Source organism: Oncorhynchus tshawytscha, linkage group LG14, assembly GCF_018296145.1.
Source record: "Oncorhynchus tshawytscha isolate Ot180627B linkage group LG14, Otsh_v2.0, whole genome shotgun sequence".
Classification (NCBI taxonomy): Eukaryota; Metazoa; Chordata; class Actinopteri; order Salmoniformes; family Salmonidae; genus Oncorhynchus; species Oncorhynchus tshawytscha.
The window spans coordinates 5967226-6111404 of NC_056442.1; the positions used below are offsets into that span (position 1 = coordinate 5967226).

Consider the following 144179-nt stretch of genomic DNA (forward strand, 5'->3'; position numbering starts at 1 on the left):
AGCTATTCAGTTCCATCTTTAACAGAGCGTATGGAGGAGGTGTGAGAGACCACTGAATTCTGCGAGAGGGTGCAGCGAGCGGCTTTCAGTCTCTGCTCCTGGGGCTTGTGGCCCCTCCTCGTCTTCCCTCTTCAGCAGGGAGGTGATGTCGACCCCAGAGCGCTGGAGTTCAATGTACGTCCCCCATTTCACCATGTGACCCTGAAACTGACACACGAAAGTCACACCTCACCAAACATCTGGAGTTTGCATGTAATGTATACAGTTGAAGTCGGAAGTTTACATACACCTTAGCCAAATACATTTAAACTCACTTTTTCACAATTCCTGACATTTAATCCTAGTAAAAATGCCCCGTCTTAGGTCAGTTAGGATTACCACCTTATTTTAAGAATATGAAATGTCAGAATAATAGTAGAGAGAGTGATTTATTTCAGCTGTTATTTCTTTCATCACATTGCCAGTGGGTCAGAAGTTGACATACACTCAATTAGTATTTGGTAGCATTGCCTTTAAATTGTTTAACTTGGGTCAAACGTTTCGGGTAGCCTTCTACAAGCTTCCCACAATAAGTTGGGTGAATTTTGTCCCATTCCTCCTGACAGAGCTGGTGTAACTGAGTCAGGTTTGTAGGCCCCCTTGCTCGCACACGCTTTTTCAGTTCTGCCCACACAATTTCTATAGGATTACGGTCAGGGTTTTGTGATGGCCACTCCAATACCTTGACTTTGTTGTCCTTAAGCCATTTTGCGACAACTTTGGAAGTGTGCTTGGGGTCATTGTCCAATTGGAAGACCCACCTACGACCAAGCTTTAACTTCCTGACTGATGTCTTGAGATGTTGCTTCAATATATCCACATAATTTTCCTACCTCATGATGCCATCTATTTTATGATAAGCACCAGTCCCTCCTGCAGCAAAGCACCCCCACAACATGATGCTCCCACCCTCATGCTTCACGGTTAGGATGGTATTCTTCAGCTTGCAAGCCTCCCACTTTTTCCTCCAAACATAACGGTGGTCATAATGGCCAAACAGTTCTATTTTTGTTTCATCAGACCAGAGGGCATTTCTCCAAAAAGTACGAAATTTGTCCCCATGTGCAGTTGCAAACCGTAGTCTTACTTTTTTATAGTGGTTTTGGAGCAGTGGCTTCTTCCTTGCTGAGTGGCCTTTCAGCTTATGTTGGTATAGGACTCATTTTACTGTGGATATAGATACTTTTGTACCTGTTTCCTCCAGCATCTTCACAAGGTCCTTTGCTGTTGTTCTGGGATTGATTTACACTTTTCGCACCAAAATATGTTAATCTCTAGGAGACAGAACGTGTCTCCTTCCTGAGCGGTATTACAGCTGCGTGGTCCCATGGTGTTTATACTTGCGTACTATTGTTTGTACAGATGAACGTGGTACCTTCAGGTGTTTGGAAATTGCTCCCAAGGATGAACCAGACTTGTGGAGGTCTACAAATGTTTTTTTGGAGGTGTTGGCTGATTTTCTTTTGAAAAGAGGCACTGAGTTTGAATGTAGGCCTTGAAATACATCCACAGGTACACCTCCAATTGACTCAAATTATATCAATTAGCCTTTCAGAAGCTTCTAACGCCACGACACAATTTTTTTTTGAATATTCCAAGCTGTTTAAAGGCACAGTCAACTTAGTGTATGTAAACGTCTGACCCACTGGAATTGTGATACAGTGAATTATAAGTGAAATCATTTGTCTGTAAACAAATGTTGGAAAAATGACTTGTGTCATGCACATAGTAGATGTCCTAACCAACCTGCCAAAACTATAGTTTTTTAACAAGAAATTTGTGGAGTGGTTGAAAAACAAGTTTTAATGACTCCAACCTAAGTGTATGTAATCTTCCGACTTCAAATGTAAGTCTGTCTTTGTGCATTTATACAGGTGTTCCCATGTGTGTTTACATCAACTTTGTTTACACTAAAACCTCAGTGTAATACATGGTAACACGTACCTCCCCCTGCTTGCAGTGCGGGTCCTGCATTAACGTAAGTGCACAGGGTAGTGCATGTGTGCTTCTATGTAGTCTTAAAGTGTGTATGTGGTATTTGGGTTCTTGGTCACCTCCCTGACCAAGGCCCTTCTCCCCAGATCTGTGCCTTGACACAATCTTGTCTCGGCGCTCTACGGACAATTCCTTCGACCTCATGCCTTGGTTTTTGCTCTGACATGCACGGTGCATCTGTGGAACCTTATATAGACAGGTGTGTGCCTTTCCAAATCATGTCCAATCAATTGAATTTACCACAGCTGGACTCCAATCAAGTTGTAGAAACATCTCAAGGATGATCAATGGAAAGAGGATGCACCTGAGCTCGATTTCGAGTCTCATAGCAAAGGTTCTGAATACTTATGTAAATAAGGTATTTCTGTTTTTTATTTGTTAGACATTTTAAACAATTTCTAAAAAACCTGTTTTCGCTTTGTCATTATGGGGTATTATGTGTATATTGCTGAGAGAAACAAATGATTTAATACATTTTAGAATTAGTCTGTTATTTAACAAAATGTGGAAAAAGTCAAGAGGTCAGAATACTTTCCGACGGCACTGTATAGGCATAAGGCTGAGACAATAAGACACAGTGGCAGAATAAATTCAATCACATCTTTGTTTCGTCACAAAACCGGAGAGCAACATCTGTCCGGTGAAGTCCATAAAGCATATTGCATGTAACAAACATTTACATGACCTACACAGCATGGTCAAGCAAGTTTAATGTTTCTGAAATTTTTGGACTACTAAACAACTATTGATTTAGAACCACAGAAAGTTACCGCTAGTTGAAAAGAGCTGCCTCCACTATTCCAGCACCATTTCAACTTCAACATTTCAGCATCATCAAATCACCTCATCAAATCACCTATGCTTAGTTGAATACAGTGACAACTAAAAGATACCAAAAACTATTTTGTCCAATCATGGCAAGCTAAGTATGATGTTGCTGTCAATAGTACTGGTTTGTGTGTGTGTGTGTGCGTGTGTGTGTGTGCGTGCGTGCGTGTGTGTGTGCGTGCGTGCGTGCGTGCGCGCAAGTACAAAAATGGTCTATGACTATGTCATACAGTAGGCCTACATGCTTTTAGTTTTTGTTTTCCTAGGCTACCTGGCTAAAATGCTTGCTGGAGTATGGAAAACCAGCTTCCGGACAGGCTGAACACCTTCTCCCGTTGCTTTAAGGATAATACAGTGCCCCCAACGCGGCCCGCTATCAAGGACTGTGGACTCTCCTTCTCTGTGAATGGCGTGAGTAAGACATGTAAAACCTCTACAAGATTGGTGGATCTCCCACGGAACGGTTGAGCTAACGTAGGCTAATGCGATTAGCGATTAGCATGAGGTTGTAAGTAACAAGAACATTTTCCAGGATATAGACATATCTGATATGGGAGAAAGCCTCAATTTGTGTTAATCTAACTGCACTGTCCAATTTACAGTAGCTATTACAGTGAAAGAATACCATGCTATTGTTTGAGGAGAGTGCACAGTTATGAACTTGAAAAGTTATTAATAAACCTATTAGGCACATTTAGGCAGTCTTGATACAACATTTCGTACAGAAACACAATGGTTTGTTGGATCAGTCTAAAACTTTGCACATACACTGCTGCCATCTAGTGGCCAAAATCTAAATTGCACTTCGGCTGGAATAATACTGTACATTAGAGCATTTCTCTTGCATTTAAAAAAATAAAAAATATGATATTTTACCAGATCTAATGTGTTATATTCTCCTATATTAATTTCACATCTCCACAAACTTCAAAGTGTTTCCTTCCAAGTGGTATCAAGAAAATACATATCCTTGCTTCAGGTCCTGAGCTACAGGCAGTTAGATTTGGGTATGTCATTTTAGGCTAGTCAAGGATCATATCACCTCCACTTTACCTGCAACCCTAGACCCACTTAATTTTGCTTACCGCCCCAATAGATCCACAGACGATGCAATCGCCACCAAATCACACTGCCCTGCCCCATCTGGACAAGAGGCATACCTATGTAAGAATGCTGTTCATTGACTATAGCTCAGCATTCGAGACCATATTACCCTCCAAGCTCATTATCAAGCTCGAGGCCCTGGGTCTCAACCCCACTTTGTGCAACTGGGTCCTGGACTTCCTGACGGGTCTCCCCCAGGTGGTGAAGGTAGGAAACAACACCACCTCTTCACTGATTCTCAACACTGGGGCCCAACAAGGGTGCATGCTCAGCCCCCTCCTGTTCACCCATGACTACGTGGCCAAGCACGCCTCCAACTCAATCATCAAGTTTGCAGACGACACAACAGTAGTAGGCTTAATTACTAACATTGATGAGACAGCCTACAGGGAGGAGGTGAGGGTTCTGGGAGTGTGGTGCCAGGAAAATAACCTCTCACTCATCATCAACAAAACTAAGGAGATGATCGTGGACGTCAGAATACAGCAGAGTGAGCACCCCCCTATCCACATCGATGGGACCGCAATGGAGAAGGTGGAAAGCTTCAAGTTCCTCGGCGTACACATCACTGACAAACTGAAATGGTCCACCCAGACAGTGTAGTGAAGAAGGAGTGTCTCTTGAAGTGTCTCTTCAACCTCAGGAGGCCAAAGAAATGTGTCTTAACACCTAAGACGCTCACAAACTTTTACAGATGCACAATTGAGAGCATCCTGTCGGGCTGTATCACCGCCTGGTACGGCACCAGAAAGATGTTTGTTTCTATCGGCGCGATGCGTGGAGAAACCCGCTGGCTGCACCGCCTCCACTAGCACATTAGAGGCTGCTGCCTATAGACATAGATTAGGAATCACTGGCCACTGTAAGGATATGAAACACTAGCCATTTTAATAATGTCTCCATATCTTGCATTACTCATCTCATATGTATGAACTGTAATCTATACTATTCTACGGTATCTTAGTCACTTTAATTGTGTGTAAATATTGCATCACCCATCTCATCTGTATATACTGTACTCTATACTATGCCACCCATCTCATATGTATATACTGTACTCTATACTATGCCACCCATCTCATATGTATATGCTGTTTTCTATACTATGCCACTGTATCTTAGTCCAATGCCACTCTGACATTCACTACCATTCAAAAGTTTGGGTCACTTAGAAATGTCATTGTTTTTGAGAGAAAATAAAAAAAATTGTCCATTAAAATAACACCAAATTGATCAGAAATAGAGTAAAAACATTGTTAATGTTGTAAACGACTATTACAGCTGGAAATGGCTGATTTGAAATGGATTCAGTTTTTAGCTGTGCTGACATACTTGCAAAAGGGTTTCATAATGATCAATTAGTCTTTTAAAATGATCAACTTGTATTAGCTTATTCAACGGACCATTGGGACACAGGAGTGATGGTTGTGGATAATGGGCCTCTGTACGCCTATGTAGATATTCCATAAACAGTCAGCCATTTCCAGCTACAATAGTCATTTACAACATTAACAATGTCTACACTGTATTTCTGATCAATTTGATGTTATTTTAATGGAAAAAACAATCATTTTTCTTTCATAAACAAGGACATTTCTAAGTGACCCCAAACTTTTGAATAGTAGTGTATATGTATATATATTCTTAATCCATTCCTTACTTAGATGTATGTGTATTTTGGGTATATGTTGTCGGAGCTAGAAGCACAAGAATTTCGCTACACCCGCAACAACATCGGCTAAACACGTGCATGTGACCAATACATTTGATTTAGATGTTTTTACTATACCTCAGTGGGATAACGAGCTTGGGCCTGCTGTGCATGTGCGGCAACTGGGTGCACACAGGGTTGCCATGTCTGCTGTTTTTGAACACATTGGGGTACTTTCAAAAAATATGTCGCGGGTGAAAATGCATTTGGGTTGCTTCTAAATTGCACGCGGCCGCCACGGCAATTTCATACAAATATATATTTCACCGTGACCTGCTGCTGCTGACTATCAGGCAGTGAGGCAGCCTGTTTTTGAGTGAGTGGGAGTGGTGACGGAGGAGTGTCTGTGTGTGTGTTGAGACAGCTGAGTGAGAGGTGTGAAAGGAGACAGAGCAGCACGTGCAGGCAGGCTGTTTAGTTTGTCATTATGGAGACACCTATTTCCAACCCTTTTTCCATAAAAACATATTAACACGCTAGAACTGATGCGCATCAAGAAAGAACGGTGACAAGGCACGATAAATTCCCTCAGAGGTGGTTTAAACTGCATTCTAATGTCAACTTTACTTATGGTAAACCAGATAAGCCAAGTGTCGCAGCGGTTTAAGGGCACTGCATCTCAGTGCAAGAGGCTTCACTACAGTCCCTGGTTCGAATCCAGGCTGTATCACACCCGGCCCGGATTGGGAGTCCCATTAAGGAGGTGCACAATTAGCCCAGCGTCGACAAGGTTTGGCCGGGGTAGGCCATCATTGTAAATAAGAATTTGTTCTTAACTGACTTGCCTAGTTAAATAAGGTTACATGTAAAAAATAAAATAAAAATGATCAAGGGAAGGGTTTTACACATGCTCAGTTCTTGGATCTCAAGCGCTGCGCCAGTGGCAATTTGAAATGGAAGTTAAGGAACTACCTCGCGTTTTTCTGTTATGAGGAAAAGTCCAGAATGAAACTGACATTAAATGTGGAGAATTATACATTTGCATCTGTTGGCCATCAATTAGGCTATATATTTATATGCATATTTAGGCTAGCCTACCATTTTATACAATACATATGTGGAAATTATTATATCTGGAGTCGTTGCAAATTTGTGCCACTTGTATAGCCTACCTGGAGCTGGCAAACGGTTTACTAAATAGCCTATAACTTCAGTTTGTTGTTGTAACCTTGTGTTGTTATGCAAATATTAATGGCCATGTTTAGTTCAGGAAATGGGAAGTTATCAATTATGATTATGGTCACAGTTCTATTGCAATTGCTGATAGACACTTTATTTTGGACAATCTCTTGTTTCATGTAGTGAATCTGCTATTCAATGCGTTTGTATGGGCTAATAGCCCAAAATTATTTTGTGTCATATCATTTTGTAAGGCGATGCCGGCATCTAACCAACCGAACCATGACGAAGTTGGATTACAACAATAAACCCCGATTTTAGTCAGTAGGCCTAGACTATGCCTATTGAAATTATCTTGCAGATAGGCCATTTATAATGGTTTGCAGTCTTAACATCTGGCACATAATAAAGGCACATTCGTATTTTAAAGTTTAATAATGGCAAATTATATTTTCTCTTGTGACATATTCAAATTTATTTATTAGTCACATTTTCTCGCAATAATTAGTAATTTGATGGAAAACCGAATTTTGCTAAGGTCATTAGAAGTTAAATCGAGATTCCTTCTTAATTGGCTCAATAACGTTATGGAAAAAATGTTTATTGGTTAGTTGTGGCAACTCCTCTCTTGCTGCGAAAAAAAAATGTGGGCTAGTTTTCAGGCCTTGTGTGTGGGTTTTAAGTAGTCATGGGCTGTAAATTCAGGAACACCTGGCAACCCTGGGCACATATGCGCTCTCGACTTATCAGGTCAGGCAGACCGGTTGTAGTTTTTATGGCCGATATAACGAGCTGGTGGCGAAAACTTTGATTAAACAATTCAGGGACTGAAATAAGTAAATCAGATTACATAATTATATGTAAGGATAGGAAATCGAAATACAATTACAAAATCATATGTAATTGTCAATGGTAAAACAAAGCTTAAGACGATGTTTGACAACCTTGAAAACAGAAAATGAATGTGAATTCGTCTGGACACGGTAGACTCCTCCTCACCGGTCTATTTATTTACACATTTTGGCATGGTGTCATAACACAACAATGGAACAACTGAAGAGAGATGTGCAATTTAATCCATTAACAACAGCCAATTTATTTTCACGGGTGTTTTTCTGGTAAGTATACAACGCTGTTTACAGTTAACACTGTAGCTCGATCTTTTGAAAGTAGCCGATCAGTAAGGGATAAACAAGGGGCTGGCTATGAGTTCTATGGAAAAATAACGAGTGGAGTGGAACTGACCTTTCACGGAGTTGCATTTATTTTCTAGAGAACACATAGAGCCCCGAGTTGAATGCTCTGCACCATTGGTTACTGCTTACTCAGGCAAAAAGCAAGTTTAACTTAAAAAAATAAAAAACAGATACAAAAACGTAATGTATCACAGCGCCTCTCCTCTAATTTAATTTAAATCTAATTTAACTACTGTATATATAAATATGTATATATGAATAGTGTGTAAATAGTGTTTTTGTTGTCCCTTGGTGTCTTTCCTATATATCACTTGTATTTAATTTTGGCGGGATTTTTTTTATTGAACTTAAGATATGACATTATGTTGTTGGTCTTGTTCTGTACTTTGTAACGTGTCTGTGCGTTTTATGTGAATCCCAGGAATAGTAGCTGCTGCATGTGCACTGAAGTAGCTAGCAGGTTTACCAGAAGCTAGCTACAGTAGTTGCCTTGGTAAGCAAACAAACAGACTTGATAGTTTAGCTAATCAAACCATCAGTCCTAGCTTGCTGTTATGAAAATCAATAAAAGTTCACAATAAGTTACAGAGCATTTGATTTGCCTGCTAAAACCATTAACAACAGTCAAGGGATTGTTAAGTAAATGTTGATATTAACTATTAGATTGTAATACAGTATCATTAACCTCTTGAAGCAACCTGGTCTCAGAGCATTTTGTATGATTATGTATGTAAATCCTACAGTATACACTCCATTTAGTATGATATGTAACATTTCGTATGGATGTATTAATTTGTGGATGTCCATCGTCCTTTTTGTATGATATGTTATGAATTTGCAAACGTACAATATATTAGGAATTTGAAAAATGTATGATATGCTACGAATAGTTAGAACTACACATTTACAATTATTCCATGCCAAACAATTGTGCATGTTTAGCTCTATCATCAGAGTTATACAGCAAATAACTGCATGATGAGCAAACATAAATTGATCATGTAATTACAGATAAGTGAGGGTAGCCTCAAGATATCTCTCTATTGGCCACCATTAATTGTATATTTGAGTGACATAAAAGTGAACTGTACCTGACAAGTGTTTTAGGTGAATTTCCCAATCATTTATGGGCTCTGCCTGTCAAGCAGTAGATGGCCCATTTGTGACCTAGCGGCTCGGTCTTATGTAGCAAAATTTGAAATTGTGTTTTTTAAATTGGATAGAAGTAAAGACTCAGAGCTACACTACAGAGGATCAATGGAAAAGTAATTATGCTTTGAAAGTTGATTAACTTGTAACCCCACTTTTGAGAAAATGGTCCTTGAATGTTTTGGTACACCTACTGGAGAGCTCTTTGTCTACACTCATTCAGCATAGTTCACACCCTCTTAAGTAAGCCTTAGCCCTTCCCATCTCTTTAAGGATACACTTGAGGCCATGTGCTAAACAGAGTGAGTGCAGAAGTGTACTAAACAACCAAATATTTCAAGACTAAAGGCTGGTTTATACTGCGTTTACCGACATGTCTGTAGACAGTTATCACAGTAGCATCATGAACATTCTATTGTTGTCCGACATCAAACTTTTCATTATGAAAAAGTATAAACACAAAAACTACAGGATGCATGACACCAATAAACCCATCTGTTTTAAACATGAATTTAGTATGTGTCAATGTAGCAAACCAGGCAACTAAATACAACTTTCTAAACAATGTTTTGGTTTGCTTCAATTAATGACCATATCATATAGCTGACCATCTTAACTTTAGCTAATTTGTATGAATTATTACAGGAAAATAAGCTTACAACAAGATCATTATTTACAAGTTAATAGCAAGCTAATTGCAGATAATAGATTACGGTTGTGAGTGTGATGAAATAAAAACAAGGCATTCTACCAGATATTTTTTTTTTTACTTGGACACTGTCTCATTGGCCTAACCTTATATCCTAACTTGACTTTGGTGCAAGTCATGTTGTTCCTCATATTACCGTCTCTGGTAAACACACACTATATCAAAGTTTATTGGTTCACATGCACAGGACACAGAAGGTGTAAACGGTACAGTGAAATGGTTACTTGTATACTGCAGTCTTTTGTTCAGACACGTAGCTAGCTAGCTAAACAATGAACCATAATCCCAACTCATAATGTTCCTGCCCTGCATGAATCTGCAGGTAGCTAACCAACTAGTTTCAATGTTAACTAGCTAGCTAACATTAGGCTATAACTAGCAATGCAAATTGCTCCAAGATATGAATAATATTACTACACAGATCATACCAGTAACATTAGCTATCGAGCCAGCCAGCTAACGTTAGGTAGCTAGCTAAGAGTACGCTTTAACTTGCAATTAAAACTACTTTCTGAAAAATTTGAAACTGGTCATATCTGAAAATGTAGCTAGCTGGACTCTTAACCTGTCACGGATGCCATGGTTGCCCTTAGTTTGAAGATGTAATCTCGTGAAAGGTGTTTTACACAACAGCCTGTGTGTTCTCTTTTCGACTCCCTCCACATGCAATCAAAAGACAGAATTTTCTCAATCTCCTTAGCTATCATACTCTGCTTCCACCGGGCATTCCACTGATCTCCAAACTCGGCCCTCCAGAAAGTGGAGAGCAGCACTTTTGCAGTTCTTCTTGATATCTTTAAAAAAAGACATATTAGAAAGAATTACCTACACATAGTACAAGTTAGAGACAGAAGCGTGCTACATGGCAGTCTAATCCGAACTCATCTCTCGACATGTCCAGCCCATCCATTATCTCAGCCAGACATGGCTAGCAGGTAGGTTCCTGTCTTTTTCTGGGGCTAAACCAACTATGCTCGTAATTTAACAATTTATTTGTATTTACAGATAGCATACACATTTGTTATTAAGGCAGATGAAATGTTCACATGTTCCAGAAGGTCAAAAATGCATTTTGATCAAATATAAATGTTTACGTTCAAATGCCTCTCCTGTGAAGTAGTGACGCGCGACATATGCCTAGTTTCCTGAAACGAGTCGATGTACACTTAGCTGATAATGGTTACTTTGCAAGCTACCGTTTGAAACTTTGTACAGTTGCTTGAACATAGTGGTAAGTAAACCCAACATAGGCATACCTAGCGAAGTATTCAGACCCCTTGACTTTTTCCACATTTTGTTACATTACAAATATTTCCTCATCAATCTACACACAATACCCCATAATGACAAAGCGAATACAGGTTTTTTGAAATGTTTGCAAATTTCTTAAAAAGAAAAACAGAAATACCTTATATTCATAAGTATTCAGACCCTTTGCTATGATACCCGAAATGAAGCTCAGGTGCATCCTGTTTCCATTGATCATCCTTGAGATGTTTCTACAACTTGATTGGAGTCTACATGTGGTAAATTAATTTGATTGAACATGATTTGGAAAGGCACACGCATGTCTATATAAGGTCCCACAGTTGACAGTGCATGTCAGAGCAAAAACTAAGCCATGAGGTCGAAGGAATTCTCTGTAGAGCACAGAGACTGGATTGTGTCAAGCAACAGATCTGGGAAAGGGTACCAAAAAATGTCTGCAGCATTGAAGTTCCCCAAGAACACAGTGGCCTCTATCATTCTTAAATGAAAGAAGTTTGGAACCCCCAAGACTCTTCCTAGAGCTGGCCACCCGGTCAAACTGAGCAATCGGAGTAGAAGGGCTTTGGTCAGGGAGGTGACCAAGAACATGATGCTCACTCTGACAGAGCTCTAGAGTTCCTCTGTGGAGATGGGAGAACCTTCCAGAAGGACAACCATATCTGCACCACTCCACAAATTAGGCCTTTATGGTAGAGTGGCCAGGCAGAAGCCACTCATCAGTAAAAGGCATATAACAGCCCACTTGGAGTTTGCCAAAAGGCAACTAAATACTCTCAGAACATGAGAAACAAGATTCTCTGGGCTGATGAAACCAAGATTAAACTCTTTTCTCTGAATGCCAAGCGTCACGTCTGGAGGAAACCTGGCACCATCCCTACGGTGAAGCATGGTGGTGGTGGCATCATGCCGTGGGGATGTTTTTCAGCGACAGAGACTGGGAGACTAGTCAGGATCGAGGCAAAGATGAACAGAGCAAAGTACAGAGAGATCCTTGATGAAAACCTCCTCCAGAGCGCACAGGACGTCTGGGGTGAAGGTTCACCTTCCAACAGGACAACGACCCTAAGAATGGGAGAAATTCCCCAAATACAGGTGTGTCAAGCTTGTAGCGTCATACCCAAGAAGATTTGAGGCTGTAATCACTGCCAAAGGTGCTTCAACAGAGTACTGAGTAAAGGGTCTGAATACTTATGTGCTATCATTTGTATTTATTTTTATGACCAAGAAAAACGTGTTTTTTTGCTTTGTTATAATGGGTTATTGTGTAGATTGATGAGCGGGGGAAAAAATGATTTAATCAATTTTAGAATAAGGCTGTAACCTACCAAAATGTGGAAAAAGTCAAGGGCTCTTGAATGTTTTGCAAAGGCACTGTGTGTGTGATATGTACTACCATTCAAAAGATTGTGGTCAGTTGGAAATGTCCTTGTTTTTTAAAGAAAAGCTGCATCTTTGTCCATTTAAAATAACATCAAATTGATCAGAAATACAGTGTAGACATTGTTAATGTTGTAAATTACGGTTGTAGCTGGAAACTGCCGTTTTTTTAATGGAATACATAGGCGTACAGAGGCCCATTATCAGCAACCATCACTCCTGTGTTCCAATGGCACATTGTGTTAGCTAATCCAAGTTTATCATTTTAAAAGGCTAATTGATCATTTGAAAAGCCTTTTTCAATTATGTTAGCACAGCTGAAAACTGAAAGCTGAAAAGGAAATCCTGGCCGGCCAAACCCTTCTCTAACTCGGACGACTCTGGGCCAATTGTGCGCCTCCTCATGGGTCTCCCGGTCAGCCTGGCATCGAACCCAGCGCTGTAGTGACGCCTCAAGCACTGCGATACAGTGCCTTAGACCGCTGCGGCACGCAGGTGGCCCTCAGTCAACAACATTCTTTGTTTCATTTCTTCCCACACTTTTCTGTGGGAGGAATTTTTATTTATTTAATTTTTTTGAACCTTTATTTAATTAGGCAAGTCAGTTAAGAACAAATTCTTATTTTCAATGACGGCCTAGGAACAGTGGGTTAACTGCCTGTTCAGGGGCAGAACGACAGATTTGTACCTTGTCAGCTAGGGGATTTGAACTTGCAACCTTTCAGTTACTTTCAGTTACTAGTCCAACACTCTAACCACTAGGCTACCCTGCTACCCTACAGTACTCAAGAACATCACTTTGGATAGGTTAAACATTTTGTTGATATTGATTCTTGACTTGAAGTTGGTAATTCGGTTTGATCATTTATTTACTTCTTCTTTCACTTCCAAGTCTTTTTCTCCCAATTTCTCTCTGCAAACTCTTTATTGCACACAATCAATCCCAATATTTTGATTTCTTCCCTTACCTCTATATCCCAAGTAGTTTTCTTTTCAGGTTTTCCTGTCTATACTGCCTCTGATTTGGCCTGATTTAGCCTAGCGGCAGATACTTTCTCATAATGCCAAAAGTACTCTGACAATGTCAAATTCCTTTTTGTGTGTGAACAAGAACAGTCACGTCGTCGGCGTATCCTAGACTCGACACTTTATCTTGATCTAATAATACACCCTTTTATCTTCTTTGATGTTTGTCAATAAGGGACTTATAGCCATACTGTATAGGGCTGAGCAAGGGCAACCTTGTTTAACTCCGCTCTTTATGATCACATCCTCTGTCAGGTGGCCATTTACTGTTCACCTGGCATACAGTCTTGGCATACAGAGATTTCGCCTTGTTTATAAACCTTGTTGGGAATCCATAGGCTGCCATAGCATTCCATAAGTATTAGCGTTCCATAAATCAAAAGCCTTCTTTTGATCAAGAGCCACTATGTCAAAACCGTGTTCACCTTCATTTGTTTTGCTCAGGATCTCTCTCTCGTAGGGTACATCAATTGTCCTACATTAGTCTACCCTTTACAGAGTGTTTTTTTTTTCAGTAAAAGTGTCCAAGCCTTGTGATATTTCATTATTTATTTTTTTATGTCTAAAAAACTGTTTTTGTTTTGTCATTATGGGGTATTGTGGTCCTTTAATACATTTTAGAATAAGGCTGTAGCGTAACAAAATGTGGGAAAAAGTCAAGGACTTTCCGAATGCACTGTTTCAACAATAGTTTTTCTGTGGAATTGTCCAATTTTTCATGTGTCAGTGGTCTTTTAAAGAGACTATCTGGATATTCTCTGCTGTCACGTGATCATTTCAATTATCATAACCCAACATATGGTTGTATTGCTCTTGTTTATATTTTTGTTGTCTTTTGAGTTTTGTAAACAATCAATGTAAAGCTTCAAATTATCCCATGGACTGTCACTCCATGCATAGACCCACATCTATTACATTTGAGAGCGGTTACACTTCTCCAGCCCAATCCTTCAGTTTTTAAGTGGTGCGGCTGGCCGCAGACCCCAGATTATCCATTCAATGCTGCCTGATTATCCATTCAGTGTTTTCCGGGTTAGAAAACACCACAAAATCAGTAGAGCAAAGCAAGCAAACTGATCACAGGTCAGTCAAAAAGTTAACCTTCTATCCCATGAGCCATACTAGAATTCAGAGAATGTTGCACAGTGTTGATGCACAGTATGATGAACTGGTTGTTTTGAGCAAGATGAAGATTTGTGATTTGACACATCCAGATCTGAATGTGCCATTCCACACTGCTTCAGTCTAGAAGGAGGCAACCAGTTGCAATGCTCTTTCAAGCTGAAAAACAAGGTAACAGTAGTTAGGTTTCCATCCAATTAGCGATAGATTTCCATGTGAATATTCAAAAATCTTTATAAAACTATTTGTGCATTTTAGACCTGAGATTTTTCCATCAAACATACTTTTTGCGGATAAAAGGCTGTGTGTGAGGACAGTGCACATAACAATAACTTATGCCTTTAAATTTCCATGTACTGAATGAAAAATACAAGTTAATTGGGTTTCCATCACATTTATCAACACTACTGATGGTTTTGTCACAATTGTTGTCATACGACAAATGTGCCCACTCTAGTCTTGGCACATGCGCTTTAACCAACAGCTTGCTGATGCAGTATGGATAGTCTACCTACATTATGAGATTATTATGAATAACCAATATTATTTGTAGTTGTCCATCGGCAGCCAAGCATCGCTCATCATGTCACCAGAATAAGACCCTCTGTATTTATTGGAAAGGAGAATCACCTTGCACATTCACCACCCAGTTAAGTTCCTCATCATTTATCTCATCTGTAGTTTAATAAACTGCATGCTTTCCCGATGAGTCGTAGTGGGAGGACCACACAACACATCATCGCATGACTCTAAGTTTACTTCGATATGATTTTTATTATATCAATATTTGCCCATAAATACATTTTACCAACAAATGGATCCCACCATGCTCAAACTAAACGTGTTCTGTTCTGTCGACATTTATACAATTGTGCCGGCGTGGTTTGTGGTACTGAGAAAGGGGTAAAGTTCACAGTGCTCCTTGCATTTAGATGTAAAAACATTGTTCGTGCATGCATATTGATCACGCAACAGTTACCACCTGTAATAGAATATTCTTTGTTCCATGTTAATTCCTATATTTCAGTGACACTGCTGAGGGAGAATGGCTGAGGTCACGTAAAGTTGGCTTACACAACTAAAACAAACGAGCTATTGGTTAACACTTGAACCCTGAAGCAGTCATTCGTAAAAAGATAAAGCTACTTATGTAAGATACATTTAATTTGTTACTCTTCAACCAAGTTGTCGTAGGGCAGTGCCAACAAACAAGGCCAGTTGAATTCTTCCAAAAACCAGGCCCTTCTACTACATGTATATCCTAATAAATAAATAAAAACATAAAGCAGAACATTTAGTACAGTGCATTTTGACGTTGGGGTTCATGGATGAAATGTTGCTCATACACATCCACTTCCTATTTTGTGTTTTCTCTTTCCTCAATCTGTATTGGTTAATTATTGCGTTAGTTAATTGGCTATTGCATTGGTTAATTAATGCATTGGTTAATTAACCTGCTTTGTCTCTCTCTCCCTCCTTTTTCTTCTCTATCAGTTGGGTAACCCCTTTATTCAGTATTGGAAATAAGCGGAGGCTAGAGGAAGATGACATGTACCAAGTGCTTCCCGATGATGCTTCTCAGGGCCTGGGAGAGGAACTACAGAGGTATGACATACTGTGGCCCAGCTCTATTTTTCTCCCTAGGACCTAGCCCTACCCCTGGGCCTATCCCCTAACCTAGCCCTATCCCCTAGCCTAGCCCTATCCTCTAGCCTAGCCGTGTCTCCTAGCCTAGCCCTATCCCCTTATCTTCTAGCCTAGCCCTATCCCCATCTCCTAGACCTATCCCCTAGCCTAGCCCTATCCCCTAGGCCTATCCTTTAGCCATATCCCCTAGCCTAGCCCTATCCCCTAGCCTAGCCCTATCCTCTAGCCTAGCCCTTTCCCTCTTCATTGTTTACATCCCTTCTTGTATTGTCGGTCTTTTTTTGTTTTGTTTTCTGAGCGTTGATTGATGACTTTCCCTGGCTCCATTTGGAGTTTCATGCTAAACCACTGAACTTAGCACCATTGTGTATTTAGGCTCCAAATAGTCCCAGGTAGAGATTAAAAAAATATGAATGGCCTGTGTTCTGTTTTCTGATCATAGTCTTAACAATGTGCTAATCTTTACAGACATTGGGATAAGGAGGTTCGAATGGCTGCCAAGGAACTGCGTATGCCCAAACTCACCAAAGCCATCGTGAAGTGCTATGGGAAACACTACGCAGTGCTGGGGATCTTTAGTTTCACTGTAGTATGTAGAAATATACGTTTGCCTGTTTTTTAAAAGAACATTTGATCTATGTACCTACAGTACATGGTGAGTGGGTTATCTATCCATATATGTCAGCTTTTACAGTGTAAATAAGTGGATTTGAGTTCAGGTTGAAATCGCTCTACCTCTCTCTTGTTCCCCCAATAGGAGGTGGTTAAGGTGATCCAGCCAGTGTTCTTGGGAAAGCTGATCCAATACTTTGAGAAGTACGATCCAAATAACATGGATGCACTCTATGAGGCCTTTGGCTACGCTGCTGGTGTCTCTCTGTCCACCGTTGCACTGACCGTCCTCCAAAGTCTCTACTTCTACCACGTCCTGAGGACCGGCATGAAGATACGAGTGGCCATGTGTCACATGATCTACAAGAAGGTCATTCTACGCTGCATACTTCCATACACATTAAACAAATTGAAATCTTTAAGAACAATTTACTAGTAAATTGAATTCCCCCATAGGCCCTGTGTCTCAGCAGTGCAGCGATGGGAAGAACAACCACAGGCCAAATAGTGAACCTGCTATCCAACGATGTCAACAGGTTTGATGAGGTAAAAGCAGGAAGTGCATGAAGACATGCGGTTACTTTGGATGAAATGGTTGAGCACATCATCACCCTTCATTCCATAGGTTTCTGAAGAGTATGGCTCTAGCTTATATAACAATTGACCCTTCGTCAAATGTACAGGAATGGAATGCACCAATATTTGAGCCGTCTTGTCATCCTGTCCTGGCAAATAAAGTACATAAGTTAAATCCAGACGTAGAGAACAAAGTCATGGATGAATGGAAAATGCAGATGGTTGCTTAGCACAAATGTTTACAATAGTCCGACGCTAAACTCAAACCAGACTGATGAAAGAATATAAATGTATATAACATGGGGAGCCCATGCAGCTTCTTCAGTGGTATGATGACAAGCGTGGCCTGTTGGCCGTTGTATTAGGTCATGAATCCAGCTCGAAGGATCATATGTTGTGCTAAATGCAACTACTTAGAAACGGTATGTAACAGCTACATTAACCAAGGATCACTGGTCTTTGTAGGTGACCACCAATCTGCACTACCTCTGGATAGCACCTCTACAGGCTGTGGTGGTTATCATACTCCTGTGGTATGAGATTGGCCCGTCGTGCCTGGCAGGCGTGGCTGTCCTTTTGTTCCTTATGCCACTACAGACCATGTTTGGAAAGCTCTTCGGCTCCCTCAGGTGAATTACATACGTTACATGACATGACTTGAATTTACAGTCAGAGTGGGGTCTTAGTAGAAGTTGACTATGTGTTTCCTATGCTTCAATGATTACGTCATAGAGGTACCTTGGGTCAACCTATATTGATGATGCCCATGTTTTAAACCCCTTTTCAGTTTTGACTGTAAAGATGACCTCTTGGAACACTTCAAGCACATGTGAAGAAAAGTTAGCTTTGTGAACACTTGCTTGGGAAGTTGTTCACATGATCAACGACACAAGTGCTGGACGTAATAGTTTTAATTTGGCGCTATGAAACCCTAAAGCAATGCAGACTTCTCTGATTCTACGAAAGAGCTATCTTAATTTTAAACATTGCCAGTGGTTCATTAAACTCAGGAAATGTCAGAAGTTTTTGTTCACAAGGAGATATGTCTGAACTGACTGAGGGAACTCCTTTCATTGCAGGAGTAAAACTGCTGTCCTCACAGACAGTAGAATACGCACCATGAATGAAGTGGTGTCAGGAATCAGGATCATCAAAATGTATGCCTGGGAAAAGCCCTTCTCAGCACTCGTCAATGAAGTCCGAAGGTAAAAACTACAGTAGGAACATAAATGGTATATGTTTATTTCTATTAGCTAGATACACAAATGGTATGATAAACCAAGGTCCTCCAGCTAGATGGGATTGGTCCCTTTTAACATTCACATTCCTTGTACAGTCCATTTTGTCTTGATGGTGGAGCCATGGTGCTTGAACCCCGCCATGGCTGTTTGCAGCTATATTTTTACATGAATTTCCCCTATGGGAGAATAAATATGTATTGATTTAAGTTGAAAATAACTTTTTGCATGTTTGCACCTGTAGTTTTCAAAAGGGAATATCGAAGACCAGAAAGTAAATGGGTCGTTCCACCAAATGAATACATTCTGTGTAGTGTAACTTATTTCACCTAATTTTAACATTCTGTCATAAAGAGCACATGTTCAACTTAAAGGAGAAATCCACCCAAAACCCCTTGTTCCTTTAATTTACAGTGTTAAATAACACTAATATGTGAGAACAATATTGTTTGTAAACTAATGGGGCGGCAGGGTAGCCTAGTGGTTAGAGTGTTGGACTAGTAACCGAAAGGTTGCAAGTTCGAATCCCCGAGCTGACACGGTACAAATCTGTCGTTCTGCCCCTGAACAGGCAGTTAACCCACTGTTCCTAGGCCGTCATTGAAAATAAGAATTTGTTCTTAACTTAACTTAACTGACTTGCCTAGTAAAATAAAGGTAAAATTAAATAACTTGACTTGTTCCAGCTCAAGTCAACTACAAAATCCATCCTCTCTATTGGCTGGCTGGCTAGCTAGCTAGATAGCACATGTTGCTACACACAGTAATATAAAGACAATATCAGCATGTAAATTAGCTGTAAAACCACCTAAACAAACTGCACTATCAATTTAGAAGTCTACAGTGGTCTTAACATTCGCAACGGCAGATACCTTTGAGGATATGGAAAATGTTGCCCATGCTACATCAAGGAGCGCTTATGGAGCCAGATACCTGCCAATAGGTTGAACATACGGATCGTAAGAAAATCCATACGTAAATTGTTAGGATCGTAACACGGAAACCAAACCGGCATCGTGCATAAATGTATTTTGTCCCCCTACACCAAACGCGTTCACGACACGCAGGTTAAAATATCAAAACAAACTCTGAACCAATGACATTCATTTAGGGACAGGTCAAAAAGCATTAAACATGTATGGCAATTTAGCTAGTTAGCTTGTACTTGCTAGCTAAGTTGTTCTATTTAGCTAGCTTGCTGTTGCTGGCTAATTTGTCCTGGGATATAAACATTGAGTTGTTATTTTACGAAATGCACAAGGTCCTCTACTCCGACAATTAATCCACACATAAAACGGCCAACCAAATTGTTTCCAGTCATCTCTCCTCCTTCCAGGCTTTTTCATCTTTGAACTTATATGGTGATTGGTATCTACACTTTCATAGTATTACCACGACAACCGGCAAAACATTTCATCTTTCAATCACCCACGTGGGTATAGCCAATGAGGAGATGGCACGTGGGTACCTGCTTCCAATGAGGAGATGGGAGAGGCAGGACTTGCAGCGCGATCTGCATCAGAAATAGGAATGACTTCTATTTTAGCCTTGGCAACGCAGACGCGAGCAGTGTGGGTGCAATTTCTAAATTTATTTTGCGATGCTCGCGCACACTACGTGTCCGGTCTGATCAGCATGTAAGAAAGGCCATGAGTGAAACATGAACGTAAACGTGAAATTTCATCTGTGAACATACAAACACCATGTTATGATTACGGACCAACATTTTAGACTTGAACAAATCTTGTGTTGCAAGTCAGACGCACAATAATACCTTTCAGAGGTTTGGCAGTTTCGTCTCACCAACAGAAAAAACGTGCACTAAACTGCCTGTGAGGAGAGCAACCCAAACAAGCAAAACACAGTATAAAAAAAACGTAAGTCGGGGAACCAGGAAGAGGTATCCTCCACATTTTCAAGTTAAGTCTCCATTCCCTATTACTCAGTTTACTTGACATTTGATAGCTAATGTAATGCATTTGTTTGAAGGAAATAAGTACAAAAGTATCTATATCCACAGTAAAACGAGTCCTATATCGACATAACCTGAAAGGCCGCTCAGCAAGGAAGAAGCCACTGCTCCAAAACCACCATAAAAAAGCCAGACTACGGTTTACAACTGCACATGGGGACAAAGATTGTACTTTTTGGAGAAATGTCCTCTGGTCTGATGAAACAAAAATAGAACTGTTTGGCCATAGTGACCATCGTTATGTTTGGAGGAAAAGGGGGAGGCTTGCAAGCCGAAGAACACCATCCCAACCGTGAAGCACGGGGGTGGCAGGAAGTGCGTCATAGGCAGATTGAGACACATCCAATGATATCTCTTGCTTAAATTGACCGATTTTTATGGGTATTTTTGTGCTGATTAGATTCCAGCGGGGGCGCAGACATCGACCTTGGGAGTGTTAAAGAGCATTTCAATCGGGAAAGGGGGATACCTAATCAGTTGTCCAACTGAATGTATTCAACTGAAATGAGGGGTGCGCGGGGCTGCCTTAATTGACATCCACGTCTTCAGCACCCAGGAAACAGTGGGTTAACTGCCTTGCTCAGGGGCAGAACGACAGAATTTTACCTTGTCAACTCGGGGATTCGATCCAGCAACCTTCCGGTTACTGGCCCAATGCTCTAACCACTAGGCTACCTGCAATCGAGTACAGGCTTAACATGACAACAGAGACAGGATGTCATAAGGAATTTTATTGAATAGTTTGAGGCCGGTAATTATGCTGTATTGGAAAGTAATCATATGGAATGTTTCTGCATGAAGTGAGACATCTGCGTGTATGTCTACCCAGCCACACATTCCATAAGCGATATGCATGGTTAACATGATATGGATTTCTGCATAAATTAGTCATATAATTTGATCTGATCTTCATCTTAGTCACAACAATAGACAAACAGTGTGCTTAAACTAATAACACACATTATTGTATTTTTCTTGTCTATATTGAATACATAATTTAAACATACACAGTGTAGGTTGGAAAAAGTATGTGAACCCCTTGGCTAATGACCTTTCCAAAAGCTAATTGGAGTCAGGAGTCCAGGAGAACTGATTGCTGGTGCTGATATCAAGCAAACGGAAGACATTTTGTTTATGATGAGATTATATAAAAATGCCAAGAGTTAAATGCAGCAGTAGGTCTATTGAGCTCATAAAGCATTGATGACATATTTGAGTCACTGATGAATCGATTGATCAAATGACTAATGTTGCAAAGCTTCACTTGAGCAAGGTTACTTAAAATCAAATATGAATGACTAGCTTACAGACCACGATTGCTGAGAGGGATTGTCGATGAGTCCATTCAACAAGTTATCTTGAGTTCAGCTTAGTAAAGTCCACTCTTATGCAGCCAAGTAGCTCTGAACAGTACTCAGTCTGTGTAGATCAGTGGACGGGAATTCTCATACCCGGGCAGGGTACGATCATGGATGACACACCAGTGTTATTTAGTGTTCCATACATTGAGCCACTACCAACAGCATAGATGCACCATTTTCCCTGTAGAGGATAGCTAAATTGCATGTTGTTTAGAAAATGGTGTTTGATATTGCCTGCCTTGACAGCAGAGGGGGCACTTGATAATTGTAATGGCCGTTACTGCAGCACCTTAGTTCCAAGTCCACTCCTATCCAAATCATATAGCTGTGAACAGCACGACAGCAATCAGCCTGTGTAGACCAGTGTACGGGAGTGCTCACGGCCGGCCGGGCACGACCATGAAAGACGTGCCGATGTTATGGCGTTCCATACATTCTAATAGACTTAATAGAGAGGAGAGAGCAATAGCAAGGGAAGAGGAAACAGCACAACATGTTAAGGGGAAAGAGTCCATGGTCTATACACCAGAAACCATACATAATGCCTACACTGCGCTAGATCAACATGACATGATCAGATTGGCATAGCCCTATGACGAGTGAACAAGATTTCCACCAGTAAGCATGTCATTGAGTGCCTATCCTGTATATATGACAATAACATTTGATTTTATTGATTTGTGCAGGCATGATATCTGCTACAAAGAAGACTACGCTATAATGACTCTGCATTGCGTGCAGAACTTAAGAATGAAGTGACAATGAGTAACAATGAATATCGTCAGATAATAGGCTAAGCATGGATTATACTAGCTAGCCACTACCAGCAGCATATAGCCAATGTGACCTTGTCCATTCGGTGGATACATCTCTGTGTACTTCCTGAAAAATAAAGTTTGACACAAGACAACATATTAGGCACGTTCATATTGCACCATAGCCCTGGGCTAAGGGAGATTTTCGTAAACGTGCATTTACAATGATCCATCCAGATCTTATAGCCAGTCATAGCTGTGGGAACTAGGGGTGCTGAGGGTGCTGCAGCACCCCATGATAAATCACAATGAAAACATAGTTTTATATAAAAAAATAAATCCACCAAATTAGTGCACTAGGCCTCTATTACTCCTGTACGAGCAGATAAAAATACTCATCAGCAGAGTGGGGAGAGAAATACCTCAATATATATATATTGGATGGCTAAATGTGGCAGCCTGATGGGGGAATCAAAATGCCGCCAGGGACATGTGATGAGAAACAAAAGTAGGCTACAGTGATACTTCAGTGACAAGCGTCGGCTGGGCAAGTAGCCTGTAGCTATCCCTGCAAATTGAAATACAGTGGACAATGATGATCCGTCCGAGTTTTCAGGGTCCACCCCTTGCATCGATTTCCACAAATAATTCCACTTGTTGAATAGCCTACAGTTACCAGCTCAGAAACCAGGAATTCAAAAATATGCCATGGATAGTGAAATGATTTGATTGAAATGAGCAACAATTCCCACACAGAAATACCTGAGGTAGCCTACACGATTGCCATGAAGGCAAAGCATGACGGTGTAAATTACAGAGACGATGTGGATGAGTTGTCGAAGACTGTTGCTATAAATCTAATACAACACGTTACTGAGTACCACTCTCTGTATTTTCAAGCATAGTGGAGGCTGCATCATGTTATGGTTATGCTTCTAATCATTAAGGACTCTGAAGTTTTTCAGGGTAAAAAATACATGGAATGGAGCTAAGCACAAGCAAAATCCTAGAGGAAAACCGCGTTCAGTCTGCTTTCCACCAGACACTGGGAGATGAATTACCTTTCAGCAAGACAGTAACCTAAAACACCAAAACACCAAAGGCCAAATCTACACTGGAGTTGCTTACCAATAAGACAGTGACCGAGCTACTGTTTGGAATTACATCTACCTAAAAATGGTTGTCTTGCAGTGATCAACAACAAATTTGAAAAATTTTGAAAAAAAATTGTAAGAATAATAGGAAAAGTTGCAAAATCCAGGTGGGGAAAGCTCTTAGAGACTTACTCAGAAAGACTCACAGCTGTCATTGCTGCCAACGGTGCTTCTACAAAGTATTTACTTATGTAAATTAGATATTTCTGTATTTGATTTTCAATAAATTAGCAAAAAAATCTAAAAACATGTTTTCACTTTGTCATTATGGGCTATTGGCTATATTATGGGTGAGAAATAAAATCACTGTAATCCATTTTGTATTCAGGCTGTAACGCAACAAAATGTGGAGTCAAGTCAAGTGGTATGAATACTTTCTGAAGGCACATATGCGTGTGTGGTTTATAGTATTTGGCTGAGGGCCAGGCACCCCTAGCAGGGCCTCACAGAGGGAGCAAAGTCACGTTAACTTCACCAGCTGCCAACAAACAGCTTTCAGTTACATCACAGGTCTGGTCCCCTGATCCCTCTCACCATGAACAGCCAACACTATCCAGCCACGAGACCTGGCTGTAGTCTTCTTTCTGCTTCTCTTTGGCCTTAACATGGGGAGAAGTTGCATGTTTTTGTCTCTGAATGTTACATTCTATGGTAGCTTTTAGTGGAATGTCTGGGGCGTTTATAGAATTCCCATTCCCAAAACATTCTACCTCCCATATTCCTGGCTGCAGCAAAGTTCACAAAAGCTGTAATAGTCATTCTGTAGTTCTTCTTCCATTTTTCTTGATCTGTGAAAAACCTTTGTTAAAATCTATTGATGCATCCATGCGTCAGTCTAATGAACATAAAAAAATCCCCATTAAAATCTACCAGTTTATTGGGAAATGGACAAACACGATTAGAAAAAATGAACAGCAATTTTAAAGGAAATGGTTGACTTGGTCTTTTAGCTAGTTAGGTCTTTTTTGCAAAAGGGCCTATTTCGCCCTTCTGCGGTGGAAAGTGGCAGAGGTACAGCGCTGTTTGTCAGACCATTAGACATCCCGAAAATCTGTCTTCTCATGAAAATGTCTGAAGCGTCTGAACGGTTGGGCCTGCTAACTAATATGACCACTCTATGGAAAGATGAGACTATTTTGCACTACAACCCCTATAAGCCCCACTGGAAGGAATGGCGCCGGAGGGGATGGCTGCCGTTTTACGGGCTCCTAACCAACTGTGCAATTTTTTTTCTTTTTTTTTCGCGTTGTTCGTAACTTTATTTTTGAACTTATTTTAAACATAATGTTGCTGCTTGTGGTGGTTATTTCTGTATTATTAAGTGAGGAGAGGCATACTTATCACACAAGTCAGAGCTATACTTAATCAAACATGCACACAGAGTGAATGGAGTGAGAGCTCGAATAATACAGAGAAACACAAAACTGTTTAGTCATGGTTGGTTCCACCCCTCCCTGGCAGATCAGGACATCATAATAGTACCTTGTTCTCTTATTGTGGCCAGGTGTATCGGGTCATAGTGGACAAACAAGTGATAAAGGCAGTTCCGTTTACTCACTTCTCTACCAAGTTAGCCTCTGTTCTCTTCTGTCTCCCCACAGCTGTGCCCTTGTAAGATAGTAAAAGAACAGAATGAGCGGAAGAACTGTGGTCACTTCTCTGAGACTGTCTTATGTGGTGTGACCAGGTTACTCAGAAGCAAAGAGAAATTGAAACAATACAGGTCTATCTGTTCCTCAAGTTTATCTCTATCCCATGTCCTTGACTACACGCCTATACCAGCTACAGGGTGTGAATGCAGAAGAGATGAACCATCCTTTCTCAGAAGCACAACATTGGCACTAAAGAAAATGTCTTTACTATTGTTAAGCATATTAAGTATTAACTACTATTTTTAAACAAAAAAGGTAAATACGTGATTTTTCTCTCACATGCTATCATCACTTATGACCGAAAATAACTTCTGGACATCAGAACAGCAATTACTCACCTCGAACTGGACGAAAATGTTTTCTTTAACGAGTCCGACGCGAAGGATATACTTCTTTCTCAGGAACGGGCCCAAATCCCCATCATTTGCATGAAGAAAAGACGTTGGAAAAGGGAGGCAGAGGTCGGGCTTCCTTCTGAGAATTTGTAGGCGAGTGAGTAATCCCCCTCCACCATCAGTCCTGTTAGCCAACGTGCAATCATTGGATAACTAAATGATTGAGCTCCGATCAAGGATATCCTACCAACAGGACATTAAAAACTGTAATATCTTGTGTTTCACGAGTCGTGGCTGAGCGACGACATGGATAACATACAGCTGGCGGGGTTTTCAGTCCATCGGCAAGTTAGAACAGCTGCCTCCGGTAAGACAAGGCGTGGTGGTCTGTGCCTATTTGTAAATAACAGCTGGTGCACAAAATTTAATATTAAGGAAGTCTCTAGGTTTTGCTCGCCTGAGGTAGAGTATCTCATAATAAGCTATAGATCACACTATTTACCAAAAGAGTTTATCTATATATTTTTTTGTAGCTGTCTATTTACCACCACAAACCGATGCTGGCACTAAGACGGCACTCAACAAGATGTATAAGGCCATAAGCAAACAGGAAAATGCTCATCCAGAGGTGGCACTCCTAGTGTCCGGGGACTTTAATGCAGGGAAACTTAAATCCGTTTTACCTAATTTCTACCAGAATGTTAAATGTGTAACCAGAGGAAAAGAAACTCTAGACCACCTTTACTCCACACACAGAGACCAGTACAAAGCTCTCCCTCGCCCTCCATTTGGCAAATCTGACCATAACTCTATCCTCCTGGAATTCCTGCTTACAAGCAAAAACTAAAGCAGGAAGTACCAGTGACTCGCTCAATAAGGAAGTGGTCAGAGGATGCAGATGCTAAGCTGCAGGATTGTTTTGATAGCACAGACTGTAATATGTTGCTGGATTCTTCCGATGGCATTGAGGAGTACACCACATCAGTGACTTGTTTCATCAATAAGTGCATAGATGACGTTGTCCCACAGTGACCATACGTACATACCCCAACCAGAAGCCATGGATTACAGGCAACATCCGTACTGAGCTAAAGGCTAGAGCTGCCGCTTTCAAGGAGCAGGACTAAGAAATCCCGCTATGCCCTCAGACAAACCATCAAACAGGCAAAGCGTCAATACAGGACTAAGATTGAATCGTACTAGACTGGCTCCGATGCTCGTCGGATGTGGCAGGGCTTACAGACTATTACGGACAACAAAGGGAAGCACAGCTGCGAGCTGCCCAGTGACACCAGCCTACCAGATGAGCTAAATAACTTCTATGCTCGCTTCGAAGCACACAACACTGAAGCATGCATGAGAGCATCAGCTGTTCCGGACAACTGTGTGATCACGCTCTCCGTAGCCGATGTGAGTAAGACCTTTTAAAAGGTCAACATTCACAAGGCCGCAGGGCCAGACGGATTACCAGGACGTGTACTCCGAGCATGCACTGAACAACTGGCAGGTGTCTTCACTGACATTTTCAACCTGTCCCTGACAGAGTCTGTAATACCTCCATGTTTCAAGCAGACAACCATAGTCCCTGTGCCCAAGAACACTAAGGCTACCTGCCTAAATGACTATTGCCCCGTAGCACTCATATCTGTAGCCATGAAGTGCTTTGAAAGGCTGGTCATGGCTCACATCAACACTATTATCCCAGAAACCCTAGACCCACTCCAATTTGCATACCTCCCCAACATATCTACAGAGGATGCAATCTCTATTGCACTCCACACTGCCCTTTCCCACCTGGACAAAAGGAACACCTACGTGAGAAAGATATTCATTGACTACAGCTCCGTGTTCAACACCATAATGGCCTCAAAGCTCATCACTAAGCTAAGGACCCTGGGACTAAATACCTCCCTCTGCAACTGGATCCTGGACTTCCTGGCGGCCGCCTCCAGGTGGCAAGGGTAGGTAACAACACATGACGATGATCCTCAACATCCTCAGGGGTGCGTGCTCAGTCCCCTCCTGTACTCCCTGTTCACCCACAACTGCATGATGACTCCAACACCATCATTAAGTTTGCAGATGACACAACAGTGGTAGGCCTGATCACTGACAACAACGAGACAGCCTATAGGGAGGAGGTCAAAGACCTGGCCGGGTGGTGCCAGAATAACAACCTATCCCTCAACGTAACCAAGACCTAAGGAGATGAATGTGGACTACAGGAAAAGATGGACCCAGTTCGCCCCCATTCTCCTCGACCGGGCTGTAGTGGAGCAGGTTGAGAGCTTCAAGTTCCTTGGTGTCCACATCACCAACAAACTAAAATGGTCCAAACACACCAAGACAGTCGTGAAGAGGGCACAACAAAGCCTATTCCCCCTCAGGAAACTAAAAAGATTTGGCATGGGTCCTGAGATCCTCAAAAGGTTCTACAGCAGCTGCAACATCGAGAGCATCCTGGTTGCATTACTGCCTGGTACGGCAATTGCTCGGCTTCCGACCGCAAGGCACTACAGAGGGTAGTGCGTACGGTTCAGTACATCACTGCGGCTAAGCTGCTTGCCATCCAGGACCTCTACACCAGGCGGTGTCAGAGGAAGGCCCTAAAAATTGTCAAAGACCCCAGCCACCCCAGTCATAGACTGTTCTCTCTACTACCACATGGCAAGTGGTATCGGAGTGCTAAGTCTAGGACAAAAAGATTTCTCAACAGTTTTTACCCCCAAGCCATAAGACTCCTGAACAGGTAATCAAATGGCTGCCCAGAATTTTTGCATTGTGTTCCCCCCAACCCCTCTTTTACCCTGCTGCTACTCTCTGTTTATCATATATGCACAGTCATTTTAACTATACATTCATGTACATATGTACATATGTACATACTACCTCAATTGGCCCGACCAACCTGATGTCCCACACACTGGGCTATCTGCATTGTGTCCCACCACCCGCCAACCCCTCTTTACACTACTGCTACTTTCTGTTCATCATATATGCATAGTCACTTTAACCATATCTACATTACATACTACCTCAATCAGCCTGACTAACCGCTGCCTGTATGTAGCCTCGCTACTGTATATAGCCTCACTACTGTTTTCACTGTCTTTTTACTGTTGTTTTTATTTCTTTACTTACCGTTCACCTAATACCTTTTTTGCACTATCTGGTTAGAGCCTGTAAGTAAGCATTTGACTGTAAGGTCTACACCGGTTGTATTTGGCGCACGTGACAAATAAACTTTGATTTGAAACCACTACTAAAGGACACCAATAAAAAGAAGAGACATGCTTGTGCCAAGAAACACGATCAATGGACATTTAGACCGGTGGAAATTTGTCCTTTGGTCTGGAGTCCAAATTGGAGATTTTTGGTTCCAACCGTTCCAACTGTCTTAACTTCTTATGGCTGGGGGCAGTATTGAGTAGCTTGGCTGAATAAGGTGCCCAGATAAACTGCCTGCCACTCAGTCATATTTGGATAGAAAACACTCTGAAGCTTCTAAAACTGTTTGAATGATGTCTGTGAGTATAACAGAACTCATATGGCAGGCAAAACCCTGAGAAAAAATCCAGCCAGGAAGTGGGAAATCTGAGGTTGGTCGTTTTTCAACTCATTCCCTATTGAAGATAGTGGGATATTGGTCATGTTGCACCTCCTAAGGCTTCCACTAGATGTCAACAGTCTTTAGAACCTTGTTTGATGCGTCTACTGTGAAGTGGGGCTGAATGAGAGGGGATTGAGTCAGAGGTCTGCCAGAATGCCTTGAGCTTGTGATGCTCGTTCACGTGAGAGCGAGCTCTGTTCCATCGCAATTCTACAGACAAAGGAATTCTCCGGTTGGAACATTATTGAAGATTTATGTTAAAAACATCCTAAAGATTGATTCTATACATTGTTTGACATGTTTCTACGGACTGTAACGGAACTTTTTGACATTTCGTCTGCTCCTAATGAACGCGCTTCGTGAGTTTGGATTTGTTTACAAAATGCACTAATAAAGGTAGCTATTTGGACATAAATTATGGACATAAATTATGGACATTATCGAACAAAACAAAAATGTATTGTGGAACTGGGATTCCTGGGAGTGCATGCTGATGAAGATCATCAACGGTAAGTGAATATTTATAATGTTATTTCTGACTTCTGTTGACTGCACAACATGGCGGATATCTTTTTGGCTGCTAGGTCGAGTAAAATGATCAGTGTGGGGTGTTCTTTCATTATGTGTCAGGAAGTAGCTAGAAAATGTTAGCCAGTTAGCTTGCGACTGTAGTTGTGAGGTCAGAGCTTTCGGAACAATCCTACTTATTGGCCAGAGCGTCCAGTGTGCGATAAGGCGAGCAATATTCAGTGAGCTGTTCTCTCTCTCTTAGATGTCTGGAAGTAGCTGGCAATTTAGTACAGAATGGTTAGATCAACCTTTAAAGGGATGGGTGGCACTAAGGCTTAAGAGGGTGTGAACAATGCTGAATGGGTGTAGACAAAGAAGGGCTCTCCAATAGTAGTACCAAAACATTGAAAGACGGTTTTCTCAAGTGAGTTTACAAGTTGATCAACTTTCAAAGCAGAATTATTTTCCCATTGTTTCCTCAAATGCAGTGTATCATATACCATTTTGTAGCTCTGAGTCTACTTTTATCTAATGTAAAAAATAAAATACAAATTAAATGTTGCTACATAAGACCGAATCCAAGTGTTGAGTCACAAATCTCAAATATATTTTGATTTGTTTAACACTTTTTTGGTTACCATATGATTCCATATGTGTTATTTCATCGTTTTGATGTCTTCACTATTATTCTACAATGTAGAAAATAGTAAAAATAAAGAAAAACCCTTCAATGAGTAGGTGTTCTTAAACTTTTGACCGGTACTGTATATACCTAAAGGGGTCCTAAAATTCAAAATCAAATAGCTAAATGATCCTTATGGTATGACCATCTTAAAACAATTCCATATGTTAACTTGTAGAACCTCCCCCAACGACTTAGACTTTTATAGGTTAAAGGAAAGATTTATAAAGACTCCATTGAATTTAACAGATGTGTAACAGAATGTTTTGTTTTATTGCGTTATTATTGAAAGACTTCACTTTCATTCTTCCCTCAGGAAAGAGATCTCCAAGATCATGTCTAGCTCCGTCCTGCGAGGCCTAAACATGGCCTCCTTCTTTGCGGCCAGTAAGATCATTGTTTTCATCACCTTCGCCGTCTACGTCCTCCTGGGGAACACCATCTCAGCCAGCCGGGTGTTTGTGGCAGTGTCTCTATATGGTGCCATCAAGCTCACGGTGACCCTCTTCTTCCCACTGGCCATCGAGAAGGTGTTCGAGACCATCATCAGTATCCGCAGGATCAAGGTACTCTATAGATCATCTGGCACAAAATGGCTGCTGTGCCTCACCGAGGTGCAATGAGTTATTGTAGTTTAGTAAGGTTTGTTAGGCTGAATCATCTCTCTGTTGTCCCACAGAATTTCCTTCTGTTGGATGAGATTGAGAGACCCAACATGAGATTCACCCTGGAGGAAAAGAAAGACGCCTCTGTTGAGATCAAGGACTTAATTTGCTACTGGGACAAGGTGAATATTCTGGCAGGGTCAAATGTTTAATGTCCACATGTTTTATAAAATGTTTATTATTACTTTTTCTTTTCATCGCTGCAACCCCCCAACGGGCTCGGGAGGTGAAGTTTGAGTCGTGCGTCCTCCGAAACACGACCCGCCTAACCGTACTTCTTAACACCCGCCCACTTAACCAGGAAGCCAGCCAGACCAATGTGTCGGAGGAAACACCATTTAACTGACGACCAGAGTCAGCCTGCAGGCACCCGGGCCCACCACAAGAGTTGCTAGAGTGAGATGAGCCAAGTAAAGCCCCCCCCCCCAATCCTCCCCTAACCCGGACCACGCTGGGCTAATTGTGCGCCGCCCTATGGGACTACCGATCACGGCTGATTGTGATACAGCCCGGGCCTTAGACCACTGCGCCACTCGGGAGGCCCAAATGTCCACATTTTGATATACAGTGCTTTCAGAAAGTATTCAGACCCCTTGACTTTTTTTTTCACATTTTTTACGTTACAGCCTTATTCTTCTTATTTTTTTATCCTCAGCAATCTACCCACAATACCCCATAATGACAAAGTGAAAACAGGTTTTTAGAAATGTTTGCAAATGTATAAAAAAATGAAAACAGAAAAACCTTATTTACATAAGTATTCAGACCCTTTGCTATGAGACTCGAAATTGAGCTCAGGTCCATCCTGTTTCCATTGATCATCCTTGAGATGTTTTTACAACTTGATTGGTTCAATTGATTGGACATGATTTGGAAAGGCACACACCTGTCTATGTAAGGTCCCACAGTTGACAGTGCAAAAACCAAGCCATGAGGTTGAAGGAATTGTGCGTTTAGTGCCAAGACAAGATTGTGTCGAGGCACAGATCTGGGGAAGGGTACCAAAAAATGTCTGCAGCATTGAAGGTCCCCAAGAATACAGTGGCCTCCATCATTCTTAAATGGAAGAAGTTTGGAACAACCAAGACTCTTCGTAGAGCTGGCCACCCGGCCAAACTGAGCAATCGGGGGAGAAGGGCCTTGGTCAGGGAGCTGATCAAGAACCCTATGGTCACTCTGACAGAGCTCTAGAGCATAGAGCTCTAGCATCACATCTGGAGGAAACCTGGCACCATCCTTACGGTGAAGCATGGTGGTGGCAGCATCATGAAGTGGGGATGTTTTTCAGCGACATGGACTGGGAGACAGATCAGGATCGAGGCAAATGTGAATAGAGCAAAGTACAGAGAGATCCTTGATGAAAACCTGCTCCAGAGCTCTCAGGACCTCAGACTGGGGTGAAGGTTCACCTTCCAACAGGACAATGACCCTAAGCACTTAGCCAAGACAATGCAGGAATGGCTTCGGGACAAGTCTTTGAATGTCTTTGAGTGGCCCAGCCAGAGCCCATTCTTCAACCTGATTTGAACACCTCTGGAGAGACCTGAAAATAGCTCCCAACACTCCAACAGCAACACTCCCCATCCAACCTGACAAAGTTAGTGAGGATCTGTAGAGAAGAATGTGAGAAACTCCCTAAATACAGGTGTGCCAAGCTTGTAGCCCAGGGGTGCAGCGGTCTAAGGCACTGCATCTCAGTGCAAGAGTTGTCACTACTGTCCCTGGTTCGAATCCAGGCTGTATCACTTCCGGCCGTGATTGGGAGTCCCATAGTGCGGCGCATAATTGGCCCAGCGTCGTCCGGGTTTGGCTGGGGTAGGCCGTCATTGTAAATAATAATTTGTAATATCAGTTTTTTACATTTTTAATGAACTAGCAAACATTTCCAAAAAACTGTTTTTGCTTTGTCATTAAAGGGTATTGTGTGTAGATTGATGAGGGGGAAAAAACGATTTAAACAATGTTAGAATAAGGCAGAAAACTGTTATGTTTTAATTCTCAGAGTAAAAACTCTATGGACACTATTAAAGCTCAAACCAAGTTTATTCTTTCGAGTGTCAATACAGCTGCATTAGACAAAGACATTCACACAAGCACTGATATTTAACCTGTTCTCCTATGCTGAATCTCCTCTTACACATCTGAACAAACATTGCATCTTTATTGCTAGGCAGGAAACTAAGTGATACAGGCCATAAACTGGCACCCCTCAGGTCTCTATTACAACTAATGACTAATAACATTTAAAGTTCAGAATTCCAATCCTATCAAAACTAACAAAATGTGGGGAAAAGTCAAGGGTTCTGATTACTTTCCGAAGGCACTGTACAAAACAAGAACACGCCTGTCCTGTGTGGTAACTTCATGTGTTGCTATGAAATGTCCCTCCCTTCTATCACCACAGTGTCTGGATGCCCCGTCTCTCCAGAACCTGTCACTCACAGTGAAATCGGAGCAACTCGTTGTTGTCATTGGACCTGTGGGAGCTGGAAAGGTCAGAGGTCATGCATAGTTAGGACTGTTACTGTGACCATATTACCGCCACTCCGGCGGTCACGAGTCATGAAGGCAGTCAATATCCACGTTACCATTTAGTCACAGGAATTAGGCTTCTCCAAGCTCTGATGGTCATTAGTAGCCTACCAAACGTACTAACTGACTGGTACTCAGCACTCTATTGTCCCTCTAATCACTCTGACATCATTGCAAATGTTTCGAAAATGTAATCAAACACTTCATGAGAGCCCATGAGCTCAACATTTGTATAGGCTATGCAATTGCACATGAAAACAGAGTGGTGGCCTCTATTAAAAAGAGGAGGACCCCATCAGCTTTCTATAGGTAGGCTATATTTATTTCTCAACTTTCCTAATATTAAGCACATTGCTTCTCTTTACAACATGTGTATAGCCTACTTGGCCTTGCCCATAGGCCTATATGTTTTGATAAGGTTTGTATCACAACTAAAGTGGACAAATAAAATTAAAATTAAACACATTAATTTGCTTTATAAGGGCTGTAGAGCCTAACTGGTATACATAAGCATCGCGTGAGTTTCAAGTTTGGGTAAGAATTTTCACCATAAAAATGCACCTTAATAATAAAAGCATTACTTTTGATAATGGTGTTTTCCCGCTAATGGAACATTCACGCTTATAGCCTAATGCCGTGTGCGCATTGCTGCCCTTATAGCCTACTGCCGTGTGCGCATTGCTGCCCTTATAGCCTACTGCCGTGTGCGCATTGCTGCCCTTATAGCCTACTGCCATGTGCGCATTGCTGCCCTTATAGCCTACTGCCGTGTGCGCATTGCTGCGCACATAATGTGAAGAAATAGCCAAATAGTTAATCAACATTTTAAGCTAAACGTTCTGATCTGTTGCTTCAGCCTCATTGCGTAAAACAGGTTTATTGATGCTGGTGGTTGTATTAATTTGGGATCTATCGCTTCCCACAACTGTCCCAGACTATATATATCTCTCTCGCACAGAATAGGTCACCTTTTGTACTATGGGGGATTGTAGACTGACATAGGCTAATGTTTTTACTGTTCGTTAGGCCCACTCATCTTGTTGGCTGATGAAAAGTACATGTGGACAGTTCTTCCAATACCTTTAATATGCACCTCGGAATTGGATAAGTACGCCCGCAGTTGCGTCACCGACGTGTCTGTCTTCACTTGTAGCCTGTGAGAAAGACCCGATCAGGTGATGGAGAGCCATGTGAGTGAGAGGTGCTTCTGAGAATACAGTACTCAGGAAGAAGGGAATTATAATTATTATATTCAGCCCAATGGCACTGTGTCCACTGGCTGCAAAAGACATGGATTTTTTTAGGGGACATTACGGCCACACGAGATGTAAGGGAATGCCGCCGGGACATTCGAGGCATTATCAAGTGCTTGTCAAGTTGTGAATGAGAGTGATGAAGTGTGTACGGCCTGTGTAAAAAAAACAAAGCAGGGCTCATGCCTTTCATGCAATGTTTTTCAAATCATCAGAGTCACATTATGCAGCCTTACAATGTATTCAAAATCAAAACATATAGTCCAACATTTGTAGAACAACTAAAGTGACATTAATAATTCTATATTAAGCATATAGGAGTACCTATCTTTGTTAACCACTCAACACGGAATAGCCGCATGTGCGCACTCCTTCAAATCGTTTGGAGAAAATATCCTTTCTATTTTATTCAGCTTTGTTCAATTGGATTCTTCATACTATAAAATAATGCCATGGAATTCTAATCAAATCTTGTCTGCTAAATTAACTAGTGTAGCCCACAGCCATATGGCATAACATAAGGATAACTTATGCCATTCTGAAATAGACTACATTTCTTCATATCATGTTTGTTTAGACCTGTCTAAAATAAATATTGAATCTATTGTGAGGGTGTAGACTATATTACATGGATTTATTAGACTTTTTAAAATGTAGATGTTCCAAAGGTCTGCATCAGTGGCTTATACTGTAGGCTATGTGTTGAAGCCAGGAGATGCTAAATGTGTTTGCTAATTAACAGTCAATTACCGTGAGACCGGCAGTTATTTGCTTGACCATCACCAGCTGATGAAATGTTGTGACCGCCACGCCCTAATGCACAGTACATATAGTAAAATATGTAGTAAGCCATATCAGCCAGCTCACTTGTTTACCCTCCCATCTCCCACAGTCCTCCCTGCTCAGCGCTATCCTGGGGGAGCTGCCTCATGACAAGGGGGTGTTGAGGGTCAAAGGTCAGCTGACCTACGCCTCCCAGCAGCCCTGGGTGTTCCCTGGAACCATCCGCAGCAACATCTTGTTTGGCAAAGAGCTCCATCCTCAGAAGTATGAGAAGGTCCTGAGAGCCTGCGCCCTCAAGAGGGTAAGACACACTGAATGGAGCTCTCACGGTATTTATTCTAGGAGCATTGCAGTGGTTGTAATGGCTTTGTGTTCAATGACTGTTAACCCCTGTTGTTGCTATTATCACTTCTGTGTTTAGGACATGGAGCTGCTGCCAGACGGGGACCTGACATTGATAGGGGACAGAGGAGCAACCCTCAGTGGGGGACAGAAAGCTAGAGTGAACCTGGCCCGGTAAGACCACAGCTCCACTTCATACCAGAGTAGAAATGAGTTGAGGTACATTCTATAGATGAATATCCTCCAGTCTCTATCTGAAAGCCTTGTTGTGTCTCAGGGCTGTGTACCAGGATGCTGATATCTACCTGCTGGACGACCCTCTAAGTGCTGTGGATGCTGAGGTCGGGAGACACCTGTTTGAACAGTGAGTGAACCACAGTTTCAGCTGAACAGGTTGTATTTAACCTTTATTTTACTGGACTTGTCCCATTGAGATAAATAATTACTTTACAAGAGACAAAATAACAGCTCATTTTGACAGTTTGACCCAATAACAGTTTGACCCATTTACAACATAAAACAACCCACTACAGTTTAAAAATATACATTTACACATTGAGCAGCAAGATTATTTGGGGAGGTATGGTGCAACTATGAAATGATGACCTCTTCCTAAAACTCAGCAAAAAAAGAAGTGTCCCTTTGAGGACCCTGTGTTTCAAAAGAGAATTCTTAAAAATCTAAATAACTTCACAGATCTTCATTGTAAAGGGTTTAAACACTGTTTCCCATGCTTGTTCAGTGAACCATAAACAGTTAATGAACATGCACCTGTGGAACGGTCGTTAAGACACTAACAGCTTACAGACGGTAGGCAATTAAGGTCACAGTTATGACAAGTTAGGACACTAAACAGGCCTTTCTACTGACTCTGAAAAACACCAAAAGAAAGATGCCCAGGGTCCCTGCTCATCTGCGTGAACGTGCCTTAGGCATGCTGCAAGGAGGCATGAGGACTGCAGATGTGGCCAGAGCAATAAATTGCAATGTCCGTACTGTGAGACGCCTAAGACAGCGCTACAGGGAGACAGGACAGATAGCTGATCGTCCTCGCAGTGGCAGACCACGTGTAACAACACCTGCACCTCAAACATCACACCTGCGGGACAGGTACAGGATGGAAACAACTGCCCGAGTTACACCAGGAACGCACATTCCCTCCATCAGTGCTCAGACTGTCCGCAATAGGCTGAGAGACGCTGGACTGAGGGCTTGTAGGCCTGTTGTAAGGCAGGGCCTCACCAGCAACAACATCGCCTATGGGCACAAATCCACCGTCGCTGGATCAAACAGGACTGGAAAACAGTGCTCTTCACTGACAAGTCGCAATTTTGTCTCACCAAGTGTGATGGTCGGATTTGCATTTATCGTTGAAGGAATGAGCGTTACACCGAGGCCTGTACTCTGGAGCGGGATCGATTTGGAGGTGGAGGGTCCGTCATTGTCTGGGGCGGTGTGGCACAGCATCATCGGTCTGAGCTTGTTGTCATTGCAGACAATCTCAACGCTTTGCTACAGGGAAGACATTCTCCTCCCTCATGTGGTACCCTTCCTGCAGGCTTATCCTGACATGACCCTCCAGCATGACAATGCCACCAGCCATACTGCTCGTTCTGTGTGTGATTTCCTGCAAGACAGGAATGTCAGTGTTCTGCCATGGCCAGCGAAGAGCCCTGATCTTAATCCCATTGAGCACATCTGGGACCTGTTGGATCGGAGGGTGAGGGTTAGGGCCATTCCTCCCAGAAATGTCTGGGAACTTGCAGGTGCCTTGGTGGAAGAGTGTGTTAACATCTTACCACAAGAACTGGAATATCTGGTGCAGTCCATGAGGAGGAGATGCACTGTAGTACTTAATGAAGCTGGTGGCCACACCAAATACTGACTTACTTTTGATTCTCCCTTTGTTCAGGGACACATTACTCCATTTCTGTTAGTCACATGTCTGTGGAATTTGTTCAGGTTATGTCTGTTGTTGAATCTTGTTATGTTCATATAAATATTTACACATGTTAAGTTTGCTGAAAATAAACGCAGTTGACAGTGAGGACGTTTCTTTTTTTGCTGAGTTTATTTGGTCACATGATTCATTTTGCATATGGTTTCCTAGAAACATCGGGTGGCTCAACTTACCCCACTATCCTTTAGTACAACTGAACTACATTCTTCCCAGACTCAGATTAGGTCTACTTACTGGCTGCTTCTTTAGGGCAGGAATGGGTTTTTGTATTTACAAGTAAAAGGATGTTCAGGGTCATGTGGATTCTCTGTAGTTAGAACAGGCCTTAGGCCTTCACCAGCAGGGTGAAACTGCTCTTAAAGTGTCCGTCTGTCTCTCTCCATGTGTCTGTGTGTCCAGGTGTATCTGTGGTATTCTGAAGAATAAGCCCCGCATCCTGGTCACCCACCAGTTGCAGTACCTCCAAGCAGCCAACCAGATCCTCGTCCTCAAGGAGGTGTGTTCCTGGCAGGGTTTAACATTCTACACATGCTTTGTAACCTACATATGACCACAGGTGCATTTCTGCTTACCTTTAACTTTGTTGAGCACATAACATGTCTGCTGTCAATCTTTCTGAAATGAATTGTTCACCCAAAGGCATATGCATTTACATATGAATACAGACTCCAGAAGTCGGGCAGGGCGTTGACGTGTGTATGTGTGTGTGTGTGTCAGGGTCACGTGGTAGCGAGGGGGACATACTCCGAGCTGCAGCACTCTGGGGTTGACTTCACCTCCCTGCTGAAGAGGGATGAGGAGGAGGAGCCACAAACCAACAACAATCACTCAGTGGTCAAACACGCCTTTTCCCAGAACTCAATATCCTCCCACACCTCCTCCATGCACTCTGTTAAAGATGGAGCTGACCAGCTTCCGGTGTGTCCAAACCCCACTCACTTCCTTTCAAGCCCTTAGATACAGTCACTATGAGGATTTTAATTCTGAAGTCTCCCTGATTGTTCGTCCCTTAGTTAACAGGGTATTATCTATTATCTGTCCATGTCTCCTCCCAGGAGGAGCTTGTCCAGACAATAGCAGAGGAGAGCCGATCGGAGGGCAACATCGGCGCCAGCCTATACTTCAAGTACTTAAACGCAGGAGCCAGCATCCTGGTTATGCTGGGCACAGTCCTCCTCAGTCTCATCGCGGAGGTATTAACGCATCCAAAATGTCAGGCAGTGAATAGCCATATGTCACCATTCTACCTCATAGCATCTACAGTAAATACAAGCATTTTGACTTCTGATAGATGTGTGCAAAATCTAACTCTGAACACATCATTGGAACCGATGACATTGCAATGGTCGAACCAACTATAATGTAATTTGTCACCCACAGGTAGCGTATGTTCTTCAGGATTGGTGGCTGGCTTATTGGTAAGAAGCATCTATCGTTACGGTAGTTATTTGTTTCACAGTTCAGTTAGACTATAGTGAACATTCAAATAACAATGCTGTTTGATTGACAGGGCAGGAGAGCAGGAGAAACTCAATATTAACAGCACTATGATTGTCCAAAATGGCCTCAACATCACTCAAGAATTGGACCTCTGTTTCTACATGGGTATTTATGCAGGTATACAGAGGAAGAGCATTCCTAAATATACTGTATATAAATATACTGTATATTTACTTCTCCCTTTAAGGAATATTTTGCAAGTAAGTATGAGGTTGTCCCCTTCCCTGGGATGAAGCTTGGGAAAAACGTGTAATGACTGACAAGTCACCTTCTCTGTGTTCAGGTTTGACTTTGGCCTCAGTCATCTTTGGCTTTGTCAGGAGTCTGTTGATGTTCAATGTGCTGGTGAAAGCTGCTCAGTCTCTGCACAACCGCATGTTCATCTCTCTCCTCCGGACGCCTGTACGCTTCTTTGACATCAACCCAATTGGTGAGAAACCCCCCTGTGAAATAGAATCTGTTTGTGTTGTCTTTTTCTTGTTGAGTACAATACAATTACTTAGAATTGATTCCTGACCTCAAAATGCTTTGAAACCGGTTAGGGTGAGATGGGTTGAAGGGTTAAATGTTCTCTTCCCACTGGGAACAGATGTCATTTTAACATCTAGTTGAGATTTACATTTGGTGTAAAGTGTATATACAGTTGAAGTCTGAAGTTTACATACACCTTAGCCAAATACATTTAAACTCACTTTTTCACAATTCCTGACATTTAATCCAAGTAAAAATGTCAGTTAGGATAACCACTTTATTTTAAGAATGTGAAATGTTAGAATAATAGTAGAGAGAATGATTTATTTATTTCATCACATTCCCAATGGGTCAGAAGTTGACATACACTCCATTAGTATTTGGTAGCATTGCCTTTAAATTGTTTAACTTTGGTCAAATGTTTCGGATAGCCTTCCACAAGCTTCCCACAATAAGTTGGGTGAATTTTGGCCCATTCCTCCTGAGCTGGTGTAACTGAGTCAGGTTTGTAGGCCTCCTTGCTCGCACACACTTTTTCAGTTCTGCCCACACATTTTCTATGGGATTGAGGTCAGGGCGTTGTCATGGCCACTCCAATACCTTGACTTTGTTGTCCTGAAGCCGTTTTGCCACAACTTTGTAAGAATGCTTGGGGTCATTGTCCATTTGGAAAACCCATTTGCGACCAAGATTCAACTTCCTGACTGATGTCTTGAGATGTTGCTTCAATAGATCCACAATTTTCCTCCCTCATGATTCCATCTATTTTGTGAAGTGAACCAGTCCCTCCTGCAGCAAAGCACCCCCACAACATGCTGCCACCCCCGTGCTTCACGGTTGGGATTGTGTTCTTTGGCTTGCAAGCCTCACCCTTTTTCCTCCAAACAGAACAATGGTCATTATGGCCAAACAGTTTTATTTGTGTTTCATCAGACCAGAGGACATTTCTCCAAAAAGTACAATCTTTGTCCCCATGTGCAGTTGCAAACCATAGCCTTTTTTATGGCTTCTTCATTGCTGAGCGGCCTTTCATGTTATGTCGATATAGGACATGTTTTACTGTGGATGTAGATACTTTTGTACCGGTTTTCTCCAGCATCTTATCAAGTTACCTTGCTGTTGTTCTGGGATTGATTTGCACTTTTTGCACCACAGTACGTTCATCTCTAGGAGACAGAAGGCATCTCCTTCCTGAGTGGTATGACGGCTGCGTGGTCCCATGGTGTTTATACTTGCGTACTATTGTTTGTACAGATGAACATGGTACCTTCAGGCGTTTGGAAATTGCTCCCATGGATGAACCAGACTTGGAGGTCTACAATTATTTTTCTGAGGTCTTTGCTAATTTATTTTAATTTTCCCATAATGGCAAGCAAAGAGGCACTGAGTTTGAAGGTAAACCTTGAAATACATCCACAGGTACACCTCCAATTGAGTCAATTAGCCTATCAGAAGCTTCTAAAGCCATGACATCATTCTGGAATATTCCAAGCTGTTTAAAGGCACAGTCAACTTAGTGTATGTAAACTTCTGACCCACTGGAATTGTGATACATAAGTGAAATAATTTGTCTGTAAACAATTGTTGTGAAAATGACTTGTGTCATGCACAAAGTAGATGTCCTAACCAACTTGCCAAAACTATAGTTTGTTAACAAGAAACATGTGGAGTGGTTGAAAAACGAGTTTTAATGACTCCAACCTCATTGTCTGTACATAATATATATTTCACAGTCATTGGATTTAGGTTAAAAGTTGGATGAAAAAAATACCAAATTCCCTTACGTTTGTTAGGAATTGAAAAATGGTCAAGTTGTAGACAAATGCTTGATGCAAAATACAAGGCGAACAACTTCTTTATTTAAAGGTTTAATAGACAAACATATGCACATGGAAAGACCGAAACATTCCTTTAAGTTTGCAGCAAAGCTCTCCCCCTCCAGAAGAGAGGGAGGAACTAAATACTCTTGCCTTACCTGTTCGCTGTTTCATCCTTCCGTGTCTGGTGCCAAAGCATTAAATCAAGGCTAAGACCTTGGGGTTGAATAGACTATACAATTTAAACATCTTAATGGCTTAGTACACCCATGGTCGATTTTATGGCTCAGGGGCCCAGATACCAGTAACTAAGACCTGATTTATGGTGACCTCTGGCCTTACAGAGAGTACCTAGAGACCAAATTTCAATAGGGAATAGTCATCCAAATATAGCATTCTTAGCACGTTGGTGACTTTTTTAAAATCCAATCAGTTTTCCACATTGATCAATCATCACCACATTGAATTTGTTTTGTTGAAATGACATGGGAAACGGCATTGATTCAACCAGTTTTTCCTCCTGTTCTACCACAGGAAGAATTCTCAACAGGTTCTCTAAGGACATTGGCCAGCTGGATTCCATGCTACCCATTACCTTTGTTGACTTCAGTCAGGTAAGTGAGTGTATAGCTCTAGAGGGGAACACCTATGTATTTTGGCAGGCGGAAAGATTTCCCAATCCAGTGTCTATAAATCTTTTCTTCTCATGTCTCCTGGGGCGTATCTCCTGGGGCGTATTTTTCCACAGTTGATCCTGCAGAATATTGGCGTGGTGGCGGTGGCAGCGGCAGTCATGCCCTGGATCCTCATTCCTGTCGTTCCTCTACTTATCATATTCCTGTTTCTGAGGCGCTACTTCCTGCAGACGTCACGGGACGTCAAACGCCTGGAGTCCACCAGTGAGTGACAGGACTGACTGGGACAGTGAGGGGAGGCAAGGGACAAATGATCATTGTACATTTGCTCTATTAATGTGTATGATTTCTTTTTGTGTCTGCAGCCGTATGTGAGTTTATGTATTTCCTGTGTTCTGCAGCTCGGAGTCCCGTCTTCTCCCACCTGTCCTCGTCCCTCCAAGGTCTGTGGACGATCCGAGCCTTCAGAGCCGAGGAGAGATTCCAGAACACCTTTGACACTTATCAGGATCTGCACACAGAGTCCTGGTTCCTGTTCCTGGTCACTTCTCGCTGGTTCGCTCTCCGACTGGATGGAATCTGCGCGGCCTTTGTCACTGTCACCGCCTTCGGCTGCCTATTCCTCAGAGATGGTAAGAGGTTGAATTATTATTGCTTAAATGTCACACCGTATGTAGTGCACTTTTGACCAGTGCCTTAACCTCTCTAGGATAGGGGATGCTTGCATCCCACTTGGCCAAAAGCCAGGGAAAATGCAGCGCGGCAAATTCAAATAAAATTATATAAAAATCAAACTTTCATTAAATCATACATGTAAGATACTAAATTAAAGCTACACTCGATGTGAATCCAGCCAACATGTCAGATTTTGAAAAGGCTTTTCGGCGAAAGCATAAGAAGCTATTATCTGATGATAGCACAACGGTAGACAGAGTAGCATATTTCAACCCTGCAGGCGCTACACAAAACGCAGAACTAAAATGTAAAACATGCCTTACCTTTGACGAGCTTCTTTTGTTGGCAATCCAATATGTCCCATAAACATCAAAATTGGTCCTATTGTTCGATTAATTCCGTCCATATATATCCAAAATGTCCATTTATTTGGCGCGTTTGATCGAGAGAGAAAAAAAGCTTCCAATTTGCGCAACGTCACCACAAAAAATCTCAAAAGTTGCCTGTACATTTGCCAAAACATTTCAAACTACTTTTGTAATACAACTTTAGGTATTTTTAAATGTCAATAATCAATAAAATTTAAGACGGGATGATCTGTGTTCAATACAGGAAGAAAAAAAAGCTGAAGCATGCTTTCTGGTCACGCGTCTCTAACTAACAGTACACTTAAAGTGACCCTCATTCAAGATGGCCGTACTTCTTCATTACACAAAGGAATAACCTCAACCCATTTCTAAAGACTGTTGACATCCAGTGGAAGTGATAGGAACTGCAAGAAGGCCCCTTAGAAATCTGGATTCCCAATGAAAACACATTGAAAAGAGAGTGACCTCAAAAAAGAAAATCTGAATGGTTTGTCCTCGGGGTTTCGCCTGCTAAATAAGTTCTGTTATACACAGACATGATTCAAACTGTTTTAGAAACTTCAGAGTGTTTTCTATCCAAATCTACTAATAATATGCATATATTATCTTCTGGGGATGAGTAGCAGGCAGTTGAATTTGGGCATGCATTTCATCCGGACGTGAAAATATTGCCCTGTCACCAAGAAGTTAAGGCTACAGAGCAATAGTCATTCAGACAGGTTACCATGGCATTCTTTGGCACAGGGACTATGGTGGTCTGATTGAAATGTTGGTATAACAGACTAGGTCAGGGAGAGGTTGAAAATATCATTGAAGACACTTGCCAGCTGGTCAGCATAAGCTCGAGTACACATGGTAATCCATCTGGTCCTGCGGCCTTGTGAATATTAACCTGATTAAAGTTCTTACTCACGTCAGCTACGGAGGACGTGATCATACAGTCGTCTGGAACAGCTAGTGCTCTCATGCATGATTCAGTGTTGCTAGCCTCAAAGCGAGCATTATCTCATCTGGTAGGCTTACGTCTCTGGGCAGCTCGGTTTCCCTTTGTAATCCGTGATCGTTTGCAAGCCCTGTCACATCTGATGGGTGCCAGAGGATTCAATCTTAGTGCTGTATTGACGCTTTGCCTGTTTTATGGCTCGTCTGAGCTCGTAGTGGGATTTCTTATTAGCGTCCGGATTTGTGTCCGTCTCCTTGAAAGCGGCAGCTCTAGCCTTTAACTCATTGCGGGTGTTGCCTGTAATCGATGGCTTCTGGTTGATGACATGCTATGCAGCCAATTAATTGAGTAAATGTTCGTATCTGTCCTAAATCAGGGCTGGAGGCAGGAGCTGTGGGTTTGGTGTTGTCCTACGCTGTCACCCTTCTTGGGAACTTCCAATGGACCATTCGTCAGAGTGCAGAGATGGAGAACATGGTAAGATAACATTAAAGTCCTAACTCTGGTATTGTCCATCCCTCAGCTCCCCAGGCCCTTTTACAATATGTGAAGGATTTTACCTGGGAATGAATATCCACAGAGAAAATAATCAAACCCAGAGATCTGCAGAAATAAGATTCATTGGAATCAAAGGGTTTTAATTGCATCCTGTAATTCAGGAATGTTCAGCTGAAACAGCTCACTTAAGAAAACAGGGTGAGGATTATTGAAGTTCTTCAAAGTTTTATAATTTAGAAGCCATACTATAATAAGACCAAGGTTAACCAAGCTCCCAGTCTCAGAGTGGGCCGGTCGACGAGATTAGAACCAGGTTTGTTTAATTGATATGGTAATTTATTCACCGTCCTCAGATGACATCAGTAGAGAGGGTGGTGGAGTACACAGAGCTGGAGAGTGAAGCACCCTGGGAAACCCAGAAACATCCTCCTCCTGAGTGGCCAAGCCAAGGCCTCATCACCTTTGACCGGGTCAGCTTCTCCTACAGCTCAGATGGACCTGTGGTCCTGAAGGACATGAAGGCCATGTTCAGGCCCAAAGAGAAGGTTGGCATCGTGGGCAGGACAGGTGCGGGGAAAAGCTCCCTGGTATCGGTGCTCTTCCGCCTGGCAGAGCCAGAGGGCAGGATCTACATCGATGGAGTTCTGACCTCAGAGATCGGCCTTCATGACCTGCGCCAGAAGATGTCCATCATACCTCAGGTACGGTGCATTTGGGAAAGTATTCCGACCCCTTTACCTTTTCCCCATTTTATTACGTTACAGCCTTATTCTAAAATGGATTAAATCGTTTTTTCCCCTCAATCTACACACAATACCCTATAATGAAGCAAAAACAGTTTGACATTTTTGCAAATGTATTAAAAATAAAAAACTGAAATATGACATATGCATAAGTATTCAGACCCTTTACTCAGTACTTTGAAACACCTTTGGCAGCGATTACAGCCGCAAGTCTTATTGGGTATGATGCTACAAGCTTGGCACAACTGTATTTTGGGAGTTTCTCCCATTCTTCTCTGCAAATGCTCTCAAGCTCTGTCAGGTTGGATGGGGAGCGTTGCTGCACAGCTATTTCCAGGTCTCTCCAGAGATGTTAGATCTGGTTCATGTCCGGGGTCTGGCTGGGCCACTCAAGGACATTCAGAGACTTGTCCTGAAAACACTCCTGCACTGTCTTGGCTGTGTGCTACGGGTCGTTGTCCTGTTGGAAGGTGAACCTTTGCCCTGGTCTGCGGTCCTGAGCGCTCTGGAACAGGTTTTCATCAAGGATCGCTCTGTGCTTTGTTCCATTCATCTTTTCCTTGATCCTGACTAGTCTCCCAGTCCCTGCCACTCGAAAAACATCCCCACAGCATGCTGCCACCAACATGCTTCACCGTAGGGATAGTGCCAGGTTTCTTCCAGATGTGACACTTTGCATTCAGGCCAAAGAGTCTAATCTTGGTTTCATAAGACCTTATAATCTTGTTCCTTATGGTCTAAGAGTCTTTTAGGTGTCTCTTGGCAAACTTCAAGTCAGCGTTCATGTGTCTTTAACTGAGGAGTGGCTTCCGTCTGGCCACTCTACCATAAAGGCCTGATTGGTGGAGTGCTGCAGGGATGGTTGTCCTTATGTAAGGTTCTCCCATCTCCACAGAGGAACTCTGGAGCTCTGTCAGAATGACCATCTGGTTCTTGGTCACCTCCCTGACCAAAGTCCCGATTGCTCAATTTGGCCAGGCGGCCAGTTCTAGGAAGAGTCTTGGTGGTTCCAAACTCCTTAATTTCAGAATGGATGCCACTCTATTCTTGGGGACCTTCAATGCTGCATAAATGTTTTGGTACCCTTCCCCAGATCTGTGCCTCAACATAATCCTAATGGACAATTCCTTCGACCTCATAGCTTGGTTTTAGCTCTGACATGCACCGTCAACTGTAGGACCTTAATATAGATAGGTGTTTGCCGTTCCAAATCATGTCCAATCATTTGAATTTACCACATTTGGACTCCAATTAAGTTGTAGGTACATGTCAAGGATGGTAAATGGAAACAGGATGCACCCAAGCTCAATTTCGAGTCTCATAGCAAAAGGGTCTGAATAATATACAGTACCAGTCAAAAGTTTGGACAGACCTACTCATTCCAGTATTTTTATTTATTTGTAGTATTTTCTACATCGAAGAGAAACTTTGAAATAACACATTTGGATTAATGTAGTAACCAAAGTGATAAACAAATCAAAATATGTTATATTTGATATTCTTCTAAGAAGCCACCCTTTGCCTTGATGACAATGTACAATGTAGAAAATAGTACAAATAAAGAAAAACCCTTGAATAAGTAAGTGTCTGAACTTGACTGGTACTGTACATCATTTTGTTTGCAAAAATGTCTAAACTTGTTTTCGCTTTGTCATTATGGGTATTGTGTGCAGATGGATGAGGAAAACAATTTATTTAATCAATTTTAGATTAAGGCTGTAACGCAACAAAATGTGGAAAAATTCAAGGGGTCTGAATACTTTCCAAATGCACTATAGCTACTGTGGGAGGATCTTCTGTGGCTGCTCTGTCCCTTAGTCCTTCTCTTTTCAGATATGGCTCTGTTAGAGTTTATTACATGTTTCTGCTTGTGGTCCCTCTGTTCTGCAGGACCCAGTGCTTTTCACGGGCACCATGAGGAAGAACCTGGACCCTTTCCACCAGCACACAGACGAGGACCTGTGGAACGCTCTCCAAGAGGTACTGCTCCTCAGACTCCTATTGATGCAGATACAGTTGAGATATACTCACACACATTTACATACAGGTTAATGGGCTTTTGGTGGCATCTGGGTCTTATTCCAGTAACTGTTTCCTCTCCAGGTCCAGCTGAAGTCTGTTGTGGAGGAGCTGCCCAATAAGATGGAGACGGTTCTGGCTGAGTCGGGCTCCAACTTCAGTGTGGGTCAGAGGCAGCTGGTCTGTCTCGCCCGAGCCGTCCTGAGGAAGAACCGCATCATCATCATTGACGAGGCCACGGCCAACGTGGACCCCAGGTACAGAGCTGCCTCACTCACATACACACACACACGGCTGTCTGTCCTTTAGAGCTAATCAGCAGACGCAGCTGATGTGCTTTACGACTGGGAGGCATCTACTAGTCAAGCAAAGCGTGATGGTGTTTCTATATCTTGGTTGAGTCTCTTTCCTGATTAACTGTGTCCTGGATCTGTAGAACAGACGAGCTGATCCAGAAGACAATACGAGACAAATTCAGGGAGTGCACCGTGCTCACCATCGCCCACCGCCTCAACACCATCATAGACAGCGACCGCATTCTGGTGAGAGCTCTTACCTTCAAGTAGACCGATCTGTCTCAAACACAAGATAAAAAACGAGGGGAGGGGCATCCCCCTGAAGAAAAAAAATTGTGTTGAGGAACTCAGTCTGGCTTTAAACTTACTCATGAAAGTTGTAATAGTAGAATGCAATTTTGAAATTGGGTAATGCATCAGAAGTTTTCCTCGTTGTGTCAGTCATTGCAGACCTTACAGAGCTATTTATAACTTGCCAGAAATGTCCAGATCAACTAGGCCATGTCAGCTAACATTTTTGTTTGAGTTTTAAAATGGCAAAATGTATAGAATTGCAGGAAATAAGCTTTAAACCTGCTAAATGTTCTCTCCGCCAACAAGAGGGGTGTGAACAGAACAGAAAAATACAGGGGGCACGGGATGTTTCCCAATGCTGGAAGGGGCCTGAGTGAAACTGCTTGGGAACCCCATAGAATTTCAGTCCAGCCAGGTTGACTTACTGACCTTTGGCCCTGCCTTCAGGTGCTAGGCGCTGGTATGATCCAGGAGTTTGACGAGCCGTACGTCCTGCTTCAGAACCAGGAAAGTGCCCTCTACAGGACAGTCCAGCAGATGGGCAAGGCTGAGGCAGCTTCCTTGCTGGAATCAGCCAAACAGGTGAACACTGACACTGCATCCCAACCCAGCACACACATTCTCTCAACCCAACTTGATGTCTTTAGTTTAATCAATACACTAACAATTTATTCAAAAGAGTTTGGCCAGAAAATCTGTATAATTTGTTACATTTTATTCCATCATTGCCACGGCTAATGACTTGACTGGTATATTACACTTTTGGTGAATTCTGATAGCCCAACTGAAAATGTCTACCAAGTCACTGACACAGTTCACAATATTTTCATTCAGGCGTATATGAACAACGGCAACAACCATGGTCCAAAAATGGCCATGGCCTTTGAGACGGTTGTGTGACGGTGCAGGGGCTTGACGAGCAGAAAGAGATATCACATATCTGCCCAATTTATATTTTTGTTCCACTAATTGATCTTTTAACCAATCACATCACCCTGGCTGTGTAAACACAGCCAGTCATTTTAAAATGGTAAGTTGTTGATTACTTGTTTGCTTGCAAAATCAGAAAAGATTTATGGAACTGACTTTATTTAATAATATGCAGTGCTTTATCAGCTTTTTAAAAATTTAAATAAGGAAGCAAAATGTGTTTCCTTAGACACTTTGATGTGTGTTCCATCTTTAATACTACTTTCATTGACAATCATAAGAATAGTGTTACAACAATGGAAGTAGCATTGCATTTTCATACTTTGTGCCTCAGTCTTTTACATTTTGAACTGCTGCTACTCCTATTGATTTATTCTACTGCACAGTATCCTGACATCATGCTGCACTGTGCAATGGAACTAATTGGCGTGTGTATTCATATACTAGACGTGCAATAGAAAATTACACTTCACCATTGTACGCACATGAAAAGTCATGCTGTCATTATGCTATAAGAGATTCAGGGATTTTCTTGAGGATTAACTTGACCAAAGTGAGTAACCCATGTATGTCACGTTGTTTGCATGAGTGAAAGCTGTGTGATGGTTGTAAGGACAATCTAGATCATTTTACAAGCAGGAATACCTACCCGTCAATGTGAAAATGCATTGAACTTTAAACTTATCTTGAACTTTGACTTGATCCCTAATGGGGCAGTATAGAGAGACCTTGACCTTAGCTTTAAAAAATGTATAATTTTGATTCCATTGGTTTTGCAGTGGATGTAAAATTAAATTGTTTTCCCAAAGGTGTTCTTATGTTTATATGTACCTATAGCAACATAGTACCTCTTTTTCAAGTTTCAGATATATGGATGTTCTTTCCACAGTGAAGTTTGTATTAAAATGAAGGTTACATTTCAAACAAACTTATTTAAAAGTCTTCTCATGTCAGGTCTTCAAATCAAACATGTAATTGCTTTTCTTTGAGTTTGTTAATACTAATTAGTATTGACTAAAGAAAAGGGACCAAAATGATAACTACTCAATTTTACACCATTTCACAAGCTGGTTTTGTAAGCCTCTTCCCACAATTATTTCCCTTTACACTCTTCAAACAGTGTTACACTATCCACCTTTAGATAAACCAAATATATACAGGTTTGTCAAGTATATCAAGTATTTAAATGAATCATCTGTGACATTCTTCAGTGAATACTTTGTGAAATTCCTTTGTGATAATCATGATTATCTGAAGAGAACCTTGTGCAATGTGAGTAGGAGGATGCATTATATAAAAGGCCAAGTAGGCTGCGTTTAGACAGGCAGCCTGATTCTGATATTTTTCTCCACTAAATGGTCTTTTGAACAATCGCATCAGATCTTTTTCAGACCCGAAAAAAATATCCAAATTGGGCTGCCTGTCTAAACACAGCGGTAGAGTTTTCCTTATCCAATCTTGTTCTGAGGACGAATGTGAATGGTTGGATGAAAGTTCAATGGTCAGTGGGCGGAGCTTGCAAGAGGTGAGAGCAGGTGAGAGTCAAATAAAGAACAGCCTTTTAGGGTTGCAGGTTGGAGGGGGATGGAGGGTGTTAAACACAGGCCATGACGGGCTAGGTTGCCAGTTTGAATCCGACATGTGCCTTTTCTTTTTATACACTGCTCAAAAAAATAAAGGGAACACTTAAACAACACAATGTAACTCCAAGTCAATCACACTTCTGTGAAATCAAACTGTCCACTTAGGAAGCAACACTGATTGACAATACATTTCACATGCTGTTGTGCAAATGGAATAGACAACAGGTGGAAATTATAGGCAATTAGCAAGACAATAAAGGAGTGGTTCTACAGGTGGTGACCAGACCACTTCTCAGTTCCTATGCTTCCTGGCTGATGTTTCGGTCACTTTTGAATGCTGGCGGTGCTTTCAATCTAGTGGTAGCATGAGACAGAGTCTACAACCCATACAAGTGGCTCAGGTAGTGCAGCTCATCCAGGATGGCACATCAATGCGAGCTGTGGCAAGAAGGTTTGCGGTGTCTGTCAGCGTAGTGTCCAGAGCATGGAGGTGCTACCAGGAGACAGGCCAGTACATCAGGAGACGTGGAGGAGGCCATAGGAGGGCAACAACCCAGCAGCAGGACCGCTACCTCCGCCTTTGTGCAAGGAGGAGCCCTGCAAAATGACTTCCAACAGGCCACAAATGTGCATGTGTCTGCTCAAACGGTCAGAAACAGACTCCATGAGGGTGGTATGAGGGACCGACGTCCACAGATGGGGGTTGTGCTTACAGCCCAACACCGTGCAGGACGTTTGGCATTTGCCAGAGAACACAAAGATTGGCAAATTCGCCACTGGCGCCCTGTGCTCTTCACAGATGAAAGCAGGTTGACACTGAGCACATGTGACAGACGTGACAGAGTCTGGAGACGCTGTGGAGAACGTTCTGCTGCCTGCAACATCCTCCAGCATGACCGGTTTGGCAGTGGGTCAGTCATGGTGTGGGATGGCATTTCTTTGGGGGGCTGCACAGCCCTCCATGTGCTCTCCAGAGGTAGCCTGACTGCCATTAGGTACCGAGATGAGATTGTCAGACCCCTTGTGAGACCATATGCTGGTGCGGTTGGCCCTGGGTTCCTCCTAATGCAAGACAATGCTAAACCTCATGTGGCTGGAGTGTGTCAGCAGTTCCTGCAAGAGGAAGGCATTGATGCTGTGGACTGGCCCGCCCGTTCCCCAGACCTGAATCCAATTGAGCACATCTGAGACATCATTTCTCGCTTCATCCAACGCCACGTTGCACCACAGACTGTCCAGGAGTTGGCGGATGCTTTAGTCCAGGTCTGGGAGGACATCCCTCAGGAGACCATCCACCACCTCATCAGGAGCATGCCCAGGCGTTGTAGGGAGGTCATACAGGCACGTGGAGGCCACACACACTACTGAGCCTCATTTTGACTTGTTTTAAAGTTGGATCAGCCTGTAGTGTGGTTTTCCACTTTAATTTTGAGTGTGACTCCAAATCCAGACCTCCATGGGTTGATACATTTGATTTCCATTGATAATGTGTGATTTTGTTGTCAGCACATTCAACTATGTAAAGAAAAAAGTATTTAATAAGAATATTTCATTCATTCAGATCTAGGATGTGTTATTTTAGTGTTCCCTTTACTTTTTTTTGAGCAGTGTACCTTCCAACATTCCTCACATTTCTAATCTACATTACTAACGGACTGAACAGCTTTAAATATGTGAAACAACCAGTGTTGTGGTCTCCCCGGTGGCACCGTGGACTCGGTACAGGGATCAGGTCACCGGTTCGAATCTGTGTGTTTTTTGTTTTCTAACCCAACCCTTATTCCTGAACTTAAATAATCACCTTTGTTTCCACCCTTGACAGAACAACATGTAATAAGGAAAACCACATTCATCAGTCCTGTGACTTTCCTTACAAACATGTCAACAGTTGCAATAGTGAAATGAGCAGATTTAAAAATTGTATAAAACAAATTGATTAGGGGCTTTATTTAATCCGTATGGCGTTAGTTCCACACTATAGCGCAATTGCCTTTCAATTTTCCAGCGTGCGTGGGGACTCTATTCAATGTAAACACCACATCAGCTTAATCAGAAATGACCTTTACATTTCAATCATGCTATACTGGGGATATTCTGTGCTACAGATTGAATCTAGCCTTTAAAATCACTCTCAGAAATAAAGTGATATTCATTCATGTAAACTCATCTGACAAGACCTGACGATGAGGATCAATGTGAATATAAAGAAGGCACATACAGTCAATTACAAGCTAGAAAAGCTCCCGTATACACCATTTCAAGTCCCAGTGCAGCCAAAAGTGATTTTCCTAGGTTAGGTTGCCAGTTCGAATCCGGCGCGCGACTTGTTTTTCAACCTTACCCAACATTCCTCACTAATCACATTTCTAATCTACATGACTAACCATTTCTTAACCCAGTGCAGTCGAACATGATTTTCCTGTGTTTCATATACCTCTCCACACTATTGGAGTAATACTATGAAATTATGAAAATGATGATGCCCTTGTAGTGTAAGAGCTGTTTGAAAAGACAGGCTGAAATTTCAGGCAATTTTGGGATAGAGTTTTGGCCTTCCATGGTGACATCACCATGCGGTAAATGAGTTAATAGACCAATAAGAGTGTTCCAAACCTCTCTGCCAATAAGCCAATTGTCAGTTTTCCCCTCCCACTCAGGCCACTCCCAGACAGTATTTGCAACATTGTTGCCTGAGAAATTGCCCTTTTGACTAAATATTTAGTGGGATTCATATTCAAACTACCTGAGTAGAGTTTCAGAAGACATTCGCAAACCCTATTTGGTACATTGATGCAGTGGCTACAGCAGATACAGTAAATATATTTGGAGCTGCTGGTGCAAATAAGTTGTCTTTAAAAAAAAATGTTTACATCACTGGTATGCAACAACAAATAATGACACTTTACATGAGATTGATTTGGTATGGCTAAATAACTTGTTTTTACTTTGAATACAAATTATATTTATAATAAATATGATTTATATAGAAATTAAAATAAAACTGCTGCAAAAAATGAATGCACTAAACTACATTACGTAGTATTTACTTTCAAATCGGATATTAATTGGCCACATATGAATCTAAGGAAAGAGTCCTCAAATGTTGGCCCTTGAAAATTGTATACGTCTGTCTCAAATATCAGTCAAGTCACGATTATATAATCAATTGTCATGGGTCTCGATGATTATTACTTTAAATCGATTGATTGGCTACTGCATGTTCATATAAAGATAAATAAAATAAATAAGGAACAGTTAACATTTAGTGTTATCCCACCATGTACTTTCCCAACTTTTTTTTTAGCTTGGGGGGAAAAAATCCCTACAACTGCATACGTGGATTTAACTCAACTCAGCCCCAACTGGACCAAACCGTTGCGATTCCTGTCCAAATGGAGTTTCCAACATGTAGTTTTTGCTGGGTGATAAGGCACTGTTGATCTCTGTAGACTGGAGAATGCCATGGGACTGCAGTGCCAGCCGACTCCGAGGAGCAGTACAACAGGCTTTAAACAATAGTCAAAGCCTCCTCTAGGGTCTTACAGGGCCGTCTCAAAGATGACCAAGTTGCCGTCTGCGCCGACCCCGCCATTGGTCGTACTGGGACGACTCCGGCTGTTGTATGCCTGAATCAAGATGAGACAACCGGTGTTAGTGTATGCCAACCCGAAACACCAGAGGTATGTGGTGGACGCACAAGAACACAACTCCCACACATCTGTGTGGTAGTATGTCACTTTGAACATTTCTAAGCTATTTCACTGGCAGAGAACAGAGTGGGAGAGTAAAGTAGAAATGCTCTGTGTGCTACTTACCTGTTTAGCTGACTGCAGGAGGGCAACGGCCTCCTGCCTGCCTGCCTGCTGGACCATCTTGAAGAAAATACCATCGTGGTTCTGAAGTAGGGTGTGGGGCTCGTCGTATGCGTGGATCTGACCCGCGTCTAGAACCTGGGAACAGAGTCAAGTTATATAGTAAGTACTCTATGGTGTATCATTAGGGATACAAAAAGGACCTGGGGGACTTGGGGGACACGCACACAACCGTTCAAAAAGGTTTGGGGTCACTTAGAAATGTCCTTGTTTTTGTCCATTAAGATAACATCAATTTGATCAGACATTTAAATGTTGTAAATGACTATTGTAGCCGGAAACGGCTGATTTTTAATGGAATATCTACGTAGGTGTACAGAGGCCCATTTTCAGCAACCATCACTCCTGTGTTCCAATAGCACATTGTGTTAGCTAATCCAAGTTTATCATTTTAAAAGGTTAATTGATCATTTAAAAAAACATTTTGCAATTATGTTAGCATAGCTAAAAGCTGTTCTGATTAAAGAAGCAATAAAACTGACCTTCTTTAGACTAGTTGAGTATCTGGAACATCAGCATTTGTGGGTTCGATTACAGGCTCAAAATGACCAGAAACAAACACTTTCTTCTGAAACTCAGACTATTCTTGTTCTGAGAAATGAAGGCTAATCCATGCGAGAAATTGCCAAAAAACGTAAGATCTCATACAACGCTGTCTCCTTTCGCCTCTTCACTGTTGACGTTGAGACTGGTGTTTTGTGGGTACTATTTAATAAAGCTGCCAGTTGGGGCCTTGAGGGGTCTGTTTCTCAAACTAGACACTCTAATGTACTGGTCCTCTTGCTCTGTTGTGCACCGGGACCTCCCACTCCTCTTTCTATTCTGGTTAGAGCCAGTTTGCGCTGTTCTGTGAACAGAGTAATACATGCTGTTGTATAAGATCTTCAGTTTCTTGGCAATTTCTCGCATGGATTAGCCTCAGAACAAGAATAGACTGATGAGTTTCAGAAGAAAGTGTTTATTTCTGGCCATTTCGAGCCTGTAATCAAACACACAAATCCAGATACTCAACTAGTCTAAAGGCCAGTTTATTGCTTCTTTAGTCAGGACAACAGTTTTCAGCTGTGCTAACATACTTGCAAAAGGGCTTTCTAATGATCAATTAACCTTCTAAAATGATAAACTTGGATTAGCTAACAACATGCCATTGGAACACAGGAGTGATGGTTTGGGCCACTGTAAGCCTACGTAGATTTGAGATTTCTGATCAATTTGATGGACCAATTGTTTTTGCTTTTCTTTCAATAATTTCTAAATGACCCCCAAACTTTTGAACGGTACTGTATATAAAACAAAGAATACTGTAGAGTAGACAGGTACCCAGTTGGGTGATCATTGTGTAACTGTGGAGCGCTCTCACCAGAATGCGGTCGCTGTCGATGATGGTGTTGAGGCGGTGGGCGATAGTGAGCACGGTGCATTCCCTGAATTTCTCTCTTATTGTCTTCTGGATCAGCTCGTCTGTTCTACAGAGCCAGGACAGACAGACGAGGACACACTCAGCTGGGAGGAAGAAACGCTCACTTTCCTCTACTACTTGATAACTCCCAGTCTTGTGTTGCATTCATAACCAAGTGCGAAGTTGGTAATTACCAGCTGGATGCAGTCAACTAATTGAGAAAAGACGAGTGGTTAATTGACCATAGGCTGCATCAAACTAAAATTACAGCCATCATGCCTGTAAACAAATTAGTGTTCGAAAACCATATTAGTAAGTTGCTTTTTATTTATTTATTAAAGTATGGTTTTACTGTTTCATTTAACTGCCAAAAATGCTGCTGTTATCGAGAATTTCCTTACTAGGGGTTGTCAGAGGTCAGCATGTGAGAAAAGTCAGAGCTCAGGAATGATAGACAAATTTCCCCACTAGTAATTACCAGTTGGAGGGGCCTTCAGGTGGATTTTTCCCAGTCATAAGTGGTAAATACCACCTTCCCACGTGGCTATGAACGCAGCATTAAAGCATGTCAGCTGCTCAGCTCTAAAGGACAGACGGGAGGGTCCTCCATGGCAACGTGTGTGTGAGAGAGGAAGCTCTTTACCTGGGGTCCACGTTGGCCGTGGCCTCGTCGATGATGAGGATGCGGTTCTTCCTCAGGACGGCTCGGGCCAGACAGACCAGCTGCCTCTGACCCACACTGAAGTTGGAGCCCGACTCAGCCAGAACCGTCTCCATCTTATTGGGCAGCTCCTCCACAACAGACTTCAGCTGGACCTGGAGAGAAAACAGTTACTGGAGTAAGACCCAGATGCCACCAAAAGCCCATTAACCTGTATGTAAATGTGTGTGAGTATATCTCGAAACTGTATCTGCATCAATAGGAGTCTGAGGAGCAGTACCTCTTGGAGAGCATTCCACAGGTCCTCGTCTGTGTGCTGGCTGAAAGGGTCCAGGTTCTTCCTCATGGTGCCTGTGAAAAGCACTGGGTCCTGCAGAACAGAGGGGCCACAAGCAGAAACATGTATTAAACTCTAACAGAGCCATATCTGAACTAGAAGCCTTTCCTTTACTACATTCAGAAGGACTAAGGGACAGAGCAGCCACAGAAGACCCACCAACAGTAGCTACCTGAGGTATGATTGACATCTTCTGGCGCAGGTCATGAAGGCCGATCTCGGAGGTCAGAACTCCATCGATGTAGATCCTGCCCTCTGGCTCTGCCAGGCGGAAGAGCGCCGATACCAGGGAGCTTTTCCCCGCACCTGTCCTGCCCACGATGCCAACCTTCTCTTTGGGCCTGAACATGGCCTTCATGTCCTTCAGGACCACAGGTCCATCTGAGCTGTAGGAGAAGCTGACCCGGTCAAAGGTGATGAGGCCTTGGCTTGGCCACTCAGGAGGTGGACGCTTCTGGGTTTCCCAGGGTGCTTCACTCTCCAGCTCTGTGTACTCTACCACCCTCTCCACTGACGTCATCTGAGGACAGTGAATAAAGCACCATGTCAAACAGCCCTGGCTTTTGTACTAGCATGGCTTCTCTAAGCAGCCCAGTACATAATTGGGGGTGAGCTCACTACCATCCAGGAAGGAAGGCTCAGATTCCAGCCACACAAGCCATAGACTGTTCTGTCTGCTTCTGCACAGTAAGTGGTACCACTGCATCAAGTCTGACAGCAACAGGCTCCTGAACAGCTTCTATCCACAAGCCATAATACTTCTAATAATTAACAAAATGGCTACATGGACTATTTGAGTTACCCTTGTATTTATTTAGTCTCTATGCTCACTCACAGGACTCTACACACTCAATTTGCACACACACACAAACAATCATCATATTAGCTGCTGCTACCCTGTTTATCATACATCCTGATGCCTAGTTACCCCACCCCTATCATCTCAGTACACCTGCACGTTGTAAATATGGAACTGACTGACCCCGAATATAACTTACTGACTTCTCATGTTCTTATTTCTATATCTCATGTTTTTGTTCTGTTATTTTTAATACTACATTGATTACTGCATTGTTGGGTTTAGAGCTTGCAAGAAAGGCATTCCACTGTACTTGTGCAGTACGTTAACGTGGAACTAAAAGCACAATAGAGAGCGGCATTAAGAAGCTTCAGAAAACCCTCAGGCTGGATTCTTGAAAGAGCTTTTATGGACGAACATTCCATCCTGGCACGAATACCAGCATGAAAGGCCAAATAGACCAGGAGGCAGTTTCAGAGTCACCACTAATAGTTCTGAGAACTGGGTTACACATCTCAATCAACATATTTACAGACTAAGTTCTCTGGTGAGTTTGTAAAGCATGTAGCATCTCTGAAGGGATTGATTGTAAATACAGGTGTTCCTCTACATATCTGGGTTGTCTCACCATGTTCTCCACCTCAGCACTCTGCCGTACCCCCCACTGGAACATCCCCATGAGAGTCACAGCGTAGGACAACGCCAGGCCTACAGATCCAGCCTCCACCTCTAACAAGGCCAGAAGAGAAACAAACAGGACACTAGTTAGACCCAATGCTCAATCAATCATTTCTATTCTAGGTCTGGCAACAAGCTGTAGTTTTCATAGCCTCTTTCAGCTAACTGTAATTGTGTTGGCTCTGTGTGCCGTTGTCTCTTACGGTCTCGGAGCAGAAGGCAGCCGAAGGCGGTGATGGTGACGAAGACGGCGCACATGCCATCCAGGCGGACGGCAAACCAGCGAGAGGTGACCAGGAACAGGAACCAGGATTCTGAGAAACGAGAGACAGTGATTCAGTTTTATTCCTATAGAACAGAGCAGAGACTGTTTGAGAATTATATTTAAGAACACGTATACATTCTACTCAATGTACTTGTACAAACAAAATGGAAGTAAGGGAGCATTGAAAGGAGAACCACCTGAGTGCAGATCCTGATAAGTGTCAAAGGTGTTCTGGAATCTCTCCTCGGCTCTGAAGGCCCGGATCGTCCACAGACCTTGGAGGGACGAGGACAGGTGGGAAAAGACTGGACTCCGAGCTGCAGAGAGACACATGATTACTGTCAGCACACACACACACACAAAAAGTTTTTAAAAAGCCACTGGCACTCACTGGTGGATTCCAGGCGCTTCACATCTCGTGACGTCTGCAGGAAGTAGCGTCTCAGGAACAGAAAGACGATGACAAGAGGAACCAATGGGATGAGGATCCAGGGGATGACGGAGGCCGCTACAGCGATCACACCGATGATCTGCAGGAATATCTACTCAGGAAAACAGGCCCAAAGAAATAAGAGGAGAGGGAAGAGGTTAACTGGTGATCGAATAGTAAATACCTTGTGAAGATGCAGGGCCAACATGTGTCATGGCTCACCTGAATGAAGTCCACAAAGGTCCAAGGTAAGGCCGCGTCCAGTTGGCCAATGTCCTTAGAGAAGCGGTTGAGGACTCTTCCTGGGACACAAGAGGAGACAACACCAGGAATTTAAAGACTTTTCTTTCTTTGTCTACAGATATATTATGTCTGACCTCAAGTAAACACAAATACAGCATCCCTCAACACAAAACTGTGGCAACAGAAAAACTCTTTCCCTATATGTTCCAGTTTGTGCATGGCTTATGGCTCACCAATTGGGTTAATGTCAAAGAAGCGTACAGGTGTCCGGAGGATAGAGTTGAACATGCGGTTGTGCAGAGACTGAGCAGCTTTCACCAGCACATTGAACATCAACAGACTCCTGGCAAAGCCAAAGATGAGAGTTGCTCCAGTCAAACCTGAAAACACAGATTTCCCATTTTAGGATGTTACATTTTGTAACACAGACAGACACACAAAGGTTATGGAGGAAGAAAGCACCTGCATGACACTATTCTAGGAGAAGCAAAACAATTTCCAGAGTAGGGTTTCCACAGTGTCTCACCTGCATAAATGCCGAGGTAGAAATCCAGGCTCAGCTCTTCAGTGACGTTGACACCATTTTGGACGGTCACAGTGCCGTTAACGTTGAGCTTCTCCTGCTCTCCTGCCCTGTCAATCACAAGAGGAGACAGAGCCAGTCCCAACACAGCATGTTAAAAGGGTAACATGACAGTTGCATGACTGGAAATGAACAGTTAAATTAAAACGTCTTACCAATATGCCAGCCACCAGTCCTGTAGAATGTATGCTGCCTGCACACAACAACATATGTTAGTAGACCTATATAATTTAATGAAGTCGTCATCAGATTGAGTTTCTTCCGCACGCACTACTACTGTTTTTGACCATGTAGTTGTACTGGGGTTATGATGTCATTACCTGAGCTAGGAACTGGAGTAATACAACTCCTATCAACACCAGGATGTTGGCGCCTGCCTTCAGGTACTTGACATAGAGGCCAACGCCGATGGTCCCCTCCGAGCGGCTCTCCTCGACTACTGTCTGGACAGGCTCTGCCTGCATTACACACAAACATCATAGGATTTAATGGGGGCTATTCATTAAAGCCACTGCAAATAAAATGACATCTGTGCAACATAATGTTAAGTGAGTCATTCTGTGCACTCTGTGTAGGAGAAACTCTGCAGAGGTTCAAGCACGAGGGAAGTTGAGAACTTACACAACTCCTGTGTTAGGGAATCAGAGCATGTCAACAAGATACAAATTAACTTGTTTTTTTTAAAGGAAAGTACAACATGTACTTTGCTGTGGCTTGCATAGCTTCTACTAAAATTACAAGGCAACAGTAAACACTTTGTCGCCCACGAATGATGCAGTCCTCCCCCCCTCTCGGCAAAATTGAGTTATAGCCTGTGACTGACTAATTTCAGTCTATTATTATAGATACTGCCTTGGGCCAAATTGTGTAAATGCCGAATCTCTATGGCAAGACATCATTCACCGAAGTGTCGTCAAAATCGTGTCAGTGCTGTCTGAGATATTACGTATGATAGAATTTGCTGTGTCTGGCAAACTTCTACTAAAGGTTTGTACGCACTGCCTTCTTGTGGACAAAAAGAGCAAACACAGGTAACTTTTTCTTCACTCACTGCTTTGCTACAAAATATCATCAGGGACACAGAGTGAAAATGCTCCTGGCGACTATCAAAGGACTGGAAGTGGGCGGGACCCACCGGAAGCTGTTCAGTTCCATCTTTAACAGAACGTATGGAGGAGGTGTGGGAGACCACGGAATTCTGCGAGAGGGTGCGGCTGCGTGGCGAGCGGCTTTCAGTCTCCGCCCCTGGGGCTTGTGGCCCCTCCTCTTCCCTCTTCAGGAGGGAGGTGAAGTCGACCCCAGAGCGCTGGAGTTCGCTGTACGTCCCCCTTGCCACCATGTGACCCTGAAACAGACTCACGAAAGTCACACCCCACCAAACATTTGGAGTTTGTATGTAATGTATAAGTCTTGTCTGTGTGCAATTATAGAGGTGTTCCTACATGTGTTTACAGTATAACCCATGGTAACACATCTCCCCCCTGCTTGCAGTGCAGGTCCTGCATTAACTTAAGCACAGGGTAGTGCATGTGTGCTCCTATGCAGTCTTAAAGCATGTGTAGAATGTTAAACCCTGCCAGGAACACACCTCCTTGAGGACGAGGATCTGGTTGGCTGCTTGGAGGTACTGCAACTGGTGGGTGACCAGGATGCGGGGCTTATTCTTCAGAATACCACAAATACACCTGGACATACAAACACATGGAGACAGTCTGAGATGACAGCAGAACTGCCAACCCTGTCCAACTTTTCAGAGTACTAGACTCATGTGGGCAAATTGGAGATTGGCCCTGTTTGATAGGTGACAATCACTAGGGCCAGCTCACAAGTATTGGCTTTTTAGACACGGATCCTAATCAACACTAAAAGCAAAAACATTTTTTTTAAACAAAATTAACACATCGACAGAGACCTCAAACTGGTTTATAAGCGTGTAAGTAGGCTACCGCAAAGGGAATCTGAAAGTTGTTCGCTAGTTTTCTAAACTCCCGACTCCATTTAATGCCAAGATGTAAATTTTTGATTATACTTAATTTTTTTTGTGGCGTGGATCATAATTACAGTTAGTCTATGAGGTTGCGTGATCCGCATAATATTACGTGGAAAATACAACTAATAGGGCCTTTCGGGTGGCGCAGTGGTCTAGGGCACTGCATCACAGCGCTAGCTGTGCCACCACTATTCGTCGTCTGGGTTAGGGAGGGTTTGGCCGGGTAGGGATATCCTTGTCTCATCGCGCACCAGCAACTCCTATGGCGGGCCGGGCGCAGTGCGCGCTAACCACAGTGTTTCCTCCGACATATTGGTGCAGCTGGCTTCCGGGTTGGAGGCGCGCTGTGTTAAGAAGCAGTGCGGCATGGTTGGGTTGTTTTTCGGAGGACGCATGGCTTTCGACCTTCGTCTCTCCTGAGCCCGTACGGGAGTTGTAGCGATGAGACAAGATAGTAATTACTAACAATTGGACACCACAAAATTGGGGAGAAAAAGGGGGTAAAAAAATAAAAATACATTTAATTATGCGTCCCATTAGTTGTATCACTCGCACAAATGAGACACAAATCGTATTTGCATTTCATTTCTTTCACTAACAAATGCGAGTGAACTGCTGGCACTTCAGAGCCCACTGAATGTCCATCTTATGTTCGCTAATTAACTAATGCTTGAAACAATGTGTTTACATTTCCACAACACAGGGAGTCGAAAAGGGATTTGTCCATGTGTTTACGTACAGCTGACAGTTGGCAAACTCAGCATCACAACAAACAGGAGGGGCTACGTTGAATAATAATGTATTGCAGCTGTGTTGCAGCTCGAGAATCGGGACGTTAGATTTACTCAGTGGATTTATTTTTTATGAAAAATTAAATAAAATACAATTCAGGCTCTATTCATTTCTGATCTCGTGCCTGTGTACACGGACAGAATTGCATTGTTGGTACGCAAAATGCATGCATTTTGGTGGGTCTATGACAACATCCACACCAAAAACACAGATTTGCTCTTTCAACGGTTAGAACACGTTTCAATAGCGTTATAGCTTTTTGTAAAAGTGAGCCCTGCACAGTAAACGTGCAGCCCACTGCTCATCACTGCCCCGCTGGTTCCATTATGAACACTTTCAGGGGACCATGTCATATGACAGGAAGAGGTAGAGTAGGGCCCTGTTGCCATTGTGTGCCTGAGAGTGGCAGCAGCACCACTCCTTTTCCTGCCTTCCAGAGGCTAGGGCTGCTTTGCTGGAGACCTCAGGGAGGTAGGAATAGAGCACTCCAGGCTTTCCGCTGGACTGGGGGACAGGAGCAGGAACAGAACGCTTCATAACGCCCCAGAACAATAGTGGAAGTACTGTACATATTCCAGTTTATGCTTCAGTAAGTCAGTAGTTCATCCACTGTATTACATACTTCAGTAAGAGAGGAACACTTTGCTCATGATCAATGTGGTCATTTCCTTGCTTAGCCAATGTTTAGACTTGGTGAGCTACCCTGTGGCAATCCCCGTGATCCCTTATAAAGGACAAGGAGAGTCCTGCTGCTGCAAAAATGGATGAGCTCGCACAGACATCAATTCAACATGGGTTCAACGTCATTTCATTGAAATGCAGTGGAAACAACCAGTGTGCCCAGCCAGCTGTGTTTCATATTGTTTTGCTGTTTTACAGTCATGTTGAGACGGTGTACTGAGAGCAAAGTCCTATCAGTGGATTATTCTATTGCATCACTCTATTCAGTTGTAAAAAAAACAAAAACATGTTTAGCTGAAATGGTGGTTCACTCACTGTTCAAACAGGTGTCTCCCGACCTCAGCATCCACAGCACTTAGAGGGTCGTCCAGCAGGTAGATATCAGCATCCTGGTACACAGCCCTGAGACACAACAAGGCTTTCAGATAGAGACTGGAGGATATTCATCTATAGAATGTACCTCAACTCATTTCTACTCTGGTATGAAGTGGAGCTGTGGTCTTACCGGGCCAGGTTCACTCTAGCTTTCTGTCCCCCACTGAGGGTTGCTCCTCTGTCCCCTATCAATGTCAGGTCCCCTTCTGGCAGCAGCTCCATGTCCTGAACACAGAAGGGACAACCGAGACGACAGGGGTTAACAGGACCCACAACCATCAGAATCTCACATTGTGTTCAATAGGACAGAGGGGACAGAGCTTGTATGTGTTCAATAGGACAGAGGGGACAGAGCTTGTATGTGTTCATGTACGAGTGTTGGCAGCTCTGATGAAAGGCGTACCACCTAGAGCCCAAGGTGTTGGTGCTCTTTGCAGTCAAAAGTTCAAGAGATCCAACGTTCACAATGGAGCTTCACCAATCCTTGCATTTAGCAGTCTCCCAGCATTAAATATGAGAGCTCCATTCAGTGTGTCTTACCCTCTTGAGGGCGCAGGCTCTCAGGACCTTCTCATACTTCTGAGGATGGAGCTCTTTGCCAAACAAGATGTTGCTGCGGATGGTTCCAGGGAACACCCAGGGCTGCTGGGAGGCGTAGGTCAGCTGACCTTTGACCTTCAACACCCCCTTGTCGTGAGGCAGCTCCCCCAGGATGGAGCTGAGCAGAGAGGACTGTGGGAAATGTGAAGGGGGAACAGGTGAGCTTGATAAGAAGAACATACACTGAGTGTACAAAACATTAGGAACACCTTCCCAATATTGAGTTGGATTTAACAAGTGACATCAATAAGGCATCATAGCATTGACCTGAATTCACCTGGCCAGTCTGTAATGGAAAGAGCAGGAATCTGATTCACATTGTAGCTAAATAAATATTCCAGTTGGCTTACTTCCCCGCTACGTTGGCGGTCCTCATACAGTGATGCAATAGGCTGCCACACCAAGCTAAGAAACATGACCTCTGACCTTTCCAGCCCCCACAGGACCAATGACAGCGACGAGCTGCTCTGACTTTACTGTGAGTGATAGGTTCTGGAGAGACGGGGCGTCCTGACTCTGTACAGAGCGAGAGAGGGGTCATTTCAGGTTACACTTTATTATAAAAGAGTGAGCACCAAAATGCATAAATACAAACGCTAACCTGCCTTGTTATTGTAATGGTGAGAGGTTAGCATGTCTTGGGGGGGTATGAGCTACCTTTCTCACAAATCATTCAGGACTATCCATAATCATGGTAGCATCCACATTAATGTAGAAGTGTTTAGAAACATATTCTATTCTTATTTACAATAAGTGACATTATTTACCATTCATTTCTATTGGGCACAAAATAATCTTAAACAACCAAAACAAACAGCAAATGCATCCAAAATGTTTGTAGACTCAAGTTTAATACACAAGTGAATTTGTTTATAAACACTTTTGGTCCCCTAAAATGGGAGGACTATGAACAAAAAGTGCTGTAATTTCTAAGCGGTTCACCTGATATGGATGAAAATACCCTGAAATTAAAGCTGACAGTCTGCACTTTAACGTCCGTCATTGTATAATTTCAAATCCAAAGTGCTGGATTAGAGAGCAAAAACAATAAAATGTCTCTGTCTCAATACTTTGAGCTCACTGTAAACACACGTAGCATCAAGCTGTAATAAAGGTGTTTGTGATAGCAGTAAACAGTACTGTAGGTTTATCTAGGAGTCTGGGTGGCAGTAGTTGAACATTCACCTTGTCCCAGTAGCAAATCAGGTCCTGGATTTCCACAGAGGGCTCTTGCTTCTCCTCCTGGAGAAATCCATGGTTGCTTTTCACAATCTCATCCAACAGGAGAAAAGTCTGAGTGGAAACAATAGTTCACCAAGAGTTCAGTGATATACAGCCATGTCTCCTTATGTTAACAAAACTGCCACATCGAGATGGACCCGAGACTTTGTTTACAATCGTGTTGGATCGAGATGACACATTCAACAACTTGAGGATCTTGACTGCAATGATGCCTGTTACATCCCTGGCTTTAAACAATCAGATGACATACAGTAATGAAAAGCCTGGCTGTGGCTCAGATAAGTCCCATGGTGATTTTACAGTCACTGATCATAAAGCATGATAATGTGACATGATTACATAACGAGTCTTAGGGGATCAGCCAGAGCTGGGCCTTGTGTTTCACATTGGCATCCAGGCAACTGTCAGGACAGCTCATCTAAAATTAACTAAAAAGGAACCCAGCGCAGAGACGACACCTGCACTGTCGGAAGCCAACACATGCAGAAGACGAGCCTTGCACAACTTCAGGAGAGCACTGGTATTGCATGGTTCACACATCAAGAGATAATACATATCTGTCAACAGAGATAATGCATAAAGTAAATGCACAATAACCAGAGCAACTGGGCAAGAATGGGATTCATATCCGCAGCAGCGCTTAGATCTGCATTTCACATGGATTCTTTTTAAGGGACGATGTGTCATAGCATCTCTACCTTGGATTCACTATACAGATACTGTGTGCTTCCCAGGAAAACATTACCATATGATAGCACAAATAAACACTAAAACTCCTTCGGAGAATGCAACCATTTAAGAAGTTCACATGTATTGTAATACCTTGATCCTGCGGACGCTGATGCGCGTCTCAGACAGTTTCTCTACGGCCGAGGGGAAGAAGAGGGTGACGGTGAGGCGGACGGCACTGTACAAAGACACGGTCACAAACACCCGGCTGGCTGAGATGGTGTTCCCCAGGAGGACGTAGACGGTGAAGGTGATGAAGACTATGATCTTACTGGCCGCAAAGAAGGAGGCCATGTTGAGGCCTCGCAGGTAGGAGCTCGACATGATCTTGGAGATCTCTTTCCTGGGGAGGGAAAATGAGAGAGGCATTCCGTAAAACAAAAACAAACCCAGAAAGCCGATGTGCACCACAGAGTACTATCGTATTCCCATAGCGGACGCTTGCTAATTGTTAACAAGTGCAAGTCAACATAAACAAATTGCAAGGACAGACACCCCAGCTCATAATGCTGTACAACTATCTTAACTGGTTTGTTGCACGCACAAAACAAATATTAGACAGCAGGGTTCTTGATCCAGGAGGGGATTTATCGTCTCTGCTGTAACCAAGAAGCTTGATCTTGCAGGCTAGCCTGTTAAGGAGGCTGCGAATTTTCGCAGCTTTTTGTTAAAAATCGCGCAACATTTCAGCGTCCTGCTACTCATGCCAGGAATATAGTGTATGCATATGATAAGTGTGTGTGTATAGAAAACACTCTGAAGTCTCTAAAACTGGTTAAATCGTGTCTGTGGCTATAACAAAATGTGTTTAGGAGTAAAAATCCTTCGAAAAACTGTTCACCAAAAACACAAAAATAATATTCATCTGCCAGTCAATGTATTGTCTAAGGCTAAAGAAAATACATGAGGATCCCCTGTAAACGCCTACAGCTTCCACACGATGTCGCCAGTACTGGCATTTTTTGGCTGCTTTATCCTTGGTTTGATGACGTATAGGCACTTCCTTTCTTGGGGCTCACCGCAGGATGTTATGAAAGTGAAAACATGGAGTATGATTTCAAGACTTGCTGCTATCGAATACAGATCGCCCCGTGATCAATTTGATAGATTATTAACGTTTATTAATACCTAAAGTTGGTTTAGAAAAGTAGTTTGAAGTGATTTGTAAAAGTATATAGGCAACTTTTGTAATTTTAAAAAGTGACGTTGCGTCTTGTAAAGGGGCATTTTTCTGGATCAGACCGGTCTTCAGCAAATCACATTTTGGGTATACAATGACGGATTTAATTGGGAAAAAGACCCAATTGTGATGTTTATGGGACATATAGGAGTGCCAAGAAAGAAGCTCGTCAAAGGTAATGAATGTTTTATATTTTATTTCTGCGTTTTGGGTAGCGCCGGCTACCGCAAAATCTGTTGTTTTGTTGACGGTCTGGTATTCTGGGGGGTGCATGCTATCAGATAATAGCTTCTCATGCTTTCGCCAAAAAGCATTTTACAAATCTGACTTGGTGGCTAGATTCACAACGAGTGTAGCTTTAATTCAGTACCTTGCATGTGTGTTTTAATGAAAGTTTGAGTTTTATCGAAAACTATAGGTGGCGCGCTAAAATTTCCGCTGATTTGATCCCGCCACAGGGACCAAGTCCCAAACAAGCTAGCCACTTAGCTAGCAAGTTAGCAAACCAAATACATAGCTGGATCCCTGAGTTGGAGCGGATTAAAAGTTAAACGTATAGCTAGCTATAAGATATTTAGCTGGCAAACAGTTGTGAATTTCAAGCGTAACTTGAAAGGAAGCTTCCGTTAACTCTGTGTGCTCTTTGTAAACAAACAGCAGGGAGCAGGTCTCGAACTCTCGACCTTCGAGCCCGAGGTCCGGCGCGCTGTCGACTCTGCCGCCAAAGCATGCTCGTGCGGCAGGGTCGATTTCCGCGCTTATAAACCCAGGGTCGTAACAATACCATAATCAGCTGCTTTGGGGAAGTGCTTCATAATCAAAAAAACAAAACAGGCGAAATGAAGAACACGATCTGCTTTATCTATTAACCTAGTGCACAAGATGACTGCAGGATGACTGCACTAGATCATTGAGGAGTGGAAAAACATTGCCTGGTCCAATGGTAGAGAAAGGATTTGGTGTAAACAGCATGCGTCCATTGCCCCATCCTGCCTGGTGTCAACGGGACAGGCTGGTGGCGGTGTTGAAATGGTGTGGGGAATGTGTTCCTGGCACACTTTAAGTCTTTTGATACTAATTGAGCAAAGTTTCCAATCTCCGAAGAATTCAGACTGTTCTGGAAAAGGGGGGTCTGACCCAGTAGTAGACGGGTGTACCTAATAAATTGGCCACTGAGTGAAATAAATATATATAAGTATTGAAAAATCATACCGTGGGTATTTCAAAATACCCCAGTATAACCCTTCTCATTAGGCTTGGGTGGTAATTACTAGGATTTTAGTCGATTTGACTGACATCTGTATGTTTGTATAACTTATACATGTGTGTCAGTGTTACTTTGACACAAAGTACTAGATAAGATTATCTAAAATGTCTGGACAAACCCTCAGAAGAGACAATGTAGTTAGTGTGTTTGACAGTTTCCTTAGTAAACATTGTTACATCATCATAAGAAGCTATTGTTGGTGTCGATTCGTCATGACAGAAAAATTATAAGAAGAGAAAGGTCTTTGGTTAAAACACACCGTGGGACTTTCACTCGTGTCAGCAATCCTAACAGAACAACCAGCTGAAATGAATCATGGGTGATAACAGAATTCTTGAAATAACACATTTCACAATCTGTAATGGGCTTTGGACAATAGCGCCTGTTAATCCTTATTACAGTAACAATATCTACAAATCTAACACTATCTCAATATTGAGTTTGTTCTGTGCATTGGGATCCGTGCAAAAGCTTCAATGTTATACTTTTTTTTTTACCTTCTGACTTCATTGACCAGTGCTGAGAAGGGCTTCTCCCAGGCATACATTTTGATGATCCTGATTCCAGACACCACTTCATTCATTGTGCGTATCCTATTGTCTGTCAAGGCTGCTGTTTTACTCCTGCAAGGAAAGGACAATCTTATATTAGGTCTGGATTCCTCAACCCTCACCCCCCCCCCAGCGATTTTATTTTTGGAAATCTGTTCCAAAGTATTCCCAAGCATAATAGAAAGATATATATGATTGTATACAAATGTAGGTAAGGTTTGAAATTACTATGATTTAGTCAAATATATCTGTTTGGGCTTCCTGCAGCCAATTTGCAGTCCACAAATGTAATTGTTTTCCAGCCCCCTGAACATCTGCTCAAGAAAAAAGAAAAAAATCTCGCAGCTGAATCTAGTTGATGATCCCTGCATTAGGTTAAAAAAGACCACACATATATATATATATATATTTCTTAGACAATCCTGGTTTATTGACAAGACAGCCAATTGTGCCCTCACATGGTCCACGCTAGGGTTAGGCCCTCACATGGTCCACGCTAGGGTTAGGCCCTCACATGGTCCACGCTAGGGTTAGGCCCTCACATGGTCCACGCTAGGGTTAGGCCCTCGCATGGTCCACGCTAGGGTTAGGCCCTCGCATGGTCCACGCTAGGGTTAGGCCCTCGCATGGTCCACGCTAGGGTTATGGTCCACCCTCGCATGGTCCACGCTAGGGTTTCGCATGGTCCACGCTAGGGTTAGGCCCCCATGGTCCACATGGTCCACGCATGGTCCACGCTAGGGTTAGGCCCCCTCCATGGTCCACGCTAGGGTTAGGCCCTCCATGGTCCACGCTAGGGTTAGGCCCTCGCATGGTCCACGCTAGGGTTAGGCCCATGGTCACATGGTCCACGCTAGGGTTAGGCCCTCCACGCTAGGGTTAGCCCTCGCATGGTCCACATGGTCCACGCTAGGGTTAGGCCCTCACGCATGGCCCCACGCTAGGGTTAGGCCCTCACATGGTCCACGCTAGGGTTAGGCCCTCACATGGTCCACGCTATGGGGTTAGGCCCTCACATGGTCCACGCTAGGGTTAGGCCCTCACATGGTCCACGCTAGGGTTAGGCCCTCACATGGTGCCGTGTCTCCTGCATGCTAGCGTAGCAACGACTACCCCGCTGGACCCTATGATCACTTGGCTACATAGCTGATGCTTGCTGGACTGTTCATTTATCACGGTACTCCACTTTGTTTATGTGTTGGCCCTAGCCCGAACTCAGGCCCTGTGTGTAGTTAACTGACCCTCTCTGCCCATTCATCGCCATTTTACCTGTTGTTGTCTTACCTGTTGTCTTAGCTAGCTCTCCCAATCAACACCTGTGATTGCTGTATGTCTCTCTCAAATGTCAATATGCCTTGTATACTGTTGTTTAGGATAGTTTTCATTGTTTTAGTTTACTGCGGATCCCCTAGTCCCACTGCACATGCCTCAGATACCTTCTTTGTCCCACCTCCCACACATGCGGTGACCTCACCCAGTATAACCAGCATGTCCAGAGATGCGACCTCTTATCACTCAACTCAGTGCCTGGGCTTATCTCCACTGTACCCACACCCCACCATACCTGTCTGCACATTATGCCCTGAATCTATTCTACCACACCCAAAAAATCTGCTCCTTTTAATCTCTGTCTCCAACAAACTAGACGACCAGTTTTGCTAGCCTTTAGCCGTACCCTCTTCCTACTCCTCCTCTGTTCCTCAGGTGATGTGGAGGCTAACCCAGGCCCTGCGTGTCCCCAGGCACTCTCATTTGTTGACTTCTGTAATTGAAAAAGCCTTGGTTTCATGCATGTTAACATCAGAAGCCTCCTCCCTAAGTTTGTTTTACTTACGGCTTTAGCACACTCCGCCAACCCTGATGTCCTTGCCGTGTCTGAATCCTGGCTTAGGAAGGCCACCAAAAATTCAGAGATTTCATTACCCAACTACAACATTTTCCATCAAGATAGAACTGCCAAAGGGGGAGGAGTTGCAATCTACTGCAGAGATAGCTTGCAAAGTTCTGTCATACTTTCTAGGTCTATGTCCAAACAGTTTGAGCTTCTAACTTTAAAAATGAATCTCTCCAGAGATAAGTCTCACTGTTGCCGCCTGTTATAGACCCCCCCTCAGCTCCCAGCTGTGCCCTGGACACCATGTGTGAATTGATTGCACCCCATCTATCTTCAGAGTTCATTCTGTTAGGTGACCTAAACTGGGATATGCTTAACACCCCAGCAGTCCTACAATCTAAACTAGATACCCTCAATCTCACACCCCTAAATCCGTAAACATGGGCACCCTCATAGATATCATCCTGACCTTGCCCTACAAAGGGATCTCAGCGATCACTGCCTCATTGCCTGCATCCGCTATGGATCCACGGTCAAATGACCACCCCTCATCACTGTCAAACGCTCCCTAAAACACTTCTGCGAGCAGGCCTTTCTAATCGACCTGGCCCGGGTATCCTGGAAGGATATTGACCTCATTCCGTCAGTCGAGGATGCCTGGTCATTCTTTAAAAGTAATTTCCTCACCATCTTAAATAAGCATGCCCCTTTTGAAAAATGTAGAAGTAAGAACAGATATAGCCCTTGGTTCCCTCCAGACCTGACTGCCCTTGACTAGCACAAAAACATCTTGTGGTGGACTGCAATAGCGTCGAATAGTCCCAGCGATATGCAAATGTTCAGGGAAGTCAGGAACCAATACACACAGTCAGTTAGGAAAGCAAAGGCTAGCTTTTTCAAACAGAAATGTGCATCCTGTAGTTCTGACTCCAAAAAGTTTTGGGACACTAAAGTCTATGGAGAACAAGAGCACCTCCTCCCAGCTGCCCACTGCATTGAGGCTAGGTAACACGGTCACCACCGATAAATCCATGATAATCGAACATTTCAATAAGCATTTCTCTACGGCTGGCCATGCTTTCCTCCTGGCTACCCCAACCCCGGCCAACAGCTCCGCACTCCCCGCAGCTACTCGCCCGAGCCTCCCCAGCTTCTCCTTCACCCAAATCCAGATAGCAGATGTTCTGAAAGAGCTGCAAAACCTGGACCCGTACAAATCAGCTGGGCTAGACAATCTGGACCCTCTTTCTAAAACGATCCACTGCCATTGTTGCAACCCCTATTACCAGTCTGTTCAACCGCTCTTTCGTATCGTCCGAGATCCATAAAGATAGGAAAGCTGCCGCGGTCATCCCCCTCTGCAAGGGGGAGACACTCCAGACCCAAACTGTTATAGACCTATATCCATCCTGCCCTGCCTTTCTAAAGTCTTCGAAGGCCATGTTAATAAACAGATCACTGACCATTTCGAATCCCACCGTACCTTCTCCGCTGTGCAATCTGGTTTCCGAGCTGGTCATGGGAGCACCTCAGCCACGCTCAAGGTACTAAACGATATCATAACCGCCATCGATAAAAGACAGTACTGCGCAGCAGTCTTCAACCTGGCCAAGGCTTTCGACTGTCAATCAGCGTATTCTTATCGGCAGACTCAATAGCCTTGGTTTCTCAAATGACTGCCTCGCCTGGTTCACCAACTACTTTGCAGACAGAGTTCAGTGTGTCAAATCGGAGGGCCTGTTGTCCAGACCTCTGGCAGTCTATGGGGGTACCATATGGTTGAATTCTCAGGCCAACTCTTTTCTCTGTATATATCAACGATGTCGCTCTTGCTGCGGGGGATTCCCCGATCCACTATCAATGCTATACAACACTCCTTCCGTAGCCTCCAACTGCTCTTAAACGCTAGTAAAACCAAATGCATGCTTTTCAACCGATCGCTGCCCGCACCCGCCCGCCCGACTAGCATCACTACTCTGGACGGTTCTGACCTAGAATACGTGGACAACTACGAATACCTAGGTGTCTTGCTAGACTGTAAACTCCCCTTCCAGAAATCTCCAATCCAAAAATCAAATCTAGAAATCGGCTTTCTATTTCACAACAAAGCCTCCTTCACTGGCGCCGCCAAACTTACCCTAATAAAACTGACTGTCCTACCGATCCTCGATGATGTCATCTACAAAATAGCTTCCAATACTCTACTCAGCAAACTGGATGCAGTCTATCACAGTGCTGTCCGTTTTGTCACCAAAGCCCCTTTTACCACCCACCACTGTGACTTGTATGCTCTAGTCGGCTGGCTCTCGCTACATATTCGTTGCCAGACCCACTGGCTCCAGGTCATCTATAAGTGCCAGCAGCATACCACTGCTGGCTTGCTTCTGAAGCTAAGCAGGTTTGGTCCTGGTCAGTCCCTGGATGGGAGACCAGATGCTGCTGGAAGTGGTGTTGGAGGGCCAGTAGAAGGCACTCTTTCACCTGGTCTAAAAAAAAATATCCCACTGCCCTGTGTAGGGTGCTGTCTTTCAGATGGGCCGTTAGAGTCAGGACACCCATTTGAGGTCATTAAAGATCCCATGGCACTTATCGTAAGAGAGGGGTGTTAACCCTGGTGTCCTGACTAAATTACCAATCTGGCCCTCAAACCATCACGGTCACCTAATAATCCCATTTACAATTGGCTCATTCATCCCCTGTAACTATTCCCCATGTTGTTGCTGTAAATGAGAACGTGTTCTCAGTCAACTTACCTGGTAAAATAACGGATAAATGAAGAAAAAAAAAAAGTCTATGCTAGGTAAAGCTCTGCCTTATCTCAGCTCACTGGTCACGATAACAATACCCATGCGCTCCAGCTGGTATAGCTTACTGGTCATCCCCAAAGCCAACGCCACCTTTCCTTCCAGTTCTCTGCTGCCAGTGACTGGAATTAATTGCACAAAAAAATAATAATAAAAAATAATAAAAAATAAAATAATTTAAAAAATAATAATTTTAAATCGCTGAAGCTAGAGACTTACATTTCCCTCACTAACTTTAAACATCAGCTATCTGAGCAGCTAACCAATCACTGCACATAGTCCATCTGTAAATAGCCCTACCTCATCCCCCATATTGTTTTTATTTACTTTGCTGCTCTTTTGCACACTAGTATCACTACTTACACACCATCATCTGCTCATCTATCACTCGTGTTAATCTGCTAAATTGTAATTACTTTGCTACTATGGCTTATTTATTGCCTCACCTCATTTCATTTGCACACACTGTATATAGACATCTTTTTCTATTGTGTTATTGACTGTACACTTGTTAATTCCATGTGTAACTCTGTGTTGTTGTTTCTGTTGCACTGCTTTGCTTTATCTTGGCCAGGTCGCAGTTATAAATGAGAAATTGTTCTCAACTAGCTTACCTGGTTAAATAAAGGTGAAATAAAAAAAAATGTTCAACTCTAGGGTTAGGATTATGTTCTCATATGGTCTATGCTAGGGATAATCATTACACATCATAAAAGCAGTCCAAAGATCAGTTTGTAAAGCAATTGGTATGTTCATTGGGTTTCATATTGGGCAAGAAAAGGCACTCACTGACCTCCCTGCGTGTTTTGAAAAATCTTAAGCTCAGACTCCTATCTACATTGTGTGTTACCTGAACTTGGAGAAGAGCCTTCCAAACATGGTCTGCGTTGGCATAAGGATGACGAGGACGGCCATGCCTGCGAGGCATGATGGGCCAATCTCCACCCACAGCAGCCCCAGGACGGCCGCCGCCTGGAGAGGCCCTACCCACAGGAAGTGCAGGAAAATAGTCACCTGTAACCAAGAGGGATCATGTGTTGGAACTCATAGGGTGAGTGTTTCGAAACAAGAACAGGATTTTGGGAGGTTATGGTACATCAGTTGTCTCAAATTCCCTCCAGCAGGCCACCACAAGTGACTTATGGGCCTGATGTGGCCCACAAGCCATGAGTTGTAGACCCGTGTTCTAGACCCCCGTGTTACATCTATAACATGGCTGCTTCATCTACACTGTAGTTTGATGCTACAGTCACTGAATTCAACTGTGCACGTTCCATTCAGCCATGTTCTAAACAGTAATATGTAGCAGCACCTTTCCTTGACTTTGAATCATTGACCACAATATGCAATAAAACAGCAGGGTGGAGTAGGGCAGTGTTTCCCAACCGTGGTCCTTGAGTACCCCTAACAGTACACAGTTTCATTGTAGCCCTGGACAAACGCACCTCATTCAACTCATTGAGGGCTTCATGATTAGTTGACAAGTTTAATCAGGTGCACTTGTCCAGGGTTACAATAAAAGTGTGTACTGTTGGGGGTACTGGAGGACCAGAATTGGGAAACACTGGAGTAACAAGTCAAAATGTTAATTTGTCTGCCAGGTGCCTGGAGAAGCCTGTGACTCTGACCTTTATCAAAATGCACAGTACTGTACTTTAAAAACTCAAGTGTTACTTTGACTGGCACCATGCAGGTTAACAACTCAGTCAGCCTTGTGCGACTTCCAGGGTTGAAGTAACACAACTGATATTGGATTGGGTCTGTCTGTCTGCACAGTGGATCAAAAGGTCTTAAAAGTATAGGTTCATTTTCAACAGCTTTTTCTACTGTTGCTAATACACTAAGTCAGCAATATGCAAAGTGACAAAAGAAAATGCATTACAGGGTTCATACCTCATCAAACTTGTTGACATCGTTGGATAGCAGGTTCACTATTTGGCCTGTGGTTGTTTTTCCCATCGCTGCACTGCTGAGACACAGGGCCTATGGGGTGACATATACATTACCAAGTTAATTATTGCAAACTCAATAAATGACCAGGTCATTTGTCACAATACGAAGAAGAAAATACCTACATGTCAGTTTGGAAAGGCAGTCATACCCTAGAGCAGGGTTTCCCAGCCCTCTCCTCAGGGGACCACTAGTTGTTTCACATTTTTTATGTAGCCCTAAACTGGTACACCGGATTGAATTACTCTATAAATCATCAACCCCTTGACTAATTGAATCAGGCATGCAAGCTTAGGTTTAAAAAAGTGAAACGTATGGGTTGGGAAATACTGCCCTAGAGCAGGGGTGTCAAACTCAAACCAAGGAGGGCCAAGTGTCTGCAGGTTTTTCCTTTCAATTAAGACCTAGACAACCAGGTGAGGGGAGTTCCTTACTAATCAGTGACCATAATTCATCAATGAAGTACAAGGGTGGAGCGAAAACCCGCAGATACTTGGCCCTCTGGAATGAGTTTGACATGTGCCCTAGAGGGAGGGTGGCTCATCCTTTAGTCTGCCAAGTTCAAGTTCAGGACATCAGATAAAACCTTGAAAAAAACAGTTAAAAAAATAAAAAAAGGTCTGTAGGCATGTGTCTCTTATACTGACCTTCTTGTAGATCATGTGACACATGGCTACTCGCATTTTCATGCCGGTCCTCTGGACGTGGAAGAAGTAAAGGTGATGCGTGATGGCCAAGATCAGGGTGGACAGAGAGACACCAGCAGCGTAGCCAAAGGCCTCATACAGTGCATCCATATTATCAGGATCGTACTTCTCAAAGTATTGGATCAGCTTTCCCAAGAACACTGGCTGGATCACCTTAATCACCTCCTATTGGGGGAACAAGACAAGAGGTAGAGAATACAGAGGATATGAGGTGAATCCACAGCTTGATATATAAAACATATCGCTAAGATATCATTAATTCCCTAGCAGGGTACCAGTAAGTCTTACACAGGTCGTGTTTTTTCTTCTACATACCTCAATAAGAGTAAAGATCCCCAACACTGCGTAGGGTTTCCAGTAGCACTTGATCAGGACTTTGGTGAGTTTGGGAGTCCTGAGATCTTTAGCAGCCTTCTGCACCTCATGGTCCCAAAGACTGTGGAGAGATGGCTTTCATTTTACGTTGGGAGAATCTCAATTGCAATGACTTGATTTCTCACGTCCTCGCCAATGAGTTTTGAGGAGGCGAGGACCGACGACGCAAGAAGTCCCTATAGGTACCTGGATGTTCAAGTCTGCATTGCATCATGTGGTGATACAATTACCCTTAAAGGGGCAATCTAGAATTGGTACATCCATTTCTTTACATTTAAATGAATGATTATATAGCCATTGATTTGTGAGCTTAGTTCAACTGTCTTAATCCATCACAACACAAAATAAGCTTGTTTTACTCCACTGTGTCTAAACAATGTCATTGTAAGCAAACACTATACATCTTCAAAACATGGTTAAAACTATAATTCCGACCTCATGGATGGTCAGTGTTTGCATCCATTGCTCTGTCTGAATCTTAGAGTATGAATGTGTAACTCAAAGAAACTCACTGAAGGTTCATAATATAAAACAATATCAGATCAGTCTTGAATGTCCTAAATACACACCAATGTGTCGCCAGATCACACATGGAACACCTTTAAATAGTTCTGAAGTAACTACATTGATTTGACATTTTAAAATATATCGAGGTAGTTTTCCCTGCAAAAACAATATTTTAAAATAGTTTATATTACTCAAGCCACCTGCGGGCCAAAATGGACCCCCTGCAATGTTTGACACCCCTGTTTAGTTAAAGACAACGGATTGATCAGCATGACCACATTTAACAAACGTAGGATATGTTATTTACATTTGTGTACCTCCCTTTAGTATGATACGCTACATTGCGAATAGAATAATGGTCTGGTTACTTAAGATGGAAACAAAAGTAGGTCAGGGAGCATGGGTCTGTCCAGCAACTCAAAGGTTGCATGTTTTAGTCACGTCGGGGACAACTGTAGCATTTTAGCCAACCCTTCCCCTAACCTAAACTTAAATTCTCCATACCTGCTAAGCAAATACTCCTAACCTGCTGCTTTAGCCACTAACATTAGCCACAAATACTAACAACGCAACAAGAAGCCTGGTCCCAGAGAAAGATGTATAATACTGTACGTCCTCCAAGATGATTGATACATTCAGTCATCCAATATGTATGATGTGGTACAATAGTTTTTACATTTTGTAAGGTAACCTATACTAAATGGAGGGAGACAAGTGTACATTCCAAATCCTACAAATCTCCCTGAGGCCAGGTTGGATAGGTGAATATTCACAATGTCTTGGTGAAATGCTGAAACACTTTGTTTATTTTTTCCCTCATTTACAGGAGGGTATGCATGCTTCCTTTTATTGAGTCATTTTATAACTGTCCTTGAAAGCAGACAGGACAGGCAGCATGTAAAATATTAACAAGGACATGTTAAATGCCTCAACTATCAAAGGGTAAACAGCCAAAAGGATATGGCTTTCATGATATGCTTGGTGTATAGTAGTGGTAGGATAAACATCCTCAGGTGGGCGATAAGCAACTGGTTTGAAGGCGATTCCGCTATTACGTTTTATTTAAGGTGATGTTTGGGCTTAATTAACCACAATTCATCAGGCCACTTCTGTCTTGGTTCAGAATGATGTTTGTCATACCTCTGTAGTTCCTCTCCCAGTCTCTCAGACCCATCCTCCGGAAGCACTTTGTACATGTCATCTTCCTCTAGCCTCCGTTTGTATCCAATGCGGAACAAAGGATTTAGCCAGCTAATGAAAAGGGGAAGAGAGAATATATGGAAAAGGGGAAGAGAACAGAGATGAAGAGAAGTGTTTAATACATGTAGTGTTACATTCAGGATGAGCAGGGCAATACACTAGACCAGGGGTTCCCAAACTCCTTCCTGGGGCCCCCCATGGGTGCATGTTTTGTTTCCAGTTTTTTTCTTCCTAGCACGACACAGCTGATTCAAATAATACAATCTTGATGATGAGTTAGTTATTTGAATCACTGTGTAATGATAGGGGGAAAAACTAAATGTGCACTCCGGGAGGCTCCAGGGCCGAGTTTGGGAAACGCTGCAGCAGACAAGTGCGCCCTAAACTTTTTCACTCATGCTCCCCTTTCATCTAGGGCTAGGAATTACCAGGGACCTCACGATATAATATTATCCTGATTCTTACGTGCCGATATGATATGCATTGTGATTCAATGCTGCGATTTCATTGTGATTCAATGTTCCAAACATATTGCTCACCATATTTCTGCTGCAGAGGGACAAGAGAGAGCTATGAGAAAATGAGTTTTGATCTGTCATGGAAATAAAAAAGTGGTGAAATGAATTGACTCCCTATTTAAAAAGAAGATAGAGAACATGCTATGAAGGGGAAAAAAATACTGGAGATATGGTACAGCTACAGCAAACTAGCACAAAAATAATGTTGGGATAGTCAAAACGATAGCTACATAATCAGGATATTATTTTTGATCTATCGTTTTTCCCCGATCACTATTTTCATAATCACCTGGACATTTCTGACAAGTTATAAATAGCTCTAAGGTTTTTATTTTATTTCACCTTTATTTAACCAGGTAGGCTAGTTGAGAACAAGTTCTAATTTGCAACTGCGACCTGGCCAAGATAAAGCATAGCAGTGTGAACAGACAACACAGAGTTACACATGGAGTAAACAATTAACAAGTCAATAACACAGTAGAAAAAAAATTGTCTATATACATTGTGTGCAAAAGGCATGAGGAGGTAGGCGAATAATTACAATTTTGCAGATTAACACTGGAGTGATAAATGATCAGATGGTCATGTACAGGTAGAGATATTGGTGTGCAAAAGAGCAGAAAACTAAATAAATAAAAACAGTATGGGGATGAGGTAGGTAAAATTGGGTGGGCTATTTACCGATAGACTGTACAGCTGCAGCGATCGGTTAGCTGCTCAGATAGCAGATGTTTGAAATTGGTGAGGGAGATAAAAGTCTCCAACTTCAGCGATTTTTGCAATTCGTTCCAGTCACAGGCAGCAGAGAACTGGAACGAAAGGCGGCCAAATGAGGTGTTGGCTTTAGGGATGATCAGTGAGATGCAATGACAAGAGGGAAAACTGCTGATGCACTACCCAATTTCGAAATTGCACCTTGTGCATTATACTACTACAATGTATTTTTCAAGTTTTGGTTATTCCTCATCTCCCACTACCTCTTCAAGCCCCCACTGCAAATCCCTCGCAGCCCCCAGTTTGGGAACCACTGCCGTAGAGGATGTACTCTATTTGTGACATAGGCCTACTGGTAGCATGTCTTTGTAAAAAATATTTATTGCAAATGCTTGAGTACCCAACTGTGTGCACTGTGCATGTAAAATGTACAAATTGTCAGCAAATGCCTTAGCAAACTTTTTTTTAAATACCTACTCCAGTCTCCTTTTGAGCTAATTTGCACTGAAAAAAAAAAGATTTTGCTCAAAACATTTTGTTTTGCCCATTTGTACATTACTGTCTTTATACGTGGGGTGGGGTATTGTTTTTCAACTGGAAAAGTCAACAACAAAAATTGCTGGAGCGCGTCTTTAATGTAAATATAAGGCACAGATTGTCTCATTCAATTCAAAATGAGGCATCCATCCTTTCCTTTCTCGCAAAGGTTTACCTCTGAGTGTATCCGAAACAAACAAGGTGGGGATTAATAGCCCAGTTTGCGCAAACAATATTCTTGGTTCATAAATTACTGGAATCTTATTTGGCACCATACATAATCCAAGACTATGACTCAACCGGAAATTGTGATTTCACAGTGGGGGAAACCATGGAATTACATGGGTAAAACGCACTTTGTGTAATAAACCAGACTAGTGCTTTTTAAGTTATAAGTGTTCATTATCACGTTATACCTAATTTAATTAAACAGCTAATCGTTTAATCTCTCAAACTAAAATTGACTGAAGATCTTTCGAATAGCCGAACAGTAACACTTTCAGTTAAAACTATAACGACTATCTGTAGAGCCTAGTTCAGCTTCATTTCAATAACCCGGCAGCGAAGGTTGCTGACTTACCAGAAGAATACCTGGGAGAAAAGATTAGCTGTTGCCGATGGATTCGTCTTCGCATCTTTTTTTACCGGTTCCATATTTCCCTGCTGGCACTATTCAAAGGTTTAGCCAACGTCCACGTGTGCGGTCGCCACCTCCACTCTTCAAAACTGTAACTTTCTTTTCTGTTGTGTAACATAGTTGCACGCACATGGTACTAAATTACAAGACAGACAGCCAATAGAAAATGTGATAATTATGTAAAGCCAATCACTGATCTCGAGTCGGAATTGTGCTGTGGCACGACACGCGCTAGCTAGCGCCAAACAGGGTCGTCCCTAGTTACCAAAGTCATAATCCCCGCCTATTTCTAAAATGTATCTTCTTAATTCTTATTTGTGTAACCTTAACCACACTGCTAACCTTATGTCTAACCTTAAATGAAGATCAAAAAGTACATTTTGGTTTTCATGAATTTTTACGAAAAATACCATTTTTATTTTGTGGCTGTGGTAACTAGTGGAAACCAGAGAGCCGTGGAAGTATAGTAATTGGTGACAGTCAATAGCTGAGACTGAGGTCTCATTCAGTAATGTCCAAAATGTGAATGCATAGTACTGCATGCTACATCCTTTCTAGGGGTAGAGCCAAGTTGACTCTAAGGGCAACTTCTACCTGGATCTAACTTCGAGTTCATGAACCTCCTGGTTCAATTGAAGGCATTGGTTTGTTGAGAACATGAACTCTACAAAGATTCTGCTGCAATTGATTGAATTCTCCATGTGTTCTATATTAAAGGGCACTTCATTTAATATAACGGGCTATTAAAATTCAATATTAGTGCATAATTTCTACTTAAAATGTCAAAGAAAAGGCACTATTTTTTGTGGAACGACCCTCTAACAAATATGAGAGCTTCAGTCTTGAGAGTTTAAGCAAATCAACATCAAACATATCACGGTGTAAGTGTGTGAAGCCCCCCTATAACAGTTATGTACCATACCTATTTGTTATTTGGTTACAAACAAATAATAAAAACAATAGGGATCCTGCATCTTCGGTGCTAAGAACTCTAAATAGGTGTGACACAAAACTAACTGTAAACCTGACTGTGTGTTCATGTTTCTGAATCCCGGCTAACAAAAACGTATCCTTAGAACATACGTAGCCTATCAGGTTCCAGGGATGTGATCTGGTTTCTCTCTCTAGCAGAATGGGTAGTAAACAGTGACACCATAACAACCATCTGTTATATATTAGTGCTGTGGCAAATATGTACTCAGTGAGGATCTAACCTTCAAGCAATTAATTTGAACCACATGTAACCACACAGAGAGCAACAACTTTTCAGCATGCACATACACTATTCTTGACACAAAACATTTTTGAATGTAATTTTCAACAGCGAAAGCTACTGTAGACCCGCTGTAAGGCTCACTAAAGCATCGCTCTCTCTTTTCTCTCTTGCCTCTCTCTGTATAGCCACATATATACCTGGCGCTAACATGCATCCTTTTTCCTGATCTTGTTCACATTCTGATTGTGCCCATATTTTCAGAAACGTGTCTACACATTGTATTCAAATGTGGCTCATATCTTTCCACTGTGTCCGCATTGTGACCAGATTTCCTGGTCCCTCCCTGTATGCAAATGATTTGACAGCTACTCTTTCAAAATAATATGTGTTTATTTATTTTAAGACACATGTTGATGCCATAAGTCAATGGTCCCATTGGGCACACACTGGTTGAATCAATGTTGTTTCTACGTCATTTCAATGAAATTACGTTGCAATAATAATATTTTAAATGGTTTCATTGTCCATATCTGTCTACACTTGTAAGATATCCGGACACAATGCGTTCCTGACTACTTTCAGAGGTGGTCAGGAAGATCAAATCACAATCAGATCACAATGCATCTTTTATTAATCGTCTACACCTGTCTGAAAATGTGTGCAAAATCAGAATGTGGACAAGATGAAAAGTGGAAAAGATAAATCAATGAAAGAGTGGATTGCAGGTCCTTCTTCAGGTAAAGGGCCTGGTGAGAGAGAACCCTCTTCCCTCCTCCTATACCTATCCTCCATCCCTGATCTGCCCTTTCACCACAGACAAAGGAGTGGCTCGGGAGCTCTTGCAGAAGCAGACAAATCGTCTCCTAACTTTTTTTCTCTCTCTCTTCTCTCTCTCTCATTTTCTCTTTCTCTCTTTTCTCTTTCCCTAAATTCAATTCAAAGAGCTTTATTGGCATGGGAAACATGTTTACATTGCCAAAGCAAGTGGAATAGAAAATAAACAAAAGGGAAATTAAGAAGGGAAATTAACAATCACAAATTATCAGTAAACATTACACACACAAAGGTTTTACAATAATATAGACATTTCAAATGTTATATTATTGGCTATGTTGTAACAATGTGACAATAGTTGAAGTATGAAAGGGGAAATACATAAACAGATAAATATTGTTTGTATTTACAGTGGTGTTTGTGTTCCACTGGTTGCCCTTTTCTTGTGGCAACAGGTCCCATATCTTGCTGCTGTGGTGACACACTATGGAATTTCACATAATAGATATGGGAGTTTATCAATATTGGATTTGTTTTAAAATGATTTTTTGTTTCTGTGCAATCTGAGGGAAATGTGTGTCTCTAATATGGTCATAAGGAGGTTAGGAAGTGCAGTTCGGTTTCCAGTTCATTTTGTGGCCAGTGGGCACATAGTCTGTCATCTCCTGAGAGCCAGGTCTGCCTTTGGCAGCCTTTCTCAATAGCAAGGCTATGCTCACTGAGTCTGTACATAATCAAAGCTTTAATTTTGGTCACAGTGGTCAGGTCTTCTGCTACTGTGTACCGTCTGTTTAGGCCCAAATAACAATCCAGTTTGCTCAGTTTTTTTGTTGAGTCTTTTCTAGGTTTCCAATAATTCTCTTTTTTTTCTCATGATTTGGTTGGGCCTAATTGTGTTGCTGTCTTGGGGCTATGTGGGGTCGGTTTGTACCAGCTGGCTGAGGGGACTTTTCTCCAGGTTCACCTCCCTGTGGGTGAGGGATTTGTTAAGGAAGGTTTGACAATTGCTTCTTTGTAGGTGATTGTACGATTTCATTTATTTTTTTCTGGATTTGAATAATTAGTGGGAATCGTTCTAATTCTGCTCAGCATGCATTATTTGGTGTTTTTTGTCCTGCATTTCATTCAATTTAATTGTACAATCTAGTGGGCTCTGGTAGTCTTTAATAGCTGATTCTAAGATTTGTAATTGATCATCTATATGTTTTCACTGTTTGTTCTTTGTTATAGGGCCAAAAAGATTGTGAAAGTGGTTTATCCATACATCTCCATTTTGGAAAGATAGCTCTTTATGTTGTCGTTTGTTTAGTGGGTTCCAATTTCCCCCAGAAGTGGTTAGATTCTATGGATTCTTCAATTACATTGAGCTGATTTCTGACGTGTATTTCTGTACTGTTTTAGCGTTTAATCAAATCAAATTTTATTAGGCTAGAAAACCGGTGATGTCGACCACCGAACGCCGCCCGAACAAGGAGAGGAACCGACTTCGGCGGAAGTCGTGACTGTACCCCCTTGACACGCGGCTCCAGCAGCGCGCCAACACCGGCCTCGGGGATGACCCGGAGGGCGAGGTGCAGGGCGATCCGGACGGAGACGGTGGAACTGCCGCAGCATTGAAGGGTCCAACACGTCCACCACTGGAACCTAGCATCTCTCCTCCGGACCGTACCCCTCCCACTCCATGAGGTATTGAAGGTCCCTCGCCGACGCCTCGAATCCAGTATGGAGCGAACGGAATACACCGGGGCCCCCTCAATATCCAGAGGAGGCAGAGGAACCTCCAGCACCTCAGACTCCTGAAGCGGGCCAGCCACCACCGGCCTGAGGAGAGACACATGGAACAAGGGGTTAATACGGTAATCGGGGGGAAGCTGTAACCTGTAACTAACTTCGTTCAGTATCCTCAGGACTTTAAATGGCCCCACAAACCGTGGCCCCAGCTTCCGGCAGGGCAGGCGGAAGGGCAGGTTTTGGGTTGAGAGCCAGACCCGGTCCCCCGGTGCAAACACCGGGGCCTCACTGCGGTGACGGTCTGCGCTGGCTTTCTGGCCAGCGCACTCTCGCACTCTCGCGACTACCCCGTGAGAGCCCTCCGTTGCCATGAAATAGTGGGGTCATGACAAGCTAACCAGGGTAGGCCTAGCACCATGGGAAACGCAGGAGAGTCAAGGAGGAAGAGACTAATTCTCTCCTTGTGACCCCCCCTGCATCACCATGCCCAGAGGAGCGGTGGCCTCCCTAATCAACTCTGACCCTAATTGTCGACTGTCTAAGGTGTGAACTGGGAAGGGCATAGCCACTGGAACAATGGGGATCCCTAAACTATGGGCGAAGGATCTGTCTATAAAATTCCCAGCCGCGCCTGAATCGACGAGCGCCTTATGCTGGGAATGCGGGGAAAACTCAGGAAAAGTAACATACAAAAACATGTGTGCAACAGAGGGCTCTGGGTGAGAATGGTGCCGTTATCCAGCCGAATGGACAGGTCAAACAGCTGGTCGAAGGTGAGGGTGGTGTCCCCGCAGGCCAACTCCCGACGGACGTCATTGCGCAAACTGCAGCGATAGTGGTCGATCAGGGCCCTGTCGTTCCATCCCACGCCGGCGGCCAGGGTACGAAAGTCCATCACGAACTCCTGGGCGCTCCTCGTCCCATGCCTCAGATGGAAGAGACGTTCACCCGCCGCAAAGACTGCCCGGAAGCGGCGGGTGAAATCCTCGAAATGGTCCAGCACCACATATCCTTCTCCCCACACGGCGTTGGCCCACTCCAGGGCTTTCCCCGAGGGGCATGAGATAAGGGCGGACACCTTCTCACGGCCCGAAGGAGCCGGGTGGACGGTTGCCAGGTAGAGATCCAGCTGCAACAGGAAACCCTGGAAGCGTGCAGCTGTCCCATCGTACTCCCGGGGAAGGGCGAGAAGAATCCCACTGGGACCGGGTGCAGAGGGGGTGAGTAGTGGAGTCCCCGGTTGTGCTGGTGGAGGCGCTGGAGGAACTCCCTGTCTCTCCCAGCGGTCCATGGTTTAGACGACGCGGTCCATGGCGGTGCCGAGATGGTGGAGAATCACTGCGTGCTCCCGGACGCGTTCCTCGACCCCTATACCAAGGGCACCTACTCCTGCTGACTCCATATTCGGGTGTGAAATTCTGTAAGATGTGCATGACTGAATGCAGAGAAGTCAGGTGCAGGAGAGCAGAACTGGGTAATAACTGGAGCAGTTTTACATGCAAAAACCAACGGCACCCAGAACAACAAAATATGGGTACAAAATAACCCGTCGCGAACCAGTCAGAGTGCACAAACACTCTACAACAAACAATTTCACACACAGACATAGGGGTAAAGAGGGTTAAATACACGACAAGTAATGAGGGAATGTAAACCAGGTGTGTGGGAAAACTAGACAAAACAAATGGAAAATGAAAGGTGGATCGGCGATGGCTAGAAGACCGGTGGCGTCGACCACCGAACGCCGCCAGAACAAGGAGAGGAACCGACTTCGGCGGAAGTCGTGACATTAAGTCGTACTTTAAAGTATTTTTACTTAAGTTCTTTACCACCACTGCCAGGAAGTTGTCTGAAAGGAATTGAATTTGTTGTTGGCTAATTGTTTTCTGTTTCTACACTATTTTCCTTCCATCTTTAGCATTTCTTAATAGTATGCAGTTTCTTCGGCTTTGATGCCTCATGATTGAGTATTGCTCTGTTTAAGAAGGCTGTGATTTTGCTGTGATCTGATAGAGGTGTCAGTTTGAGGACTGTGAACGCTCTGAGATACTCTGGGTTGAGGTCAGTGATGAACTAGTCTACACTACTGCTGCCAAGGTAGGCGTAGCTACCGTAAGAGTCCCCTCGAAGCCTACCGTTGACTATGTACAGACCCAGTGTGCAACAGAGCTGGAGGAGTTGTGACCCGTTTTTGTTGGTTGTTTTGTCGCAGTTGTGTCTAGGGGGGATATTGTGGAAGGAATGCTGTTTTACTGGAAGAAGGAGAGAAGGTGATACCCGCGACTGGCGAACTGCAGGCGCTGAAGCCCAGCGTGAAGACACAATCAAATGTTTTATGACATTGTTTGGATGGCTGACCATTTGTGGGCTAACACAAGGGGTCAAACACAGGTGTTTTCTCCAGCGCGGGGCGTTCCCATGGAAGTCATGGGGTCACTGATGCCAGAAGAGGAATGAAATAGACAAAATGAATGTTACTGTATGAATGAAATTGTCATGTTTGCATTGTCTCAAGAGTATATAAAGAGCTATGACTTATGATGTATTTTATTGTACTGTAAATGCTATGGATTTATTGTTACAGGGAAGCTGTATTCTTTTGTTCATTGGACAGGGATAGTTAAAAGAGGAGTGACACAGAGATGCGCTCCTATCATTTAAATTGATTAGATTAGAATCTGGGTATGTGGTTCCTGTCTTTTGTTTTTACTAGCAAAGTGCAAAAAAAATGCTAATTCAGGTTGGGGGTGAGTTTCTGCTTGAATTTGGTTAAAAGGGCAGTGAATTTGCTCATACTTTGAGAACGTGCTACCAAGCTCCTGTGTGTATCAGACACATTGTTTATTCTCTTTTTCTCAAACAGATTTAACTCAAAATTGTAACTCGGCCACTCAGGAACTTTCACTGTCTGCTGAAAAGGGAATTCATCACCCAATGTCTGGTGGAAAGCAGACTGAACCAGGTTTTCCTATAGGACTTTCTCTGTGCTTAGCTCCATTCCATTTATTTTTTATCCGGAAAAACTCCCCAGTCCTTAACGATTACAAGCATGCTCATAACATGATGCACTCACCACTATGCTTGAAAATATGAAGAGTGGTAATGTGTTGTATTAGATTCAAAGGACGTGGGTGGCACCTTAATTGGGGAGGACGGGCTCCTGGTAATGGCTGGAGCAAAATAATAAGAATGGTATCAAATGCATTAAATACATGGTTTCCATGTGTTTGATGCCATTTAATTTCCTCCGTTCCAACCATTATTATGAGCTGTGCCGCAGCAGCATCCATTGGTTGGATTTGCCCCAAACACAACACTGTCTTCAGGACAAAAAGTTTATTGCTCTGCCAAATTTGTTATAGTATTACTTTAGTGTCTTGTTGCAAACAGGATGCATGTTTTGGAATACTTGTATCTTGTACAGGCTTCCTCCCTTTCCCTCTGTCATTTAGGTTAGTATTGTGGAGGTACTACAATATTGTTGATCCAGCCTCAGTTTTCTCCTAACACAGCCATTCAACTCGGTAACTATTTTAAAGTCACAAATGGCCTCATGGTGAAATCCCTGAGCGGTTTCCTTTCTCTCCGGCAACTGAGTTAGGAAGGACGCCTGAATCTTTGTAGTGACTGGGTGTATTGATACACCATCCACAATGTAAATTAAAACTACACCATGCTCAAAGGGATATTCAATATATGCTTCTTTTTTTTTACCCATCTACCAATAGGTGCTCTTCTTTGCGAGGCATTGGAAAACCTTCCTGGTTTTTGTGGTTGAATCTGTGTTTGAAAGTCCATGCAACTTATTATGTGACTTGTTAAGCAACATTTTTACTCCTGAAGTTATTTAGGCTTGACATAACAAAGAGGTTGAATACTTATTGAATCAAAACCTTTGAGCTTTTCATTTGTAATTCATTTGTAAAAATGAATTTAATCCATTTAAATATAGGCTGTAATACAACAAAATGTGGAAAAAGTCAAGGGGTGTGAATACTTACTCAAGGCACTGTAGGTAGCACACAATAGGACATTTTTCTCTGTTGAGATTATTTCCTTAGTTATTTCTAACCAGATGTAAAATGTTCCTGTTTTTATTATTTAATTGAGTGGGTTAGGTCTGCTCTATACCAAATTAGCATACTCCCTGAGTCTCTTCCCTGTTTCACACCAGGTCATTTGGTGGATGGGACTACCAGCTCTCTGTAACCTAGATGGAAACCAGTGGGTCCATTTCCTCTATATCATGTTTCTTGTAGGATGACAATGTTTATATTTCCCGATTTCTTCGGTGAAGTCTGGGTTCCTGCTCTTTAGTCCAATGGCAGACCTTGTATAATCCAGGATGAAATAGTCAAAGCTTTGTGTTACTTAGTGTCCAGTGTTGTTATTTGTGTGGTTTAGGCTCGGACCATTAGGTGTGAGCTGAGTATCTGGTGCATGCCTCTTAGGCTGCAGGATGGGGCTTGGGCGGGTGTATTAGTGGGGGTTGGGCCTGTTGCTCTGCATACGGCCTTTCTCTTTCTCTCTAACTCTCTCTTTCTCATTATCTTCATTACAGCAAAGAACAGAGATAACACCCTCTGGGTGTGGTGCTTTGGCTGAAACTAAAAACAGCAGAGTCATGCTATCTTGCTGTAGCTTTTTAGCTCCTCTCTGGGGCCAGAGCTCAGGGAGAACAGCCAACAAGGGATTACACTGTTGCCCTGCTCAACCAACTCAGTAAAATTCATCAAGAAAGGATCAAGGCTTTCCCTTATTGAAACCTTGTGATACGATTAATCTTCTACATCAGTGTTTTTCCTTATCCTTTCTTCCGCTCTTCGTTTTCTCTTAAACTACTTGTAAGGCAAGTGGCCATAGTCAAAGGACTGGAAAAAGGAAATGTATGTCACCATAAATTGATCTGTGCGAAGTGTGGTGTACTTGGGATTATGTAAACGGAAAAGACTAGAAAACATGATGCAATACACACTAAAACCAAATGGTTCTATATAGTACCCAATAAGAGTTATTTGGCTTGTAACCATTGTGGATCCCTTTTTGGTTTGAAGGTTCTATAAAGAACCATGCTCATATGGTTCTAAATGGAATCTGAATGGTGCTATAAAGAACCCTTTCCTACAGTTCTATAAAGAACCATTAAAAAAGGTTCTATATAGCACCATCAAAAAGGTTATTCTATGGTTACAACCCTTTTTGGGGCTATATAGAACCCTTTTTGTGGTTCTTTCTTTATGTTCCAAAGTATTCCCCCTTAGAACAGCCTCAATACGTCAGGGCATGGACTCTACAAGCTGGCCCATGTTGACTCCAATGCTTCCCACAGTTGTCAAGTTGGCTGGATGTCCTTTGGGTGGTGAACCATTTTTGGTACATACAGGAAACTGTTGAGCGTGAAAAACCCCAGCAACGTTACAGTTCTTGACACATACGGGTATGTCTGGCACCTACTACCATCCCTCGTTCAAAGGCACTTAAATCTTTTGTCTTGCCCATTCACCCTCTGAATGGCACACATACACAATCCATGCCTCAATTGTCTCAAGGCTTAAAAATCCTTCTTTAACCTGTCTCCTCCCCTTCATCTACACTGGTTGAAGTGGATATCAATCAGGGATCATAGCTTTCACCTGGTCAGTCTATGTCATGGAAAGAATAGGTGTGATTATGTTTTAACAAATGCTCTTATCCAGAGCGACTAGGGTAAAGTTCCTTGCTCAAGAGCACACCAACAGATTTTTCACCTAGTCAGCTCGGGGATTTGAACCAGTGACCAGTGGCCAACGTTCTTAACCGCTAGGCTACCTGCCGTCAAATATTATATCGGTTTGCGCTTCTTTTGGTCAATTTGCAGTCTGCAAATTATTTATAATTATGTTCCGGGCCCCTAGCCATCCGTTCATGAAAAAATCAGCCCCCGTGGCTGAATCTAGCTGATGATCCCTGCCATAGGCTTTATTATTGAGTTAATTGACAAGTTGAATCAGGTGTGCTATGTCTGGAAAGGCTGGGGTCCCTGAGGAGAGAATTGAGAACCACTAAGTTGGCCAACAGTTCTCAGTTGACACAAGGCCTTACATGAGTCTTTCACAAGACACAGCATTGGTCATGTATAAAGTGTAATGGCGTAACACTGCAGATTACATACACTGGAATGACACTCTCCCTCACGATTGCACAAAAAGAGCTGTGAGCAAACCACGCCCCAAATTTATTTTTTCATGAGCCGTAACCTACATTTTAATGACCACTAAAAAAGCGAATAACCCTTTTGTGAACTGTAAAGAACCATTGAATAGCTCAAAATGTTCTTTGGGTCATTGTGGTTCCTCATAGAACCATCACCTTTCCCAAAGAACCTTAAAAAATAAAATGTGTTAGTGTGCAGGTAATTCCATTGAATTGTGAATGGAATAAGCAACCTCTCATATACAAGCTTGTACATGATTGTGTTAAGACATGGTAAAGTAAAATATATATTTATCTGAGGTTGTCACATTTTAACTCTTGGAGACAAGAATGGACTTCGCTTCACAGCTCAATCACGTTGTCCGCCTAGTTACACATTCAGTCATTCTGTCATTGTTGTTACAGTTTCTTCCCAACAAAAACACATGGATAACCTACCCATGACCCCAGGATTTGGACCCACTATTTAGGGGTCAGAATGTGTGACCTCAATGGAAATGAACTGACCTTTGTAATGTCTAAAACAAAGTATACTAATGTTAGGAAAGTGAAGTGGCATTCTGTCATCCGTAGGATCACACTATTAAAAAACAGATTGTTTTTTATTTGACACTGTGGCTGGTTTCCCAGCCACAAAAAAAGGGAAATCTCTTTAAGAATGTATTTTTAGTCCTGAACCAAGCTTAATCTAACCCTATATGACCTTTACATGAAAGTCAATCACCAGGCGAAGAACCATGCCTGTGTTCATACGAGAAGGGTGACATATTGTTGTCTTGTCTAAGTCTCTTATGATGCTGTGCCATTGTCATGACAGCACATATTCTGCTTTATCATTGGAGCAGCCCTAGATCAAATCTCTTTGGCAACAGCTGCTCTGGCAACACACCCAGATGACATAAATACTATTGTCAGGGGTTTTTAATGGGCCGCACAACACATCCTCACCTCACCTTGTTTATAGAGGTGCACATGGTCAACGCATAGCCGTCTGTAATAGTTTAGTGTAAATGGGTTTTCTTGAGATTTCAGATGTAATTTATTATTCCATTTGACTGGCTCTAGTTACTGACACAAAGAGGGAAATTAGCCCACAATAGTGACTGTTCAGAGGAGCTAGTAACTCTCAAAACAGAAACTGCAGGCTGGCCCAGCCCTCGAAATGACTCGTAACCATTGTACTCAAGAGGTTTTATTTATTTTAGGGAGGCATGTAGCCTAGCGATTAGACTAGAGAGGTGAGCCAGCACCTGGAAAGTTGGAAGTTTGAGTCCTGGGTCTGACAGTAAAAATCTGGTGGGAAGTGAGCTGGCAACCAGAAGGTTACTTGTATCAATGTCATTGCCTCCTGTTGTGCCCTTGAGCAAGGCACTTAACCACATACATCAACTGCTCCAGTGTGGCAGCCCCTTGCTCCAATCTCTTCCAGAGGGGTTGGGATAAAATCTTATCTTAATGGTCTTTCTCAAGAATTCTGCCTTTTCTGTATATGTTCTTATCCACCCACACACCTCTGTGAAGTAGAGGTGTTGTGTTCACGTTCTGTAGGTCTGGTCATCTGATTGGACGTTCACTTTTAGAGTATGCTATTGGCCAACAACTCAAATAGGTCAGATGGTTATAAAAGGGAATCAGATTCCTTGTATGTTTCTCTTGGTTCCTGCTCTCCTTCGGTGAGGTCAGAGTATGTGAGGGGAGTGGAGCTGGAGCGTACAGAGGTGTCCACCTCTACCACAAAGGGACAAGTAGGATCAGGATGAACAAAAATGCATCCAGAGGTGAAATGTTCCTTGAGCAATGCCTGTCAGACTCAGTAGTCAAGCAAAAAACGAATCTGAGACTTGCGGGTTATGACCATGGGAGGCGCTGCAACCGCACCAAAGTTGCGTATAAAACACCTGTAAAAATTGCCAAACCCGAGGAACCAGGTTCAACATATCCCTAAGAGTGTCATTGACCAATGCTTGAAAGACTGACGGCGAGTTCGATAATCCGAAGGGCATGACTAAATACTCATAGTGACCACTAGGGGGTGTTAAAGCCAGTTTTCCACTCATCTCCTTCCCTGATTCTCACCAGATTGTAAGCGTTGCGGAGGTCCAGTTTGGTGAGGAATTGGGCCCCTTGGGCCAGCCCCAAGGCGGCGAACATCAGGGGTAGGGGGTAATGATTATTGATCATAATCCGGTTCAGCCCTCTGTAATCGATGCAAGGACGCAGGCCTCCATCCTTCTTACCCACGAAGAAGAAGAAGAAGCCTCCCCCGGCTGGGCATGTAGAGGGGCGAATGAAACCTGCCTCCAGCGACTCCTGGATATAATTGTCCATGAATGCTGCTTCAGGAGTCGAGAGGGAGTACAGACGGCCCCGGGGAGGAGCCGTGGAGGAGTTCTATGGCACAGTTGTATGGACGATGGGGGGGAGGGTGGTGGCTTGCCTCTTACTGAAAGCCTCCCGGAGGTGGAAGTATTCGAGAGGGAGAGAGGAGAAGTCTTGGTCTTCAATGGATGCAGGAGGACACGGCAAAGCTCTTGGTGGGGGTCTTAGACATTTAGTCTGGCAGTCCCTACCCCAGTCTAGTAGGTGTCCCGTGGACCAGGAGAATGGTGGTTTACATAGCGCTAGCCAGGGGTACCCTAGGATAAGGGGGTTCTCGGGAGCAGTGATCAAATGAAAACTAAGAGTCTCTGAGTGGTTCACCTCAACTTCCAGTAGAAGGGTCTCTGATATTTGGGAGAGTTTTTCTTGCTGCCTCCCCAGCAGTGCTCCTTGGTGGGTTACAACATTCTTGATCTGGGTGATCTCTGCTGGGTCCATGTTTGGGCAGAAGCTTGCTGTGACGTGGTGAGGTTGGACCCAGGTGCAGAGAAGAGACCAGACGAGGAATTAGTGGTTAAGGATAAACGTAATACTTTATTGAGAAACGGTTGCCACAGGATAACAGTACACTTGAAAAAACAACAAACTCAACAAGTCTCAAACTCACTCAGGAAACGAACGCACATGGTAAACAATTCAAGCTTCTGCAAAGGACAACAACAAAAAAACACATCTCTTTTAACAGGGAAATCATAATGAGTAAATTGGACACACCTGAGTGTCGTTAATGCCTCTAGGATGTCTCTGCCACTCTCTGGTGACAGGTGGAACCATGACAGAAGGCAAGACAAATCAAAGTGACATATTCATGTAAGAAATGGTCTCATATCAAACTGTTGGTTTAGACCTCTAGGAGACATGGTGCACGCATGGTGAATCCAATCCAATTCTCTTCTCAATAACAGATTATCAGTATCCCTCCTAGGAGTCTTAACATGCTCGATGCCAATGTATTTCAAAGAGCTGATGTTGTGACGAGCCTCCATGAAATGCTTAGCCACAGGGTTTCTCTGGTCAAGGGTCCTGATATTACTCATGTGTTCTGCTATCCTTGTTTTCAGAGCTCGTTTAGTTTTTCCTACATAGCATAGACCCCCAAATACACTTGATCAGGTATATCCATTTTTTTTTGTGGAACATGTAATGATGCCCTTAATCTTAATGACCTTGCCCGTAATAGGGTGATTTAACATAGTGCATCTTTTCGTAAAGTTACACTGGGTACATCCGCCACGTCTATAGTTACCGTCCGGCATGTTGTCTATCTAGAAAAGTACTACATGGCACTGGTGGAAGATCACACCTCTCCACCATTTGACTGATGTTGGGGGCGTGTCTGAAGACTGCCCGCGGGGGTTCTTTAAACGGATTTTCCAGTTGTGGATCAGTGCTCAAGATGTACCTGTGTTTTTGAATGATGTGGTTGAACTGTTTACCAAGTGGGGAGTATTGAAGGAAGCATTAAATGCTTTGGTCAGGTGCGCGGGGAGGTTTGGGCGTGAGGGTGTCATCAAGGGTCATATTTTTTATAACGTTCCCTTGTGTCATGCAGCCATTCTTCTGGGTAGCCCCGCAGTCTGAAACGCTCATCCAGATAGACGGCTTGTTCACACTGTGTACTACCAATCCTGCGTATCCGACTGTATTGGCTAATGGGGAGGCTCTTTTTTAGGGGTGTGGTGTGGAAGCTGTCTCCGGGTAACAGTGAGTCGGCTTCCTGTATAGATCCGTGCTAAATCCACCCCCTACCTCTTAAACAAAATGGTAAGAAAACTTGTTTCATGCGTATCAAAGGCTAGGGTGCATTTCAAATGTTGACTGCTTGTGAAGGAGTGGAATCGATGAAGTTCCTCTGCTGTGCCCTGGAATGAAAAGAATACGTCATCAATGAGGCGTTTCCAGAGTCTGATACGGCGCAAGAATGAATTGTTAGGGCTGAAAATCACATTCTTCTCAAACAACCCCACATTCAGATTGTAATAATTCGGTGCCATTTTACTACCCATCGCAGTTCCCTTCTGTTGAATGAAAATGTCATTGTCAAACATGAAAAAGTTCTTAGACAATCTGAGCAAATTGAACCATATGGTTAATGCTAGGGAGTGTGCCAGTGGGTCGTTGACTAAGAGAGTTTTCCATGGCTTCTAGGCCTCCCTGATGGAGGATGTTAGTATACAGGGATTCAACATCAAAGCAAGCCATAAGCGTCTCCCCATTGATGTTGTGCATTGTCTTGAGGGTGTTAATCATGTCCATAGGATTGCGTACATTTGCAGAGTGGCACAACACTGGGTTTTTAGAGAGAAATCTACAAAAGCAGAAATATTTTCAGTCAAGGAACCAATGGAGGCCACAATAGGTCTCCCCGGCGGCTTATCCAATTGTTTGTGGATTTTTGGTAAGGCATGAATAACGCTCCTGATTAGATCTACTTTCATGAACTCACATTCTTTTTGCATAATGTCTCCACTTTCCACAAGAGACTTCAGCTTGCAGTGAATCTCCTCTTTGAACAGTGGTGTGGGGTCACGTGACAATTTCTGATAAAGTCATCACGGTTTAACAACACCACAGCTAATTAATTGTATCATTTTAGCGAAGTATTTATAAAACAAAAAAATCTCTTAAAAGTTTCCTTAATTTTTATTCTATTATCTATACAATAGGCCATAGTTGATTTTGGCTCCGTTTTCATTGGGTAATTTTGCCTAAAAACCTTTATGCCTACCGATAGAATAGAAACCCTGGCAAGAGTGGCCAAAAGGGTGTTTAGCATCCCCAGTGGCTCTGCAAGCATGGTGAGAAGATATTCTCTGCTGCTGGCCTGCTCTCCAGGCACCATCGCATGAGCAACAGACTCTGGCCAAACGGGTGTATCTAAATATCCATTCAAAGGCACTTTAGACTGAGTCTAATAGTATGTCACACTCACAAATGCTTCACAATGTATTTCTTTGTAGGCTATAGACTTGAAATAATTGAAATAATATAGCCTAAATAATAGCCTAAATAATTCATTTCCGTTCCTTATTAGACTCCCTGTCGGTCTCCTGACGTATTTAGTGTTTATATACTGTTTAATATGACATGTAGTCTGTTTGAAATGATGAGAACTTCTTACATTCACCTTTTCATGTTTATTTTAATACATTCAAATCATATGGTTTGGTTTCAATACTTCAAAACCAAAGGGTAGGTCCACATAGTCACAAAAAGAATAAAAATGTTCTTGTTCTTGCCTGGCTCCTGACCTAATTAGAGTGTTTATATGCTGTGTAATATGATATGTAGCCTAAATGGTAGGTCTAGGTTGTCACAAAAATGGATGGCTGCTGGTTAAATTGTGATTTTAATTAATGGAATGAATTTGGATTATATTTATATTTTTAGCGATTTTCTGATTGCTCAACTCTGCTCACATACTCTGGGTGAGGTATTCTCATTCACTCACACTCTCTATCTCTCTCTCTCACACACACACACACACACACACACACACACACACACACACACACACACACACACACACACACACACACACACACACACACACACACACACACACACACACACACACACACACACACACAATCTACCCATAAACTGTTTATCTGGACCCAATATTTAGGGGTCAGAAAGTGTGACCTCAATGGAAATTCACTGACCTTTGTAATGTCTACAACACAGTATACTAATGGTAGGAAAGTGAAGTGGCATTCTGTCATCCGTAGGATCACACTATTAAAAAACAGATTATGTTCACCTTGTTTAGCCTAAATACTATTATCAGGGGTTATTAATGAGCCGCACACCACCTTCTCACCTCACCTTGTTAATAGAGCTGCACATGGTCAATGTAATAGTTTATTGTAAATGGTTTTCTTGAGAGATGGACTCACTCTTCCCAGGTTCTACTCACATCTAAATTTCTAAATTTCTCACATCTAAATTTTTAATTCATTATTCTATTTTGACTGGCTCTAGTTACTGACACATAGAGGGAAATTAGCCCACAATAGTGACTGTTCAGAGGAAAATGCAGTGCCTTTAATTGAATTGCCCTCAACAACATTTCTCCTATTTACTGAGTCAACAACAATTGCCGTTCAAGAGTGCAATAGCAGTGGGATGAGTAATTCAAACAGATTGCTACTGTAGCTATTCCATCAGGTCTTAGAATAGATAACTTTTGTTATGTAATGTTCATTCTGATGTAAAACTGGATTTATAGCTTCTGGTCAATGTGTAACCAGCCACAGGAAAACACATCCACAATAACAGAAACTCTCTCTCTCTCTCTCTCTCTCTCTCTCTCTCTCTCTCTCTCTCTCTCTCTCTCTCTCTCTCTCTCTCTCTCTCTCTCTCTCTCTCTCTCTCTCTCTCAATTCAATTCAATTCCATTTGATTTATTGGCATGACGTAACAATGTACATATCTTTATCTCTCTGTGGTATGACACAGCATTTTTTTTTTTACAGTAGGGCATTTCCATGTAAAAAGCCCCATGAGCACTAACCTGTGATAGTTAACAGGAGCACATCAAAGTTGGTATCAAATTAAATTAAGGCATACACTTTTTCAAACATTTTCCATCCTATAATTTAGGAATAAGCAAAGGCTTTGATTTCTGGCCAAACATATGGACAAGGGGTCGTAGAAAACTAATATCAACATTGATCTTTAGTTTTGCAGAGATTATTTGCCTTCTGTAAGTGTAATAAATGTTGTCTAGTGTCTTGTCATTCTGTTACCAAAAACCCACATATCTTTTCAAATTTCTCTCCCTCATGAGGAGGGAGGAAAATGAAAGTTCACAGTAGTAACAAGGAAAGGTAGACCTTCCAATTAGTTATGTTTTTACTAATAACTTGGTTTAGGATTAATTAAGTTATTAAAAAGCATCATTCTATTACCAAATTGGTAACGGAATACCCCAAAAAATCTGTTACAGAATGACTGCAACTGAGTTGTCCACAATGGGAATTCATAGTAGTCACAAACCACAGGTGGGTCACCTGCTACTGTTCTCCTTTCCATTGGCATACTGTTATGTTCAGCCACACCTACCCATGAGGCCCCTCTCTTTCCATTTACTATAACTAGCCCCTTCACCAACTGATCACTGACTGACACCGGACGTCCATGGACGTTGAAAATAGTTTACATTTGGGCAGTCCAAATCTGAACCAATCATATATGTCAGTTTCACAAGTTTGGAAAGTGCAGTACAGTGGATTAAAGTAGAGTTTAATAGAGTACAGTACAGTAGAGTACAGTATAATCTACTAAACTATACTATACTGTAGGCCTACTAAACTCAGCAAAAAAAGAAACGTCCCTTTTTCAGGACCCTGTCTTTCAAAGACGATTAGTAAAAATCCAAATAACATCACAGATCTTCATTGTAAAGGGTTTAAACACTGTTTAACATGCTAGTTCAATGAACCATAAACAATTAATGAACATTCACCTGTGGAACGGTCGTTAAGACACTAACAGCTTACAGACGGTAGGCAATTAAGGTCACAGTTATGAAAACGTAGGACACTAAAGAGGACTTTCAACTGACTCTGAAAAACACCAAAAGAAAGATGCCCAGGGTCCCTGATCATCTGTGTGAACGTGCCTTAGGCATGCTGCAAGGAGGCATGAGGACTGCAGATGTGGCCAGGGCAACAAATTGCAATGTCCGTACTGTGAGATGCCTAAGACAGCGCTACAGGGAGACAGGATGGACAGCTGATTGTCCTCGCAGTGGCAGACCACATGTAACAACACCTGCACAGGATCGGTACATCCAAACATCACACCTGCGGGACAGGTACAGGATGGCAACAACAACTGCCCGAGTTACACCAGGAACGCACAATCCCTCCATCAGTGCTCAGACTGTCCGCAATAGGTTGAGAGAGGCTGGACTGAGGACTTGTAGGCCTGTTGTAAGGCAGGTCCTCACCAGACATCACCGGCAACAACGTCACCTTTGGGCACAAACCCACCGTCACTGGACCAGACAGGACTGGCAAAAAGTGCTCTTCACTGACGAGTCGCGGTTTTGTCTCCGTTTATCATGGAAGGAATGAGCGTTACACCGAGGCCTGTACTCTGGAGTGGGATCGATTTGGAGGTGGAGGGTCCGTCATGGTCTGGGGCGGTGTGTCACAGCATCATCGGACTGATCTTGTTGTCATTGCAGACAATCTCAACGTAGTGCGTTAACAGGGAAGACATCCTCCTCCCTCATGTGGTACCCTTCCTGCAGGCTCATCCTGACATGACCCTCCAGCATGACAATGCCACCAGCCATACTGCCCGTTCTGTGCGTGATTTCCTGCAAGACAGGAATGTCAGTGTTCTGCCATGGCCAGCGAAGAGCTCGGATCTCAATCCCATTGAGCAGGTCTTGGGACCTGTTGGATCGGAGGGTGAGAGCTAGGGCCGTTCCTACCAAAAATGTCTGGGAACTTTCAGGTGCCTTGGCGAAAGAGGGGGGTGACATCTCACAGCAAGAACTGGCAAATCTAGTGCAGTCCATGAGGAGGAGATGCACTGCAGTACTTAATGCAGCTGGTGGCCACACCAGATACTGACTGTTACTTTTGACCACCCTTTTGTTCAGGGACGTATTATTCCATTTCTGTTAGTCACATGTCTGTGGAACTTGTTCAGTTTATGTCTCAGTTGTTGAATCTTGTGTTCATACAAATATTTATACAAAATAAAAATAAATGCAGTTGACAGTGAGAGGACGTTTCTTTTTTTTTGCTGAGTTTATATAGAATTATACTGTACTGTACTGAACTCTATTCTACTCCACTGTACTTTACTGTGCTCTACTGTGATGTCCAAATGTATGAATCATAGACATCTATGATTGTGTAACGAGTGCGCTGAGAGTCGGGAAGCAAGTTCAGGGAGGGAGTGTTTTAATGAATAAACGTAACACAAAACACGAACAACACACAGACATGACATTAGAACAGAAACAGTAACGCCTGGGGGAGGAACCAAAGGGGGTGACATATATAGGGAAGGTAATCAGGGAAGTGATGGAGTCCAGGTGAGTCTGAAGATGCACAGACATGACATTAGAACAGAAACAATAACGCCTGGGGGAGGAACCAAAGGGGGTGACATATATAGGGAAGGTAATCAGGGAGGTGATGGAGTCCAGGTGAGTCTGAAGACGCACAGACATGACATTAGAACAGAAACAATAACGCCTGGGGGAGGAACCAAAGGGGGTGACATATATAGGGAAGGTAATCAGGGAAGTGATGGAGTCCAGGTGAGTCTGAAGACGCACAGACATGACATTAGAACAGAAACAATAACGCCTGGGGGAGGAACCAAAGGGGGTGACATATATAGGGAAGGTAATCAGGGAAGTGATGGAGTCCAGGTGAGTCTGAAGACGCACAGACATGACATTAGAACAGAAACAATAACGCCTGGGGGAGGAACCAAAGGGGGTGACATATAGGGAAGGTAATCAGGGAAGTGATGGAGTCCAGGTGAGTCTGAAGACGCACAGACATGACATTAGAACAGAAACAGTAACGCCTGGGGGAGGAACCAAAGGGGGTGACATATATAGGGAAGGTAATCAGGGAGGTGATGGAGTCCAGGTGAGTCTGAAGACGCACAGGTGCGCGTAACGATGGTGACAGGTGTGCGCCATAACGAGCAGCCTGGTGGAGGCCGGAGGGGGAGCACACGTGACAGATTGGTACAGATTTGGTCCGGTACAGCCCAACCAAATTTGGTCTTGTTTGGGGACGGAGCTCATTAGAATAACAGCCAGTTTGTAGAAGAGGCATAACACCCAAACATGCAAAGGAAGATATTAATTTTTTCTACCTTTGTGTCTCTTCAGGATGCATCATCATGAAGAGAATGATATTCATAATTATGGATTTCTGTATAGTACAGATCAGTTACCCATGATGTCATTCTGTTACCATCATTATGTTACCGGGTGTTAATCCACTTCACCTACAGTGATTCAATAACAAAAAATGTTTTTTTTCCTAAACTTAATGTGTCATGTCACAGCTGACACCCATTCTGTCTGCAGACATCTTTGAATCTTTAACAGAGTTTTGGGAAAATGTGGTCACATAAAAAAACGGAGGGAGATTTGACCGTTATTCTGTTACCAAACTCTACATCTGCACTGCTCTTTGAGTAAATGTGTTTTTGTAAAATTTGATGTGGAAATTGTTCTTGTGTATTAGACTGAGTCTCAGAGTCATTCTGTTACTGTGGAATTGCCCCATATCTATTCTTTTAGGTCCCTAAAATAAATACTTTGGTCTTTGATGGAAAACTGGACTTACAGTTTCTGGTCAATATGTAACTAGCCACACACATCCATAATAACAGGAAACTAAGGACCATGTGTGTGATATCTCTCTCTCTCTCTCTCTTGTGATCTCTCCTTGTTTCTTTTCTAACAGCCAAACACCCCCTATCCACAGGAATGACCACTTCTGCAGCAAAAATAAACAAACATGACAAGACATGTTGGCCTTTGCTGAAATATCAACTTCCACGTCATTTTCAACATACAGAAACAACTAATTTCCTTCCATCTGCACTGACGTGAAGGAAATAAAGCAGTGAATACTTGCCCTTTCACCAATCCTGTGTTTGTTTGATCTGGATATTTTCAGATAAAACAGAGAGAGGAAACGCCCCTATTGAAGTTTTCCCATCATGGCTCAGGACACGTGGTTGCATGAATATATTATATTTTATCTCCACTGGGTGGGGCTATGAGTCAACAGATAGGCCTACTGAATACCAGATAACTGCAACATTTACCGTTTTTTACAATCACTTTGGCACTAATTTCAGAATCTTGGTGTCATTTTTCAAAACTCTAGACAAAAAAACTCACAACCGATGATCAAAATGCAAATTTTTCAAAACTATCACTTTTTCCAATTGCTTGGATACAATACACATAAAGATAAGATCATTTGTTCATTGAACTAAAATCGCCTGTTCAAAATGACACAACTTAATATCAAAGTATTACCATCTCAAAATGCAATTCACACATTACATCTGAGATGACTGTCTATTCATTTCATTACAATGATCTAACTATCAATTGATCCAACTGCTCAAAATGATGAGTAACTGTTGCATTACTCTTAATGCATTGTTTTATGAAAACTGACTAACAATATTCCATGTTTAGATCATGAAAGTTTCAGGTTAACGCGATCCATTGACACCAATTTCCGTGGAACATGAACCAATTGGACTACATTGGACTTTTCTCATTAACAAGGTGTTTTTGCCCACAGAAATGCAGCCCCCTGAATGTGTTTTGTTTATCGCACCATTCTCTGTAAACTCTAGAGACTGTAGTGTGTAAAAATCACAGGAAGGCAGCTGTTTCTGAGATGTTGGAATCACCATGTGTGGCATCAACAATCATACCACGGTCAAAGTTCCTTAGATTACTCATCTTGCCCGTTCTTATGTTTGGTCAAACAACATCTAATAGTCTACATATTGAGTTGCAGGCAGCCACATGATTCGCTGTTCGAATGTAACCTTCCTTGATGAGCTAAATCAGGTCTGTAGACCTGATGGCATGACCTATGTCATTGTGTGGGATAATGTCAGGTTCCACCAAGCTCAAATGGTGCAACCATGGTTTCAGGCCCATCCACAATTTACCACCCTGTACTTACCCCCATACTCTCCTTTCCTAAAAACCCAGTTGAGGAATTTTTCTCCACATGGAGGTGGAAGGTATATGATAGGCGCCCTCATGAACAAGCCACCCTTCTCCAGGCCATGGATGACGCATGCAATGACATTACGGGAGACCAGTGTCAGGCCTGTATTCGCCCGAAGATTCTTCCCAAGATGTTTGGCTGAAAACATACATTGTGATGTGGATGAGAACCTACGGCCAAATCCACAAGACAGGTTTGAGTGAAATATAGAAGTACAGTAATCAAACCTGTGTTTTGCTTTTTACAGTAAGCCAGGTGAGGAACACTGCAGTTGACATTTTACTGTAGTTTTTACTTTTTTTGTAGCTAATTATTTTTGCTTTGATTCACAGAAACCTATCTTGCGATTTTATTGTATTTCATCAATACATTTCAGATTTTGTTCAATTCTTTTACCTTTATTTAACTAGGCAAGTCAGTTAAGAACAAATTCTTATTTTCAATGACGGCCTAGGAACAGTGGGTTAACTGCCTGTTCAGGGGCAGAACAACAGATTTGTACCTTGTCAGCTCAGGGATTTGAACTTGCAACTTTCCGGTTACTAGTCCAACGCTCTAACCACTAGGCAACCCTGCCGCTACCAATAATTCCACTGTGTCTGTAGTATTCTCTCTACAAGTCATTTTACAGTGATGTTTTTACGTGTAGTACCATAATGAAACATGTATCACATATTTTGTACTACAATATTTAATGATTGAACGAACAACTACACAGTGATACTATCAGTATCTTGTGTGTGGGTGATTTTAAATGAATGTTCCTGTGGTATTTCATTATAAATGAGTTATTTGAATCAATGATTCTGCAAGTGCAAGGTTTCTTCAAAGATTTCTTTTTGAACATTGGACAGCCTGTCCTACAAGTGATGACCGTTTTGAGTTTTGTGTCTAGAGTTTTGAAAAATGACCACAAGGTTCTGAAATTAGTGCCAACGTGATTGTAGAAAACTGTAAACACTTGTATGAAACATTTATAGCAGGACATTTTATAATCAAATCATTGAATTTTATAATTTCAACTAGTATAATCGTAAGGAAACTATGTGACACTAACCTTTGCAATGAGTGAACAACAGTCTTCCTCTGTCTATCTACATGTTGAACAGTTGCTTATTGTCATTTTTTCTGTCATACACATGTCAGTTTCTTAGCTCTGTTTCCTGTCCACCAACAAACATTTCAAATCCTTTCAATTAGCCCCATCTCCTACTGATCCACTCACTGACCCCCCTCCTCTCACCCAAATTAGCATGTGTCTGTGTGTGTGTGTGTGTGTGTGTGTGTGTGTGTGTGTGTGTGTGTGTGTGTGTGTGTGTGTGGTGTGTGTGTGTGTGTGTGTGTGTGTGTGTGTGTGTGTGCGTGCGTGCATGGCTGGGTGGATGAGTATGTGTGTGAGAGAGCGAGAGCATGTGTGTGTTTGACTCAGTGTGTGTGTGTGTCAGTGAGTGATGTGTATCCTTGGGATTGGTCCAGAGGTAGAAGTGCAGAGGCTTGAACACAGAGCCCTCCCTGTTGAGCATAAACCAGGCTACGACATCTTAACCACGGACACACTTCACCTCCTAACCATTCATCCTGGACTGACTCTGCTCTCCATCCACTATCTTCAGCTCCACAGACATACAGTCTCATCTGCCGCAGTTGCTGTTAACCAGCTTACCTGACCCAGCTCTACAACAGACAGGACAGGACTATCCGAGGAGGATGAGCAACATGGCCACGGAGATCGTTGCCTTCATCCTGACCATATCTGGATGGATCCTGGTCTGCTCCACGTTGCCTACTGATTACTGGAAGGTGTCCTCCGTGGATGGGACAGTCATCACCACAGCGACCTTCTGGTCCAACCTGTGGAAGACCTGCGTCACGGATTCTACAGGAGTGTCCAACTGTAAAGATTTCCCCTCCATGCTGGCTCTGGATGGTCAGTCCAAACTTTAGCTGGTTGCTATTTTTGCTGTGATGTTGTATTGTCATTGTAATTGTATGTGATTGTGTGTATTTTTGTGTTTGCGTGTGTGTTTGTGTGTGTGCATATGTGTGTCTGTTTGTGACTGTAATGGAGTTGTGTGTGTGTTTGTGTGTGTGTGTCTGTGTGTGTGTGTGTGTGATTTCTTTGACCTAATCACATCTTAAGCATCCGTCTCCTGGGATGAATGGCTGGCTTTGAAAAAAGTGGTATTTGGAATTTGATAACCCTATCGGTTTGTTGGCTTAAGCCCAAGAGCCTCTAAAAGATACACTACCAGAGGCCAGAGCAGCATTTGAACCGGGTGTTCAAGCTGCCATTTGAGGATACAATGCTTTTAAAGTGGCAATGAGAGGAAAACTGAGAAAGTCAGAGCACTTTTACAAGTGTGAGATAACTCTGTGTTTGTCTCTTTATCTCTCTCTCTCCCTCACACCCACACACACCCACACCCACACCCACACCCACACCCACCCACCCAGCGTATATCCAGGTGTGTCGGGGCCTGATGATTGCGTCTGTGTGCCTGGGGTTCTTTGGAGCCACCCTGGCCCTGATGGGAATGAAGTGTACCAGGATCGGAGGCTCAGAGAGCACCAAGGCCAGACTAACAGGCCTCTCAGGCCTTCACTTCATACTCAATGGTGAATATTCATTATATTGTGTGCTTGTTGAACTCCTCCTTGCTATTTAGACCAGAGCTGAGTCCTCTCTGTTTTCTCTGCAGGGCTTTGCTCCTTGACTGCATGCTCCCTGTACGCACACAGGATCACATCAGAGTTCTTTGACCCACTCTTTTTTGCTCAAAAGTAAGTGTTCAGCTTAACTGTGCTACTTAATGTCCTACTGCACTGCATGTAGACAAATGAAATGCAGTGAGCACATGTATTTACTAACTGGTCACTGGTTTTGCCGGCTATGCCCGTCCTCTCGTTGCCAGGTTTGAGCTGGGCGCAGCGCTCTTCATCGGCTGGGCTGGCTCTGTGCTCTGCATTTCAGGAGGACTCATATTCTGCCTCTCCTTGTCAGAGGGCTTCAGGCAAGTTTGTACAATTTAATGAAACAATGGTCAATTACAGAAAAGTATTACTTTGACAGACGTGTTCCCCCCCCCCCTTCCATTTACTCAGTGTGTTATGTAATCTGTAAGTACTGTACGTATCTCAACATCATGTTGACTGAGACACAGAAATGGAAAGTTATCTATAATAGAGTAGACGGACCGTAAAGCTTGTCATTCAGTAAGGCAATGAAGCTGTTTAATATGAACTGTAATGAAGTTGTTTAAGTACTGGCATATCCAGGGATCACTGTCAACATCTTGTTTCATAGTGACAACAGTATAAGGACATGCACTGTATGTTGATGACTGAATGTTTTCTTTGTGTATAGTATCAACGCATTTATGTGAAAGTCACCTTGGGTGGGGGGCCTAGGGAACGAGTGCATAGGGTGGGATGAGGTAACAGGCTGCTTCAATAACTGTCACTACAATTGGCCTAGATCCGAGACTTCTCTGTCTTCTGAACTCAAACTTTTTTTTTTGTTACCATGGAAAGGGAATGAGGACACTGTATATCTCAAAGGAGTAACCCTTAGTGTTTTCCTCTAGTCGAGCAGAGTGCTCCTACAGTGGTGGTACGTCTATGGTAACCAAGCGTCACAAACCCGGCAAGTCTGCCAACAGTTTCTACAAATCGCCAGTTTCCACAGACCCCCGAGTCCCAGCAGAGCACTCAAGGCAGTTTGGAAAGAACGTCTATGTGTGACAACGGACGGACCACTGGCATTGGGCATATGGTCATATGAGGTGACCGTGGACTGTTTGACCCTTGGGCTAAGCTTGTTGAGGTCACCTTTTCATACCTCTTCAACCAGAACCCCAATTCCTTATTGAGACGGATTCCTGTGTGATTACATTACCTAAGGGTGTGTTGCATGCTACCTGCTTTTATTTTCCTTGATATCGCACTTCTTTCCAATGCACTGTACATAGAACATTGTTTTTGATATCTTCTCTGCCAAAGGAGACTCCTTGCTGTCTCTGTGCCTCTGCTGTATAACTGACTTGAACAATGTCACCCCCTGTGGCACAAACAATGCTGGTGGAAATAACCCTTGAAATCAGCAAGAGGAAATAGATTGTTGGCTCCTCTCTAAAACCACATTAGGTAATAGGTCTCTTCTGTCAACGGGCGATAAACAAAAGAAATCAGATAAGCTTGTTTTCTTCACAGGGCAGGAAATTCGGTTTGGCTAGGATCACAGTATGAACTCCTGGGTCACCTTGAAGGGACAAACGAACTGGTGCTCTTCCAAATCTATTGTTGCTCATTAGATATGCCTAAAGAACAAATATCAGGAATATGTGTCCGTTTGAGGTCATCGAAAGACATTACTCGATTGGTTCATTCCTGTACATCTCCCAATATGTTGTAAACAGTGGCAATGTCAATAAATGCTGTTTTTTTTTTGCATACAAGAAGGAATTCAGTGATCATTTTCTCTGAATGATCTGATGAAAGAGAATTTTATTTTATTTATTTAACTAGGCAAGTCAGTTAAGAACAAATTCTTATTTTCAATGACGGCCTAGGAACAGTGGGTTAACTGCCTGTTCAGGGGCAGAACGACAGATTTGTACCTTGTCAGCTCGGGGATTCGAATTTGCAACCTTTCGGTTACTAGTCCAACGCTCTAACCACTAGGCTACCCTGCTGCCCCAATTAAGTATAAAGAAAAGGGGGATTGAATAAGTGGCCTTTTTTAATTTGGGGGTTTATCACTTTGACATGGACCTCTGTATGAGTGTCTCATGACAACTACCTCCGGAACTCAACTGTGGAGCCAATGCCCGTCTGCCGTATGCTGTCACTCTTTAGCAGACCACAAGTGAAGCCTAGATGAAGGAAGAGTCAATAGAGAGCATTGTGTGCTCTCAAGAACTGTCAAGTTCTTGTATTTTTGCAATATAGCTCACACTGAAAGATGGCCTCCTACCAGCCACCACAGACAGAAAGGGGATTCCGTTGTCTCGACTGATCACAGAGTTACCAATCAACAGCAGTCCTGCCCCAGTTGATCTTTGTTCAGACTCGGATATGGGAATCGGAAGTTTCCCCCCCTGCCATCTATCTCCACCTTCTGATCAATGGAAACCTTAACCCTGTTCCGCGAATCCTTTTGGCCCTCCGAGCCGGGGGACTCTCACCAGCTGGCATGGGGCTACAGCTGGCAGCCGCCCCGTGCTCCCTGCTCCAGTCCTGTGTATCCGTAAACAAGTGTCGGGTGTCCCGCAGCTCTGGTTGGTCAGAGGACCTACTCTGACAATGCTACTATGTTTGGATGATAGCCAGACATCTAGACAAAATCAATAATGGTGAGTGATTTCCCATTTTGATGTCCATATTTTTCAGAATGAATCAAGAGATGAATACGCCATATATATATCTATATTTTTTTTTACAGTTTTATTGTATGCAATAAGTCTAAGATTCCTAATTTGTATGGATTGAAGCATCAGAATGGCCACATGATTCACAAGCATCCATAATTCATGTTTATCCTGTCACATCAGATTCTACATTTAAACATGAAGGCCACCAGCAGAATCTTTGCGTCCCAAAGTTTATTTCTGCCAAATTTACAGCAAATCATTTCCGTACAAAATACACAAGTTGAGTCAGATTCGGACTGTGGTTGAGGCACAGTTTGAGGCACAGTTTGGTTGCCTTTCAACAAGACACCACCAGACCGTATGTCTACACTTTTATTTCGAGGACCGTAGAATCAAACTATTGACAGATAGAAATTCAAACAATGTTCTGTGTATGCATCTTTGGATGGAATCTTACTTAATATTTCTTCAATTCTCATAGTAGGTAATTCTGCAGCAGGTATTTGTGCTTTATAACCCATAATTAACGTGAGGCCCTGCCAGCGAACACAACCACTCTTTTGTTCATTCTCTCTTATTAGCCCATCATTAATGAAAAGCATTAATTACCACCATATAGGTCCATGCATCACAACAGTGGGTCCATTCCAATGTCCCATCTACTTTGCCAATAAGCCGAGGGACTCGGTACAAAGAAGACCCTTCTCATCTTCACTCACCACAAGAAAATCCCTTCCCCATGCAACTAATACCATCAGAGAGAGCCGTGGATTTAAGCATAATTATATGAGGTCAAAGACGTTATGTTTTAATTATATAAGTGAAGCAGGCAGCACACCTAGCTAATAACCCACCGCAGCCTGAGGCAATGTCTACGGACAATGGAAGCGCTTCAACGGACTCTGAAGTTGTAATTCCTCAGGTAATGAGTTCTTATTGAACTAGTTAAGGTCAGACCTGCACTGTATTTAAAATAATGATAATCTTGAGATGAGGTCAAGTTTTTCCCATAGCCTTTGGGCCATACTAGGTCATGTTTATGTATTTCGAATACATTTGATCAGAATTAGTCAAATAAATCAAAAACCCAAGGAATCAGCTTGGGACATAGAGATGGATGTTTTTGAAACGTGAGATAAACGCTTAGGTCAACATTTTTAGCACCCAAACAAGGTTCTGGGAACCTGAGCAGCAACAGACCCATATCCACCCTCATGCAGTATGGGAAAAGTGACAACCAGGTAGAGCGACAAAATGACTGTCTCCTTAGTCATACTGAGCCCTGCTACCAAGCTGTATGACTGGGATGAGCAGGTTTCTTCTACAGCACAGCACAGTACAGCAGGAGACTCAGGCTCCACTGGACGGAGGCTCCACCAAGGAGACACACCATCGTATAGACGAGGGAAAAAGGAATCGCCAAATAAGTCAGATCTCGAAAAAAGAAACGCAACAGAGACGGTCATAATAAGACAACTTGAGGGTTATCTAGATATAGAGCATATAGACTGACTCCACACACCGGAGTATCAGGATGAAAATCCGCGTGATGCAGATCTGGGGCTTCCTGATGACAGTGCTGGGCTGGATCTTTGTGGCATGCACCATGGCCATGGAGGGCTGGAAGGTCACGTCCATCGGGGGCATGGGCGGCTCGGCTGTCATCAAGGTGGCCTGGTACTGGTCTAACCTGTGGAAGGCCTGCTTCACCGACTCCACTTCTGTCACCAACTGCCAAGACTTCCCTGTGCTCTGGTCCGTGGACAGTAAGTACCGTAGAGACATGCATCATATATTGTGTTCTAATTCTATTTCTATGGTGGGCATGAAGTCGTATATCAACAAGAGGTACACATCTGAAGACAGCCTGTTAAGTTAATTTACCCCCCCCAAAATAGGGCTTAAAACAAATTATGTTAATATGTGAGTATTACTGTGCTCTGTCTTTTAAGCACTGTGAGTTTAGACTGTTTCAGTACAGTGACATTGGTTATTCCACTGAAGTTATAAAGTCTACTGTAGTGTAAAATGTGACCGTGCGTTCGGTTGTGTTCTAATCAACCAGACCACATCCAGATTGTGAGGGGCCTGCTGATGGGTGCTCTGTCTGTGGGGATGCTGGGGTTCGTACTCAGTCTCATTGGGATGGAGTGCACCTTCCTCGGGGGCAAGGACAAGTCGAAGTACAGGAAGCTCTTTACTGGAGGAGTCTTTCACATCATCAGCGGTAAACATATTCTTTCAGTTGACTTTTCTCTCTGTGAAAGCAACCTGGTAGATGCACACTGTAGCAGATTGAGAGTAGCTGACTGACTCACTTCGTCTTATGCAGGCTTTCTGGCTGCGTCGGGATATGCTGTCTACGCAAAATACGTCTCCGGGGAATACTTCAACCCCTATTTTGACGGATTAAAGTGAGTTGACTTGGATGCAGGTTTTTCCATTCAGTTACAAGATAATATTAATTATCTCTCTCTCTCTCTCACACATACACACACAGGTTTGACCTGGGGACTCCTCTGTTTCTTGGCTGGGTGGGATCAGCTTTCCATATGACAGGGGGTTGGTTCTACTTGGTCTCTGTGTGCAAACTGCTCTGTGGGGACGAGAGGTGAGTACAAGCATAGCCATGCTCATCATGGAATAGTTATTCATTTACTCATAACACACTTGGCATTGATTTGTTCTTTCTCATTTTGTGTGTCATCTCTCCCAGCAAAACCATAATCATCCCTGAACTTCCCGAGGTTGAGAGCGACCAAGCCAAGTCCACCACACCACAGTCCCCAGTATCCCAGATCACCTCAAAGATCAAGGTTTCATCTGCATCTAAGATCTCTTCCAAAGCTGCACACTCAGATGTGTCTGCTATCTTCTCGAGGTCTGGTCAGTCCGGTCGCGCGTCCAAATCAGAGCGGTCTGGGTGGTCCTCAAACTCCGTGCAGTCCTCGAAATCTGGCGGTGGGTCTTTGACATCTGGTCGTTCATCGAGGTCGAGGTCTCATGGGTCAGTGCACTCTGAGGTGAGCAGCGGCAGCAGTACTACAGTGTCCTCTTTATCCAGTGGGTCAAGGAGGAGCGAGAGAGAACCGTTTATCAAAAACTCCTACATATGACCTGGTTCTGTTCAAGTATGTGTGATTTTGACTGGATTGAACTGAAGTAACAATTGTATATACTGTATATGATGATTAGGGCTGTCAGAGTTAATCCGTTAACTTTATGGAATTTTAGTGAACTACTGTTTTGTAAATCGGGATTAATCTCATTGTCTGAAAGCTTTCAAAATACAGTGAGAATATCCAAAATACATCATTTACACAGCTAAAAAAACACAATTTGATGTCAAAACACGTTAACAATGAGGTTAAATTAAGTGTGCTTTATCAATTTACCTGATTTGCTAACCGTTGCTTTGGACAACTCAATTTGAGCAAATTCTGAATTTGCGATGAATCACAACAAATCCTTTGATTAACTCGATTAAATGTTTGAATCGTATGACAGCCCAACGATGATCCAATTGTGAATCTGTATGTGGGGGAATGTTTCTGTATCTAATGGCCTTTTATCCTGGGTGTGTTTCACTATCATTAAATAAAATGCTTCATCACATTCATTGTTTCATGTGTTGCTGTTGATAATGTCATTCAAACAGGACTTTTCTGACTTTCGACCAAGATCTCTCTGACTCCGTGTTGTTGTTGTTCTCCCTTTTCAAACGATTCAACTGTAGTCCAATCAAAATCAAGATATTTTAGGGTCTATAAATAATCCCCAACTCTTTTAGATGTTACTTTCCTAATATTGTCAGCACAGTCATACCTGCCAAAGCAGTCAGGGAGGTTGCCTGTAAACAGTCTCTGTTTTTGGTGTTGCCACTCTATTCTGCCTGGACACTGTTTCCTATTTAAACCAAGAGTGATATGCCACACAGCTGACAGACCGATGCTCCTATCTTGTGCTCTTCTAAATTAATATGGAATACTTTTTAAACAATGCATTTCTGTGAATTCCGTGACTAGATTGGATAAAACCAATAACCTTGAAATAGCTCCATTAACTTACCCTCGGAGGTCCCTGTGAGCGATCCTCTCCACCTGTCCAGACAGAGGAATGTGGAGAAAGTTGGTTCAGATCCTGGGCCTCGTGGTGTCCATGCTGAACTGGGTGTTTGTGGCCTGCACCCTGGCTATCGACTACTGGAGGGTGGCCCAGGTCAGGGGCCAGGGTGGGTCCTCAATCGTCAGTGTGACCTGGTTCTGGTCCAACCTGTGGAAGGACTGCTCTGAGGACTCTACCGCTGTGGTTAACTGTGTGGACTTTGGGGTTCTGAGGACAGTGAAATGTGGTTTGAGTACTAGAATCTCTCATCTCGTATCTGGTATCTCTGTGTGGAATAATCAGGAGTCTTACGGGTGCCTGTTAATATGAATCTTTCTCTAAATTGAACTTAATTAATTAAAGCATATTGGCAGGCTAACACACCTATGATACATACTGACTAATACAACGATACATGATATTTGCGATATATTTTATTTGGCTAAGCTAGGTTCAATTCATTTTGTACATAATGTTACAGTAATTGATTAGCCTCCAAAGCAATGAGATCTGTCTGTGTTACACAGCGTACATCAAGGGAGTGAGAGGGCTTCTGATGATTGGTCTAGCCGTGGGTCTGGTGAGAACTGTGTTTTCCTTTGTTGGAATGGAGTGCCCTTACATTGGATGAAACCAGAGAACCAATGACAAACTGCTATTAACAGCTGCCTCTCTCAGGACACATACCGTACAAATCACCTTAACTTAGAGGGTTTAAACTTCCTCATCCTGACGATTTGTTTTTCTTCTTTGTCATTGGTTCCTAATCCCTGACGCATCATCATGCAGGCGTCTCAGACATCAGCAGTTATTGTTAATAAACACAGTTGCAGCAGCCATTGTTACATGCCAAAGCAGACCCATCAAAACTAAGGCAATGTCGCAAATAGAACAATCTGAGGGAAGATGTTGGAATAACAAACCGTATGGGAATATCAAGCTGTTTCTTTCTACATTTTCCCCTACTCAGGTATGATATTGGATCTGCTCTTTGGCTTGGCCTAGTGGGATGCTTCCTCATCATATTAGGACCCATACTGCTCTCTGACACTATATTCACAGTAGCCCATTCAAACAGGTTAAATGTACAGTACAGTATAAGTATAAGCATACATGCCTGATTTACACACACCACCACAGATGCATGCTTCTCTAAATGAATGGTGTATTTTCAGTCTACAATGCGATTTGCATAAAGCTTGAGTGCATGTTTTCTGAATATATCTTAATACGCTAGCAGGGTGGAATTGGCCCACTCCTCCACATCTCCCATGGTGCCCCTCACCAGAGAATTTTGAACGAGAGAAAACAATCACAGGAGCCAAAGGGATCCAACAAGTCCCACCTCTACAGTGATTGGTTGTGATCGTGTGGCATGTTGCACTGGGATTTTTCATTTTAAAATGCTATTTTCATTATTGTGGCAAAACAAATTGTCCAATAAAGATCTACTTTAGGATACTGTCCTCAGCTCTACTCTATAGGCTATATTACATAGATCATTATCAGTTTGTCCAGAGAATATTGACATGAATCAGTTACATGCACCAGTGTCTTGTGACCTTAGCTGAGAGGGAGCAGTTCATCCACTGTGGTTTGAGATAAAGGGCTATGAGAGAAACCTAGTGTCAAACCCCCATACGAGGGGAGGGAGGAAACCAGTTTCATGAATCCCCATCCCTGACTCTATCTCCCCCTGGTTCGTGGGAAAAGAAGACGTTTGCTTACGGAGCAAAACCCTGTGAGATAAGCCAAACGTCCACAATGCTGGTTTGACTGGGAGGCATCAGTGACATAACAATGCAAGTGCCTGGCTGCACCTTGACTTCCACGGACCGAAGATCTCTGAGCAACTCTGGAACTTCACTCCAGCTTTGTTCACTACATCCATTTCTCTGGTAAATCCTCTTCATAAATGTAGCTTTTTTCCCCCTGTAACCACTGCCAAGCTAGATGAGAGCATCCTCCTTATCGACCATCATCATGAAGCATAGGACGGTGATGATGTACATGGAGATAGGCTGCTTTGTGTCTGGCTGGCTGGATTCTGGTGAGCTCCACCCTGGCTATAGAGTACTGGACCTGGTCTGAAGTGGGCAGTGTGGTGCTCACCACCAGCAACTACTCCTCTAACCTCTGGAAGGACTGTGTCTCAGACTCAACGGGGGTGTCCGACTGCAAAGAGTACCCCTCCATGCTGGGACTACCAGGTATGTTCTGGACAGCTTGTCACAACTTGCATGGATGTGTGATTCTGTCTTAATATGGACACCTAACATCTGATGATACATGATGGGATATTGACTCTTACAACTTGGAGGGTTGTACTCAAGATCTTCAGTGCAGTTTGGTGCAGTTGATTATCATTCAGCAGATGCTCTTATACAGTACTATATTACAGGCAGATAATGGGGCAGGGCAGAAATATGACTATAAATATCATGATCAACATTTTGCAGACGGAAGTAGCGACACCATAGAGTGGAATCCACAAACTCCAATATACACGGAGTACAACACATTAAAAACACCCTATCTTTCCATGACATAGACTGACCAGGTGAATCCAGGTGAAAGCTATGATCCCTTATTGACGTCACGTGCTACTTCAATCGGTGTAGAGGAAGGGGAGGAGAAAGCTTAAAGGACTGTGGACTGTGTGTCATTCAGAGTGTTAATGGGCAAGGCGAAAGCCTTAAGTACCTTTGAATGGGGTATGGTAGTAGCTGCCAGGCACACTGGTTTGTGTCAAGAACTGCAACGCTGCTGGCTTTTTTTTGACATCCAGCCAACTTCACACAATTGTGGGAAGCATTGGAGCCAACATGGGCCAGCATCCCTGTGAAACGCTTTTGACACATTTTTTTATTTAAATATTTCAGTCATTTAGCAGACACTCTTATCCAGAGCAACTTACAGTAGTGAGTGCATACATTTTCATACTGGTCCTCCATGGGATTCAAACCAACAAGCCTGGCTTTGCAAGTGCCATGCTCTAACAAGTGAGCCACACAGGACTTGTAGTATATTGTAGAGTCCACACTCTGATGAATTGTAGCTGTTCTGAGGGTAAAAGGGGGTTGGTACAACTCAATATTAGGAAGTTGTTCCTAATGTTTTGTATACTCAGTGTATAATACATAATTGTAGTCCTGTACTTTGGCTTCCTATTTAACTGAGTGTTCTACTCTGCATCAGTGTTCCTTCACTCAGTAAGGGCTTTGTCCATCTGTTCTGTCATTCTTGGGTTCTTCGCTGGAGTCCTCACACTGATAGGGGGGAAGTGCACCAAGATTGGAGGATCAGAGCTCGCCAATGCACGGGTCACCTTCGCCGGGGGAATCACCTATCTGGCGTCTGGTAAGATATGTTTACGGAGTACCTGATTAGTAACCGAAGTGGCGCAGCGGCCCGGAGTGGCACAACGGTCTAAGGCACTGCATCTCAGTGCTAGAGGCGTGACTACAGACCCTGGTTTGATTCCAGGCGGTATCACAACTGGCTGTGATTGGGAGTACTATAGGGCGGTGCATAACTGGCCCAGTGTCATCGGGGTTAGGGCTTGGCCTGGGTAGGCCATCATTATAAATAACAATGTGTTCTTAACTGACTTGCCTAGTTAAATTTAGAAAAAATGTGATATGATAATAATAGCTGTTTCCTCCTATGATTTTCTGGCCTGATCCTGTACTTCTGGTGGGGTAACAAAGTAAGATCAGAGTTTGTGGATCCCAATTTCAAGGCACAGAAGTGAGTGGATATTTTTTCAACGAGATTGCTGGAACACACTAGAACAACATTGGTTTCAAGTAGTTAAGTATACAGTATATGCATTCAAATTTTTTCTCTTTGAAATCGGAGCAGCGGTTTTTATTGGCTGGGGAGGCTCGCTCTTGCTGGTGGTTTCGTACTCAGTTTCTTCTCTGGAAAGGAGGGTCTACGCTCAACGTAATACTTTCCACAATATTCCTGCTTCACTCGAATGACAATAGATTGCATCAAAGGAATATTTTTTGTGTCGGATATGTTCATCATCTCACAATTCTCTTGCTCCATCTTCCAGTTGAAAGAAAAGGCCCCGCAGACCTAACTCCTATGCCACAGCTCGGACCAGACGCACATACATGATGCCAAACTCTTCCAGACTGACTCCAATGCCACAATTGGTCCAAGGGAGCAGAGGTGGCAGAAGGATCAGGACAACAAGGACCACTGGGACGATTTAGTTTGAGCTGCAGTAGCTCCTGTACTGAAGGAAATACACTGCTTCATATCATTGGTCGTTAGTTACCATGAAAACATTGTGGGAACTGACTCAATTTGATTTGGTAACTGTCTCACCACCTACACCTTGTAGATACCTCATGTATGACTGTTTTACTAACATATAACTGTGTTCCTTTAGTGAATTGAATTGACATCAAGGAAAGAGATGAATGTTTTCATTTGATTTAAAAAAAAAAAATGTATTGCTTGTCTAGCGTGTATAAATATTTTATATACAAAAACATTTTTTTTTTTCATAGGACATTCAAATGTCTTACAAATTTCATGTAAATTGTTTTGACACATATCATACAAGTACCTCACATGGAGTGCAATATCACATTTCATAAAACCTCTAAGGTGACAATTCCCTGTAGCTAATATATAATCTGTATATAAAATAAAAACACTGAAAACTGCCACAAGGCAGATGGCTACCACTGTCATAGGTGTATATCTCAAGAGATACACTGTGTCCTGAACAGAGAGGATCCATTCGTTAAGTCTCTTCTACATGGAACTGTTATTCTAACAGTATCGGTAAATCATGTAGAAGTATATTTGCCTTCCAAACAATTCCTATGGGCGTCATATTGAGTTTTATCATTGTAGAACTGTAAACCCGTATCACCTCCATATGACTATATATCATCGTCACTCCAGTCGCTGACAGAGACCAGACTGCTCTTCAGAGTGCTGCCGGTTCCTGCTTCATTCAAACCTGGGGAATGGATAAACATCATCAGAGGCTGAAGATGAAGGGTAAAGGGACCTGAAGGGGGCTGGGTCTGTGAGAGTGAGTGAGACTGACCTGTTTTCTGCCCCTTCCCGGTGGATGTTCCCCAGACACTGGTAGTGCTGTCTGATTCCAGGCTCTTCCTCACAGGGGCGGTGGGCTTGCCCACGGGGGCGGGTACCGATAGGTCATCCAACGAGGAGATATCCCAGTCATCCTCATCATCCTCGTTTGTATACTGAAACGCATAACAGTCCAGATTAACACGATTAGGATATGGGAACATTCTGACATTGACAAATGTTCTGTTTGTTCTCTGTGTCTTATGTTACTCTGGGTTGATGATGACACTGCAGAGAGGAGACTACAGAGGATTTCTCACCTTGAGTTCCCGTACAACGTCTTTGTCTTTACTCTCTGGTAAGATGCTCACTCCCCCTAGTGGCTTCTTTGGTCCTCTGTCTGCAAGCTGCTTCTCCAGGCTCTTAGTCAAGTCCCTGACCAGGTTATCTGGAAAGACAAATATGGTCAGCACAACGCATAAAAACCTATGGGCAACAGTTTTCAATAAACACACAACTAAAAGAAAAGGTGTGTTGTTATCTGATATTAGCACTTAACTTCTTTGGGACTGGGGGGCAGTATTGAGTAGCTTGGATGAATAAGGTGCCCAGAGTAAACTGCCTGCTACTCAGGCCCAGTTGCTAATATATGCATATTAGTAGATTTGGATAGAAAACACTCTGAAGTTTTCAAAATGGTTTGAATGATGTCTGTGAATATAACAGAACTCATATGGCAGGCAATTTTTTTTCCCAAAAATCCAACCAGGAAGTGGGATATCTGAGGTTTGTAGTTTTTCAAGTCATTGCCTATCGAATATACAGTGTCTATGGGGTCATATTGCACTTCCTAAGGCTTCCACTAGATGTCAACAGTCTCTAGAACCTTGCTTGATGCTTCTACTGTGAAGGAGGGGGGAATGGGAGCTGAATGAGTCAGAGGTCTGCCAGAGTGGCAAGAGCTGATCACGCGTGCTCATGTGAGAGGTAGCTGCGTCCCATCGCATTTCTACAGACAAAGGAATTCTCAAGTTGGAACATTATTAAAGATTTATGTTAAAAACATCATAAAGATTGATTCTATACTTCATTTGACATGTTTCTACGAACTGTAATATGACTTTTCGTCTGAACTTTCTCCTGGACTTGCCCGCGCGCCATGAGTTTGAATTGTGTACTAAACGCCCAAACAAAAAGGAGGTATTTGGACATAAATTATGGACTTTATCGAACAAATCAAACATTTATTGTGGAACTGGGATTGCTGGGAGTGCATTCTGCTGAAGATTGTCAAAGGTAAGTGAATATTTATAATGCTATTTCTGACGTTGTTGACTCCACAACATGGCGGATATATGTATGGCTTGTTTTGTTGTCTGAGCGCTGTACTCAGATTATTGCATGGTGTGCTTTTTCGGTAAAGCTTTTTTGAAATCTGACACAGCGGTTGCATTAAGGAGAAGTGGATCTAAAATTCCATGCATAACACTTGTATCTTTTAGCAATGTTTATTATGAGTATTTTTATTATGAGTAAATTGATGTGGCTCTCTGCAAAATCACCAGATGTTTTGGAACTACTGAACGTAACGCGCCAATGTAAACTGAGATTTTTGGATATAAATATGAACTTTATCGAACAAAACATACATGTATTGTGGAACATGAAGTCCTATGAGTGTCATCTGATGAAGATTATCAAAGGTTAGTGATTAATTTTCTCTCTATTTCTGCTTTTTGTGACTCCTCTCTTTGGCTGGAAAAATGGCTGTGTTTTTCTGTGAATAGGCACTCACCTAACATTATCGTTTGGTGTGCTTTCGTCGTAAAGCCTTTTTGAAATCGGACACTGTGGCTGGATTTACAACAAGTTTATCTTTAAAATGGTGTGAAATACTTGTATGTTTGAGGAATTTTAATTATGGGATTTCTGTTGTTTTGAATTTGGCGCCCTGCACTTTCACTGGCTGTTGTTGAGGTGGGACGCTACCGTCCTGAATATCCCAGAGAGGTTAAAGAAGTAAATCACACAAAGGAGTAAATCAGCCTCGTGGTGTAAAAACAACAAAAGTCCCTCTTACTGTTTGTAGTCTTCTGTACGTTCCCATTCTGGTCTTTGTAGTTCTGGAGCTGTTGTGGGTCGACCTCCTCCAACTCACTCCCCTCTGTCCACTCTCCCTCGCTCTCTACCACAGTGACTGCCGTTTTGGTCGTGTTGACCGCAGTGCTTCTGGGCTGCTGGGGTTTATATGGCTGAGCCTGGGTGGTAATGGGCTGGACCTGTTTGGGCTGGCTTGATCTGGCCTGGACCGGTTTGGACTGGGTGAGTTTGTGATGGGGGGTGGTCTTGGGTTGTGTTGGTTTGGGCTGGGAGGCTCTGTGATGAGGGACTCTCTGCTCCTGTCTGGGTTTCTGAGGTGGCTCCTCCTCCTCTGATGATGACTCATCGTCTGAGCTGAAGGGAGGGGTCCTACGAGAACAAAGGCAATGTCATAATTTGAAATGAACGTACAATCAATCACTCCCTTATAAGGTAATAAGAAACTGATACCACATAAATGAAGCCAGTGGTGAGGTAGTCTCTTTAGACAGGGTGTCTATCTGGCATGCATTGAGACAAACAGCAGGAGATTCTGACTAGGTACGTACTTGGGAGTGGAGGTCTTGGGCAGGGTAGTGGTAAGGGTCCGGGGGGCAGGCTGGGGGGTCGTCTGCAGCTGTTTGGCAGGCGCTGCTGGTGGTCCTGACATCACTTGGGTCACCTTGGAGGAAAGGCTGCTGGACAGCTGTCTGGCCTGGGTCACTGTAGGGAGGGACAGAACAATAACAATCAGCTGATTCGTTCGTTTGAGGACGTCTCGAGGCCTAAGTAGGTTAAAACGGTGACGAACATGACTCCTGTTGCAAGCAGCTTAATTAAGGCTTAAACTGTTACATTGATTAAGGGGGACTTGTTTAATGTCACCAGCAGCATGCTAGCAAACTATCACAAGAGAATGGAATAGACCCACGAGATGAAACATGAACCCCTCAGCAAAAACCACGTGAACATTCTTGAATGCATTAAAAGTTCTTAGTCCTCATACTCCCCACATGCTATAGACCACCAAGTGCTAACAGTCAGTATCTGGATAATATATTTGAAATGCTTGACAATGTATGTGATATCAACAGAGAAGTATATTTCCTGGGTGATTTAAAAATTGACTGGCTCGCATCAAGCTGCTCACTCAAGAACAAACTTCAACCTGTAACCAGTGCCTGCAACCTGTTTCAGGCTGTCAGTCAACCTACCAGGGTAGTTACAAACAACACGGGAATGAAATCATCAACATGTTTTGATCACATCTTTACTAACGCTGCAGAATTGTGCTTTAAAGCAGTATCCAAATCCATTGGATGTAGTGATCTCAATATAATATCCATATCTAGGAAAACCCAAAGTTCCAAAGGCTGGGCCTAATATAGTGTATAAGAGGTCATACAACAAGTTTTGTAGTGATTCATATGTTGATAATGTAGAGTATATTTGCTGGTCTGTGGTGTGTAATGAGGAGCAACCAGACGCTGCACTTAATAAAATTGCTTATTCCAGTTACTAATAAGCACGCACCCATTAAGAAAATGAATGTAAAAACTGTTAAATCCCCTTGGATTGATGAGGAATTGAAAAATTGTATGGTTGAGAGTAGAGGTCGACCGATTATGATTTTTCAATGCCGATACCTATTATTGGATGACCCAAAAAGCCGATACCGATTAATCGGTCGATTTTTATTTATTTATTTGTAATAATGACAATTACAACAATACTGAATGAACACTTATTTGAACTTAAACGGACAAAAAATATTACGAGAAAATATTCATATTCATGAAATCACAAGTGAAATATATTGAAACACAGCTTAGCCTTTTGTTAATCACCCTGTCATCTCAGATTTTGAAAATATGCTTTTCAGCCAAAGCAAGACAAGCATGTGTGTAAGTTTATCGATAGCCTAGCATAGCATTATGTCCAGCTAGCAGTAGGCAACTTGGTCACGAAAATCAGAAAAGCAATCAAATTAAATCGTTTACCTTTGATGAGCTTCAGATGTTTTCACTCACAAGACTCCCAGTTAGATAGCAAATGTTCCTTTTTTCCCAAAATAGTATTTTTGTAGGCGAATTAGCTCCGTTTGTTCTTCACGTTTTGCTGAGAAATTGACCGGAAATTGCGGTCACGAAAACGCCGAAAAATATTCCAAATTAGCTCCATAATATCGACAGAAACATGGCAAACGTTGTTTATAATCAATCCTCAAGGTGTTTTTCAAATTTCTATTCGATAATATATCAACTGGGACAGTTGGCTTTTCAGTAGGACCGATAGGAAAAATGACTACCTCTGTATTTTACGCAAGAATCACTCTGAGAGCCATCAGGTGACCACTTACGCAATATAGTCGCTTACGCTTATTCTTCAACATAAATGCGTGAAACTACGTCAAAATGCTGTAGACACCTTGGGGAATACGTAGAAAAAGGAATCTGGTTGATAGCCCATTCACTGCTCAATAGGGACGCATCGGAACGCAGAGCTTTCAAAACATGAGTCACTTCCCGATTGGATTTTTCTCAGGCTTTCGCCTGCAATATCAGTTCTGTTATACTCACAGACAATTTTTTTTTTTACAGTTTTGGAAACTTTAGTGTTTTCTATCCTAAGCTGTCAATTATATGCATATTCTAGCATCTTGTCCTGACAAAATAGCCCGTTTATTCTGGGAACATTATTTTTCCAAAAATGATAGGCTTGAAGTCATAAACAGCGCAATGCTTGACGCACAACAAAGAGCTGCTGGAAAAACGCACAAAAGTGCTGAATGAATGCTTACGCACCTGCTTCTGCCTACCACCGTTCAGTCAGCTACTTAGATACTTGTATGCTCAGTCAGAATGAATGCTTACGCGCCTGCTTCTGCCTGCCACCGTTCAGTCAGCTACTTAGATACTTGTATGCTCAGTCAGATTATATGCAACTCAGGACACGCTAGATAATATCTAGTAATATCATCAACCATGTGTAGTTAACTAGTGATTATGATTGATTGTTTTTTATAAGATAAGTTTAATGCTAGCTAGCAACTTACCTTGGCTTACTGCATTCGCGTAACAGGCAGTCTCCTTGTGGATTGCAACAAGAGAGAGGCAGGTCGTTATTGCGTTGGACTAGTTATCTGTAAGGTTGCAAGATTGGAACCCCTGAGCTGACAAGGTGAAAATCTGTCGTTCTGCCCCTGAACAAGGCAGTTAACCCACCGTTCCTAGGCCGTCATTGAAAATAAGAATGTGTTCTTAACTGACTTGCCTAGTTAAATAAAGGTATACATTTTTTTTGTTAAATATATATTTTTTAAATCGGCGCCCAAAAATACCTGTTTAGGACCCTTACTGTTTTCAATCTTTACTAACGACGTGCCGCTGGCTTTGAGCAATGGCCAGTGTGTCTACGTATGTGACTCAACACTATACACGTCAGCTACTACAGCGACTGAAATGACTGCAACACTTTACAAAGAGCAGCAGTTCGTTTTGTAATGGGTAGCAAGGAATAAGTGAGTCCAAAATATTTCCTAAACTAAAAGCATTGTATTTGTGACAAATCATTCATTAAACCCTAAACCTCAACTACATCTCGTAATAAATAATGTGGAAATTGAGCACATTGAGGTAACTAAACTGCTTGGAGTAACGTTGGACCGTAAACTGTCATGGTCAAAACATATTGAAACAACAGTATCTAAGATGGGGAGAAGTTTGTCCATAATAAAGCTCTGCTCTGCCTTCTTAACAACACAATCAATAAGGCAGGTCCTACAGGCACTGGTTTTGTCGCACCTGGACTACTGTTCAGTAGTGTGGTCAGGTGCCACAAAGAGGGACTTGGGAAAATTACAGCCTCAGAACAGGGCAGCACGGCTGGCCCTCTCATGGCTCAAAGTGGAAGAGAGATTGACTGCATCATTACTTGTCTTTGTAAGAGGTGTTGACATGCTGAAGGTACCGACACCCATGCATACCCCACAATACATGCCACTAGAGTTCTCTTCACAGTCCCCAAGTCCAGAACAGACTATGGGAGGCACACAGTACTACATAGAGCCATGACTACATGGAACTCTATTCCACATCAGGTAACTGATGCAAACAGTAGAATCAGATTTAAAAAGCAGGTAAAAATACACCTTATGGAACAGAGGGGACTGTGAAGTAACACAAACACAGGTAGACACATGCATACACACAAACAATAACATACGCACTATACACACGCGTACATGGATTTTACATTGTAGATATGTGGTTAGGGTTAGTGTGTTGTGACTTCTGTAAAGATTGGATTGTAATGTTTTTTAAATTGTATAACGGCTTTAATTTTACCCGAGGAATAGTAGCGGCTGCCTTGGCAGCAGTTAACGGGGATCCATAATAAATACAAATACATCTACCTTGAGTGGGTTGTTTTGGTTTGACCCGCTGCTCGGGGGCAGAGTCACTCTCCGTCCTCTTGTCCTTCAGTCTCAGACGCAGTGTGAGAGCCACATCCTCACGGTGACGCCAATAGTCCGGAATGTCCTTCGCCGTACTCTCTCTCTCCGAGCGCAACTTAGCCATGAGATCACTGTACTCGCTGCCTCCGAGTCCCCTCAGACCCTACAGAGTTGTGTAGATTAGAAAACGGAAGACGCTTAACTATCATAAGGATTATCTTTACTGGGGAAACAAATGATCCCTCAAGTCTATTAGTGAAGTCAATTTGTTGTATGTTTTTGATGGTGTATCTGTCAGGCTGACTCTTTCACAGCATAGATCTTCCACAGAGTGTGATTTTAAAGATGCCATTGTGTATTTGTACTCATGAAGGTACAGTACATACCGGTTTGACTCCCAGGGACTCAAGCTTCTCTAGGAGTGCCTGCTCCAGGGCGGGACGCAGCTCCCTCTTGATGTTGGGGTTCTTCCTCAGGACACTGGTCACAGAAGACGGCTGCTTCATTACAACAACTGGCTTCTTCTCAGACACGCTGGACGAGTCTATGACAAGCACCAGACAAGTACAGTACAGTTACACACATACACTTGATAACACACTCAAAATAACACTGACGCCTTTGTAGTTTCAGAGGACAGTCTGGGCAAGCATGAAAATGATTTGAGAGAGAGAGCGGTGCATATGAACTTCCTTTTCTTCCATTTACAAAGGACCTGTGCCATAGATAACTACAGCTAACAGCCACATAATTCTGGAGAGGGACGGGCAGAAGAGAACATCTTGCTGCCTTTTTGGGCCAACGTGGCTTTGACTGACTTGACTTCACAAATGCTCACTGACTACATGGCAGGCATCACAGACCGACTGACACGGTCGTGCAGAGAGCATGCATGGAGTAGACAGACAAGACGCTGCTGCCGTCTAGACTGTGTTACCTTTGTCCTCCTCAGACAGCTCCTCTATAGGATCCAGTTTAGGAGCAGAGGGAGGCTGCTCTGATTGGACAACACAGGGGGTCAGAGGTCAGACAAGAGCGGGAATTAGGAGGAGGGAACTCAGGTAGATGGAACAATAACATTGATCTCTAATGGTGTCTTGTTGGGAGATCGCTGACAGAACAGTCTCGTTACATGCTAGCATACCTTTTCTCTGAGCAAAAGGATGCAGATGCCTGGATTGACTGAGCTACATATCGTTGGGAATCTCCTGCTAATAACTTACCCTTCACTACTCTCTTTGGTTTAGGCTCTGGCGCTGTGGCTGTTAAGATCACTGAAACATACAAAGTAGGAAGAATAGTCAGTAATAACAGGTTCTTTACAGAACTATAAACAGCTAATATCCAAGTTCAAGCTAACATCCAGATTCAAGCCAATATCCAAATTTGACAAATTTAAACATAGTAATACAAAAAATAAAGTCAAAGAAAAAGTATGCATACCTGGAACTTCAACTACTTTAGTAGGTGGATTTGAGGACATATGCTTTATCTGTGAAATGAAGAAGTACAATAAGCTACATTTCTTAATTATATATTTTTAATGTTTTGTATTCAACCCCCGCTGTTGAACCCCAATGGCGTAATCTAATTTAATTTAACTTTTTAACATGCTTATGAAGTCAGAGTGGCCCTGACGACTACACTATATGAGTGTGTGGAAACATGACACGTCCATCCGGCGCCATCAATCCAGGATTTCCTGTATGAGGGTCAAGTAGGCGCCCAGTTTCCCGGTGGCCGGGTCGCCAGGGGGTGGTGGTGAGTGAACTGACCTGCTCTCGCTGAGAGAGGATGATTAGGTCCCGCTCCTGAAGACGCTGGTCACTCTCCTCCTTCTGCCTCTGGCTCTGTTGCTGCCACTCCACCACAGACGACTCCAACCTGCTAAACTGATCCTGCCACTGAGAGGAGACATAGGACAGACATAGACGTTAGAGATCCCACTGCGATGGCTGCCTCTTTCAAGGCTCTCCGCTGAACATTAACTATTCAACAGAACTCACAAGTAGTTCTGTTAACCAGTATTCTTCATCAAAACTTAATATACCTGATTCTTTTCGCTCTCATGGTTAGCCTTCATTTTTTCCATTTTTGATGTAAACCTTTCTTCCTGTAACAAAATAAATAGTTGATACATTAAAAAAAAAATCACAACTTGAAATATTTAAAGAGAAGAAGTACTGCTTAGCTGCTTACCAGTTTCTTGTGTTTCTGATCCATCTTCTGGACCACAATCTTGTTTTTTTCATCCATGTCTTGGTCAGTCTGCTGGGGAGCAGGACTGGGCCTCCTCTCAGGAGTGGTCATCTTGAGATCCACTTTCTGTACAGATCACATCAAATCATTCAAACAAAAACCTCCCTGACTTACAGAACCAAATCACCAACGCATCACTTTGAATTGGACACGGAACCAGGAAAGTCAGTGCTTTGCCAAATGGACTAGTAGACTCACTTGTTGAAGAAGAGCGTTCCTGTTGTGAAGCATCTCTATCTCCCTCCGGAAGCCGTCTCTCATCTCCTCTATCTTCCTGTGTTCTTCTTCTTTCCATCTCTCTAGCTTTCTCATCAAATCCTGGTGCATGGACTGCTGGTCTCTTTCCTACAGATGAAAAGAGAATGAAAATGGTCAAAAGCTCTAAACAAATACGCAAGTGCAAACTGATCAATGTCACGGAAACAAGCATGGTTCTTATTGTCCCACCTGAGAGGCTTTGGCCAAGAGGGCTTGCCTCTGTGACTCCAGCTCAGATGTGGTGTAACTCAGCTGCCCTTTCAGCCGACTGATCTCCTCCTCATCTGCAATGCTCTTCACTTTCCTCTGGTTGCCTGTCCTTAACTCTGAGAGAAACATTAACAGAGACATACTAATGGAGAAAAAGTTAGCCTTAGTTGTGTTTCAGGGCCGGGCTCAAAGATATACACCTCTCTCTTTCTGCTAGACTCTGTGGGAGTGTGTGACATGTCTACTGCTGCTGCAAACTACAGTGGGATGTCATAGGAACTGGTTCTCCAGCATTGTAGACACACTGTGGTGCGCTTGGGGACACCCATACCAGTGGGACTCCCTATAGGAGACAGGGTAGTTGGTTGCAGTGAACCTTCTTACCTGACTGACGGTTACTTTCCCTACCGTTCTCTCTAAACTGATGATCAAACCTTTTAAAGTTCTCTTGACTTACGGCTGTCGTACTCGTCTGCATGGCGACGTTGCATATGATTCTGGAGAAAGGAGGAATTCATGAAGGCTTTATCACAATGTTGACACTAAAGGAAAAGAAAAGGAAACGGAATTATACATTGACAGTACATTCCCATGCAAAGATTGCAACGAATCAATGGTCTGAATACATGTTGTTTGCTACCTTCACTGATAGATCAAACGTAAGGCCAATTTTGTAATAGGCAACTTGGGCTGTGTGTAAAAAATTAACACATCTGAACCCAAAGCTCAAGCCGCGACTATACTATCCACCATTAAGCTTTAAAGACTGTTTCCTGGGAGACAGATCGACATAGCAACATTACCATCCACCAATAAGCTTCAGGGACTGTTTCCTGGGAGACAGATCTACATAGCGTGTGTGACGTGATTCACCCCATATGCCTGCCGTCACCTCGCTCCAGCTCACAGGGGAGGGGGAGTGACAGACGGGGCAGATTAAACGCCAGAGCAACCACATCACACGCCACATTTAACGCCGACACCAACACAGCACGAATCTGTGCCTTCATTCAAACTGAACCGCACTGCCACCGATACCTTGTTGCCTCGCGTGCTGGTGCTCTACCATGCTGCAGGGGAAGTGGTGGTTTCTACAACAGAGACCCTTGTTGTTGTGTGCTGTAATTGCATTGCTGCTCTGGAATAACTTTGGAAATCGCCAGTGAAATTGAATTAGGTCTGGTCCTTGATCGAATCAAGGCGGTTGTGTGTCTGTTGGCATCCGTTTGCCGTGTCTTGATGTGCGAGACAGTAATAAAAAAGCGGACTAAAACGTTCATTTTCTAGATTGCATTGACAACACACAGGCTGAAATAGACAGGACGTTTCTTGAATGATACAAGTACTACAATTTATGCAAAAATTCTGCGAATTGCAGACAATTAGGCTAGATACTGTGTATCAGATACACTGTACATTCTGTATATCTGTTGAAGTTCCTGTAAATGTAGCTTGACGTAATACATTTGAGTACCTGTGTGAAACAATCAACACATCTAGGCCTATTTCTGGAAGCACGGTGGCCCATCAATAATTGAGCTGTACAGACGCCTCGGTTATCAACGTGCCTGTTAGCCGGGCAGGGCACTCTCACCTAGCAACAATGCTCAGTCATATGAAACACTAGGTGTTGCCTTGGCAACAGCTGGGCCCTATTCAACAGCAATGCCCTTTAAAAATATAAGGATCCTTCTATTCTACATCTGTACAATAAATGCAAACATTTCTGGTGTAACAAATAGAAGAACATCAAAACGACACGTTGACGAGAGACCAATGTCATTATGGAAACATGAATGAGGGTGGGGGAGGTGGTTCAGTCATTTTGGTTCCGTCTCTTGCCACCCTTTTGTAAGTGGATTAAAAGAACTAGGTCTAATTATCACCAGCTGACACCATCTGCTCAGAGCACAATCCTATTGTTTAGGTCCCAAAACAAAGCTGATAACGATTACGTCTACCAATCCTTATAAAGTGGCCACATTACAGCTACGGGATGAGGTGAACCTATTTCCAATACTATGTCTCTGATTTAAATGGTATAATTAATTTAAACCAAATCAAATTTGATTTGTCACATGCGTTGTAAACAACAGGTAGACTAACAGTGAAATGCTTACTTACGGGCCCTTCCCAACAATGCAGAGAAAAAAAAGAAGAAAAAAATATGTAAAAATAATAACACAAGGAATAAATTCACATTGAGTAACGATAACTTGGCGATATACACAGGGTACCAGTACTGAGACAATGTGCATGGGTACGAGGTAACTGAGGTAGATATGTACGAAGATGAACCTCCTATTAGCATTCTCACTCCTCTGACAATGATAATTGAACAAAGCTAAAGCAGCTCTGAATATCACCTGGGGAACAATGGCTAAGAGGGGGACCCAGGAGGAAGGGGGGACTAACTGTTGTACAATACAAATGGAAACCGACACCGAGAAGAAGCAGCAACGTGAGGTGTTCAGTACCTTATGGCAATTGGTCATGTTGATCATAGCCTGCTGGTTGAGGGCAATGATTTTCTTCCTCTGCTTCAGCTCCGTCTTCAGTACCTTGGCCTGGTCCGCCTGCTTCTGCTGCTGGGCCAGGAGCTGCTGGTGCTCGCGGGCCTGGGTCTGCAGCCTCTCCTCGGCCTCCCCCAGGCTCAGGGTCAAGTACTCCTGGGAGTGCAGCAGGTACTCCACTGTCAGCTGGGCCAGGCGGAAGAGCTTGAGCAGCGCTGGGTCCACGGGGCTCTGGCAGCGGACACAACGCTCCCCCTCCACGTTGCAGAAGGTCACCCCTGTGATGTGCTCCTGCAGGGTCTGGAAGTCCAGCTCGCTGGCCACCAGGTCCACGTCCACCGCGCTGATCCGGCGCCAGTCAACGCTCTCGCGCCGAGGCCGGAATTTGAAAGGCGGGATGGTGGTGGATGTGGAGGCAGACATGGCTGGTGGTGGTGGTGCTGGAGGACACCGGCCGCTGGAGGAGGGCTGGCTCAGGGGGGAGTTTAGGAGGGAGGGGATCCCAGCTGATGAGTGGGTCCCTTGGGTCTCTGGCTGGTATGGGTAATAGACGTTATTGTAAAATGGCTGAAAAAAACAAGACATTTATACTAGGTTATTGTTTTTTATTTTATTTGTGACAGACAACAACAAATAGATTATTGTGTGCTACAGATTAGAAATGCAGCATCTCAATCAAGGTCAGGGAGAAACAAACCTTCTGCAGGTATCACAGCAATACAACAGCAGCATGAACAGAGTATAGAATATGGAAGAAAAAGCAAAGATTCCACCTCTCAGCACATGAATGAACCATATGAGATGACACAAAAATGGCTAAGCATTACATTCGTATTCGATGGTAATCTACCCAATTCTTCCGATGTCAAGTTGACGACGTGTTGTCCTTACCATCGTGGATTTCATGCGCCTTTATGAGATCGAACACAGAGAACGAGTAGTCGTTTCCTATTGGTGCACGCCCCCTTCAGCTGTCTGCCGCGACACCGAGGCAGGGCGTCCTCTCGATCACCATGGAGACAAAACAGTGCGTCCCACTTTACGGGCTCCCTGGGGAGACATATGTTATCAAAATATTGCACCTAATCAATCCTAAATGATTCCACAATGCACGCGACTGCAGCATCAACAGTATCCTCGCAAGCTGGATGGTATTCAATGTTTTTTGTGAAGCTACTCATGCCACTGACACTGCAGTAATAACATATGACCATTTTTAATTAATATTCTGTTATTCTACCCACGTGATATGTCTGGCTAACATCTGCAACAAAAATGCTTAAACTTCAGTCTTTTTTTCTATTTGTGCATTAAAAGCCACATAACCAATTGAGTCAAGTGAAGTGGCAAGCTCTCAACATGCATGACATTGCTTGATTGCTATTACCAAATAATGGAAACCAAATTACGCAGCTATTCTCATCGAACTAACGTTAGATACTTTGTAGCCCAAACTTTTTACAATTAATGACTGTTGACAAATAACCATATTTATATTCTGCAGCATCACCCACTTCTGGTTGCCCCTCTCAAATTACGGGCACTGTGCCTCAAAACAGTTCAAGTTGGGACAAGTTGAGCCCAACAAAAGAACAGAACGCATGTGGAGAAACAGTTTTAGGATTTTTTTTTTACGTCAGTTAGCTACCTAGCTATAAATGTAACTCAGCTATATTAGTTAATAGCGTAGTAAGTAGCTATTTAGCTAGCTAAGTAACGTTTATTTTGTAGACATGAACAAAATAGCAACCAGTAAATTAGCTAGCTCACACGTCTGTATTTTCAAAAACATCCCTAGCTAAGTAGCGGACTAAACTCCACTCCATGGTGAAGGAAGAGTGGAGTTTAGTCCGTTAGTTACTACCGTCGGCTCGCTAGCTAGCTAAATTGGCTAACGGACATTTAATTTAGCAGCAAACAAATTTATTGAACATGGACTTCATCGTACGTGCCTTTTGAGTGTGTCTCATAAAATAAATAACATTCTGATCGAACTCTAAGTTTTAGTCAGAACTCAAATTTACCGTCCGCAACGTTTTTAAAGTCCATAAAAACTGTTTTTCCACGGGACTCGGGCTTTACTGAGATCTTCGGATGGAGTGAGACTTGAGAGACCGCGGTGACGTAAGCAGCTGCTGCACACATTCCAAAAACTCTGCTCATCCCGTGTCCCCTCTCCAAAGAGGGGGAGGGGAATTAGGGAACTCAAACTGCTGAGATTTAGGAAAAGGGGGATTGACAAATGTGGGTGTTAGTCTGTTATCCCCTGAATACGCAATTGCATATACCATATACACATTTAGAGCCACGGTGCTTTTAACATTTAGTTGGCTGTTGGCCGTTACTTTTTAGCCACCGTCGTTGTTTTTACAGGCAAGAAAAGCAACCGCGCAAAAAGGACAAGGCTGCTACACTCAAGGTGGTGTTCGTCCTTAAGCAGTTTTCAGTGGCTAAAGGACTCCCCCTTGTGGTGTAGATTATGAACTTCCCCACAGAGATGTGTGCCTTGTTCTGTCAGAAGATGTCAGTAGTAGGTCCTTTATAAAAATGCTTATGATTATGTATCACTGGCATGAGGCATTTTCAAGATAAGGCTGAGCAGTTAAGCCTAGTATTTCTGGCAAAACGTATTCCTATTTATTTTTATTATATTATAATACTTTTATCACATTTTCAAGACAAATTCTAGTTAATTTGGTCCTTTGGAATCACAGTCCAGATGTCTCATAATAAAATAATACTATTTTGAGATTATTAACATGAGTGCACTGTCAATGACTCAACAATACCCTACACACTATTATTAGCATGACACAGACAATAGGACATCTAACTCACTATTATCAAGGGGGAAACATGTCAGCTGTTTTAGTTGAGTGCAGTCAAGCCAAACAGCTGTGGGGGCAGGGAGAGAACACAGAACCTCCTTGTTAAAAAAGACAGAAAGACACTGTGGGGTGCATCGTGCCAGTCAGTACACAAACACACACACACACACACACACACACACACACACACACACACACACACACACACACACACACACACACACACACACACACACACACACACACACACACACACACACACACACACACACACACAAACAAGGGAGTTTAGGTAGTAGGACAATCCTAAAACTCGTACTTTATTTTCCATCTTGAGAGTGCCTTTCATATCACATCAGCTTAAAGGGGTGGTAGGTAGCCTAGTGGTTAGAGCGTTGAGCCAGTAACCAAAAGGTTGCTGGATCAAATCCCTGAGCTGACAAGGTAAAAAAAAAATCTGTTGTTCTGCCCCTGAACAAAGAAGTTAACCCACTGTTCCCTGGTAGGCTGTCATTGTAAATAAGAATTTGTTATTAACTGACTTGCCTAGTTAAATAAAGGTACAAAATGAGAAAGATCATCTAGTGCTGAACCTGCTGTTGGAGTCCTGCTGCTGTGGTAGACTGGCAGTGGATGCTGGTCAGTCCCCTGGCTGTACCACTAGCAGCAGATAGAGGTCCTGATGAATAGTGGATTTAATTCAGACAGACAGGATAGCCCCAGATAGACTGACAGGATAGCCCCAGATAGACTGACAGGATAGCCTTGGGCAGACAGACAGAGACTTTTCCCTCAGGGGTTTTTCCCAGGAGCAGGCAGGAAGCCCGTGCTGGTGTGATGTGTCATCCCAATGAAGCATCCCACAGTTCAGCAAAAGGACAACATGTTGAAGATGATGTGTAGAGGTCCAAGTTTCACCCAAAGGCGTCTGACCACACGCCCATTAATGTTTACTCCAAAGGTATTGGTGATGTCTGGAGACCTTTGGAAGGTGTTTCACCTATCAGAGCCACTTCAGCAACTATCAAGCTGAGTGACAAGGACAATTGCAAGACAATTGAGTTGCTACACTGTTGTCGCTATGCATCTTATCCTCCACTTTTCTCCATATCTGGAGCCTAGTGAACGCGGTATAACAATTGTGCAGTATCTCAGAGCTGAACTTTCTATAGAAAGGGTCCTTTTCCTTTCACCCAAGCCACTTTGTTGTCTATTTTTGACAGGCGAGCCGAGGAGTGTTTAGATACAGTGTAGCGAGGTGACTCGGCCTCGTAGGAAGGGAACATGAAAGGAAATAGCGACGAGGACAGAGGCAACCCATGGATCCTTTTATTGTCTACCCACAAACACGTGTTGGAGATGATCCAAAAAATTAGAACCAGTGTGCTAGCCACTTTTACTGGCCCAACACTGGTCAGCAATAAGGAAGGGAAGATAGTTCCTAAGAGTCACAGCTTAAGAGTGTAGGTGGGCGCCAACATTCATGGAGGAACTGTGAGACATTAGCACTTCTCACCATCTTCCAAGATGTGCTATGTGCAACACTGAAAAGTATAATTTGTATGTTAGTGAGTAGCACTAGTTCTGATGATGGTTATTTTTTACATCAGTGCAATATGCATCTCAAGGTTGCTGCTTTACAGCCCTGTGTTCACTAGTTGTAGATCTGGGCTGGGGCATGTCGATAGGTCCCTGTGCTTTATGTCATGTGACATCACATCAAGCTGTGTTTCGCTCCCTTTGGCCTGGCTCCAGCACACAAAAAGTCATCATCTCATTATAACACGTCCTTTGAAAGCAGTAGTCATTTCTAAATGGCTCCTCCCCGCTTGTCTTCCCAGAATATTCACTTAGACAGCTTTTAATCAATGAAACATTAAAGAGCCATCAATCCGCTGAACATGTGTGGGTGTCTTCTTGACTTCTGTGATGCAACGCTTTCAGACTTCCAGTCTCTCTACGTAACTCACTGTGTAAAGTCTGTACAGTATCACTCTGGTGTTGGAAGTAGAGAGTTCACACAACTGCAGTGAGCCAAGCATGGCAGGAGGAGAAGTGTTTGAGTTCTAGCTGTCGCTATCCAATAGGGAGATGGGAAGTGGACGTCACCATGTATTGACATAGGTCATACTGTATATTGATGTACCTGGTTAGGAATGTTAGCAAATAAATAGGGTTACGGCTCCACTTTCTATTCAATTGAAATACTTGAGTTCTCTATCTCAGTGTGCAGGTAGAGAGCATCAGTAGCTATCTTAATTTGATAGGTTGAAAGGTGTAGCGGTGTAGATTTGAAAGGGCGATATCCGACATGGTCCCTGGCAATTCTCCAGCCGGATTCTCTCCCAATTCAGAGAAGGGATCTCATTCCTGTCAAGCCAGGACAAGAAAAGCACTTAACTTGACATTTAGAAAGGCTCAGAGATTTTCTCTAGAGGCCAGGGGAAAAAGAAAAGAAAAGAAGAGGATGTTATCGCAGACATGTGTTTAAATGTCAAATGGGCTGGTAGCTCTGTGACCACGGAGATAGCAAAAACCTGTCCTCTGGCCTATTTGGAGTTCACATATTAAGCTTTCTCTACACATTCTCTTTTTTTTTATCAAACATTATCTTCCAAGGCTTAGTGCTCAGCGAAAGGTCATCATCCCAGAACAATCATCTTACGTAGCATATTAATGCTGATCTAACCCTTTTAGATACTACTGTAATACAAATTGATTTAAAACTGTCCACACGTTTGGGCTGGAATGAGATTTCACTGGTCTTCATGACTCATCTGAAGTCATAGCTGCCTCAATAAATGAACAGACAGTTCTATAATACACACACAATCAAAAACATAATAACAGACATATACCTGAACAAGGTTAGTATTCTCCTGTGTCCCAAATGGCACCCCATGCCCTATATAGTGCATTACATCCCTACCTACTGTAGGGAATAGGGTGCCATCAGGGACATATCATACATCTACTTCAGGTGTCCCTTTGAAGCAGTCATCTACGGGTCCCGGTCAAAAGTAGTGCACTACATAGGAAATAGGGTGCCATTTGGGACGTATCCGACATCTACTTCAGGTGTCCTTTTGAAGCAGTCATGTTTTAAGACCTCTCTAGATATTCAACCACTGCTCTTGAATGATAGAGCACTAGCTGCATCATTCATTCATCGTTCCAACTGCTGCCTGTTGAAAGAATCATTACAATGTTATTTCAAATGGTGTTCCTTTACGTTGATATACAGTACCAGTCCAAAGTTTGGACACACCTACTCCTTCAAGAGTTTTTCTTAATTTGTACTATATTCAACATTGTAGAAGACATCAAAACTATGAAATAACACATCTGGAATCATGTAGTAACTAAAAAAGTGTTAAACAAATCCAAACGTGTTAGATTTTCAATTTTTCAAAGTATGACAGCTTTGCACACTCTTGGCATACTCTCAACCAGCTTCACCTGGAATGCTTTTCCAACAGTCTTGAAGGAGTTTCCACATATGCTGAGCACTAGTTGTACTCTGTGGTCCAACTGTGGTCCAACTCATCCCCAACCATCTTGATTGGGTTGAGTTCGGGTGATTGTGGAGGCCAGGTCATCTGATGCAGTACTCCATCATTCTCCTCCTTGGTCAAATAGCCCTTATACAGCCTGGAGGTCTGTGGGGCCATTGTCATGTTGAAAAACAAATGACTGTCCCACTAAACGCAAACTAGATGGGATGGCGTATCGCTGCAGAATGCTGTGGTAGCCATGCTGATTAAATGTGCCTTGAATTATAAATTAATCACTGACAGTGTCACCAGCAAAGCACACCCACACCATCACACCTCCTCCTCCATGCTTCACGGTGTTAACTACACACTCGGAGATCATCCGTTCACCTACTCTGCATCTCACAAAGACATGCGGTTGGAACCAAAAATCAAACATTTGGACTCATCAGACCAAAGGACAGATTTCTACCGGTCGAATGTACATTGCTTCTGTCTCCTGGCCCAGGCAAGTCTCTTCTTCTTATTGGTGTCCTTTAGTACTGGTTTCTTTGCAGCAATTCGACCATGAAGGCCTGATTCACACAGTTGAACAGTTGATGTTGAGATGTGTCTGTTCCTTGAACTCTGTGAAGCATTTATTTGGGCTGCAATTTCTGAGGCTGGTAACTCTAATGAACTTATCCTCTGCAGCAGAGGTAACTCTGGGTCTTCCTTTCCTGTGGCGAAACTTTAAAAGTTCATGAAATGTTCAGATTGACTGACCTTCATGTCTTAAAGTACTGATGGACTGTTGTTTCTCTTTGCTTATTTGAGCTGTTCTTGCCAAAATGTGGACTTGTCTTTTTCCAAATAGGGCTATCTTCTGTACAGCAACCCTACCTTTTCACAACACAACTGATTGGCTCAAACGCATTAAGAAGGAAAGAAATTCCACAATGAACTTCTAAGAAGGCATACCTGTTCATTGAAATTCATTCCAGGTGACTACCTCAGCTGGTTGAGAGAATGCCAAGTGTGCAAAGCTGTCATCAAGGCAGAGGGTGGCTACTTTGAAGAATCTCAAATCTAAAATATATTTTCATTTGTTCAACATTTCTGTTTACTACATGATTGCATATGTGTTATTTCATAGTGTTGATGTCTTCACTGTTATTCTACAATGAAGAAAATAGTCAAATAAAGAAAACCCTGGAATGAGTAGGTGTGTCCAAACTTTTAACTGGTACTGTAATTGGCTTCATTAATCATTTAAAGGTCAACAAACATTTGTTTTGAGGTTTTGTTTCAGCTAATCCTACAATCTAGTCTACTAAGGGGTGTTGGGAACACAACATACTCTATTTTCTATTTCTGTCAGCTCTCACAATTGTTCATCCCAAATGGCACCATATTCCCATATAGTGCCCTACTTTTAACCAGCCCTGTTCAAAAGTAGTGCACTATATGGGGAATAGAGTGCTATTTGGGACGCAACCCATGTCACTGTGGAACATGTCACTCAGGGAATGTACTATAAAATACTCCCTGTTGGCTGCCTTAAGGAATGTGCCAAGATGAGATTCACTATATTTACGGCCGGAGGGAGATGACTAATCCATGAGTATATTTTTCTTACCATTTCTGCTCTGCTCACTGAATATTTTGAGGCTTTGATGTACAGTTGTCTAATGCACTTACCTAAGCAGCCCAGCATAACAAGCTTTCAAAGATTTCCCAGTGCAATTCTCCTAGTTTTGTGCAATGTGACTGCATTCTAATGTTAAGATATCCGTTTGAAGCTTCCTTGCTCCTCCTCTGGGGAAGGTGTTTTCAGTAGATAATGACTTTCTGTGATTCAGACTGGATCCACAGGCTGTTCACCTTGTTTTCTTACCCAAGTTGCCCTGTTAAAAGTCCTGAATATCCACACATATTACTGCATGAATTACACCATGATTCATTGACATTATTACACATACTGCTTTGGGAAAAACAACAGTAATAAGAGCTGTAATAACAGAAAATCCTTTTAAACAAATACACATTTTGTTTTTATATATACTGTATTTGGGATATGACTTTAACAACATATATAAATATTGTTGACTTTCTGTGAGATTTGAAGCACTATGGGATGATTTAATGTTGGCCCTAGTCTTTAGTGGTGGAGTAATACATTGACTGGTGAGGGCTAGTCTGGTGCCAGGGTCTGTGTGGCACAGCTACCACTTCCTCTTTGACTAAGGTGGCACCCTGGGTTACCTCAGCACCCACCCACGCACGCACGCACGCACGCACGCACGCACACACACACACACACACACACACACACAGAGATCAAGGTATTTAGCCCTACCATTACCAAGAAAGGCCAGTGAGTGTAGTCTCTATCCTATTCTGCATTCCATGAATGTCCTTCCCTATAGATGGGTTAGCTGATCGCTAGCTGATCGCTAGCTGATCGCTAGCTGATCGCTAGCTGATCGTTAGCTGATCGCTAGCTGATCGTTAGCTGATTGTTAGCTGATTGTTAGCTGATCGCTAGCTGATCGTTAGCTGATTGTTAGCTGATTGCTAGCTGATTGTTAGCTGATTGTTAGCTGATTGCTAGCCAGCATGACAAGGAACTGCCATGAAGGGAATTGTAAGTGGCTCATTTCAGATGGTTTCAATTTGTTCTTCATTACCATGTCTTGTTTTGAGATGTTTTGACTGATTTCATGTCAATTCTAACATGGAAAAATGTGTTAGCTAGCTAACCAACAACTGGAACGAAGTATTTAAGAGACAACTAGTGCTCATTGTGAAAATGTATTTATGTTTTCAATAAGCATATAGTTTACAGGTTGTCAACAATCTAAGCCAACCTGGTTTGTTTTTTCCCCATAGTTAGTTGCATATGCGTTGGTTTTGTTGCTAAACAACCAACCCGTCTATGCATCCATCCGATATACCAGACCTGCGTTCAAATACTATATGAAATCATTTCAAAGACCAAAACTGCAAACCCACCCATTTGGTACTCCAGACAGACTCAAGCAAACCCTTATATTTGAATGATTTAGTATAGTATTTGAACCCAGCTCTGCTATATATATATATATTGGAATCCTATGCTAATCCAAAAATAATTGTATGTATCCCGTTTCACCCATTACTGAGTCATCTATGGTTTGACTTGAGACCTTCTTTTTAATGCATCCATTACACAACTATAGTGTGATTTATAATGAACACTGACATATCTTTCAAATTATTTTATCAGGGCCAAGGCAAAAGGACACCTGAGAATTCACTCTCACAGCTTCACACTTTTGACCCACTTTAAATGGATCCTTTGAAATGTGACATACACAGTAATATACAGTACATGCCTGAAATTCTAAAGAATATGATCAAAATAACTAGTATGTGGTTGAGTTTCTTTATACTTTGTTTTTTATTTTCTTCTTGAAATCTTTCATTATCTCCTTCAATTATGTCCGTAACTCAATCAATGTAACAGCACCACACAGTCAAGGAATTACTTCAATGAACCTTGCTACAATGGATCATTTCCCCTCTGCCCGGAGACTGCCTGCAGAGAGGAGACTGACTACAGAGAGGAGACTGCCTGCAGAGAGGAGACTGCCTGCAGAGAGGGACTGACTGCAGAGAGGAGACTGCAGAGAGGAGACTGCCTGCAGAGAGGAGACTGCCTGCAGAGAGGAGACTGCCTGCAGAGAGGAGACTGCCTGCAGAGAGGAGACTGACTACAGAGAGGAGACTGCCTGCAGAGCAGGAGACTACCTGCAGAGAGGAGACTACCTGCAGAGAGGAGACTGCCTACAGAGAGGAGACTGCCTGCAGAGAGGAGACTACCTGCAGAGAGGAGACTACCTGCAGAGAGGAGACTACCTGCAGAGAGGAGACTGCCTGCAGAGAGGAGACTGCCAAGCAGAGAGGAGATTGCCTGCAGAGAGGAGACTGCCTGCAGAGAGGAGACTGCCTGCAGAGAGGAGACCCCAGCACTGAATCACTCCTGTGAAATCAACAGCAGGAGACAGAGGGAGGTAAATCACAGTTGGAAACACTTGATGACACATCTAAGCTCTTTATCTCACACAGCAGCACTTATAATTAACATATTTTAATGTAAAAAAAAAACATGAACGCATTAATTCACAGGAAGGATTCTGATGCTTGTGCGTCCATATGGATTGCACCATGCAGCATGTCAAAGCTTCCAGTACATGCGTTTCAACTAGTTTAATTCTAGCTTTAAATAGACAGGGAGGACAGCAATTACTTGTGGGCCTTTTCACATGTGATTTTTCCCCCGCAGAGCGGTAGAAGGCCTTGCAGTGGTGAGTACTTCCTCCCCCTCCCCCAGGAAGGCTGAGGTGACAGACTCTGGTCGGAACCCAACAGTCCTCCTCCAACTCCCCAATTTCCTGCCAAATCACAGAGACAGGTTCTGTGTATTTCCTGTTTGGACAGGAAAGTGGGTAATGGCCCTCCTGTCACACAGAGCAATCATAGCTGCCATGGTAACCTTGGTGGGCAGAGCATGAGCGAGAAGGCTTTTATCCAGGCCCAAGAGGAAGCCATGGGAGCTATACCATTGTGTAGTTGGACCAAGGGGGACAGTGGGGGGCGAAAGCTTGGCACTGGAGCTCCACAGGGCAGGGGATCTTTACAGAAGCAAAGGGCTTCTATCTAACTCATTTATGTGCTGGCACACACACACACACACACACACACACACACACACACACACACACACACACAAACACACACATATGCACGCACAGTCAGTTATATGCAGCCAAGGCAAATGGCACAGTGTGTGATTCATGCACCTATGAAGTTAGATGTCACTTCCTGTCCAGAAAGTGTGTTGATTTGGAGGGCCATCTCAGCTCTCCAATGAGGATTTTCTTGGATCTCTTCAACCAGAACTACTGAGAACTATTGAAACTGAGAGGACATGTTATGTACCCCCTCAATGTGATCCAGTTCTAGGACAGAAATACAACACATAAACAGAGCATGAATGCAAACAGTCACATGATCTGTCCTCACATCTCAGGACACCAGGGAACGTTTAAAAAATGTATATATAAAAAAATATCTCATATCCTGTAGTCGCCTGTGCCCGTCGGGGCTGTATATCAGCGGTGAGGTGCTGAGTCTGCACTCTGAGGGGTTGTTCCTCATACCGCTGCCTGCTTGAGTCTCAGGCCCTATAAACATCACAGCCACAGGATTACAAGACTCTTTACCACACCTCACTAACTGGGACTGGTGCCAAGGGGGTAGCCAGCTAGCACAGAACATTCCTGTAACGATTCTGAGAACCAACATTTGTTAGCCGGGACGGCTGATGTTGACGTTTACAGTCACCAGGACTGGATTTTTAAAATTCTGCTCCTGATTAGACAGAGTTCAATTGAATAATAAGACCCCAACCTTTATTGAGTAATGTCCATCAGTCTCAATCTTAAGCTGTAATCATTGATTGTGGCATTGGGAATGGCTCCAACTGCCAAACGTCTGTTCAAAGGTGTCCATGTGACCATCAAACAGTTGGCAAGTGGGTTAATGTTCAACCAACGAGGAGAGGAAAATGGCGAGAACTTATCTGTCTAGTTTGTTGTGGTGTTCTGTTTGAACTCATTCAACTGCGCGGGGTCCCTTAACAGCGGTGATCTCTGCGCTATAAGAGGACACAGCTGTTGCCTTCAAGCCTTTCTACAACACAACTTCTGCTGTATTATCCACAGTCTCTCACCACTGAAGCTCTAACACTCACAGCTTATGGCTTTGTTCTCCTGGCTGCAGTGACACAAACCACAATGTCACATTTTTTTCCGGTGCTGATCAAAGCTGTGATTATGTTACCGCAGGACAGGACATGACAGGGCAGGACATGACAGGACAGGACAGGGCAGGACAGGGCAGGACAGGGGCAGGACAGGACAGAACAGAACAGGACAGCGGCAGGACAGGACAGGACAGGACAGGACAGGGCAGGTCAGGACAGGGGCAGGACAGGACAGGACAGGACAGGACAGGGACAGGACAGGGTAGGACAGGACAGGACAGGACAGGGCAGGACAGGACAGGAAAAGGGAAGGACAGGAGGGGGTCAGGACAGGACAGGGGCAGTACAGGACAGGGGAGGACAGAACAGGGGAAGGACAGAACAGGACAGGACAGAACAGGACAGGACAGGGGCAGGACAGGACAGGACAGAACAGAACAGGACAAGACAGGGGCAGGGCAGGACAGGACAGGACAGGGGTAGGACAGGGCAGGACAGAACAGGACAGGACAGGACAGAACAGGACAGGGGAAGGAGCCATGTGCTGGAGCAGTCACGGCAAAAAGACGATGGAATACTAAAGTGCTTCACCACATCGTCATAAAAGCCTTTGATGGTGGGGGTTTCAGGAAAATCTCAACAAAAGCTTGAGATCGGTATAAAAGCTTAAGAAACATGCATTTTTTAAAAAGCTTACTGGAAGCACTTACAGTCATTATGATGCAGATTGAGAACAGCATGAGAATAGGCTATATTCACGCACACTGTCCTGCACGAGTGGGCTATGCACACTGTCCTGCACGAGTGGGCTATGCACACTGTCCTGCACGAGTGGGCTATGCACACTGTCCTGCAAGGCCATGCAGCATGCAGGTTATGGTGTAATTTTGGAAAAGGCGGTAATGTTGGAGGTGCATTGCAAAGAAAATCATCAGGAAATGATTACACACACGCACTTGCGCTCGCACGCACACGCACAAGGCTGCCGGCCCAGACGGCATCCCTAGCTGCGTCCTCAGAGCATGTGCAGACCAGCTGGCTGGAGTGTTTACGGACATATTCAATCTCTCCCTATCCCAGTCTGCTGTCCCCACTTGCTTCAAGATGAACTGAACTAAGTGAATATTGCCCCGTGGCACTCCCTTCTGTCATCATCAAGTGCTTTGTGAGGCTAGTTAAGGATCATATCACCTCCACCTTACCTGGCACCCTAGACCCACTTTAGCAGGGAGAACAGCCACGGCCTGTTCTCCCCGCTACCATCCAGAAGCCGAGGTCAGTACAGGTGCATCAAAGCTGGGACCGAGAGACTTAAAAACAGTTTCTACCTCAAGGCCATCAGACTGTTAAATAGCCATCACTAGCCGGCTACCACCCAGTTACTCAACCCTGCACCTTAGAGGAATCACTGGTCACTTTAATAATGTAATTTTAATGTTTACATACTGCTTTACTCATTTCATATCTATATATTGTATTCTATTCTACTGTATTTAGTCAATGCCACTAACATTGCTCATCCTAATATTTATATATTTCTTAACTCCATTCTTTTCCTTTAGATTTGTGTATATTGTTGTTAGATACTACTGCACGGTTGGAGCTAGGAATACAGGCATTACACTACACCAGCAATAACATCTGCTAAATATGTGTATGTGACCAATAACATTTGATTTGATTTGACACACGCACACCAACGTAGTGGTTGCAAAGGTGCTTTGCTTTCCTTTAGTCTGTCACTATTGGACCTGTCCAAGGTTCTGGAACGCTATAGCCTAGTATAGACCGTTCAGCTCAGCACATGGCTCACTTTAAATCCAAGAAGACATACGACATTTGTTTGAAAGTCATGTAGTTACTATTAGGAATTTGATAAACCTGAAGTTTGACATCAGAAACGCCTTTGCAAACTGACTGAAAAGGAATTTGATGTCCATTCATGGGGCTGGCCAGTGTAAGCTATAGGCATAATCATGTATCCCCGTTTCGATTGGCTTAAAAAGTAATGTTTTAGTGCGAATATTGTTATGGTGGCCAATGGGTATTTCACGTAGGCTATGTTCATGGATTGGTCGATTTTACAGCAAGTGATAATAAATGATTAGTTCATATGTAGATGGCTCTCTATCCTCCTCCGCTTTCAATGTATTGCCCTGCGCACAGATGAACAATTGTTGTTGAGATGTTGACTT

The 144179-nt window shown here is 43.0% G+C and overlaps 6 protein-coding genes across 15 annotated transcripts in view; 4 read left to right on the plus strand and 2 right to left on the minus strand.

The window, feature by feature from the left end:
- The first annotated feature begins 7540 nt into the window (after positions 1-7540).
- LOC112266432 (ATP-binding cassette sub-family C member 4) lies at positions 7541-50280 on the plus strand. Of its 2 annotated transcripts, XM_024443893.2 has the most exons (29): positions 7541-7914; positions 16139-16249; positions 16760-16880; positions 17049-17273; positions 17360-17449; positions 17945-18108; positions 18559-18684; positions 31065-31314; positions 31428-31535; positions 33818-33907; positions 36091-36282; positions 36403-36497; positions 36601-36687; positions 38683-38779; positions 39001-39201; positions 39339-39476; positions 39664-39701; positions 39794-39900; positions 40067-40213; positions 42606-42685; positions 42820-42970; positions 43108-43338; positions 45069-45169; positions 45544-45891; positions 47824-47913; positions 48037-48209; positions 48389-48494; positions 48990-49124; positions 49377-50280. In XM_024443893.2, exons 1-29 carry the CDS (start codon positions 7841-7843, stop codon positions 49440-49442), a joined length of 3942 nt encoding a protein of 1313 aa, XP_024299661.1. In that variant the 5' UTR covers positions 7541-7840; the 3' UTR covers positions 49443-50280. The 2 variants fall into 2 exon arrangements, with proteins under 2 accessions (XP_024299661.1, XP_024299663.1); XM_024443895.2 differs by lacking the exon at positions 33818-33907.
- A 2698-nt stretch (positions 50281-52978) lies between these two features.
- LOC112266433 (ATP-binding cassette sub-family C member 4) lies at positions 52979-81745 on the minus strand. The gene is made up of 30 exons (XM_024443896.2): positions 81456-81745; positions 79047-79157; positions 77340-77460; positions 76965-77189; positions 76261-76350; positions 75218-75381; positions 69676-69801; positions 66825-67074; positions 65946-66053; positions 65187-65276; positions 64701-64892; positions 64291-64385; positions 64101-64187; positions 61911-62007; positions 61458-61667; positions 60643-60780; positions 60478-60515; positions 60266-60372; positions 59973-60119; positions 59719-59798; positions 59458-59608; positions 59264-59383; positions 59005-59115; positions 58752-58852; positions 57497-57844; positions 57268-57357; positions 56970-57142; positions 56288-56393; positions 54871-55005; positions 52979-54681 (listed from the first exon to the last, which is right to left on the minus strand). The coding sequence occupies exons 1-30, from the start codon at positions 81527-81529 to the stop codon at positions 54595-54597; spliced, it is 3972 nt and encodes a 1323-aa protein (XP_024299664.1). The 5' UTR covers positions 81530-81745; the 3' UTR covers positions 52979-54594.
- A 23226-nt stretch (positions 81746-104971) lies between these two features.
- On the plus strand, positions 104972-108057 carry LOC112267704 (claudin-10-like). Its single transcript, XM_042296599.1, has 4 exons — positions 104972-105489; positions 106017-106178; positions 106262-106343; positions 106475-108057. The coding sequence occupies exons 1-4, from the start codon at positions 105270-105272 to the stop codon at positions 106590-106592; spliced, it is 582 nt and encodes a 193-aa protein (XP_042152533.1). The 5' UTR covers positions 104972-105269; the 3' UTR covers positions 106593-108057.
- A 976-nt stretch (positions 108058-109033) lies between these two features.
- LOC112266434 (claudin-10-like) lies at positions 109034-112546 on the plus strand. The gene is made up of 5 exons (XM_042296958.1): positions 109034-110697; positions 110997-111158; positions 111264-111345; positions 111432-111542; positions 111648-112546. The coding sequence occupies exons 1-5, from the start codon at positions 110466-110468 to the stop codon at positions 112045-112047; spliced, it is 987 nt and encodes a 328-aa protein (XP_042152892.1). The 5' UTR covers positions 109034-110465; the 3' UTR covers positions 112048-112546.
- Positions 112547-117502: 4956 nt separating this feature from the next.
- LOC112266435 (zinc finger protein Dzip1) lies at positions 117503-132051 on the minus strand. Of its 8 annotated transcripts, none has more exons than XM_024443898.2 (19): positions 131899-132051; positions 130766-130924; positions 129839-130408; positions 127819-127903; positions 127341-127477; positions 127092-127238; positions 126834-126959; positions 126685-126747; positions 126410-126538; positions 126078-126126; positions 125858-125908; positions 125572-125631; positions 125021-125178; positions 124593-124797; positions 120748-120901; positions 120180-120568; positions 118420-118547; positions 118113-118275; positions 117503-118022 (listed from the first exon to the last, which is right to left on the minus strand). In XM_024443898.2, exons 2-19 carry the CDS (start codon positions 130778-130780, stop codon positions 117943-117945), a joined length of 2709 nt encoding a protein of 902 aa, XP_024299666.1. In that variant the 5' UTR covers positions 130781-130924; positions 131899-132051; the 3' UTR covers positions 117503-117942. The 8 variants fall into 8 exon arrangements, with proteins under 8 accessions (XP_024299666.1, XP_042152893.1, XP_024299665.1 ...); XM_042296959.1 differs by having other exon boundaries at positions 127819-127858; positions 129839-130441; XM_024443897.2 differs by having other exon boundaries at positions 129839-130441.
- Positions 132052-144131: 12080 nt separating this feature from the next.
- The window catches only part of LOC112266437 (heparan-sulfate 6-O-sulfotransferase 3-B-like), a 24674-nt gene continuing 24626 nt past the window's right edge, over positions 144132-144179 (plus strand). For both annotated transcript variants that reach the window (XM_024443903.2, XM_024443904.2), the window contains exon 1: positions 144132-144179. This exon is cut by the window's right edge and continues 1098 nt beyond it. The gene's annotated coding sequence lies outside the window, so the exon portion shown is untranslated.

Excerpts from the sequence above, each read along its gene's own strand:
- LOC112266432 (XM_024443893.2), top strand. The coding sequence starts at position 7,841 with ATGGAACAACTGAAGAGAGATGTGCAATTTAATCCATTAACAACAGCC. Across the intron at positions 38,780-39,000 it reads AGATCCTCGTCCTCAAGGAG|GGTCACGTGGTAGCGAGGGG; the intron begins GTGTGTTCCTGG and ends TGTGTGTGTCAG. Across the intron at positions 39,702-39,793 it reads GATTGGTGGCTGGCTTATTG|GGCAGGAGAGCAGGAGAAAC; the intron begins GTAAGAAGCATC and ends TTTGATTGACAG.
- LOC112266433 (XM_024443896.2), bottom strand. The coding sequence starts at position 81,529 with ATGGAACCGGTAAAAAAAGATGCGAAGACGAATCCATCGGCAACAGCT. Across the intron at positions 65,277-65,945 it reads TGATTTGCTACTGGGACAAG|AGTCAGGACGCCCCGTCTCT; the intron begins GTGAATGTTCAA and ends CGCTCTGTACAG. Across the intron at positions 60,120-60,265 it reads CTACCTCGGCATTTATGCAG|GTTTGACTGGAGCAACTCTC; the intron begins GTGAGACACTGT and ends CTGTGTTTTCAG.
- LOC112267704 (XM_042296599.1), top strand. The coding sequence starts at position 105,270 with ATGAGCAACATGGCCACGGAGATCGTTGCCTTCATCCTGACCATATCT. Across the intron at positions 105,490-106,016 it reads CTCCATGCTGGCTCTGGATG|CGTATATCCAGGTGTGTCGG; the intron begins GTCAGTCCAAAC and ends CCACCCACCCAG. Across the intron at positions 106,179-106,261 it reads CCTTCACTTCATACTCAATG|GGCTTTGCTCCTTGACTGCA; the intron begins GTGAATATTCAT and ends TTTTCTCTGCAG.
- LOC112266434 (XM_042296958.1), top strand. The coding sequence starts at position 110,466 with ATGAAAATCCGCGTGATGCAGATCTGGGGCTTCCTGATGACAGTGCTG. Across the intron at positions 111,159-111,263 it reads AGTCTTTCACATCATCAGCG|GCTTTCTGGCTGCGTCGGGA; the intron begins GTAAACATATTC and ends CGTCTTATGCAG. Across the intron at positions 111,543-111,647 it reads CTGCTCTGTGGGGACGAGAG|CAAAACCATAATCATCCCTG; the intron begins GTGAGTACAAGC and ends CATCTCTCCCAG.
- LOC112266435 (XM_024443897.2), bottom strand. Across the intron at positions 126,539-126,684 it reads ATGAGAGCGAAAAGAATCAG|TGGCAGGATCAGTTTAGCAG; the intron begins GTATATTAAGTT and ends GTCTCCTCTCAG. Across the intron at positions 126,127-126,409 it reads TCCTCTCTCAGCGAGAGCAG|ATAAAGCATATGTCCTCAAA; the intron begins GTCAGTTCACTC and ends TTCATTTCACAG.